At 31.8% G+C, this 118007-nt stretch overlaps 2 protein-coding genes and 4 long non-coding RNA genes across 11 annotated transcripts; 5 read left to right on the top strand and 1 right to left on the bottom strand.

Moving 5' to 3' along the window:
• The first annotated feature begins 17008 nt into the window (after nucleotides 1-17008).
• On the top strand, nucleotides 17009-61514 carry LOC134724690 (high-affinity choline transporter 1-like). Of its 3 annotated transcripts, none has more exons than XM_063587860.1 (11): nucleotides 17009-17159; nucleotides 24641-24739; nucleotides 35788-35980; nucleotides 41935-42133; nucleotides 49194-49301; nucleotides 52152-52307; nucleotides 54299-54447; nucleotides 55512-55664; nucleotides 56869-56998; nucleotides 57499-57728; nucleotides 59245-61514. In XM_063587860.1, the coding sequence occupies exons 4-11, from the start codon at nucleotides 41953-41955 to the stop codon at nucleotides 59875-59877; spliced, it is 1740 nt and encodes a 579-aa protein (XP_063443930.1). In that variant the 5' UTR covers nucleotides 17009-17159; nucleotides 24641-24739; nucleotides 35788-35980; nucleotides 41935-41952; the 3' UTR covers nucleotides 59878-61514. The 3 variants fall into 3 exon arrangements, with proteins under 3 accessions (XP_063443930.1, XP_063443931.1, XP_063443929.1); XM_063587861.1 differs by lacking the exon at nucleotides 17009-17159 and adding an exon at nucleotides 23171-23426; XM_063587859.1 differs by lacking the exon at nucleotides 17009-17159 and having other exon boundaries at nucleotides 24390-24739.
• Nucleotides 61515-65120: 3606 nt separating this feature from the next.
• LOC134724688 (uncharacterized) lies at nucleotides 65121-74759 on the bottom strand. Of its 2 annotated transcripts, none has more exons than XM_063587857.1 (7): nucleotides 74629-74759; nucleotides 71225-71348; nucleotides 70311-70387; nucleotides 69068-69159; nucleotides 67744-67843; nucleotides 67176-67367; nucleotides 65121-66539 (listed from the first exon to the last, which is right to left on the bottom strand). In XM_063587857.1, exons 1-7 carry the CDS (start codon nucleotides 74701-74703, stop codon nucleotides 66432-66434), a joined length of 768 nt encoding a protein of 255 aa, XP_063443927.1. In that variant the 5' UTR covers nucleotides 74704-74759; the 3' UTR covers nucleotides 65121-66431. The 2 variants fall into 2 exon arrangements, with proteins under 2 accessions (XP_063443927.1, XP_063443928.1); XM_063587858.1 differs by lacking the exon at nucleotides 74629-74759 and adding an exon at nucleotides 74468-74521.
• Nucleotides 74760-78053: 3294 nt separating this feature from the next.
• On the top strand, nucleotides 78054-98633 carry LOC134724686 (uncharacterized). Of its 2 annotated transcripts, none has more exons than XR_010108478.1 (4): nucleotides 78054-78210; nucleotides 96899-96966; nucleotides 97818-97882; nucleotides 98507-98633. It is a non-coding gene; the product is annotated as an uncharacterized LOC134724686 (long non-coding RNA). The 2 variants fall into 2 exon arrangements; XR_010108477.1 differs by lacking the exon at nucleotides 78054-78210 and adding an exon at nucleotides 95994-96197.
• On the top strand, nucleotides 80613-85203 carry LOC134724687 (uncharacterized). Its single transcript, XR_010108479.1, has 3 exons — nucleotides 80613-80672; nucleotides 83968-83988; nucleotides 84873-85203. It is a non-coding gene; the product is annotated as an uncharacterized LOC134724687 (long non-coding RNA).
• Nucleotides 93501-94986, top strand: LOC134724685 (uncharacterized). The gene is made up of 3 exons (XR_010108476.1): nucleotides 93501-93573; nucleotides 93878-93939; nucleotides 94839-94986. It is a non-coding gene; the product is annotated as an uncharacterized LOC134724685 (long non-coding RNA).
• A 71-nt stretch (nucleotides 98634-98704) lies between the features above and the next one.
• On the top strand, nucleotides 98705-102750 carry LOC134724684 (uncharacterized). 2 transcript variants are annotated; one of them, XR_010108474.1, is made up of 4 exons: nucleotides 98705-99726; nucleotides 100452-100521; nucleotides 100852-100910; nucleotides 102019-102750. It is a non-coding gene; the product is annotated as an uncharacterized LOC134724684 (long non-coding RNA). The 2 variants fall into 2 exon arrangements; XR_010108475.1 differs by lacking the exon at nucleotides 100852-100910.
• The last annotated feature ends 15257 nt before the right edge of the window (nucleotides 102751-118007 follow it).

Here is a 118007-nt window from a genome sequence, read left to right as displayed (position 1 = left end):
AAAACCAATTGAATAGGAAATACAAGTCATATGTCAAAATAGGAAACAAAAGAAACTAATCAAAATGACATTGATAATAAATTAACAAAGGACTACTATTTATAAGGCTAGCAGTTACTGTCATTCGCCAGCTCCAGACCTCAATCAAACTAATTGAAAGGTTTTAAATGTCTTTATATGCACACTCTCTCCTTGATGCATTTATTGCTAATTTGTTCCGAAACATTCATGAAATTTTTTGTCACTGGCAACAAAAAATCGATAATTCAAAATAGGTAGTTTACATGCAAATTACGAAGAACCGTAGGATTCAACCTCCATTGGTGTACAGCCAAAAAAGGAAAAATCCATTATGCAGCTGACAGCTGTGTGGCTCCTCTTTGCACGCCCCATTCTAACTGGATGTACATGTGTTCTTTTAGCCTTTGCTCAAAGTCGATTGTCGTACGATAACTTAAAAATGCCATATTTACAAAATGCAAATACGGAACAATAATATCCCTTAATACAAACAAATATGTTCCTTTTATTTACTATTTAAAAACAGTGGTTGATTTAGAACCCCTAATGGAGCTATGTGTATGATAACCTACATTTCTACCAAACTTGGACAGAAACTTGTTTATGATCATAATATAGTATCTGGAAGTATTTTTTTCTCAAAATTTTGTACCTGTTTTTTCGTATCTTCTTTTTTAAATTGACTCAGTTGTTCTTCCAGTTAACATTACATACAGCCTGCAGTTAAAGTTTGTAAACTATGGATTTTTACCAAACTTGGACAGAAGCTTCTTACAATCAACAGATAGTATAGAGAGGAATGTTTTTATTATTGTTTTTCCCCTCATTTTTGTTGAGCTTGCGATTAACAGCAAAAGTAGACGGGACACCGGGTTTCGCGAAACCCTTACAATTTTTTTAAAATTTTAGTTTCATTTATATATTCCGGAGTTTAGTACATGACGTCCATTATCACTGAACTAGTATATATTTCTATTTAGTGGCCCCATGGAGCACGACTCAGGGCGCGGGTTTTTTTTTCTGGTCACGGTATTGAAGACCCATTGGCGGCCTTCTGCTGTTTTGTGCTCTTTGGTCGGGTTGTTGCCACATTCACCATTTCCATTCTCAATTTTATCTATATAAAAAAACCACAATGAGACTACTAAGTCTAAAGTTATTTCATGAAGCGCGCTATTGAAGAAAGTAGCATCTAAAGATTGTGAACTAGAAAATTTAGTTACTTATTCCAGTTGTTACCTCAGTGTTGACATATGGAAGTGTCCGTCATCTGCATGCCAACATCACAGTTAATGTATTCCCTGCATGTTTTCTCGTCGTTTCACTTTTCACGGTATCCAAAAGCATGTCTTTAATCGTAACAAATTGGACACTGGACATTCCAAAGTAACAGTTCTCAGTATTCATCGGCTTCTCAAACTATTGAAAGATACATAAGAGATCATAAGAAGTTCTGATTTAAATCACCTAGACTGACATGAAACTGTTCTGCCAACAAATAAGGCACTGACAAATCAAGTTACAGAAAACTCTTCAAATTGATACACATGAAGCTGTAATCACTGAGTCTATATCATATATTTGAAAACTTGTACAACAATCATCGAATACGACTCATCGCTTAGGTACTTACACAAGCACCACAACGGATGGCACATGTGGAACAGGATCTACTTACCTTTCTGGCAAACCTGATTTCAATCCCATGGATTTTTTGCTGACAAACTATATATTTTTTTTTTTTTATGTTTTGTGCTGCTCATTTGCCGTGAGTAAATTTACTATTTGGACACGTTTTATTCGTCATGTTTTTCAAGGCGGGCAACACATTCCGATTGTAATGAATATCTGTTCAGTTATAACAGAGAAATACAATACAAATGAAAAGGCAAGCACTGAAGTTATATAAAAAGTCCCGCGATCGAGAGAGATCTACAGTCTTGCAGCCTCGGGAATTTTATATTTTAATATACAGTTCCTCGAGTCCTGTGTTGGAGATGGTAAAGTCCCGCGGTCAGCAATTCATCATAAATATTCCTATATACCTTTATATAACACGTTATATAAAGGTATTATACAGGCATCCAAGACAAATGAAATTGGAATCAATTTTATAAATAATGTGTGACTTTTGTCTTCTATAGTTGTAACTATTTTCATGATACCAATAAAAAAAATGAATTTTAATTTAAGATTTAAAAAAGGTGACCACCCTCTAATAAATTCCTGGATCCGCCCCTGGTATATAGGGGGGAAATTCTGAGACGAGGGTCTGTGTCTTGAATAGACAACGGTTGCAGGTAAAAACATTAAATATTCGTTTCTTTCCCCTTTTGAATTATTCCTGAAAGCATTGCAATATTCGAAGAGGATCACAATTGTTTGGAAATGATATCCTAAGGTCCTTTGTGACGTTTGTGTGTGTGTCTAACATGTTTGATCCAATATTATTTACAATAAGAATTGATTAAGAAGATAGGGTCTGAATTAAGCAATTGAATAATTTCACACTTTGCCCAAAAATAGTTATAATTCAAATATTTGTGACCTCTTGAAAGATTATTTGAAATTTTGCTGTGACGCCTCCCTGGATGTCAAAAATCCACCTTACATTATTATCATATGACATCATAAAGTCAAAAGATTCCTGGCATCATTTACATTTGCAAATGTTTGGTTTTTTATCATTTGAACAATTGGTTATACTAGAGTTATCCCTCTTTCCACTTTTAAAATTGGAAAATTGTGCACTTCATAACTGTGTTGAAATAAGCTGTACCATGTTATTCAATATTTCATCAAAACAGTAGACATTTAAAAAGAGGACATTACTGTAAGAATTATTAAAAAATTAAGAATTTGGCCAAGTATAAATTTGAAAATAAATGAGTCTTGGGAACTAGATTGACAGTTTTCTGAACAAATTCACAGCAAAAAAAAATATATTCCCCCCCCCCTTGCATTTAACAGAACAGGCTTAATTCAACAGGTGGATTTTGTGGCAAATAAGGCTAAGATTTTTACAGAAAATCCATAAACCTTATTACTGAGACATAATATATAACATTTTAAACATAGATTACTCACTTGCTTGTCCATATTGTGCTAGGGTCTATTGTTTACAAAAGTCCTTAAAAACCTTTTACAATCCAAAAAGTGTGGGCTGAATACTAAAGCCTACCCCAGAAGGTGTAATTAGAAAGGTCCGTACTTCTTCTTTGTCATTTAGTCATTAAAAGTTATCCGATTCAAGCTCAAATATAAAAAATCTACCAAATATGCCAAAAATGTCACTTTTAAGATGGCTTTTGTCAAAAATGAAAGTGGCCGCATCCGTGTTCATCGTCAACCTTTATATATGTTATGTATTATTATAAAATACAACTTGCATTTTAATATGAAAGATGACATAATGGTGTTAGTACCCAATATATGTGCATTGTATTGTCAAAAACAGCCCATTCTTATGTAGCAGAAGCATTCTACTGTCCAATAAAAAACTAAAAGTTAACATTTTAACAATTTTTGTAAAACTGCTATATTTTGGGGCCAAAAAGGGCCAAAAGGGGTCTTACTGGACCTACTCCTTTAAGCTTAACAAATATTCATGACATAAATGAGAGTTAGGATTCACAAATTTTTAGGCAATAACTAAGAGTTAGTTTTTATACGCCTGGGACGGGACATATTATGTTTTTAGCTCACCGGGCCCGAAGGGCCAAGTGAGCTTTTCTCATCACTTGGTGTCCATCTTCCGTCGTCCGTTGTCTGTCGTTAACTTTTACAAAAATCTTCTCCTCTGAAACTACTGGGCCAAATTTAACCAAACTTGGCCACAATCATCATTGATGTATCTTGTTTAAAATTTGTATTTTTTGACCCGACCAACCAACCAAGATGGCCGCCATGGCTAAAAATAGAACATAGGGGTAAAATGCAGTTTTTGGCATATAACTCAAAAACCAAAGCATTTAGAACAAATCTGACTTGGGTAAAATTGTTTATCAGGTCAAGATCTATCTGCTCTAAAAATTTTAGATGAATCAGACAACCCATTGTTGGGTTGCTGCCACTAAATTGGTAATTTTAAGGAAATTTTACTGTTTTTGGTTATTATCTTGAATATTATTATAGATGGAGATTAACTGTAAACAGCAATAATGTTCAGCAAAGTAAGATTTACAAATAAGTCAACATGACCAAAATGGTCAGTTGACCCCTTTAGGAGTTATTGCCCTTTATAGTCAATTTTTAACCATTTTTCGTAAATCTCCATGATCTTTTACAAAAATCTTCTCCTCTGAAACTACCGGGCCAAATTATTCCAAACTTGTCCACAATCATCATTGATGTATCTGTGTTTTTTTTCCCAGCCAATCAACCAAGATGGCCGCCACGGCTAAAAATAGAACATGGAGGTTAAATGCAGTTTTTGGTTATTACTCAAAAACCAAAGCATTTAGAGCAAATCTGACAAGGGGTAAAATTGTTAATCTGGTCAAGATCTATCTGCCCTGATATTTTAAGATGAATGGGACAACTCGTTATTAGGTTGCTGCCCCTAAATTGGTAATTTTAAGGAAATTTTGCTGTGTTGGGTTATTATCTTGAATATTATTATGGGTAGAGATAAACTGTAAACAGCAACAATGTTCAGCAAAGTAAGATTTACAAATAATTCCACAGGACTAAAATGGTCAGTTGACCCCTTTAGGAGTTATTGCCCTTTTTAGTCAATTTTTATCCATTTTTCATAAATCTTAGTTAACTTTTACAAAAATCTTCTCCTCTGAAACTACCAGGCCAAATTTTACCAAACATAGCCAGAATCATTATTAGGCTATCTAGTTTAAAATTGTGTTTTGTGACCGGGCAAACCAACCAAGATGGCCGCTACGGCTAAAAATAGAACATAGGGGGTAAAATGCAGTTTTTGTCTTATAACTCAAAAACCAAAGCATTTAGAGCAAATCTGACAATGGGTAAAATTGTTTATCTGGCCAAAATCTATCTGCCCTGATATTTTTAGATGAATCGGACAATTCGTTATTAGGTTGCTGCCCCTGAATTGGTAATTTTAAGGAAATTTTGCTGTTTTGGGTAATTATCTTGAATATTATTATAGATAGAGATAAACTGTAAACAGCAATAATGTACAGCAATTTAAGACTCAAAAATAAGTCAAAATGACCAAAATGGTCAATTGACCCCCTAAGAAGTTATTGTCCTTTATAATCAATTTTTAACAATTTTCATAAAATTTGTAAATTTTTACTAACATTTTCCACTGAAACTACACGGACAAGTTCATTATAGATAGAGATAATTGTGAGCAGCAAGAATGTTCAGTAAAGGAAGATGTACAAACACATCACAATCACCTAAACACAATTTTGTCATGAACTGTCTGCTTCCTTTGTTAAATTCACATATGCCAAGGTGAGCGACACAGGTTCTTTAGAGCCTCTAGTTTGTTTTGTCATCAACATGGTCGTTATAATGATTTTGTTCCATTTTCAGATATGGATGTGGTGAATTTTGAACGTAACCTCAGCGGATTTATCCTTTCTGTATTGCACGCTGCTTGCAGCAATCTGAAGCAGAGGCATTGAATAAGACAACACAGGAGACAACTAAAGAAATAGAAGAAACAGCAACTGAAGCAGAGAGAGCTGATTTCTTTAGAGACATGAGAAGCAAAGAGCTTGGCAGCCTTATGGCAAACAAAGGAGATATCGAAGACATGAGATCAGAGAAGGTTGGAAAAACAGCAAACGAAGCGGAGCGAGCTGCGTTTTTTAGAGACACAAGTAAGGAGGAAAGATTAGCATTCTTTCAGTCTATATAAACATGCAGCACAAAAGTTCTTTAAGCATTTTACAAGTTAAACACATACTGATACATGCAGTTATGAGATAAAAACACAAAAGCACAAATGAAATGGTTTGCACATAAAAAGCATATTAAAAGCACATAAAGTTTCTAAAATTAGCACAAAGCAGCAGAAGCACTATAGTAAAGATAAAAAAATAAATTTGCCATGCTGAAAATTAAGCCACAAACCTAAAAATAATGAGCAGAGATTAACTGGTTTTGCAGGCAAAGCATTGGCATGAGCTGCCAGACCAAGAATTTATCAAGTTCTTGAATTGATTTAAAGATGATTGCTTACGTAGCTCATCTGGCAGCTCATTCCAAAGCCTAGCACCCGCATACCTTAAAGATTGTAGGCCATATGCAGTTGTTCTGACATGTGGTAGATCTGCTGTATTCTGGTATCTGAAAGAGTAAGTGTTTTCCTTTAAGTGAATCAAATCATGGAGATATACAGGACAATCTTTATTTATAATTTTGAAAACTTCAATCGCTTAAGATCGCATTCTTCTTACTTTTAAAAATGGTAATTTTGATTTGCAGAGTAGATCTTCATAACTTGCTGTATGGTCTTCATAGATAAACCTTATTGCTCCCTTTTGAATTTTCTCTATCTTTTTGGTATTTACCTTAGTGCCAAACTAGTGGGCAGTTATTAAAAGTTGGACATTATGAAAGAATAATAGATTGTTAATTTTCCGAGTTAAGTCAGGTGTTTACCTATTCTTTTTAATACATTTAATTGTTTTGATGCTTTTTTACATATTATAGAGACATGTTCATTGAAATTTAGTTTAAAATCTATTGTTACACCTAGAAGTTTAACGTTATCTTCACACTCTATTTCATTACCTTCTAATTTAAATTTTAGGTTTTTGTTTTTAGTTTTTTTACCTACAGCTATTGCCTGAAATTTTTCTGGATTTGCTTCCATTTTATTTATTGAGAACCAGTTTATCAAATTTTTACTTCTAAAGATTTAATTAATTTATCTAAATCCTTATCTCCATATAAAAGGGTGTTGTTATCTGCATAATTATAGACTCATTATAGAGTTCACTTTTATGAATAAAATAGAAAATGTCATTTAAGAAAATATTAAATAATGTTGGCACTAATATTGGCAGCTGTCCTTTTGGGCCAATTACTGTTTTTCAGGGGTATCATTTGTGCCAAATTTTGTTTTCAAAATGTATCAATTGCGCCTATATTCGGAAGTCATTTGCTGATTTACCTGTACACAAATCTATCATAAGTATTAATGATTAGTATATACATGTATTTATTTAGGTACCAGTAAAGGGGCAGAGGCATTCCACTGGCATTATAATGAACTGTTTTATGCATTTCATCCTTCAATGTTTGTGTTTTTGGACAATAAAGTGAAGTTACAAGCTACTATCTACATTAAAGTACCCATGCAGCAGCATTAAGAAGAAGCTATGTTTCAGAAAAGGTACATTTGCCATGCAAACTGCCAGTTCCAAGTCCTTAAAAAGGAGCAGGGAAGTCATTTTTCTTCTAATTGGCGCAATCGTATGTTTTATTTTTGGCGCAAATGATACCATGTAATTTTAAAACAAGTGGCGCAAATGTAGCATTGGAGAAAAAAAGTTGTGGCGCAAAAGGACGCATATTTGGCGCAAATGGATTTCTCCCCTAATAATGACCCTTGTGGCACCCCTTTAAACATTGTTTGCCAATAGCTTGAATTAGTACCTACTTTAACACACTGTTTTCTATTAGTTAAATAGCTTTCCAAAAGTTTAAGAGATGAGGGGGAAACACCATAGGATTTTAATTTTAGTATGATTTTTTGAAACATTGGAATTTAAATTCAACCCAAATTTATTTTCTGCTAGATAAAATCTTGGCCAGGAGGACTTTTATTTAAGTAGAACATAAGGAGAAAATTGCATGATGGTAACTGACTGATATCATACATAAAAACTGTAAAAGATGCTGTGTATTCATTCAATGTTTTTCATTTGTTTGATGTGTTTGAGCTTTTAATTTTCTGTTTTGAATTCTGTTCCTTGGAGTTTGATGTTTATGTTATTTCATGTTTTCATTTTCCTGGATACCAATTTTCATGTTTTACAAAACAATTTTTACAATGTGTGTGGATATTTGATTACACGATTTTGCAATTTTATTCATGATATAAATCATATAGAAAATTTGTACTTTGCTGAACATTTAAAAAATTGGTTCACCTATAATCATGAATTCAACAATAAAAAGGTTTTCCACAGAAAATAATGAATTTGCAGTAGAGAAAATGGGACCAAATCAGAAATGCTCAGAACACATCTTCTTACTTTAATTTTCCACCAAAATTATCAGATGATATATAGGAGTTTTTGCTCTGACTTATGTAAACCTAAAAAAAATAGTAAGAAATTAGAGATTTACTAAAATTTCAATCAGAACAAAATTCAGGAGTTAATGTTCTTGAATGACAAATTTTTACTTTTAAACTAATTTTGGGTTATGTTTTTTGCTGATTACTTATTAAAACTATTGTGGAAAATTAAAAAAATTGTAAACAGAAAAAAGTATCAGAGCAATGCCAATATAATGCTAAAATAGAATTTCCATTTTTTGAAAAGTGAGCTGAATTAATTCAAGCTCTTAGCAATCTCTTGTATTTTTTTGAAAAAGCAGTTACTCAGGTTTTGAACATTAATAAACTACAGTTAGTTCTTTTTTTATTCAAAACTTAGAAATAAAAGCTGTAGATCAGTTATCAAAATTTTTAATACCAACTGTTTTAAGACTCAATGCTTCAGCCTTAATATCAGACTTTTATAGACATTTTTTTCAAATAACTGTAATTTTAAAAACAGATGCCTTCTTTCACTAGGAAAATATTAATCTATTTGATGTAAATTGTCAATATCTTTTAGTTTTACATACAAGCATAGGACGTTTGATTAAAAATTGTGTCTGGTTTTGAATGGTTGACTAGAGCTATTGATTTCTAGCAATTTTTGTTTGTTCCTTTCTAAAGATTATTGAAATATGATAACCTCCGTCTAACAAGAGAAATCCATATATGTAATATAAAGATAGTTTCCCTCTCTATGAGTGGGCAATATTAATTACTATGGATAGATTTAGTACTCTAATTCTTGTGATACCACTGGTTTATCACAGTCCCAATACACCATTTATCAGACATAAAAATTCATGTTATATTCTTCATGGTTTGTCCCTGATTTAACAGGATCAGTTTAAAATCCATAGAAATTTGTAAGGAATAACATTTGTGGTTTTAGTCTTTTTTTGCAATTATTAGAAAAGATGTGTTGTCCAAAAGTACTGCAAAAATGGAAAAAATTAAAACCTGAATAAAAAGAATTGAATAAATATTGAGTTTAACTTTAAGCATATCATCAGGGGACTTTTTCAAGTGCAATCATAATGCTGGTATTCTCAGCACTTTTTCACATCTGTACATAAAGAAGGATTTTAGCTATAGTGAAAATCTAAGAGTCATTACAAATTCATTTCAGTTATAAAAAATACGTACCAAAATTGGTTTCAATGGTTTATTTTTAAAGTCAAAGTTGACCAAAGTATAGTATCACCTAAGATGAAAAGTGAATGTCAGATCTGTTTTTATAAATCATTAACTTAAATCAATGAACCAGTTTTTCCTAACATATTTAATAATTAGCAAGTGTTTTGAAGGGAGAAATTGATGTATTAGTAGCTGTGAACTCAACTGGAATAATCAATCTGTTTTCTTGAAGAAATATGGTGAAGCAAGTACAAATTAAACAACGGTTGTTTTTTTATTGACTGAAACTTTATTTTGTACCCATTCATCTCTGATATATGTCAGAATACTTCATTAATGGGCCAAATTGATTTTTTGTCAGAAATCATTTTTTTGATTAGAAGATTAGAAATGTTTAGGTCTTACCAAAAAAAAGATATTGTCAGTATTTTTTTTTTATCTGTTAGTGACTTTATCATGCAGAAAATTAGGTTGGAAACTTTTGAATTAACTTTCTACTATACATGTAATATCTTGTCCATGACATAAAGAAAAAGACTTTAGTGATAAAGGAGTAGGTCCGGTAAGGACCGATTTAGGCCTCAAATTTCAGTTTCATCTGACGAAAGATTTTCACCACTTTTTAAACACTTAAGTGTCTATTTCATTTGATTCAATTATTTTTTGTGAAAATTTTAACTCATTTAGTCATAAAAAACGATCCAATTCAAGCTTAAATATGAAAAATCTACCAAATATGCGAAAAAAGGTCACTTTTCAAATGTAATTTGTCAAAAATGAAAGTGGCCGCATCCGTGTTCATCCTCAATCTTTATATATGTTATGTATTATCATCAAATACAACTTCCATTTTAATATTTTGGATGAACACGAATGCGGCCACTTTCGTTTTTCACGGAAACTGTCTAAAATTTAACTAAAATGCTTGAATTTTGATGATTTCGGTAATTTAGCACGACTTAATGGTGCTAGTTCTCAATATATGTGCATTGTATTGCCAAACACAGCCAATATTTATGTAGCAGAACCATTCTACTATCCAATAAATAACTAAAAGTTTACATTTTAACAATTTTGTAAAACTGCTATATTTTGGGGCCAAAAAGGGCTCTTACCAGACCTACTCCTTTGATATCAGATGGGTGAAATGCAACAAGAAATAATTATTTAAGTCACATGTTTGTTGTTGCATTGAAAACATATTAATCAATCTGCTGTTTACATGATGGTAGATCTGACTTTCCTATACTCGTCTTTTATGTCTTTCTCCAACACACATAATTGTAGGTTGTCCAAACAGAGTCTGATATATGGAAAGTCATTTTTTGGCTAGTTTGACGAAAATGGACTTGTTTCCATGGTAACAATTGTGCACTTCATCAGATGCCATATTTAAGAAAAAAGTTACAAGTTTTGATTATAAAGAGTGGTCTGATATATGGCACATTTGACCTTTTTATAGGATTGGATTATCAATAACGAATTTTATCAGAAAATTTCATTGATGCTGAAATGAATTGTCGATTTGCAAGAAATAAAGTCAATGCTTTGTTTTAATTTCAAATTACAAATATCTCGATTATTTCTCAAGGAGGTTGCATTGATTCTTATTTGTTAGATCCATAAAAAAACTAATTCACCACCCACAAAAGTGTCTTCTATATAAACAAGCAGTTATAGAATAATGGCATTTTTGTTTTTGTATTCTATCTTAATCAGCAAGAATATCAAGCAAGTCCTCTGCTTGGGTGAGCTGATAGTCAAGCTGAAAAAAATATGATCAGCTTCCTTTTGATTTTTTCAGCAATTTTTTTTCTTATTTTAAGCACTTTTCTGAAGTATTTTAATACATTGATTACCTAAAAATAAATCTGACCATACATGTATGTAGATACAGTATTATTATGTCATAATTCATTCCATTTTCTAATAAAAATGATATGGACAGCTTGTCTGAGAATTAGATGCCATTGTCTATGAAACTATTGTTGAAAGGATTGTGGGGATATTTGTTTTAAAACATTCTGTTGCTTATAATCATTTATGTTCAAAGTTTGGTCATAGTCTTACTTTCATTATTTGCACCTATTTCTATTTCAGTTATGGCTGCCCTGTTTTGGAGGGAAGAACCACCCTGTAGTCAGTTGTTAACAAGATTTCTGCAGAGTGTTTGTTATTGACAGTTTTTGAGACATGCAAGTAATTTAAGCTCAGAATTAGTAAACTGAAACAATTTATCATTGTCCTTTATTGTATGAAATTCCTTAAAAAGGTGTTCAAAGTACTTTTTTGGCAAATTTTCAGGGTATACAACTAAATACTGCATTACATAGAAAAGGTTAACTTAAAATACATCATAACTTTAGTTCCAAGACTTACTATAAGTAGAAACAATCACAGGAAACATATATTTATTGGGCATTCTTTTCAAAGAGTCAATCTACAGCTTATATTGGTCACAATATTGACTAAGTACCCAGCCACTTCCACTTGTATTTTTGTCCATCTGATGAGTTAAGCCTTGTTCAACTGATTTTTAACCGGATTTTTGTGACAAAAATGTCAGTTATTGATTTGGGGATGCTCGGCGGGAGGGTGGTCGGCAATCAAATGTTGTCCGTGCATTAACTCATGAACCATTCAGCCAAAGCTTTTAAAATTTTAATATGTTGTTACTGACAACTAAATGAAGGTCAAGTTCAATATTGGCGATTTTGACTTTTACCGTTCAGGAGTTATGGTTCTTAAAAGATTGAAAAATGGCGTTTCCAGTCGTGTCCATGCATTTACGCATGAATTGTTCTACCAAAGCTTCCCAAATTTTAATATGTTGTTACTGGTGACAAAATGGAGGTCAAGTTCAATAATGACGATTTTGACTTTTACCGTTCAGGAGTTATGGTTCTTGAAAGATTGAAAAAAAGGTGTTTACAGTAGTGTCCATGCATTTTCTCATGAACCATTCAACCAAAGCTTTTTAAATTCTAATATGTTGTTACTGATGACAAAATAGAGGTCAAGTTTAATAATGATGATTTTGACTTTTACTGTTCAGTAGTTATGGTTCTTGAAAGATCGTAAAATGGCGTTTCCAGTCGTGTCCGTGCATTTACGCATGAACTGTTCTACCAAAGCTTCCCAAATTTTAATATGTTGTTACTGATGACTAAATGGAGGTCAAGTTCAATAATGACTTTTACCCTTCAGGATTTATGGTTCTTGAAACATTGAAAAATGGTGTTTCCAGTTGTGTCCGTGCATTTTCTCATGAACCATTCAACCAAAGCTTTTCAAATTTTAATATGTTGTTACTGATGACAAAAAAGAAGTCAAGTTCAATAATGACGATTTTGACTTTTACCGTTCAGGAGTTATGGTTCTTGAAAGATCGTAAAATGGTGTTTCCATTCACGTTGTTGCATTTACTCATGAACCATTCAATCTAAGCTTTTCAAATTTTAATATGTTGATACTGATGACAAAATAGAGGTCAAATTTGATATTGACAATTTTCCTTTTCACCAATCATCAGTAATGGTTCTCTAATGATATTGCCAGGACACAAATAAATGCTAATTAATCCGGTTTGCTGTCGTTGTGACAGCCTCTTGTTATAGTTCATTCTTTTGTTGTACTGTTATACCACTGTCTCAGGACAGGTTAGGGGGAGGGTTGGGATTCTGCTAACATGTCAACCCCACCACATTATTTATGTATGTGCCTGTCCCAAGTCAGGAGCCAGTAAATTCAGTGGTTGTCGTTTGTTCATGTGTTACATATTTGTTTATTGTTCATTTTTTTACTTAAATAAGGCCGTTAGTTTTCTCGTTTGAATTGTTTTACATTGTCTTATCAGGGCCTTTTATAGCTGACTATGTGGTAAGGGATTTGCTCATTGTTGAAGGCTGTACAGTGACCTATAGTTGTTAATGTCTATGTCATTTTGGTCTTTTTTGGATAGCTGTCTCATTGGCAATCATACCACATCTTCTGTTTTATAATTACACAGTTTTCTCTATCTTTATAGATTTCAGCTTTTATGAATCTTGAACTTTTAAATTACTTAATCAAAACAAAAAAAATGAAGGAATAAGGAAAAATTGTATCTTATACTACAATAATTTTAGTAGGCACTTTTTCTGAAGTTGGCTGATTTAAAGAAAATTTTTAAAGTTAATATCCTATACATGTTTTAAAGGGGCACTAGCTGTTAAATTCATGTTCACTCATTTGACTCAAACTCTTATATATTATTGAAAACAATGTATAACATGTATCCAAATTATCAAAAGTTTTAAATAAACAAGTTACATAGCATGGCATCGATAAATTATAGCTTAGTTTCATGTGTATTTTAGTCTAGACGCCATCTAATTAGCTATCGAGTTGACCTCGTAAAACCTCTGATGACCATCATGACCATATAAAGAATATAAACAAATCTAGATATAAATAGATTGAGCGAAATTGTGCAATTGGAATTTACTTGGTCTATTTGATTTCATATCATAGATTAAAAATATATGTTAATCATCTTTTTTACCTGTACTTGCAAGTAAACAATTAATCTTCAATGTTTCTTAGCCTATTTTGTCAAAATTGAGACAAACTTGCTGCTAAAAGCGAATTAGTAATTCACTATTTCACTTTCATTAATGGTTGAAAGAAAAAAATCCTATTTTAGATTTTTTATATATCTTGTAGCTAGTGCCCCTCTAAACGATTGCGACGACCATATAACTTGGGTGCGGATCTTTTTATGAAGTAGACCACATGAATTTAAGGTAAGCACTATAGTCTTATTTCAGAAAATTTAGGATTTTCATTTTTGAATAGCTTAGGAACCATGTTATTTTAAAAAATATTTAGACAAATGAAGTTAGCACATATATATAAAAGGAAAGATAGCCAATAAATTGGGAAAAAACATTGTTATTTCTAAATGACTAATCATGCTAATGTTTCGAAAAATAAATATACCATTCTTATCCCTTATAAATAACATGGACATCTTAAGAGATAATACAAGTATGTGTGTTTCACCATGAAGAGCAAAACAAATGTTAACAAAATATGTCTCATTGCAAGCAGTAGTTTATTGATTCTTCTTAACTCTGAACTGTCTTGATATCTTAGCAAATGACAGATTTAGAACTTCAAATACAAATAGTTACATTTTTTAAGACCGATGTTCTACCTTTAACAGTTTACAAAAATAAGCTGAATGCTAATGAGGAAATCTTTTTTTCTGGCACCTGGTCCAAGACCACAATTATTTCGTAGTGCATTTCTTTTAGAACATAAATGAAAATAAAAAAAAAAACACCTGCGCTTTCTCAAAGAAACTTTTACTGTGTGTTGTACTACTTTTGGGACAAAAATTATAGAAAACTTCATCGGCTCTAACTCCAAATATGGACAATTTTATGTTTAAGGTATCTTGAGATCCTTTGACAGCTTCCAAAGTGCTAATTTTAAACCTTTTTCAGCTGGACCAAATCACTACTTTCCTTTAAAGTTCTGGACCCAAATTTTTTTTCAGTGTAATATCACCCCCTTCTTGCAATTTGAGGCATTAAACATGGGAAACAAATTCGGAAAGGGTATACAAATTAATGGCAAGTAACCCACTGTCAACACTAGGGACTATATTTGTGAACAACGAAAATCAAGGGACAACAATTGTGGTCGCGGACCACCTGTGATAGGATTGGGTGAAGACTATTTATTGTAACAAGTCAACAGACTTAAAACAGTCACAAATTAAGAAACTATTCCTTCATGTTATGCTCTTTGCTCATTTTAGCATGTGGAGGCATAATTGTTGATAGTTTACCCAGAACACTAGCAAGAGGTAAAATATAGTCAAATATAATGCCTATTTATGTGGGGGAAAAAGCACAAGACATACAGGAATTATTTCTATTCTAATAGGTAAATTAAGAAATAATTCATGGAAGCCATAGATTATTGGAAATTTACACATGGCCTGGGCCGTGATATTCGAATTTTATCCTGAGCGTTAGCGAGGGATAAAATCAACGAATATCACGGCCCAGGCCATGTGTAAATTTCCAATAATCTATGGCTTCCATGAATTATTTCGATTCTAATAGGACAAATACGATCATTAAAAAAACTGAAGCGAGGGTGGGTAAATCTGTGTGTATGGCTGTTCTTTTTTACTCCATGTTAGATAAAGCTTATCATTTTAATAGATCCGTAGATTGCACGGATTATTTCGTGAACAATCGCTGAAAAAAAAAATGTTTCAGTCTCAAAACCAGCAATTGTCATGTTGATTTATATGTTTTTTCCCGTGAGCTACCGTCAAATCCAAAGTTGACATTTCGTAACCAATGAGCCGCCATGTTGACTTGCTGAAATCAGTACATATGCGAATAATGCAATAGAATAGAAAATCAAACATAACCTACCTTGATAATCAATTTTAATACAGTTGTAAACGACATGTCAATAGTTAACGTAACAGAAAACGTTCAACTCTAGAGATTTCATTTGTATGACGTCATGTTTTGAAATGACTTAAATGCGCCAAAAACATTAATAGACTTTCGCAAATTTTATTTAATTTTTATTTTGTTGGTTTCTCCGAGCTCTTATGCATTACTTCTTTTTATTATGCATCCGAATAAGAATAAAAGTGATTTTGTCTTTTCTGAATTGCAATTTTTAAAACAATTAAATGGACAAAGGGTTTGCAAATAGGTTTCAATACATGTGGATTTACGTGGGAAGTATATTGTAACAGCCATTATTATGTACACCAAGGAGTCTGCGCTAAGTATAGATATATCGAGAATTTTATCACAGTGTTGTTTACAAAGCGAAAGAAGCACGTCATATTAGAATACCTAAGAAACATTTGGCTGAATACAATTTTATGTAAGCAGCAAATATATATATTGTTTAGGATACAGATGAAATAAAGAGAATGAAAACAGCTTGTGTGCATGTGTCAAACATGTTTTGTGCTAATTAGAACACAGCTTTGTTTGCAAAGCAAAACAAAGAAAGACGTCATATTAGACCTTCCAAATTCATACTTCATTTGAAATTTGTATTGAATATTCTGTTTTTAAAACAGCAAAGGGTTCTCTTAATGAGCCAGGATATGCTTCATTTCCATTGCATCTCCCCAGTCATGCCAGTTATAAAAGTAAAATTGAAATTGAAATAAAATCAATTTAAAGAACCAGAAAAATATCTCTGACAATAAATTAAACATGAATTTAATGATGTATTTAAGAATCGGTGAAAATGAAAAAGTTCAATAATTATGACACATTTATGTAATAACTTAATTGATTTGTATTAATCAGACAATATTCAGGAAATAATTTAACATTGTTGTTCTGTAGCAAGTTATGTCATTGTCTGATTGATTTCTCATAATTCAATATTGTTCTCCTAACAGATTAAATTTGAGTAGTACCCATTTACTGATGTATTGCTTAGCATACTTTAGATATTGAATATATTTTATAATATTTTAGAATTTCATATTGGTTAAATTTAAATCTTCATTTTCATTTCAGGACTTTTTTGTAAGAGGGTACCTGATGCACAGTAATAGTTTGCCCAATATAATAGTATTGAGACTTTTCCATCAGTTTGTGACTGACAGTAGCTGTCAAATCAATTTTAAAAGAATTTAAAGAAAATATTAAGTCTACATGATAATTATGATGGTAGAAAAGTGTAAGAAATTTGCCAGGTAAGGGTAGTTTAAACCTATTTCAAAATGGTTAATGCTAAGATATTGCCCTACACCTAGCCTTCATTATATATATTGTTAATGCTTAGAAATTGCAATTTGCCTAGCCTTCATATTGTGTTATTAATGCTTAGATATAGCCATGTACCTATTTAGACCTCCATGCTATCATTTTGATTTGCTTTTATAATTGCATTTTGAAATGTTTTTAAGTTGTTTGGTAAAAATTTGTCAAACAAATCTTTTTAAAGTGTATACTAATGATGTCCTGTGTACTTTTACGTTGCAGTATTGCACAATTCTTAGAAACTTAATTAAATTTTGTCATGCTAAGATCTCGTCTGTGCATACTTTTCACTTAATTCATAGATTGTTAATTTTCTAGTACATTGATTGAAAATATACAAGAAAGTTTCTGTTGGAATAATTTCTTGAAAGATTTTTAAAAGTATTTGATTGGTAATAGTTTATCAACATGGAAGAAAGGAAGACAAATGGCCAAAGAACCCTTGCAGAAATAAATCCTGACATTTTTTTTAATCAGGATATCTCAAGATTATCCTGGGATATCCTGAAAATATCCTGTAAAGCATTTAGCCCTTTTTCTAGGGAAAAAAATCATGGGAGAATTTCAGGAAATGTCAGGACTTTCAAATCAAGCAGCTTTAAACTAGGGGAATTCTCAGGATATCTCAAGACTTTAAAAAATAAATATAATATAGACCAGGATATGTCAGGACTTTTCCTTCAACATTCATCCAACTTTCAGATACTTTACAAATTCTTTCCGAATGCAAAAAAAATTTAAAGTCCTGGATGATTCCTGGTATTGAGACTTAAGAAATAATATAATCTATATCACAAATTCAACTAAATAAGAAAGAAAATCTTCGGGATTAAAATTATCGGGTGTTGTTTTAAAAAAAAAGTAAATATTCACATGAAAATAGTGTTTTAGCCAGGATTTGTGTAGGGTTAGAGAAAAGTCATTTAGGGAAGAAACTAAAACTATTTTGTCAAACATTTTTGAAATACACAAGTTATTAATGGCATAGTGCAAAGATTATTGGTGTTAATTAAAGATATTAAACATATTTTGACAGTTAACTTATTTACACAGTTACTGTTCATGGAAGCATAACGAGGACAGTATTCCAAAGTAATAGATTTTAGCAATAAAAACAGCAGGGTGTCCGAGAAACTCCAAAGCTTGTCTATCATAACAGCCAATTTACTTCAGAGTAATCATTGGTCTATTAGCCTAAGCAGGTTAAGATTATAATTTAAATGACACATCAATAATAAATCACATTCCGAACTATTTTGGAAGTGTTGAAAAACACACAATTTAGTCATTGCCGTATATATGCAAAGTGTTTGGTTTTATTTACAATACCGGTGGTACATTTTATTGTTTTAAAACTGGTAACACTGCGTGTGGGACTGTCACTGCCGTTACTGGTTTGCTGCAAGAAGTTTTTTTTACTCTTCCTTTCCCTAAAGATGTAAATTCTGATTTTCTCCAAGTTCACATATGTGCCTTTCTATTAATTGTCGTCCGGCATACAAATAACTTAGAAAAATATCAGATCAATGATAGATAGGCCCAACGACAGACGTTTCTCAACGTATGTACAATGTAAACAAACCTTGACCTCGTGGTTTTAATCGTACTGAACAGTTCGGCCCTAAAAATACCTTCCAAGTGAGTCCACTTGTTTATTCACATGCACCATGTGCTGTTTAAGCTAAAGATTATTTTTTTATTATACTTAATAAAACTGCATATTAATAAATATTTGTTTGCGACACCCTTGATTTATTTTCATACTTCCGTTACGGCACAGATCAACTTCTGGCCGATATTATCTGGGGCGAGATTGTCACAGTCTCAACGTCAGCGTAAGTGCACTCTTGGGTAATACGTCACCAAAATGGAGATTACGCTGATGGAAACACGGAAAAGACATTTCCAGGCAGAAAGATTTCAGATAAGTGCATTACAAATTTAATTTAACATGACATACATGTGTATATTATTATAAAATATAATTTGTTGAGGAACTATGATTTTTTTTATGGTTTCTTTGAGCAAAGCAACATCAGAAAGTCTGAAAGCATATTTGAAAATTTATTTTTAATTATATAAACAAAATGAATAATTGTTTCCACATATGATTATTGGTAGTTACCTAAAATTTATAGTTTTTGAATTGTTTGACTTGTTCTTTTGTGAAAATAATAAGTAGCCAGTTTTTTTAATCTTCAGGGGATAAAAAGGGGGAGGGTTTTGAAATGAATTTGATTCCTTAACAGCTTCCGATGTAGTGTATAAACAGGCAACAATATTTCAATTGAATTTTATTGCTTTAAAACATCAAGAACAATTGATTCTTTGTGGATTTTTTTTTTATACTTTTAGGGGATTGAATGATTAAATATCAAAATGGAGCTGCCAGTTTTGATAGTAAAACAGATTCCGTGGAGATTTCAGTTACATTTATTCAGCGATTCTACTTGGAAGAACAGAGACAACAAAATATTACAGAAAGAAGCAGAAACTTTACATGTATCCTTTTATATTATTATATCTGACGCATAGTTACTTTAGTTTTAATATTGGGTGGGTACAGGTGCAGATCCAGCCATTTTAAAAAAGGGGTGGGGTTCAAACTATGTACTATAAACCCTTTCATATGCATTGATCTTGCTAAAAAAGGGTGGGTTCCAACCCCCCCCAGAATCCTCTCCTTGATCCTCCACTGGGGTACCATTTTTATGCCCCACCTACGATAGTAGAGGGGCATTATGTTTTCTGGTCTGTGGCTCCATTCGTTCGTCCGTCTGTGCGTCCGTTCGTTCAGGTTAAAGTTTTTGATCAAGGTAGTTTTTGATGAAGCTGAAGTCCAATCAACTTGAAACTTAGTACACATGTTACTTATTATATGATCTTTCTAAGACTTTTGACTTCAATTTCACGGTCCACTGAACATAGAAAATGAAAGTGGAAGTTTCAGGTTAAAGTTTTGGGTCAAGGTAGTTTTTGATGAAATTGAATTCCAATCAACTTGAAACTTAGTACATATGTTCCCTATAGTATAATCTTTCTAATTTTAATACCAAATTAGATTATTACCCAATTTCACGGTCCATGGAACATGCAAAAGGATAGCGCAGGTGGGGCATCCATGTACTTTGGACACATTCTTGTTATTGGTAATTTAAGATAACAATATGGGCATTAAGCAATTAAATATGACCAACAAGTTTGCTTATTAGTACTAGAATCTAATTTAATAGTTAAATAATCATTAAATACAAGGCATTTTTTTTTAATCTGAACTTCAACAGCCTTTGAGATAAGCTATTTAACATGGCCAATACAAATACTCATTTGTACTTATTTTTCATACAACTACAATTCTTGCTTTAAATAAATAAATTGATATTTACTACATGTAACGTAATTCAAACAGTCAATTGGGGTTGATATCTTGCATTAAATAGGATAGTGACCGCCATTGACAGTAAAACCTCGTTCGACTCACTAAACAAGCCCCTGTGTACCAAGGCAAACATCTATCTTATCAGTGGCATAATCAGGGGAGGGTTCTAATTTTTTTTTGATAATCAATGCATTTGGATAGGGACATATAGCTGGATTCCCCTTTATCATGGGTTTTGAACCCCCCTTTTTGAAATGGCTGGATCTGTCCTTGATTAGAATAAGTAAATATGGATTTAAAATAATTTAAGAAAATATTTGCAATAGAAAAAAATGTACATTGAAAAATGATACCAGGGCAAACACCTACCTTATCAGTTGTGTATTCAGGGGAGGGTTCTGGGTTTTTTTTGTGGACAATCTATACATTTGAATAGGGACATATAGTTGAACCCCCTTTTATTATCCAGGGTTGGGAACACCCCTTTTTGAAATGGCTGGATCTGCCCTTGTTTAAAATAAGGAATATGGATTCAAACTAATTTAAGAAAATATTTGCAATAGAAGAAAAATGTGCATTAAAAAAGGATTTTACTCAAATTTTGTAATTTCTTATAAATAGAATTCATGCAAGACATTTATTGGTCCTGAAGTAAGGACATTCTAAGGATATTCACAGGATATTCTCAGGATATACCAGGACCAACTAAATGCAAGCAAATCTAATCCTGACAAACTAAGGACATTGTCAGGATATTCACAGGATATACCAGGATTATCTCAGGGCTTACTCAATGCAAGCAAATCTGTAAATCCTGACATCAGGATAATTTCCTGAGACCAGGACCTGAGGAATCCTGAGCACAGGATTATAACAGGATTTTCTACTAGGATATTTATGGTCTGGACTGTCTCTGGATATCCCTGGAATATCCTTGTTCCAATACCGTCCCATGTTTAACCCTATCTCAGGATCAGGATATCTCAAGATTGCCCTGTGATTTTTCTCAAGATTATCCTGAGATATCCTGGGGATATCTTGTGATATCCTGCACCATTTTCACAAGGGAATACAAACAAAATTGAAATATTCAATAAAATAAAACTGAATGACATACATTTCATCCTTTCAGATAAAATAATCTCTCTCAAAACAAAGAGATTCTGTTATATAACAAAGAGTGACAACTTTGACTCTGCCTTCTTTACAGATTTTGATTGAATTTTTCTTTGAAAGCCTTCAAGAACAAAAAATGCAAGGTTTCACTATAGATATAACATGACAATTGACATATGTATTATCTGACCTATTGTTTATTGTATATCTGAAAACAGGTGTGACTACAAAAAAATCTAGCTTGACCAATAAGTCATGAAAATATGGTCAAGGTCAAGTAAACCTGCCAGACTGCCATTGTATATTACAAGATCACTTCATATACCAAATATTTGTCTATGGCTTATAAATGGATGCACCTGAACAAGTTGTAAACTGGCACTGTCAACTGATTCTTCCCACAAAGCACCTTTGTTGTGAGAAAATATTTTTATTTTGAAGATTTTATGATATTAGTTTGCTTGGAGCGAAAATAATAAAACTTATCCACCGTCCCGCTGTTTATATCACTCGGCTCAGCTCTTAATAAAATCACTGCTTTGTGACATGAAATAGGTTGACCAGGCCTTAATAACTTTGAAAAGGACATATAAGTGATGTCAAAATGTTTGAACCGACATTGATAAGTTTGACCTTAACTTATCTAGACATCTTCAAGTTTGCTAGTGAAACAAGAAAACACTTCAAAGATGCAAATACAGCCAAATAAATTGGTACATGTACTACTAATATTGCTCATTTTCCCCTGTATAAATGTGTTACAATTTGTAATAGGACACTTGATTTTTAGAGTGTCTATATCCTTTAAAAGTTCTTGATGACATGACAGTTTATAAAAGAATAAAAGTATCTCAAGAAAAAGGAGTAGTTAGGATAGGAAAGTCTTAATTTGACCTTTAGAATTCAAGTTTGTTGTAACATATATAAAACCCATATTTATAATAACCTTGGATATGCAAATTAGAATAAATAAAACCCTGTTTATGTCTGGTGTTCTTTGTAACCATGCTGACACCTTCAGATGTAGGATTTTTGGGATTTGTAAGGTATATTCAATCCTTCTGAAAAACAAAGACCAAAATATTAAAATTTATTATTCTAAAATGTTTTAGGTCTTATAGAAACACAACATTAACAAAATTGATGGTGGTCAATGCATGTGGACACTATCAAAATTTAGCTTAAACATTAATCAAAATAATGATTGTTCATAAGAGTGCACAATTATGACATCAAAAGTGCCCTCAATCCTCGGGACTTATTGACCTGTATATTTGTCATATATATATTGTTATACAATTTATCTCTACAAATTTTTTCAAAATTATTTATACATGTGATATTATTTACAAATTTTGTTCTATATATTTTACAAGTTTTGTCATCAGTTAACTACTATATCTGAAGCTAACTTTCATGAAACTATTTATAGGTCTAATATTGACCCTTTGTGAAACTAATCCCTTTAAAGGAAATAGGTACATACATTTAATTCAAGTGGGCTCTATTGTTAAGTGCTTTGTGGTTTGAAATTTTTTAAGGTACTTACATTTGATCTCCGTCGGCTTTTCATCAGTGGAGCACTTTACTTGGAAAGTGAGTTTGAATGGTTATATAATTATATAAAGAACCATTTTCTATTGAAGAGTTCATGTAGTGTATGTCTCAAGAGAAAATGAGTAAATAACTGCTGTTTTATTAGAAGGTTAGCAAATTAAACATGTTATGAGTAAACCCAACTAATGAATTTAGGGCTTCACTGATACTTGCATGGTTTGTTTCAGTATGATGACATTACATAGATGCTTCATATTATTCTGTAACTTTGAATGGCAGAGCCATTCCAAAAGTTCTATTATTTCCATACAAGTGTGGGCACAGACATATGTTGTCTGATGGGTGAATTTTTGTTGGCAGAGGTATTCCAAAAATTATGTTTTTATTTCCCTACAAGTGTGGACATGCACTTTCTAGTGTTGTCTGATGTGTGATTTTTATTAAATTGTATGTGTGCAGTGAGTGCTAGCATGCTCATTAATGTGGTACTCTAAATCTTTAATTTTGTTGTGTCATCTGCTGGTCAACTGAAGAGTGTATTGACATTGAAATAGTAATATAGATATGTTAGGAAGTCAGAAAACACTAACAGTAAATTACCTCCAACCTTCGTGTGACACTCAGGAGAAATGCTTGAAAATAACAATTACTAGTGTGGTTTTGAAAATATGTTCCATATTTGATTTTTTTCATGCATTATATACTTAAATAGTAAACTGAAATTTTAAGGATTTAAATAAAATGAAATTTGATAGAATCTTTGAAATTTTTAATGCAAGATAAGAATATGAGAAATGCTAATGATACTGAATTTGCTTTAAGTCATTCACTGTTTATAAAGGTGACTTGAAGGAAAAAAAACATTCTTTTAAGAAAAATCTTTTGAATGAATTTGTTTCCTATGGAAATAATGTAGACTAAATAATTCTGTATGAATAGTGCTTCATGTTTTGTAAAGTTTTTGTCAATGAATTTCCTTCATGCTTCCAAAGGTATTGTTAAAGAAAGCAGATTTCAGCTTGACATCTATTCAAACATATATAGTAATGTTTTAATTAACTAAGATCTTGCAGTTTTTAGTAGATAATCATTATAAGACTTGTCAAGAAATCAGTTCGGAAACATATATACAGTAATTGTCAATTTCATAAGTATAATGATTAATCACAAAGTGATCAATTTCAGAGAAGGAGGAGTCATTTATATTGATTAGTCTAAAAAGGAAACTTCTCAAACCGATACTTTTATTCTGGTGTTAATTGTGAAATATTTTTGGTAGGAGTGAGGATATAGATTTTTGTCGTCCTGTATGGATTATTACTGTGAGAAGTTTATGTAACGATTTCTATGATGTATTTGTAGATGGTGGGTAGTTCTCTTATCATGGATTGTACTGGTTAAGGAGTAGGTAGTTAGGAGTTTGGGTTTGATTGTCCTGGCTAAAAGAGGCTAACACTAAAGGTAAGAATTTAACTATGAAAAACATTTTCTTGATTTTTTATATGATATATTTATTTATTTATTTATTACATGTTTAAGCAGTTGCTATTGTCAGATTATATTAAGATATAATTAAAAAATTCTTTACTTGAATAAGTTATGTAAGATGCAAAAAAAATAAAGTAGGCAAAAAAATCATATTTAAAACTGTTACTGCAGAAATTTATTCCAGACACTGATAACGAAACAAAATGTGGTAAAGAGATAAGACTACATATAGAATTTGAACTACTTTTATATTTGTCTCCTTATTTCAATCATATATAAGTCAAAATAGTCTTGTATAGTTGTAGGCATATTTTAGTTTATATTTTGCCTAAGATAAAGTTGACAAAATTAAACACATCAAAATTATACTTCCTTCAAAAAAATAAATGGAAGGCTTGGTATTATCATAAGTAAACTGTTATAAGCCTTGCAAGTCAAAATGAGAACATTGAATGTATACAATATTTAATAGTTTTATTGAACTGAAATGATGACTGACTAATTTTATTGCTTTACATGATATTAACTTTAAAAGTAGACAATACGTGTTTCTCGTTTTGTTTATATAGATTAGACCGTTGGTTTTCCCGTTTGAATGGTTTTACACTAGTAATTTTGGGGCCCTTTATAGCTTGTTGTTCGGTGTGAGCCAAGGCTCCGTGTTGAAGGCCGTACTTTAACCTATAATGGTTTAATTTTTAAATTGTTATTTGGATGGAGAGTTGTCTCATTGGCACTCACACCACATCTTCCTATATCTAATCAGCAAACAGGACCAACAATATACAATGTCATATGTAATATGACTGCGGATACCATCAGTTGTCTCCCAATAAGATGTGCTATTAACTTATGGCATTCATTTAAATGATACATAGTTTTCATTGCATATTTAATATTTTCATTGCACTTAAATTGGGGTAACAAAAATTGTAAATAGTCCATGTATGCAGTATGTATCATCGATGTCGATAGAATTATAGATTATCGTTGATTATCTCAACGAGATTGATTTTCTCGCTTGAGCTGGTACAGCGAAAGTGAGAAAAGCAATCGAGTTGAGATGACCAATGATAATCTGTTTATCGCTATTTTACCTATGACAACGTTGTCAATTTCAATGTCAATTTCGTTAGCAACGCCACGTGGCCTCCTTAGTTTCTAGTGATAATTTTTCCATCTCAAGCGAGAAGCATGATATGAAAATTATCACAAAAAAAGATCAAAGGAAAAATGCACAAAAAAGCGATAATATTGTATATCAAAAAAAGAAGTCATTATCCTTGAATGTTATCTTTTTTTAAAGATTATAGCATATTTGCCAAAAAACTGTGATAAATAAACTGTAAAGGACTAGCAATAATGAACAGCGATACAAAATCTACAACATAACAAAAAACCAAAAAATACTGAATTCTAAATTCTCACCCTTTATTTTATTGATTTTGTATTTACATTTTGTCATAGATGAATTTTTTTATGTTCAGGGTATGTCACTTATTTTAATATGTCTTTTGATTGAGTTGGGCCATTTCAATTAATATTTTATAGAGTGTCTTTCTATGTTGTGACGTTACACTATTGTCTCAGGTAAGAGTGAAGGTTGGTACCAATTAAAATGTTTAAACCTGCTGCATTTGTTTGCATCTGTCCTCAGTCAGAAACCTGATGTTCAATGTTTGTTGGTTGTATGTGTGGTTTCTCGTAATTTCATTTTTTATATAGATTAGACCTTTGGTTTTCCTGTTTGAGTGGTACCGTTTTTACACTAGTCATTTTTGGTGTCACGGAATAGAAGTTCCTTCATAATAGAAGTTCTGAATGGAAAAACTATTCTGGAATATTATTTCCACAGGAATAAATATTACATTAGATGTTCCTAACGGAATAAATAGTATAGAATATTTGTTCCGACAGGTTTACAGGTATTATGACATTGTTTATAATAAAGTTTCCATTGGAACTTCTGTTAAGTGGAACAAATATAGGTTGACAGCATGAGCAGTGAAGGCAGTACTTTTATGAATTGTGACTTGGATTAAGAGTTGTCTAATTGGAACTTATATGAATTTTTGGATTTATTGTCCTTAAAAACAATAGTCAGGTTATAATCTTGACATCTGTGATTCAAGGGAGAAGATGAGATCAGAACTAGGATTTGTTCAATTAAAAACATATTTGATCCCCCACCCTGTGACCAAAATACATCCTTGATATCGCTTAAGTTTCAAAGTTTATTACCAGGAGCAACAACCCCGCAGCTGGTTTCCAAAAACTATCAGAACTAGACATGAAAGATGTTATTTTCTCAACATTAATGCTTTGATTTTAGATATTGAATCAAGGTGATTTAGGTTTAATTTCTAAAATAATTTATGGTTTGTTCCGGTCTTAGGATATTTGGTCCTTATTGAAAGCTCACTTGTTTTGGACAGGAAGACTAGTGTAATTTTCAAAATACTTTTTATTATTATCCCTCATTCAAATTCAAACATTAGGAAGAATCTGTAGTCAATGTATTACAAATATTCATAATAGACATAATATCTATTGCAGTTCCGCCACTATTCAAATGCAGATTTTCAGCATTTTTCTATCCATTTAGGCATTTAATTTGTAGAAGATAACTGATTAAAGGAAGTCAGTAAAGAGTCTGAAGTGGTTATTAAAACAGAAATTTCCATTGATTTTTGGATTGGAAGTTGTCTTATCCTCAATTATTGTTATATTTAAGGGTTTTTTATTGCAATTAAGACAGTAACAAGAATATAAGCCTGTCAATACTAAGGAAGAGGCTGGAGTTATATTGAGCCTTAAGCTCCTTCTTGACTTTTACTCGAGTGGTGATATGTGAATGGATTGTGATTCCATTCAAAGATTTTGTTTTGTTAACCGGAAATGTTTCTCTTGGAAACAAAATATATACATTGTTCAGTGTTGATTTGATAGGTTTTAGATTTTGAATTGTATTTTATTTTTGTCAAACCAAGAGACAAAAATTCATAAGCCTGAAGACAGTATGTGACTAGCCTATAATTGAGTTTAGGGTGCCTTATGTTTAATCAACAATGCCAATCTTAATTTTATCATGTGACACATGTAGTGCTCCCAGGAATTTAATTATATTATTTAAAGAGATTGATGTTTTTTATCATTTGAAGTCAACTTTAGTTGCAAATTTTTCAAGTTAAGATAAACAAAAAAAGATTTAACACATGCTGACAATAAAATGATGTATAACCATGACCAGCAATTTCAATAAAGCTCACTGACAGATGAAACTTCCACTAATAAAACCTAGCTTATAATGGATAGACTTTTATATATCTACTACTTTCCACATATATTCCCATCTGGTTCATCAGACAGAAAATAATCTACTGACAAGGTTAAAAATGCACAAAAATACCAAGAACTGACTTCCTCTGTACAAACCTATTCTGAACAGATTTAAGTGACCTCCACGTAACACAGTTTGACAAATATATTATCCTGATTGTTAATTGAATGAATTCCAATTCATTGTGGAAACATTGTAGTCTTAAATATACTTTCATTGAAGACAAAATGTAATCTTGAATATACTTTCAAATGTTCAATCAATTTAATAAAAACTGTAGGGGTTTACTCATTTCTATGTTTTTTATGCCCCATCTGTAACGCAGGGGGCATTAAGTTCTACCCTTGTTCATCTTTATGTATGTACGTCCCAAAGGTTTCGTTCTCTAACTTTCATTCTTTTAGTTTGCCTCAACCAAATGTTATCAAACTTATACACAACGCTGATAACCACAAAGCATGGATCAGGTTTGAATTTTGGTGGCTTCACTTTAACCATTGTGGAGTTATGCCCTTGTCAAATGGGAAAATTACTGATTTTTTTCGTCTAGTTCCCTTAATCTGTAGTTTGCCTCAATAAAATGTTATGAAACTTATACACAATGCTTATTTCTACAAAATACAGACCCTGTTTGAATTTTGATGGTGTGACTTAGGGACGACATCAAAAGTTCAATGAAGGATAAATTAAAAAACTTAATTCATATAGTTTTTTTCACTGACCCCCCTATCCCCCTCTTAACTTAATTTGGGAAAAACTGATTGACCAATAAGGATATATGTAAAATCGATGTCAATTTATACAAAACATGCAGCAGTTTGATCCCCACCGCCAACTATTTGAATTTTAAGTTTTTAATCCTTCATTGATTTTTTGATGTCATCCCTTAAGGTTCATCATAACAAATGGACAAATATGGCCGTATTTTTACCTCAAAAACTACTCTGTGTACAGACTTACCTGTGCTGTTTGAAAAGTTTTAATGCCTAGCATCCACTAGATATATAAAAGTTAAATGCATTTTGTGTTTAAGGAAGATAAAATCTTTCTTGGTTTTTGCTGGGCATTTTTTTTCCTTTTTTCAGAAGGTGCAAAAATAAACAAACACCCAAATGCCCATCAAAATCCAAAAGAGATTTTATCTTTCTGAAACACAAAATGGATTTAACTTTTTTATATCTAGTGGATGCTAGGCATAAAAACTTTTCCAACTTTACAGGTAAGTCTGTACTCAGAGTAATTTTTGGCATGTAAATACAGCCATATTTGTCCGTTTGTTATGATGAACCTTAAACAGTTCTAGAGTTATGCCTTTTTACAAATGGAAAAAATGCTGCATTTTCATTTCCTTTCTCTCTGAAAGGTTTTGAAACTTTTACACAATGCTAACTACCTCAAAACACATATTAGGTTTGAATTTTGCAGATGTCAATTTTACTGTTCTAGAGTTATGCCCTTTAAAAATGGAAAAATAGATGAACTTTTCGTTTCTGTTTTCTAACTTTAGTTTGCTTCAACCAAATGTAATAAAACTTATGCTCAATGCCTATTATCCCAATACTCAGATCAAGTTCACATTTGCATAGTGTCACTCTTACTGTTATGTTCCTTAATAACGTTATATGCAATTGGGGGCATAGCATCATCTGTGTCCCATGGAAACATCCCCATTTATTTGGTTGTGGAGGGCTTTAATCTTGGTGAGAAAAAATATCAAACCCTGCTTATCAAGTTCAGCTGCCAAATGACTTTGACAATGAAAGGAAATCCGCCTGAGATTGTTAATTTGAGAAACATGACTTAAATATTATATTATGCTTTGATACTATAATTATGCATTGAATGTTTACTAGATAACATTTTTGTTCGCTTTGGGGATTCAGTATATCGTCAGGTTATCAGAATTCCAATGGGGACTAACTGTGCACCACTTATTGCGGACCTGTTTTTGTATTGCTATGAGTTACAATTTATGACAAAAATCAGCAAAGACCCATAGAAACAACATCTGATAAACAAATTTAATAATACTTTTAGATATTTGGATGATATTTTGGCTCTCAATAATGACGACTTCAGTATGTTTACTAATGAAATTTATCCTGTTGAACTTACTTTAAATAAAGCTAATACTAACAATGACCACTGCCCTTTCCTCGATCTTGATATTTATATCACTAACGAAAGCTGAATACTAAAATTTATGATAAAAGAGATGAGTTTTCATTTCCTATCGTTAATTATCCATTTTTAGATGGTGATGTTCCCTTGTCACCATCTTACGGTGTTTATATATCTCAACTTGTACGATTCGCTCCTGTATGTAACAATATTTTAAGATTTTAACGAGAGAAATTTATGTATTACTGAAAAATTATTACACCAGGGTTTTAGATATTACAAACTAGTCAAAACATTTACTAAATTTTATCATTGGTATAAGGACATCATTCGTAAATATAGCTCAGCATGCAGACTTCTTATACGTTCAGGTATTTCACATCCAATTTTTTATGGAAATATTCTTTATAAAGCACAAAGGTGTCAGAAACTAACAAAACCTATAAATAGACTTATTTAGAAGGGATATAGTTACGATACTGTTGTCAGGTCATTAAAGATTGCATATTTTGGCGTTAATATTGATTGACTTATAGGGTCTTTGCATTGGAACTAAACACATTTATTCAAAAACCAGTTGCTGGCATGACACAGGTTATGTTCTTCTCATATATATATTATAATGGTATGATACTAAACCCCTAACGGGAAGGATTGTGCCTGATGTTCATATGATGAAATCATAATCTTTCAGTCAGTTTAATTGAAGTCTGGAGCTGGCATGTCAGTTAACTGCTAGTAGTCTGTTGTTATTTATGTATTATTGTCATTCTGTTTATTTTCTTTGGTTACATCTTCTGACATCAGACTCTGACTTCTCTTGAACTGAATTTTAATGTGCGTATTGATATGCGTTTACTTTTCTACATTGGCTAGAGGTAAAGGGGGAGGGTTGAGATCTCACAAACATGTTTAACCCCGCCATTTTTGAGCCTGTCCTAAATCAGGAGCCTCTGGCCTTTGTTAGTCTTGTATTATTTTAGTTTTAGTTTCTTGTGTAAAATTTGGAAATTAGTACAATACTTTTTCACTTATTTTATGTGCATTCTATACAAATCTGCCTTGTGGTTTGCTATTGTTTCAATCAAACAGAAGTAAATACACTGTTTGATATTCTGAACAATGTAAAATTTCTTTGCATATCTGATAACATATTGCCTATTAATGGTAATTTGACATTAAATGAGACTTGTGTTTTAAATGTAAATAGGATTATTTTAGATTATCCATGTATGGAAACATTAAAGCATTCATAAAATGCTTGGTTGTGAATACATTTTTTTTGTTCTTGATAAAAAGTTCCTACAAGAATATTCACTTTTGTTTTCTTACAAAATATTTACAGATAAAATCAATGATTTTGCCTTTAAAGGTCTTCATTAATTTCAAAATTTTCTGTTCATTCTTTGATTTTTATCAATGTTTACAGCTAGATGATTTATAATACAAAAAAAACCCACTTTTCTTTGGACATAATACATATAATGCTTCAAGCATGAGATTGATTCTCCCAAGCATTATTAGCATAATAATTTACTTAAAAAATAAATCCATTTTGGATTTTTAATCATGGATAATTTCATAGATTCTAACTAATGAATGGTATCATAAAAACTGTTGTCAGGTTATTAAAATGACAAAACAAAAAGGTATTTTTGTTGGTCAATGCCTTATGGGATCTTGTCTTTTATTATTGTTTTATTTGAATGATTTTTGTCCCCAGTGCAATGCCTTGCGGGGGCCAAGAATTACTTGGTGTCCATACATCCAGTCTTGTTAGCTCTCTCACTTGTGCATTTCTTATCAGATTTTTACGAAACTAAATATATTATATATATCTTACGTTTATATTAGCAATGTCATGGACAGATTAGAAAATAAGTGCTCATGAATTATTTCAAAGACTGATGGTCTTGGAAGCAATAATTTTATGCAAAACTGCATCATTATAAGCACTTATCAGTAGTTTCAGTCAATTATCTTCTTAAAAGTCTTTGAACTTGGACAGAAACTGCTTCATAATAAGAATTTTAAAATACTTTTTTCAATTTAGTTGACTGATACATGGACTTAGATTTTATGCAGTAAATGTTTAAATACAGTTTAGGTGAGTTTAAGTTTGCTTTGACATCATTTTCTTTGTCAAATTATAATTGAATTTTTAAAAAAATCGTCATATTTTAAGGTTGTTTTGGGTATATAAATTTTTGAATCATTGTATACACCTTTTATTCTTTCAGGAAAATTTATGAAAACTCTATCATATCAATTTTAATGTCTTTCTATCTTTAGGTACAATTATAGAATGCTTAACCAAGACTTTTTGTGTTCACTTTCATCAACAAAATCTTGGGTTTTGCAGAAATGCTATTTTCTTTTTTTCTAAAGGAAAATGTATTGCTCAATTTACAGAAATATTTGACTGGTGCTTTTGTTGTTGATTGTAAAGATAATAGGCTTTGTATATTGCTCTTATGAATTATGGTGTTTTCTTTGTATAATAATAGTCTTTTATGTGTAGCACTTCTAAAACAAGTATATCTTTGAAAATTTATTATAGATATTAAGTTGAAAATATCATCTGCTTTAACTTTTGTTGTCAAGCTTTACTTTGCATCTCTGTTACAAGGGACAATCGCAAATGAAGGATCAAAGAAAATATAACATGGAGTTATTTGATGTTTTGTTGCTCAAAAGTTGAATCATTGCTGCAGTTATAAAATTGTTGGAAATAAAAGAGCTGGATCCATCATTTTTAATCTTACTCCAATCTAAGTTTGAATAGTAAGGAACTTCAAACAGTCACATATGTTGTAACAGCGTTGTTTCTCGGATTTTCTTCAAACTTGATTGTTTACTTCTGTATGAATGTAATATTTTAAAATAGAATTTTACTCCATGTTAAAATCTTCAAGCCTTATTTGGAGTTTTACTCAAGAAGTGGAATAAATTGTTTGATGAAGAGGTTAAAATATGGTTAGAAATTGTTGTCCGAAATCTTATGTTTGCCTACAGCTATCAGTTGAAAACCAGATATTTTAAGAATTTTTTTTCGATAAAGAATATAAATGGCAATAAATCCATTTCTGTACTAGTTTTATGGAAAATCTATTGGACATGGAAAAGTAATCTGTAATGATATGAAATTACTTTAAATAAACAGAATAATGAGAGAAATTATCGATGAAAAAACCATAAACATTTTGTTTTTTTTCTAAACGTCTGTTATGAGATATAAAGTTATTAACTATAAAAACGTCGGAAACCTGAAGATTAAAAGTTGATCAAAGAGTCTGACCTTTTTTTAATGATGGTCCTTGCTAGACAAGGTAGCTATCCCTTAATGAGGTATACTAATCAATAAACGACACTTTTATCATTACCCGAAAATGAAGGGGAATCAATACATGGCAAACATCTCTTCATTGACATGGAAAGGAAACTTTATAAGAAATTACACGGTTAGGGATTAGATGGTTTAAAATTGCTTGCATGTTTCGATTCAAAAGAAGATATATGTTAAGTTTCAAGAGTGAAAGTCTTTGGGTAATTGGTCAGATTTATGTGTTATAAGGTATGTGATTTAATATGTATTGTTATTATTTTTGAATTTTTTTTTAACTGTAATAACTTTACACTTAGCTTCACATGAATGAGTTTTCAGTGTAGTGTATGCAACTGAAAACAAATTACAAAATTGATTTTGAAGACATGAATTAAGAATAAAAAATATTCTTATTTTCATTTTTCAGAACAAATGTATTATTATATTTGACTATCTAAAACATGAATTCACTTTGTTTAATATTATGATGATTTTTTTTAAAGTATTCTTGGATTTATTTAAAATACTTTTAATGCATGCATTTTGGAAGGTTATAATTCTGAAATTTATTTGTTAGGTTATAATAAAGATATTATAAAACGTTCATCAATATATTATATTGAGTCTTTTTAGGAGAGGCTTACAATAGTAATACATCATAATGTAAAGGATAAGTTTATATTTATATTTCAAATTATTTTATCTAAAAAGGGGGGGGGGTGTAACACCAGTGAAAGTACCTTATCTTATTGAAGATCAACATAGATTGCACTCTTTGCCACTGAACTAGTTTTAATTGTCAAAAAATGTGTGAACAAGCTTAAGTGTTCCAATTGCAAAAATTCATTTAACACTTTCAAGACTTTGTTACTCCAACGTTTTGAAAGATTGTAGTAAATAGATCTGTAAGCTTATACTGGGCCTACAATGGTATTTTCATATGCACTGTACTTTATTCTTATGGTCAATATAGTTTCAGATTGTTGATATTTTGATAGTTTCAGACTGATATGATTTTTCAGTAATTCCCCACATAGATTGATGTGCTTTTTGTCATAAATCTGTCAGTAATACTAGATCTGTAAATGTCTTCACTTAGTTAGCAGCAAATCTCTCTTGAGATACAGCAGAATATCAGATTTAATTTCACTGCCTATTGAAGCCTAATGAACAAATCATTTTTCAGCAAAAATAAGAACCTGATAATTCTTCATCATGATAGAAATTACGCAATTGGTTTGCTTCAGATTATTTTTGCTGACAAACCAATTCTAGAAAAATCTTCAGATTAATAAGGTGTAATACGTAAAGCTGGAAAAGTTTGATTGTAGATGAGTAAAACCCCAAATATCCTTGATGTAGTTTTTTAGTTCCTCACATTTGAAACTTTTTCATTAATATTTAGTCAAAATAATTTTATCACATTTTACGTGCTAATTGTTATGCCCAAAATGTGGGCATTACGTTTTCTGGTCTGTGTTTCCCCGCTCGTTTCTTCCCTCTGTCCCGCTTCAGGTTTAAGTTTTTGGTCAAGGTAGTTTTTGAAGCCCAATCAACTTGAAACTTAGTACACATGTTCCCTATGATATGATCTTTCTAATTTTAATGCCAATTTAGAGTTTTTACCCCATTTTCAAGGTTCACTGAACAAAAAAATGATCGTGCAGATGGGGCATCTGTGTACTGGACACACATTCTTTGGTTTTTTTCCCATGTTTTTTTAATTTAAATTGAAAATTGAGATAATTTTACTTGCGAAATAGCCAAGTGTCTTATAAATCCTACATCTAATTGTTTTATTTTTTCCTTTAATGTTTTGAAAATGCATCATCAATTTATGATCTCAAATGTATTATGTTCAATTGACTTAAATGTGAGAAGGAGGGGAAAGAGATACCAAGATACCATTTAGAATGCAAATGAGATGTTGAACATAAAAAAATTGGAATATGAATTAACTTGATACTTGATTCTGTTGTTCAAATTATTGTCTTCTAGCCTTTGGTGGATATTTGTCTCATTGGCAATCATACCACATCTCCTTCTTGTCATAAATAACAAAAAAAATGTTCGTTTTCTACCATTTGATTGTCTGTCTAATTAGTCTGACAAAATACTTCTTCACCGTGTACAAGGTGTGATAAAAGTATGTAATCCTATGATATTGGTAGTGTATTTTAAATTTGTAGATGAATGTGAATTTGAGTTATTAAACAAGTTTTATATTTTTTTCAGCAAATCTGGAAACCTAAGATTGCCGTCTTATAGAAGAAATTGAATGGGATAAAATATTTAGAATCAAATATCAAAAGGATCATTGTACAAACTGCACATTTGTTGGTCAAAGAATTAAGAACTCACAGTGAAGGAGTAGATACTAGTTCTTGAAGAAGATATCAGTATTTGTGTGACTTAAAAAGAAGTGCAGGTGGGTGTAAGGAATTATGACCAAAATAAATCAGTATCTTTAGAATCTAATAAGTTTATGTCCTGTAAAAGATAGTTTGGTTTTGTAATTAGATATAGGAAGATGTGGCATGAGTGCCAATGAGACAACTGTCCATCCAAGTAACAATTTATGAAAGAAACTATTATAGGTCAAGGTACAACCTTCAACACAGAGCCTTGGCTCACACTGAAAACATTTATAAAGGGCTATAAATGCATGAAATATTTGCCACTGATTATAAAGCAAGCAATTTCCAATTCTATTAACTATCAATGAACCACAATTTGCCACCACTACCATAGCTTTGTAATGTATTACTCCCTAGCTTTGAACTTTATAATACTGATGTAAACTGTGGGATTCGTTTCCAAATATGCCTGACTGTCACTTCTTGTTTGACAATACTTTAAATCATGCTACATATTTCTCAGCTTCTCAATTTATTATTTTCAATTCTGCTTTTTTATGTGGTGACTTGAACTGTTCCCAGTTTGAAATACTAAGTTCTTTTTTTTTAAATGACAGTAAAAGAAATATAAGTTTAAATGATGTTGGAGACGTTTTTAAAAATCTATAATATATCTTTTTTGTGACCTTTGGTTTAAGTCCAAATTGAATTGCTATCATAGTAAGAAGATGGAATAATAGTTCCTTCTTGTGCATGTATTGTTCATTTGAAAGTGGTTCAAATATAAAATATTTTCTGACATTGATCGTGTATATATCCATGCAGGAACTATATATAAGCCTTTCTATCTTAAAATCCCGGAAATTGACACTGAGTTCTTTCTTAGAATTAGAAAATAATGGAAAGAAAACATTTCTCTTTCTGTAAGTGAACCAATATAACATGAGATATTTGTTGTTTAGAGAAATAACATTCTTTAAATTAGAAATGGTGACGAGTCATTGGTTGTTCCATTGTATAAGATTGAAGCAGTAAATGACATTAAGTCGCACCGATTGACGTTTATTGAAGAAACAAGTAGCTTGATTAAAGATAACTATATTGTAAACGTGAGACTTCTTGTTCTATAATTGATTAGTTTTCTCTAGACATTAGGTAGCAATGATTCTCTGTCCAACATCATTAAAAAACATTGGCTGAGTTTAATGGTATATATGATAAGGAATGTTTGAAGATGTGTCTCTGGAAAGGTTGATATTTCAAAGTTTTCATGAATGGAAATCATGTCAGTTCAAATTTGAGCACTTTTTAGCTCACCTGGCCCAAAGGGCCAAGTGAGCTTTTCCCATCACTTGGCGTCCGTCGTCGTTGTCCGTTGTTCGTCGTCGTTAACTTTTACAAAAATCTTCTCCTCTGAAACTATTTGGCCAAATTAAACCAAACTTGGCCACAATCATCATTTGGGTATCTTGTTTGAAAAATGTGTCCGGTGACTTGGTTAACCAACCAAGATGGCTTCCATGGCTAAAAATAGAACATAGGGGTAAAATGCAGTTTTTGGCTTATAACTCCAAAACCAAAGCTTTTAGAGCAAATCTGACATGGGGTAAATTTGTTTATCAGGTAAAGATCTATTTGATGTAACATTTTCAGATGAATCGGACAACCCGTTGTTGGGTTGCTGCCCCTGAATTGGTAATTTTAAGGAAATTTTGCTGTTTTGGGTTATTATCTTGAATATTATTATAGATAGAGATAAACTGTAAACAGCAATGATGTTCAGCAAAGTAAGATTTACAAATAAGGCAACATGACCGAAATGGTCAGTTCACCCCTTTAGGAGTGATTGCCCTTTATAGTCAATTTTTAACAATTTTTAGTAAATCTTAGTAATCTTTTACAAAAATCTTCTCCTCTGAAACTACTAAGTCAAATTTAACCAAACTTGGCCAAAATCATCATTTGGGTATCTAGTTTAAAAAAATGTGTCTGATGACCTTACCAACCAACCAAGATGGCTGCCACGGCTAAAAATAGAACATATGATTACAATGCAGTTTTTGGCTTATAACTCAAAAACTGAAGCATTCAGAGCAAATCTGACGGAAATAAATTGTTTATCAGGTGTAGATCTATCTGCCCTGAAATTTGCAAAAGAATCGGACAACCCGTTGTTGGGTTGCTGCCACTGAATTGGTAATTTTAAGGAAATTTTGCTGTTTTTGGTTATTATCTTGAATATTATTATAGATAGAGATAAACTGTAAACTGCAATAATGTTCAGCAAAGTAAGATTTACAAATTAGTTAACATGACCAAAATGGTCAGTTGACCCCTTTAGGAGTTATTGCCCTTTATAGACAATTTTTAACCATTTTCATAAACTAAATTTTTACTAACATTTTCCACTGAAACTACTGGGCCAAGATCATTATAGATAGAGATAATTGTAGGCAGCAACTATGTTTAATACAAACACATCACCATTACCAAAACACAATGTTGTCATGTTACCATCTTCACATAGACCAATAGTCATAAATTTTTGTAAATTTTTAGAAAATATTTTCCACTGTAATTACTGCACCAAGTTCATCATAGATACAGATTATTCAATTGTAGCAACAAGAATGTTCAATAAAGTAAGATCTACAAACACATCACCATCACCAAAACACAATTTTGTCATGAATTTTTCTGACTTCATTGTTTGATATGAACATAGACCCAAGGTGAACGACACAGGCTCTTGAGAGCCTCTAGTTAACATACATTTTGTATTTGTAAGTAATGTAGTGGTTGTTAGTCATCAATTATAAGCAGTGTTGCTTGGTTGGTTTTGGTTATTATAAAGTCATATGAGTTATAGGATTACTGGTTGGTTTTTGGTTGTTCAGGTTATTTAGTTAACTTTGTTTTTATACAACCGTAAAACTTTTTTAGGGTTTGTACAATGCTATGATGTCGTCTTGGTCGTTGTTGCCTGAAAAAACATTTGGTTTCTGGGCAATGACTTTAAATGTCTCTCTATAAAATTTTACAAGAAGGTTCAATACCACAAAAGGTATTTTGGGATTGATTTTAGGGGTTATGGTTATAACAGTGTAGGAATAAAGAACCAAAAAGGGGCCAAAAACTAGCATTTTTGTTGTTTCTGGACAATAACTTGTGTGTAAGTGTATGGAACCCCCTAAAATTGTCCTACAAGATGCAATGCTTTAATAGGAAGGCTGGGATTGATTTTGGGGGTAATTAATCTCATGGGGGGATCTAAAAGATTGGGAGGATTTTTATACCCCATCTACTATAGTAGAGGAGCATTATGTTTTCTGGTCTGTTCATCCTTTCTTCTTTTCATCCATCCATTCTTTTGTCAGTTTGTTCGCTGTCCGTCTGTCCCACTTCAGGTTAAAATTTTTCGTCAAGGTAGTTTTTGATGAAATTGAAGCCCAATCAACTTGAAACTTAGTACACATGTTCCCTAATTGAAATGCCAAATTAGAGTTTTTACCACAATTTTACGAACCACTGAACATAGAAAATGATAGAGGGAGTGGGGCATTCGTGTCCTGGGGACACATTCTTGAAAAAAGTTTGAAGAAGAAATCTTCAATTGAACAGTTTTGCCCATTCAGCACATTTAAATGTGCATTAGCTTGTTGTTTGGTATGAGACTAGGCTCCATGTTGAAGGCCGTACATTGACCTATAATGGTTTACTTTTATAAATTGTTATTTGGATGGAGAGTTGTCTCATTGGCACTCACACCACATCTTTCTATATCTATAAGTTTTTTACAATCTTTGATTACATATATTTTGTGTCAGAAACCTATATTATGTCAAAAATTTGATGGCAATCTAAACTCAGACAGTACATCAACCTTGAATAGTGTGTCCAAACTTTCCCCAACTGTTCAGGGTTCAACCTCTGTGGTCTTATCAGGCTACCCTGCACTCAGCAAAGCATTTTTATTTATTTCTTGTTATACTGTATTGAAGGGTTTGTTTGATGTTTATTTAAAATATAAATAGCTTTTGAAATACAATTATGTTAGAAACATGAGACTTCTTGTCCTGTAATTGATTAGTTTTCTCTAGACATTAGGTAGCAGTGATTTCTCTGCCCATCATCATTAAAAAAAAAAATGCCTCAGTTTAATGATATACTACTAATCAATGTAGAATCTTTGGAGACCAGTTGTTTCATTGAAAAAATTTATAAAATATAAAAAAAAAATGGTTGCCTCAATAAAAGTTGATGATCGTTGTGTTTTATGGTCAGACGCCAAACGGTCATTTTTGGCTACTGTTACCTATAAATTGGTTTTAGAGTTACTGTCTGAGGTTCTGCAATGACTTCTTGTTTGTTCTCACATGTAACTTTGTAGATTTTATTCCTTTTGCATGTGGATAGTCCTTTTAGCTTTTGCTCGTTTTTTTTTTAAAGCTATATAATCAACTATCTCAAATTAATCTTTAGTGTGGGTCTGTCTTTATGGGATTTTCTTAGACATTTTTTTGTTATTAATGAATATTTACTAAGTTTTTGTCTGGTGCTTCTTTTAATTATAGATTTTAAAGTCAATAGTCTCAAGTACAAGAACAGAATCTATATCCGTTATTACTTTGCTTCATTTAAATATGCTTTCAAAAATCAATTTCAGTCCCAAGAAAATCTTTAACAGTGGAAGAATTGGGTTTTAAGAATCTTAAGAATTGTATCAGACTCTGTATTAAACCAGTTAATCACAGCAAGATAAATCCTTTAATAGAAAATTACTTCAGAAAATAGCTGGCTTTACATCATGTTAAATGGATAAATTGATCGCACTATTATAAGCTAGATAACGAGTTGGTTTAGCCACTGTAAACCGGTGTATTGATCTGAACAAACATGTAAGGGATAAGCACCCTGTGTCCACAAATAAAAATGATTTCCGATCTCCATAGAAAGTGATTGTTGTTTGTTCACGATGTCCTTCTAGGCAATTATCTGAAGAGTAAAACTATTTGTCTCAGTGTGAGGGAAGCGTTCCTTAAACATCATTCATCGTTCAATTGTCGATATATTTACTTTTTGGGGATCGACAAATTTATGTTTTAATGAAACCATGTAAATAGTCTAAGATTATCGACTTCTTCTGCTTGGGATGGTTGTTACTTTAAGTAATTACACAGGAGAAGATTTACTCAGATTACAGACTTGCTCAAGATCTAGGCATCAAAATTGCTTTCTTTTATATTGTCTAATTTAGCAAATACAAACCAAATATATTGTTTTCAGTTATTGAATATTTTTGGGAAATGCAAAGGAATATAAAAAAGTTTGTTATTTATGTAGTAGTCAAAATAATTTAATTGCCTTTGGTGGGAATGCTGATATGTATGAGCATGCAGTCTGAGTGAGTACCAGAAAACCATGTGATTAGAAATTTGGTTGATAGTTGTCTTGTTAGAAATCTGATACTGCATCTCTTTATCTTATATCCACTAAAATATATATATATATACTAAAAAATGTTTAAATTACTGAGTTACAAAATGAAACAAGCAATATATATTTTATTTTTGTTCAATACTACACACTAGGGGGAGTTTTAAATGTAAAGTTATATCTTGAAAGCACAAGATATTGAATACAATTGGCTTTGTCTTCATACATGTCTTCATACATGAAAAATTGACATTACAATGAGTATACCTGCATTAATTGAATTTAATTTACCAATTTGAAGGATTCCCACAGTTAAATATCTTGTTATATATTTCATAATTTATTCTGAAGAAAAAACAGGAAAATACCAAGGTGATGATCAAAAATCAAATACCAAGAGAAAACTCTGCAAACTGACAAGTGCTTTAAATGTGTATGCAGCTCCTGTTTAAATAGTGAAATTCATTCTTTAAATAAACCACTTGTTTCAAGAAAAATTTCAACATATGATTAAGGAACATTTCATCTTATGATTAAAAACCCTTTCATCTTGTAATTTACTTGTATTTTTATAATTACTTTTTTTCAGATTACTGAATCATTAAGAATGGCTGTTAATATTCCTGGATTGATCTCTGTCATTCTTTTCTATGTCCTTATTCTACTTGTGGGATTGTGGGCAGCGAGGAAAAAGAAGAAAACTTCAGGGGAGAACACTCTGGAGAGTGAAGATGTCATGTTGGCTGGCAGAAATATTGGTTTACTTGTGGGATCTTTTACAATGACAGGTGAGTGGGTGTGGCTTTGTGACTTACCCGTTGAATCTTTTACAATGACGGGTGAGTGGGCGTGACTTGGTGACCTTCTTGTGGGAACTTTTACAATTACGGGTGAGTGGGCATGACTGGGTGACTTTCTTGTGGGAACTTTTACAATGACGGGTGAGTGTGCGTGACTGGGTGACTTTCTTGTGGGAACTTTTACAATGACGGGTGAGTGTGTGTGACTGGATGACTTTCTTATTGGAACTTTTACAATGACGGGTGAGTGTGCGTGACTGGTGACTTCAATGACGGGTGAGTGAGTGTGGCTGTGTGACTTACCTGTTGAATCTTTTACAATGATGGGTGACTGGGTGATTTACTTGTGGGAACTTTTACAATGACGGGTGAGTGGGCGTGACTGTGTGACTTACCTGTTGAATCTTTTACAATGATGGGTGACTGGGTGATTTACTTGTGGGAACTTTTACAATGACGGGTGAGTGGGCGTGACTGTGTGACTTTCTTGTGGGAACTTTTACAAAGACGGGTGAGTGGGCATGACTGTGTGACTTTCTTGTGGGAACTTTTACAATGACGGGTGAGTGGGCTTGACTGTGTGATTTTCTTGTGGTATGTTATAAAATGTCTTAATAACAGGTGAGTGGGTGTGACTGTGTCTTTTCAAATTGATATCTGAGTTTTTTCTAACATGGGGTTCATGTAGTGTATTTAAGGCAATGATTAAAATCAGTTGAACATGCTTCTTTTCCAGATATGTCAAATTTTAATTATGCAAAAAATAACATTTTATTTTAGCAGCCTCATTACCTCTACTGATAACTATATCATATGTACAAAGATCTCTTCTACATAGCTGTAGTATAAATGGAAATTGATTTTTGAATACTTTTGAGTTAAGTTCATTGTATGTATTCCCTCATAATTATTTCTAAATTCTCCATTTTATGTTAAGAGTTTGTGACACAAAATAATTGACAGTGGTATTGGATTTTATATTCTTATTATGATCTGTACAGAGCCTTGACTTTCTCATTTTAAAGAGAATTGCAAATTTGAATTTAAATGTCAGGTTGAATTGTGAAGGCATTTGTTCTTGAATCATCAATACTGTAAAAAAAAGTATTTAAGTCCTAAATTTGGACATTTAGTCCTTTTGGCTTTCAATAGCCATTTTGAAGGTCTTAACTTTAATATTAAAATTAATGGACCAAGATGAAATTGATGAAACCAGAATCATCTACACAAAATGGATCCAAATTGGACGAAGTAATCATGATCTTCACGTTTTTTAAATAGTTTTGCTGATTTTTACCTTAAATACCCCAAAAAGTATCACACTTTCTCCTATCTTTGAGGTAAGATAAGCCGAATTTGAAATCATATATATACATAATTTGAGCAAGTTGAGGCTATTTCTGAATGTAATGTTATTCTAATTTAAGCATCAAAAGTGTATCATAAATTATAGTTTACTTCTGTTTAGGCTACAGAATTGTTCAAGGAAAATAACCCAAAAAAATATTTCATTGATTTCAGCCAAACATTTGAAAGTCATTGTTAAGACTGTTGTAGTTAATTTGTGGCTGAAACATTTCTTATGTTTAAGGAGAAGAAGTATTTATCTGGACTCCAGTTTAGTTGTAAACATTATGTAGAATACATTTTCCCACTACAATAGTTGAGCCTTTGACAATTTTCCAATTGTCCTGGGTAATATAGTAATTGAAAAATTGTACAGACTGACTTTAACCCTGAGACAGCAATAAATTGGTGTCAGAAGTATAAACTGTTAGCAGGATTGCAGATGTTTATACCATGTTCAGAATTGGCTAATCAAGTAACTTGTGAAGTCAGCTGGGAATCTTATTAGATTAGGTCTGTAATAAAATGAGATTTTATTTGATACCATTCTGTGTACAGTAGAGATTGTTATTGACAAGTTAGATATGTAAATCTTATCAATTTACTGTATAGTCTATAGCTATATGTTAGAGCATTATATTCATTGTTGGCTTTTACTGTATACACTGGTATTATTGAGTTACATGGATTTTCTTTACTGATCTTATAATAGATTTTTTCATTGACATAGTTTAAATGAAAGTTATTTCCCTTTGCCACAATGCTGGGAGTCTGCAATATACATAAATCATTTTTTTAAATCTTTTCATAACTCAAGTAATTCATCTTTTGATTGTCCCTATGAACCTATCACACATTCACATCCTCATATGCCTTTCCCCCAAAGGAACCTTCACACATTCACATCCTCATATGCCTTTCCCCCCAAAGGAACCTATCACACATTCACATCCTCATATGCCTTTCCCCCTAAGGAACCTATCACACATTCACATCCTCATATGCCTTTCCCCCAAAGGAACCCATCACACATTCACATCCTCATATGCCTTTCCCCCAAAGGAACCTATCACACATTCACATCCTCATATGCCTTTCCCCCAAAGGAACCTATCACACATTCACATCCTCATATGCTTTTCCCCCTAAGGAACCTATCACACATTCACATCCTCATATGCCTTTCCCCCAAAGGAACCTATCACACATTCACATGCTCATATGCCTTTCCCCAAAAGGAACCTATCACACATTCACATACTCATATGTGCCTTTCCCCCTAAGGAACCTATCACACATTCACATCCTCATATGCCTTTCTCCCAAAGGAACCTATCACATATTCACATGCTCATATGCCTTCCTAAAGGAACCTAGCACACATTCACATCCTCATATGCCTTTCCCCCCAAAGGAACCTATCACACATTCACATCCTCATATGCATTTCCCCCAAAGGAACCTATCACACATTCACATCCTCATATGCCTTTCCCCCAAAGGAACCTATCCAACATTCACATGCTCAAAAGCCTTTCCCCCAAAGGAACCTAGCACACATTCACATCCTCATATGCCTTTCCCCCAAAGGAACCTATCATACATTCACATCCTCATATGCATTTCCCCCAAAGGAACCTATCACACATTCACATCCTCATATGCCTTTCACCCAAAGGAACCTATCACACATTCACATCCTCATATGCCTTTCCCCCAAATGAACCTATCACAAATTTACATGCTCATATGCCTTTCCCCCTAAGGAACCTATCACACATTCACAACCTCATATGCCTTTCCCCCAAAGGAACCCATCACACATTCACATCCTCATATGCCTTTCTCCAAAAGGAACCTATCACACATTCACATGCTCATATGCCTTTCCCCCAAAGGAACCTATCACACATTCACATCCTCATATGCCTTTCTCCCAAAGGAACCTTCACACATTCACATCCTCATATGCCTTTCCCCCCAAAGGAACCTATCACACATTCACATCCTCATATGCCTTTCCCCCAAAGGAACCTATCACACATTCACATCCTCATATGCCTTTCCCCCCAAAGGAACCTATCACACATTCACATCCTCATATGCCTTTCCCCTAAGGGAACCTATCACACATTCACATGCTCATATGCCTTTCCCCCAAAGGAACCTATCACACATTCACATCCTCATATGCCTTTCCCCCAAAGGAACCCATCACACATTCACATCCTCATATGCCTTTCCCCCAAAGGAACCTATCACACATTCACATCCTCATATGCCTTTCCCCCAAAGGAACCTATCATACATTCACATCCTCATATGCCTTTCCCCCAAAGGAACCTATCACACATTCACATCCTCATATGCCTTTCACCCAAAGGAACCTATCACACATTCACATCCTCATATGCCTTTCCCCCAAAGGAACCTATCACAAATTTACATGCTCATATGCCTTTCCCCCTAAGGAACCTATCACACATTCACAACCTCATATGCCTTTCCCCCAAAGGAACCCATCACACATTCACATCCTCGTATGCCTTTCTCAAAAAGGAACCTATCACACATTCACATGCTCATATGCCTTTCCCCCAAAGGAACCTATCACACATTCACATCCTCATATGCCTTTCTCCCAAAGGAACCTTCACACATTCACATCCTCATATGCCTTTCCCCCCAAAGGAACCTATCACACATTCACATCCTCATATGCCTTTCCCCCAAAGGAACCTATCACACATTCACATCCTCATATGCCTTTCCCCCCAAAGGAACCTATCACACATTCACATCCTCATATGCCTTTCCCCCCAAAAGAACCTATCACACATTCACATCCTCATATGCCTTTCCCCCAAAGGAACCTATCATACATTCACATCCTCATATGCCTTTCCCCCAAAGGAACCTATCACACATTCACATCCTCATATGCCTTTCCCCCAAAGGAACCTATCACACATTCACATCCTCATATGCCTTTCACCCAAAGAAACCCATCACACATTCACATCCTCATATGCCTTTCCCCAAAAGGAACCTATCACACATTCACATCCTCATATGCCTTTCCCCCTAAGGAACCTATCACACATTCACATCCTCGTATGCCTTTCCCCAAAGGAACCCATCACACATTCACATCCTCATATGCCTTTCCCCCAAAGAAACCTATCACACATTCACATGCTCATATGCCTTTACCCCAAAGGAACCTAGCAAACATTCACATCCTCATATGCCTTTCTCCCAAAGGAACCTATCACACATTCACATCCTCATATGCCTTTCCCCCCAAAGGAACCTATCACACATTCACATGCTCATATGCCTTTCCCCCAAAGGAACCTATCACACATTCACAACCTCATATGCCTTTTCCCCAAAGGAACCTATCAAACATTCACATCCTCATATGCCTTTCCCCCAAATGAACCTATCACACATTCACATCCTCATACTTGTATGCCTTTCCCCTAAAGGAACCCATCACACATTCACATGCTCATATGCCTTTCCCCAAAAGGAACCTATCACACATTCACATCCTCATATGCCTTTCCCCACAAAGGAACCTATCACACATTCACATCCTCATATGCCTTTCCCCCAAAGGAACCTATCACACATTCACATCCTCATATGCCTTTCTCCCTAAGGAACCTATCACACATTCACATCCTCATATGCCTTCCCCCCAAAGGAACCTATCACACATTCACATCCTCATATGCCTTTCCCCCAAAGGAACCTATCACACATTCACATCCTCATATGCCTTTCCCCCCAAGGAACCTATCACACATTCACATCCTCATATGCCTTTCCCCCAAAGGAACCTATCACACATTCACATCCTCATATGCCTTTCCCCCAAAGGAACCTATCACACATTCACATCCTCATATGCCTTTCCCCCAAAGGAACCTATCACACATTCACATGCCTGTTCCAAAGGAATTTATTGCACATTCATAAGCTGTCCCCAGGAACCTTGTCAGAAGTTGTTAAAATATTCATACTGAGTATTGCAGTATAGAAGATTGTGATATCATCATATTCTTCTGTTGCCTTTTCAATTAATTCAGCACATATGAGGGGGGATAGGAGGGGTCCTGATCCCGAAATCCCGGACTTAACAAATCAAAATTCTGAGGTCCTGAATTTAAATTAAGTAAATCCTGACGTCCCGAAATCCGAAAAAAAGGATTGCCGGATTCTGAAAGGGTCAATCATGAAATCCCGAGCTTAAAATCACCTGATCATGGAGTCTCGATAAATGTCCTATCCCCCCTCACATATGACTGTTTTAGTTTTTCAAAGAGTTATAAACTTTGAACAGTTGAGAACTAACAGGAAAATGAAGTAAGTCAACATAACATTTTAATGCATAGGGGTGTTAAATATCTTGCCTGAGTCTTTAAATTTTTCATACTAAGCACAATTTTGACCTTAAACGCCTAAGTGGGTTAGTTATTGCTCAAACTATCATGTTGGTACTTTGGTTAATGTACTCTGTAGTATTTAATGGTCCAGAAGTGTATTGACAGGCCCATTAAGATATCACTAAATCTGTCTGTCACATGTTAAGTGTTATACAACAGTAAATGATACCTTTTAACATTGATTGTGAAAAAATGGCAAAGAATAAATAGAGTATCTTATAGTCTTTCATGCAATCTAAAAGAAAACTTTGCTGGATTATTTTCCCTTTGACGTGGCACAATGTTAGAAATATCTGTAATACATGTAGAGATATTTAAGATTAAAATTCATGTCATTTAAGGGATATCACTTTTCCCGAAGTGCAGAAAAGTTGTTAGCTTGTGGATTCTAACAATGCATGGTTCTTGAAATCTGATATAGATTGTTCAAATCAATTGAAAATCTGTATTTTGTTTACATCAATAATTTAAAAGAACTGACATTTTATTCTGGCAACAATGTCAATACTTATAAAAGTGGCATATCATGCGTCTTGGTGCAGCTGCTTATTTGAATTTCAATCAGTTATGAGAAATAAAAATCTTCCCAAGATGTTTTTTTCTGGTTGATTACCTTAGCCGTATTTGGCACAATTTTTTGGAATTTTGGATCCTCAATGCTCTTCATTTTTTTACTTGTTTGGCTTTAAAAATATTTTGATATGAGCGTCATTGATGAGTCTTATATAGACGAAACGCGCGTCTGGCGTACTAAATTATAATCCTGGTACCTTTGATAACTATTGTGCCTCATTTTGTTAGTCCTTCCTGTTAAAGGTCAAACTTTTCAGTTTAGGTATTGAACCATGAAATTGAGGCCACATAATCAATGAAAACTTGATACACAATAGTACAAAATAGATGCTAAATTAGGAATTTGACCTAGATTATTTAGTTCACTAAACATTGAAATGTGATAGTGCAAGTGAGTCTGGTGTCCTACTAAAACATATAAATTTTGAGTTGAAATGAAAATAGTTGGTTAATTGAAACCAGTAACATCAATCCAGACAACCAATGAGCTATTATCACTTCATATAGGAATAAGAAGAAAAGAATGAAACATCATCAAGGAAAGAAAAAAGAAAATTGTCATGTCTATATCATAAATTTTGGTATCAATATTGGCACTTTTTTGTGTATTTTCTTTAACAAGTGTTTGAGATGAAAATCAATGATCATTTAAATATTATTTTATTTATTTTTAGCAACATGGGTGGGAGGAGGATTTATAAATGGCACAGCCGAAGTAATTTATCAGAGTGGATTTGTCTGGTGTCAAGCACCATTTGGATATGCTCTCAGTCTTGTATTTGGTAAGTTTATAAGGGTTATGTTGTAACAAGTTTTTTAGGCTGTTAAGGTGCCTTATGCGAACACCCTGGATTTGTGTGCTACCCAATAAATGCTGAAATACGTGCCATTGTTATTATCTAGCTGTCTACTATATTATTTATAACTTATTGGACAGTTTTTTCATACTTTTCATTCTGGATTACAAAAAATATGACCAGAAAAACCTTAAATGATCGTCGATTTTCCCAAAAGTTTTGAAGTTGCACATAGGAAGTAGAGCACATTAGGAATCCTTATGTAGTTTATTATCCCCTGAGCTTTTGGCTAAGATGTCAAAGAACAAATGTATGAACTATTTTAATCGACGAAAATTTCTAAAGACAAGTAGTTTAGATTTCCCCAAATTGCAAAACTCGTAGGAATATTGTTTGTTGTCAATACGTAGTCAACTACGTATATAAGTTCAACTGATGACGCTGTTGGCGGCAATTTTGAATTAGAAGACGAAATTTTCGTATCTTTTTAATTTGGACGCAGGGGTTCAAATTAGCGGTGGTCCGGGGTCTGTGACCTTCCACTTTTGCAGTCTGACTTTCTTCTTAATTACTTGCTACGCCCGACGGACCTTGAAAGAAAATAAAAACATAACTTTGCAAACATTTTTACCAAAGTTTCCTAAAAAACAATCTCAAACTTATTTTCATCATTACTATTCATGACAGCGATGTTCAATTTGTTCAACCGCTAGCTTTATAAAGAAAATGGCTGATGAATAATGTGTAAATCCGAGTAAATTCGTATCTCACATTCTGTCATAAACAACATTGTAAACAAAATGGCTGCCGCGAGACTACAATATCGGATCCGATTCCGGAAGCGGATAAGGGTAATCCCGGGTTTTTGAACTAAAAAAATCCAGATAGGTGACAAAATACAGCTATGCATGGTAAATAAATATAAACACTAGAATTGAAAACCAAAATTGTTTAAAAGAAATAAAAAGCAGAAAATATTTTGTACACCAATTTTAATGTCAAAATCCAATACAAGCATTGACATGTGACAGCTGGGAACAGTTTATCTAACAATATATATGTTCCTGGTAACAGTATAATTTTTTTTTATCAGTGATAAATGTTGGTAATGCATGTTAAATGCTATTCAAGGTAAACATATTGCTGCATAAATTATTTTTTTCTTCTCAATTTTGATAGGTCAGTTAAAATAGCTGGAAGTTTCTTCAGGAACATATATATTGACTTTATAGATATACACTGTTCCCAGGTTTCTTATATATAAAAAAAAAAGATGATTGGCAATGAGACAACTATCTACAAGAAACCAAAATGACCAAAACTTGGTAATGGTCAAGATCCCCACCCCAAAACAATATATATATTCATGTATGGGACAATATAACCGTGAATCATATGAAATATAGGTGAAGTTCGTGGGGCCACTCTACCCCTTTCTGTTTTCGAATTTATAACGGTCCAGATCCACAATCTTAAACAATATATATTTATGTATGGGACAATATTACAAATCAAATAAATTATAAGGGGGTCCCTATGGTCACTGTACACCTTCATGAGTGAGAACTTGGAAAAATTCGAGATCATCACCCCTTAACCATATATACTACATGTATAAGACTATATAACATATCAAATGAAATATAGGGGAAGTCCCTGTGGTCACCCTACCCCTCATGTTTAAGAACTTTGAAACAGTTGGGATTCCCAATTCTAAATTAAATGAAATATAGGGGGAGTCCCTGCAGTCATCTGATTTATATAAAATCGGAAACAGTCGAAATCCCCACCTTTAAATTAAACCATATATATGCATGTATGAGAACTAATCAAATGAAATATAGGGAGAGTCCTTAGGGTCAACCTACCAACTCCTGTTTGATACTTAGAAACAGATGAGATCCCCACCCCTCAACCATATATATTCATGTATTGGACAATATAACAAATCAAATGAAATATAGGAAAAGTCACTAGGGTCCCCCACCCCTCCTGTTTGAAAACTTGATAACAGTCGAGATCCCGAACTCATAAACCATATATATTCATGTATGGGACAATATAAAAAATCAAAATGTAAATAGGGGTAGTCCCTAGGGTCACCCCACACCCTCTTGCGTGTGTTTTGAAAACTTGAAAAAAGATTTACATACCAACGCCTAAACCATATTCATTTCTATTTTTCATTTCAAAAAGATTAAATGACATACATGGTTAACTGCCTTCAGTGCTTACAGCGCTTTGATTTATTATCATTTTGACTACTGTGGATTCATTATTATTTGTTGGGTATACAGTTTGGGGATTTCGTGGGCACAAGTAAACCACAAATTCAAAAGTTCAACAAAATACAAATTTTCTATATTTGAATATATAAGCAGACTTTGGCAAAACCTTGAAATCTGATTAGCAAATATCAAAGAAATTGCAAGTTTACCTCAAACCACGAAAATTTGTACACACGAATATAAAAGAATCCACAGTATCTGTGTCACAGAAGACCATGAATATGTTCCTATGTCATAACCACAAACGAATCCTCTTTTCATTGATTGATTATGATATCACTGTTTGAGAGTTATCACTTAATTTGTATATCAACCTTTTTTAGTTGCCTTTGAGTTTAATTCTTGGTAGTCTGACAGGTATTGTTAATTATTACTCACAAATAGTGTACATTAAAACCAATATTTGTAATAAGATCTACCAGTTAAAAAATATTGAAACAACTTTTCTTTTGTCTTTCATTATAGGTTTGTAAATTCTTGTTGAACTACCTTCTAAAACTATTCTATATTAATGATCCAATTGTTCTTTTCAACAACTTTCTAACAGGTGGTTTATTCTTTGCCAAAAAAATGAGAAATGAAGGATATGTAACCATGTTAGATCCATTCCAACAAAAGTATGGTGAGAGGATGGGAGGATTATTGTACCTGCCAGCATTGTTAGGAGAGGTCTTCTGGTCTGCTGCTATATTAGGAGCATTAGGTTGGTATAGTCATTTTGTTATACACTTTGCCAGCTGCTGTACTTAGCCTTTAGGCCATAAAAAAAGAATAGGTTTGTTTGTTTGTTTGCCCAAACGCTACCTACCCAGAAAAAAGCTGCCTACTCAAATTCTTTTATTGTCCTGATTTGAAGAAGTTTTTTTTTAATCAGATGGGCATGAAGACTAATAAACATCCGATACTGCAATTTCTCTTCTTGAAAAAATATAAATAAAATACCTAGCTACCTACTCACTGTCTCAACCTTTGGGTAGGGTTTGGGCAAACCAAAATATTTTTAATTGTGGCCTCAACAGATTAAGTTTTTATGATTGTTTATCAAATAGATGTCAATGAAATTTTCTGTACTTAATGGGGGAAATTTCTTTTGAAGGTTTTCTTTTCAAAAGGCAGTTATTATATAAACCATGTGTTGTATCAGTCATGCAAAAACTTAATGCATAATCTTTCAAAAAGTTTTTTCCTAAGGGCTATTCCAGAAAAAAATGCCATCACCCCCCCCCCCCCCCCCCCCCCCCCCCATACATTTTTTTCTGGAATAGCCCTAAGTTTTAAAAGTAGTAAAGACAAGGGTAGTTTTCAATTTGTAAGTTTAAATTTTTGTAAGGTTCTTCTCAAGATTTAATGTTTAGACTTTAGAAGAAAAATTATATTCTGAATATTCCCAAATATAGGCTGTCAAAATTGAAAAGAAAAGCTTTGGTAAATTACACAAAATGAGATTTATCAACTCTTAAGGTGAAACTCTTTAAAATGATATGTCCTTTTCCATTCTAGAGACTTCTTTTTCACTATTTCAAGTATAACTTTCAATTAGCATTTTTTATAGGCTGTCAAAATTGAAAAGAAAAGCTTTGGTAAATTACACAAAATGAGATTTATCAACTCTTAAGGGCATACGATACAGTTTTGATCCTGTATTTACAAGTTCATGAAAATTTGCATGTAGGCTATTTTTTACCTGATTAAGTCAAATATGTAATAAAAAATGTACCTTCATGTGCTACTTTTTGAGTAAAATGAGGTCGAAATTTTGTATATTTGCTCAAAATTCAGATTTGTGGCCATAATTTCTTTTTCTAAAGAAAGACATAACTTTTTTGTTATAGAAGATAAACACAAATTGTTTTTTGTTAAATAATCGATAATTTCTGTATTTTATAAATATTCTAAAAACTGCAATTTTTGATTCAGTAATAACTCATATTTATCAAATGTTCATGAATTGAGGAAAAAACTGTCATTTTTTACTCCATGTTTATCAAAATTAAAAAAAATCCTCTATTTACAGTTTCATAAAATTTGGGTCACATAATCTCCCTGCAAAATGAAACAAAATGCCGTTTTGAAAAATAGGGGTCCATGAACTCGTTTTCAAATTAAATCAGTTTGAATGATAAAAATCAGTCGAAAAATGCATCTTTTCCCGATATGTCACAGTTTGACGTCGCGAAAATAACAAATTACGTTAGCAACGTCATTACCTTCCCTGTAACTGTATCGTATGCCCTTAAGGTGAAACTCTTTGAAATGATATGTCCTTTTCCATTCTAGAGACTTCTTTTTCACTATTTCAAGTATAACTTTCAATTAGCATTTTTTATAGGCTGTCAAAATTGAAAAGAAAAGCTTTGGTAAATTACACAAAATGAGATTTATCAACTCATAAGGTGAAACTCTTTAAAATGATATGTCCTTTTCCATTCTAGAGACTTCTTTTTCACTATTTCAAGTATAACTTTCAATTAGCATTTTCAGTTTATAAGAAAGAACATTATAAAAAATAATAAATGTATAAGAAGAAGATGTGGTATGATTGCCAATGAGACAACTCTCCAAGCTAGACAAAAATGACACAGAAATTAACAGCTATTGGTCACTGTACGGCCTCCAACAATAGCAAAGCCCATACTGTACAGTCTACTATAAAAGGCCCTGAAATGTATACTTTAATTTGTTTTGTTTTTTTAGGAGCCACATTATCTGTGATCATAGATCTGGACACCAAATCCTCCATTGTGATCTCATCATGTATAGCTATATTTTATACCTTGTTTGGAGGCCTTTACTCTGTGGCCTATACAGATGTCGTCCAACTTTTCTGTATATTTATTGGACTTGTAAGTATATTATATTTAAAGGACTGTACAATGAGCCAATGCATAACACCTCGGATAAGTTACAAGTTAGCAAACTCGGATTATAACACTGAATTCACTAATATGCCTTGGATTATAATTTTTGTGGGTGAAGAACCACACATTTCAATATTCAACAAATTACAAATGTTCTAAAGGTATGTTTGCAGACATTGCCAAAACCATGAAATTTAATATCCACAAATATGTATGTTTTCCTCAATCCATGAAAATTGGTTACTAAGAAAATAAATGAATCCAATATGAAAGCTGTCCAGACATCACCAATTAAGTTTCTAGACGAAATCTACAATATTGTCACCATTAATTACATCTTTTAATAACACCTCATGGGATGAAAAACAACACTATTGAGTTTGATTGATGCCACTAAGTCAAATGTAAGAGTCATAGCCATTGATAAAATGAATTTTGAAGGAACATTTTGGTTTTCAGTTGATATCTTTTGAGTATATGTCTATATAAAACCACATTTGATAACAGCTAACGGAAAATAATCTCAGTAGGTCAATGGGCAAGGTCAAAGTATCTATAAATAATTTTTGCTTTTGAAATTTTGGAAAGGCTTTATGTCTGGACAATATCTTTCGAACTTATGTTTATATCCTTTGGGGTGAAAGTCATCTATTGATACTTAGTCAAAGGTCAAGGTCTCATTATGCTCAAATTTGCTCCAAGCCTTATTTGAAATTATGATGCTTTGTGGCTGTTTATTGATGAGTTTTAGATCTGTAAGTATTTTGGTGTTTCTGTCTAATTAAGCCACATATTTTTATTTTTTTTTTAAAGGTCAAGCTGTAAGTGATAATTTATGATAAATCAATACATAGAAAGAAAGAAAATGTCCTCTCTATATGCAAACATATCACCTTATAGCTTTATCACCAATACGTCTTTTCGGCACACCGGTACGGTTGTTGCCAACCATTTCCGGGTCCAATCCGAGGCGCTCACTAAATGTACCAAAGAAAAAACTTTTCTGTTTATAATGAACATGGTGAAAGTTTTTTTTTGTTTTTTTTCAGTGGTTAACAATTCCATTTGCTATGGCAAACGAAGCTACCACTAACATTGGTTTTAATGCAACAACAAAGTGGGTGAAAGACTTGGATCCAAAGTACACTGGCAGCTATATAGACAGTTATTTGTTGTTGATATTTGGTGGTATACCTTGGCAGGTATAGTAACTTGTAATGTAGATTGATGTATTAACCCTTTCTTCCATGGACATTTTTTTTTGCACACTTGATTCGCATAGGATTTTTTCATTAAAAAAAATCATCAGGTTTAAAGTATCAATGCATTGGAAAAATGATTATTTCATCAAATATTGGATACAAGTTTTGTAAGTCTGATGTAGACATTTTGAGGTCAAAGCGTTTCAACTGAGGTACTACATAGGCGTCATTATGGAGTAGTGTCAAAAGGTGTCATTATGGAGGAAAGAGTTAAACGTATAATTTACCAGATTGGTCGAAATATTTGTTAGAGCAATATCTTCTATATTGAGTGACCTTACAGTTACAGAAAATATTATAGAAAAGCATGTTGAGCCCTATATTAAAAAAAATGGTTTGAATAAAATATTTGAAGTCTGTATGTTTTTGCAAAACTCGTTGCTTTGAGGTGAGACTCATCTCACATTTGAATAATCAAAAGAAACTTTAGATGATTTAATCAGATATAATAAGCATTTTTATTTGTATGGAAATAGTTTTCTGATAGTTTTTATCTGAACTTTACCTTATAGTCTTTCAGTTCATTGGTCAATGTTGTTTTTTACATGATTAATCTATTTTCTGAGTTATTACATTTGATCTGAAGAATGATTGTAATGTTACATGTACATTTCCTTCTGACACACTTCATCTAACCATGACCTCATTTTTATTTTATATTCCTTTTCAACTCATGAAACAGACAGTTTAAGTAATAAGTACATTATATTTAGCCTATTTTATATAGAGAAAAAGAAATGATGTGGGGTATCCATCTATGACACAAAACCAGGACATGCAGAGCATAAAACCTAAGGGACAGCACCTTCATTTCTGTTCTTCATCATTCAGGGTTTGCATATCTGTCCGTCAGAATTGGCCGTTTCAGAATCTAAAGCATCATGGGTAATTTCATTGTTCGTACCCCAAAGTGAAAATAACGTTACATCATTGGTTGAATTTCCATTGTTTGTAACGTTGTAAACCAATCAAAACGCTTTGGTGTACGCTTTTGAAAATATTACCCAGGATGCATTAGATTCTGAAACGGCGAATTCATCTGACCGTAACCTTATTTTTTATGGTCTATTGATAAATGTAAAGATTTATGATAATTTCCTTTATTTAACTTTTGCATATAACATGATCATCTGTGTTTTAACAGGTATATTTCCAGAGAGTTTTATCAGCAAAGACTGCTGCCAATGCCCAGATTCTATCCTTTGTTGCTGCTGTAGGATGTATCGTCATGGCGTTACCAGCAGTTTTGATTGGTGCTATAGCAACAAATACAGGTGATTTATCATGTTTATTGGAAATTGCTGAGCTTGTTAAAAGCCTGAAAAACTGTTCAAAAACAGGAAAATAAAAATTTAGTATGTTTGTTTGTTTGTGATTAAAAGACTTTCAGTTACTTGGGAAGTAATGGAGAAATAATATATCTTAGCACCATGAATGTCTACAGTAAAAACAAGTAATATTCAATTATTGTTGTTGCTGCAATTAGAGTTGCAGTGTGGAATCACCGAAAAATTGTGAAATGTTGGTTTTTGCATGAGTTTTTATTACCGTACTATGGTTTTAACTTGGTGCTAATTAACAAAAACATTACTATAAAGACTATAATGCAGATAATAATTGATCATTGCATCTTTTGAGCAAGGGGCTTCCTTTTCAAAGAGCATCTATTGGTTTTGTCAAATTTTGCTTGTTAATAAAATTGTGCCTGTTGAAGAAAAAAAATCCCTTGACATTGTTAAAGTTTTAATTGACCTCTGTTATGTTTACATTGTAGACTGGAATATGACAGATTATGTACAGGTTGAAGGACACAGTCCAGTGTTTAAGGACGATGAGGTTAAATTAATTCTACCATTAGTATTACAATACCTGTGTCCAGTGTGGGTATCATTCTTTGGTTTGGGAGCTGTGTCTGCTGCAGTTATGTCCTCTGCTGATTCTTCCATTCTGTCTGCTAGTGCCATGTTTGCCAGGAACATTTACAAGTGTGTGTTCAGACAAAAGGTAAGATATTAAATTCACTATTTTACGAAACTTTCCTTTGATCTTACTAATTGATAATTTCCTTTCTCAGCACAGTAGTGTGATATGAAAAGTCATCGCTAGAAACTAATTATAAGGGAGCATGTGGCTGTTGTCAATGAAATAAAAACATCTTCAACCGTCATAGGTAAAATAGCGATACAGATTATCATTTGTCATCTCAACTACAATACTTTTCTCACTTTAACCATACCCGCTCAGAGGGGGAAAATCAATCTCTTTGAGATGATCACAATTATCTTTAAGTTCACCTTTGTCCTAATAGATGGTAAAAGTCATTTGAGAAGAGAAAAAATGATAATTAACCAGTAAATCAAACATTTCCAATTGTTGTTTTTTTAAATTTCTGTACTGGCATTTGAAAATGAATGATGAATTTTTTGGTCAAATGAATTTTGATGTGTCTCTCTAAAAAAATGTATTTCACAAGGTTTTTAGAATCCCTTGTGTGGCATGATGCAGACAACATAGACAAATTGGTTGTTTATCCATCTAGTCTTTTTAGAAATATTAATGGTTTATGTCAGCAATGACTCTGACATGTTAAACAATTAGTGTGAATCAATTATTTTTAGAAGAGTTATGCCCTTGAAAATTTCAGTTATATGGAACATTGCATTGTACTGACCGTGCGAGGGTAGTATAGGCAGTCAAGGCTGTTAAAATCTTTCATCATCATAAAGACTCTTAAGTGTACAATTTTTGCCAGATTTTGCCATTTTCAAAATCAGTGCAGATAAAATTTAAGAGTTATGCCCCTTGGAAATATGAATTGTATCAGAAGTCTCATTACCTATGCTCTAAAAGCATTCATGTCTCTAAGATATTTATAATAAAAAATAATTAAAGAGCAAAAAAATTGTTATTCTCCTTGGACAGATAATTATGTGTAATGCAGGTGACATTTAACTCTGTTCTTTTAATATTTACTGATATAAGCAATATTTTAAATATAGATTCCTACACTGCAACAAGTGTATTACTATATTTTTCACTCAAGACAGTTAAGTTTTATTATTCGAGCTCTTTGAATAACTAAAATCTAACTGTCGAGAGTGGAGAAATATCGTAATACACAAGTTATAGTGTGGAAATCTGTTTCTCTAAAGATTTTTATCCTTCTTTTTCAAAGATTTTCAGAAACTTGTGTTCTTTATATGCGATGTCATCAGGCATTGCCGCCTTTTTTCATGGCGTCACAATAGGAAATTTCAAAAGAAAACAAAACATTTATACATCAAAATTAAGTTTCGACTAATCATTTGCAGAGAACTATTTTTCTCACACCAGTCAGGAAATGTGAAAATAGTAAAAAATTAGAGAAGAGTAGTTTTCAACTCAAATGAACTAGCTATAGAAAAAGAAAATTTAACATTTGTTGTGTGTTTACAATGGCTTGACATAAATGAGATATACCTGGCTTTAATATGTAGCTCTTTATCAATTTCTTATTTCACTGAATCTTCTTCTTTTTTAGGCATCAGAGAGAGAGATAATATGGGTAATGAGATTTGGAATATTTGGTGTTGGTGCTTTGGCCACCGCTATGGCAATCGAGGTAGATTCTATCTACGACCTATGGTTCCTGTGTTCAGACTTAGTCTATGTTATATTGTTTCCACAGCTAGTATCAGTGGTATATCTGAAGGGAACTAACACCTATGGATCACTTGCTGGATTTATCTTAGGATTATTTTTCCGGATTGCTGGAGGTGAAGAAAGTATGAATATTTCTCCAATAATAAAATACCCTTGGTACGATGAAGCGGAAAAAATGCAGTTATTTCCCTTCAAAACTTTAAGTATGATCATGTCTTTTGTGTCTATTATAGCAGTATCATATCCTCTTAAATATTTATTTGAGAGTGGAATGATACATCGTCGCTTTGATGTATTTATGTGTATTGTAAATACTCCAGAAGAAACATTATCATTAGCCAATAAAGGACCTTCAGAATTAACAGCCATTACACCAACGATAGAAAGTCGTGGACAAATAAATCCAGCACTTAAGATCTCGAGAGAGGATTTACATAGAGTAAATGGAACATTATCTGCTGATGAAAGATCTCTATTACATCCTAAAACTGAACAAGCAGATGAGGATTAAAGGGAGACAAATAGGATGATTAAAGGGAGACAAATAGATATTCCAATTTATATTATTCAACCCATCTTTTAAAGATACTAAAACTCAGTACTTAAAAACGAAGATATTTCAACTTTAGAGTAATTTACTACCAGACTAATACATCTCATTGCAGTGGTTCAGATTACGTTTTATGCCCTGATCTGGGCTCCACTTAAAATATGTGAACGCTCTCTATAGCTAGTTGTCAATTTGTCTGTCTGTCCATCACTATTTTATGTCAGCATAATCATACTTTTTGTAATACTCTTTTGTATAATGCTAAAAGAATATGTTCACTACTCTTTCTTCTTCAAAGATTAATTTTGTAGTCGAGTTAAAAACCCAATCATGTGGTATGCATTCCAGTGTATATGTATTATTTTTGTTTTACTCTGTAGAATATTATTTTACACAACATTTTATTCAATTTTGTTGATATGTGATAATATCAGATCATAATCTTTTTAAAAATATAGTCTTTCATGTTGGACAGTTTATTTGCATATCATGTTATTAAAATCATGGTTTCAGTATAATTCCTTTAGATTGTCTGTCATATGTTGTTTTGTTTCATTGCAATATATGCTTTTCAAAAATCTCCTCATTATCTATCAATCTAATATTACTTTTAACTTACCCCAAATGATTATGAACCAACCACAATAGCTATCATTACATGTTTATAGTACATATTGATTATTATTAAGTTAAACATTATAAAATAATCCATTATCTTGGTGTGAAGCTTAATGTAACCGTTAAGGAATTATGGGCCCAAAACAAGCATTTTTCTTGTTTCAGGATAATAACATGTGTACAAGTATTTCAATTGCTCTGAAATTATACCGCTATGTTTAAAACCACAAGTAGAAGGTTTGGATTTATTTTCTGGGATATGGGGCCAAAGTTTAGGAATTAAGGGCCAAAAAGGGGCCAAAACAAGCATTTTTCTAGTTTCCAGACAATAACTTGTGTGTTATTGTATGGATCTCTCTGAAATTGTACCACAATGTACCATATAACAAAGGGAAGGCTGTGATTAAGTTTTGGGTTAATTGACCAAAATATGTAGGAATTAGGGGCCTAAAAAGGGCCAAAAAGTTTCTAGTTTCCAAGCAATCATGACAATAACTTATGTTTAAGTGTATGGATCTCTCTGAATTGTACTACAAGGTTCAATACTACAAAAGAAAGCATGGGATTGAGTTCAAGGTCTATTGCTCCAAGGGGGGTTTCAAAAAGTTGGGGGAGGGTGATTTTTGTTTACCATTTTTTTAAGGGATTCCCTTTTTTTCAAAATTTCAAATTTTGAAAAGTTTCAAGAAGAAATCTCCAATTGCACAGATTTGTGCAATAGATTTTTTAGATCTTTGATCACATTGAATTTGTGACAAAAACCCATGTAAAAAAAATTGATCACAATTCAAATTCAGACAGTATCAAGCTTGAATAATGTGACCAAACTTGCCCCAACTGTTCAGGGTTCGACCACTGGGGTCGTATAAAGCTGCACCCTGCAGAGCACCTGGTTCAGACTTATTCTGATGTCATTTGGGTTTTTTTTGGAGGGAAATAAAGATATATGTTAAAGACCAGTCGAGCATTTAAGATAGATTTATAAAAATATTTCTAAATTTTGGAGCAACAGTGAGTGAGTGAGTGAGTGAGTGTTTATATTTCCTCAGATCTTAAAATGTGCAATAGATATGGAATTTTCTACAGTATTACATAGTTTTATAATTTCTTATTGTAAGAGGGGCATTAGCAACAATTTTATTGCTTCAAAAATCTTTAAAAGGGAAATACAAAAATGATATTTGCTGTTTCAGAAATCAGTCTGGTTCAATTTTGTGAAAATATGCTAATTTATTATTTGCTTGCAAGTCAATAGACCACTTTCGAGTTCATCCGTCACCGGCAAAAACTCATCAATTATGCACGCCTTTGTGACGTCATTTACCAGATTGAGGGGCTCGCCTGTATCCCTGCACTATTTACGTTCATCAAGCGTCTTAGTGATCGTCTTTGTGCAGGATAAACTAGAAATAATGGTTGCTCTGTAGGTACTAACTGACAATTCCCTAATGACATCAGTGTTGATTGTCAATTTTGAGAATTCAATTTGCCGAATAATTCGTACAATATAGAATTATAATTTTCCAACCACTCGCTCAACATTGGAAGGAAGTGACGACGCCCCTAAACGCACAAATGACGGTGATTAAGGCGCATATAATTGACGAGTTTTTTCCGGTGACGGATGAACTCGAAAGTGGTCTATTATTCACCCATATCAGGAATAGCCATTTCATTCACTGATCCAGCCTCAAAAGTCATTGTGATTTTGTTAAAACACTAATACACATGCATTTTTAATCTATAAATTGAAATCAAACAGACCAAGAAAAATCATCTTTATCCAATAGCATGTGCTTCCTGTTTATTTATATCTTATTATACTACCCTGGGCAATCTTTAAAGATCATCTCCATGAATAATTAGATGGATTCAAGTTTAAATAGCACAAAATGCTGATACATTATAATGAGTCTATGTATCATTTATTGTTTCTTTTGGACATAGGTTTATTTGAATATACGTTTTAGTATGTTATAAATCAAACATGAGAAATTTTAGTCAAAATGGGTGAACATGAATTTTGCAGCTAATGCCCCTTTAAAAATGTACTGATTTCTGTTAGCATAGCCGTCACTTATATCTGAGGAGGGATGGCCCAAATCAAATAATGTTTCTTAAGAAATTTAGTTCTTACTATTATGTTCTGTGTTCTGACTTTATTTATTACATTCATAAAAAGTTGTTAGAATTTTGACTTTTGTTACAATAAAGTGAATAGATTTTTTTATTGAATTATTGAAAAATAAAGTGTTACATTGTGAAATAATGCTCAGTAAAAGGTTAGAATCAAAGCCCTGTGAAAAGTCAAGGTAAAAAAATGCCTATTGTTGAAGGTCATACAGTAACCTATAAATGTTAGCCTTTTACATCATTTGGTCTCTGATGGAGAGTTGTCTCATGAGCAATCATACCACATCTTTTTATTTTTATCTTTAGATCAGTTTTATTGATCCATTGGCTCCTCATCCTAGAGTTAAGAGATGTGTGCTCATTGTTGAAGGCCATAGTTACCTATAGTTGCTAACATCCATATCATTTAAATTTTGGTGGATATTTGTGTCATTGGCAATCATACCACATCTCTTTATTTTTTATAATTGAATAGGAATGCACTCTTCTTTGTTCTTTGACATTATGTTAAGCTGGATTTTCAATGTGCTACCTCACAACACAAGAGAATGTAGAAGTGGTCTAAAAAACCCGACTTCCACCCTATATCTGCCTCTGATAACCCCGACACATAAGCCTGGTCTTTCTTCTTTAAACTATTGACCAAGACGGCAAATAAAATTGAGAATGGAAATGGTGAATGTGTCAAAGAGAAAACAACCTGACCATAGAAAAAACAACAGAAGAAGGTCACCAACAGGTCTTCAATGTAGGGAGAAATTCCGCACCCAGAGGCATCCTTCAGCTGGCCCCTAAACAAATATTTACTAGTTCAGTGATAATGAATGCCTTACTAATTTCCAAATTGTACACAAGAAACTAAAATTAAAATAACACAAGACTAATAAAGGCCAGAGGCTCCTGACTTGGGACAGGCGCAAAAATGCGGCGGTGTTAAACATGTTTATGAGATCTCAACCCTTCCCTATACATGTACCTCTAGCTAATGTAGAAAAGAAAAGGCATAACAACATAACCTTGTTTATGAGGCTAGCATTCTTACAGCCAGACTCATACAAACAAAAGTTTAACAAAAAGGGAAATGGGAGAGAAAAGAATACAACAATAAATGGAGAATGGGACACAGATGATGCTCCTGCTTACATTCAATGTTATAAAATGACAACTCAAGAAAAGTACAAGTGACACTATCCAAAGGAGTAGGTTCAGTAAGACCCCTTTTTGGCCCCAAAATATATCAGTTTTAGAAAATTGTTATAATGTAAACTTTAAGCTATTTATTGGAAAGGAGAATACTTCTGCTACATAAATATGGGCTGTTTTTGACAAAACAATGCACATATATTGGGTACTAACATCATTAAGTCATGCTAAATTATTGAAATCTTCACAATTTTAGCATTTGGGTTAAATTTAGACGATTTTCTTCTTCAATGGAAGAGGACGCATTCATGTTCATTCTTTATATAAAGATGTAAGTTTTATTTGATGATAATACATATTATATATAAAGGTTGAGGGTGAACAAGGATGCAGACACTTTCATTTTTGACAAAAGCTATCTGAAAAGTGACATATTATGGCATATTTGATAGATTTGCCATATTTAAGCTTGAATATGTGCGTCTGAAATGACTTTATCAGTTCAAATCTTTCACACAAATTATTTAAATCGACTGAAGTAAGACACGTGCACTTAAGTGTTAAAAAGTGTCCAAACTCTTTGTCAGATGGATCTGAAATTTGAGGCCAAAATGGGCCCTTACTGTACCTAGTCCTTTGTACTTGATCTGAGTTTTGTGGTAATAGGCATTGTGTATATTTGAGTGAGTGAATTATCCAAGTCCAAGGACCATAACTTTGAACAAAATCTTAAGAATCATATCCTTGGGTACTGGAATGTGTTATGCTTTTAACAGATGTTTGGCAATGCTGATGAACCAGTGAGTGTTAGTTGATAAGACTGCATAATTTAATTAGAAACAATGTGGGTAAAAATAACATGGTCATAAGCTACAAATTTGAACTTTATCTATAACTTGTCATGATACAACAATACACCAAATATCAAATTAATATCTTCAAGTAGGAAGAAAAAAAAGATTGGAAAACTGATTTGCAGGACTAAGGATGCACCAACCAACGAACAGAGTGCAAACCTAAATTCCCTTTCAACTTCATCAGTACGGGACAAAAAACGAAAAAAAAAAAATATATATACAGCAAAAACGACAACCACTGAATTATTGGCTCCTGTCTTGGGACAGGCACACATAATGTGGCAGGTGAAATTAGTTTGGAAGAGGTTCATTCGTTTACCTTAATTCCTTTTTGGCTATATAGCTCCTAATGTTGCAGCTGATTCATCTATGCCTGGATTTCATGTTTTGGTTTGAGGATTCCTGACGAAGGTAAGTACACAAATACAACTGTTTGTGAAATAAACAATAAAAAACAATTTAAAAAATATATTTTAATATAAATATCGATCCCAACAAATTGAATAAAAAATGTATACCACAAAAAACAACTTATTATATAAAAGTGCAATAAATTAATTAATTCATTAAGAATTCAATAACCCCTAGTTATTCCAATTTGCAATCTATAGAAAATAATATTGCGTTTCTGAGTTCAGACCAATTCCAGTACCATACCATATGATCAAAAGGTTATACCTTAAGTAAGTTTAAGTGTGGTGTCTTCTGAAATTCAAAATGAAATCATTTCAATTGAAGGTTTTTTAAAACAGAGAATGAAAAAATTCAACTGGAATGCATGTTTCGTAAACATTAAACCAAGGAAAATAAAGATATGTCTGCACTCTTTTTGTGATACCAGCATCCAAAACACAAGACTTTTAGCTCTTTATGACTCAATTTCATTAATACTGACTTCAAAAATTTCATGTGTTAGTTGAATAGTAATATTAATTTTTAATAATAATTCTAGTATATAGCATAATAATAGCAAGTATATACCATGATGAAAGATTGTCTAAAATATCTGTTCTTTTACTGTATTTTTTACTGCAAATTTTGGTCTTGTGCCATTTATCCAGATTTCATTAGATACCAGATCAATTTTCTAAGGGAGACAACTGTTTTCAAGTTAAGGGTATATGCTAGTAAAATAAAACATGGTTCAGTACAACTGTTGGAATGCATGGAATTGAAGCTGTGACAGTAACTGCATGTAAAGAGACAGATAAAGCAAATTTAAGTAAAAGTTCAAAACATGATTTCTTGAATACATTTGGTGTTCAAAACATTTAAAGTATAAATCATATGACAGAAAAAAATGTGTACTTGGTACATAGAATATCTAACCAAAAAGTTTGTCGTTTTAATTCTAAAAATTATTATTTTTTATTTTGTAAACAAGCATTTTGACTATGAACTATTTTCTTTTATTTCAACTAAGAAAACAACCAAGACAACAGTTGATACTGCCACTAACTGTGGATTTATAATTATTCATGGGAAATCAATTTTCATGCATTTTCATGAATATTTTTTATTTCATTGAAGTATAAAGTTTCTCTGGGCTTGTATGAAAAGCTTTGGTCAAACTACAAAATCGATGATCCCCGAAAATACAGTTTTTCTTCAATCCATGAACATAAATGAATTCGCAGAAGAAGCAGTGGATTTCACAACTATATAATAAGGTATAATACTGAACACATCTTAAAAATGAAATGCATTCTGTAAAGTGTAAGCCATAGATTGTCCCAATATCAAGTTTGTATAGAAAAAAATATTCTAATCTTTAAAAAATAATTCTTTCAACTGTTTCATTGTATCTTCAGGTGATGTGACCTTATGACCTATTGTTCTTTCATCTGCATATATTTCATGGTCATTTCCACCCTGAAAAATAAGATAAAATATCAATAAATAATCCATTATCATATATATTTAAGAAGTCTTATGAAAAACTCATCAAAGATTTTTTTATTGTCTGTCAATCTAAAAACAAAATGAGAATGTTTATACTAAAATAACTAGGTTTAACAATTGGGTAAAATTGGATATTGTTTATTCATATCTCTTTATAGAATTCAAATAATAATATACACTGGCACAAGGCTGATGTATGATTATGAATATATTGAAGTTAAATAACTCCAGTTGATACCAAGCAATAAAATATTCTCACTGGTTGTGAAACCTTTAAAATACTTGTGACAGTGCATAAAATTCATCCTGATCCAGAGATCAAAGTTACTTCCCCTTCCAGATCACTTGAGACCACCTAGTGTTGGGAATCTGTTGCATTCATCAATTTTCTATTTTGTTTTTTGTATACTGCTGTTTGTCTTTTTAGACTTTTTTTCTTTTTTGTGATGACATTGTCAGTTTATTTTTTACTTATGAGTTTAAATCCCTTTGGTATTGTTGCCTCTCTTTTATTAAATACCAAAAGCAATACACAATTTATCAAACTGTTAAAATAAGAAATAAACTGGCATGCATAATCAAAATGGCTTGTTTGTATTTACTTACAGGATCAGTTTTATCACCAAAGAAATGTATAGTTTTATATCCTCCTTTTTCTATAAACTGTAAACAGAATGTTTTATCCCAGCCTACAGGGAATACATCAATACTGATCTGTCCTCCTATAGCAAACTTCAGGCCAGCATCAGGGAAATTAGCATATAAACTTTCTACAAACTTTTTTCTTATATTATGCTCCTGGAATATAATAAAACATTCATTTTAAACTCGTTTTGTGGAAAAAGAGTTGGTTGAAATACATAAATGAAATGACAAAATACAGTTTAAAATACACAATTATTTTTAACTGGCTAATACCATCAGTAGTATTCGAAATGGTATACATGTATCTTACATTTTCATAAGCATTTTTCTGCATATTATTGACATATTGCCATTTTCTTTATGTATACAGTGCATTCTTTAAAATTCATACATTTATCAAAATCTTGAGAACTCTACTGTGTGTGTGTTATTCTTTTAACAGATTTTTAATACTGCTGATAAAGCAGTGACTGTAATCTGGTTGACGAGACTGTAAAAATAATTAGGAACAAAGCAGGGTAAAACAAACCTGGTCATAAGCTACAAATTCTTCTCTTTCTTTCTGTGAACAACTTCTACCAACAGGACATATATTTAACATGCTTGATCGAAATTCAACAAATGTTCCCCTAAAAGATATCAAAACAAGAATTTACATATAAGTTTATTTTCTTGACCAAATATCAAATTTCAATTAAATGCTGTATAGAAACTGTATGGATCTCAACAGACTTTTAGACAGATACAATCTGGGTGCATTTTATATCCATATCTTGTCTGCAATTTGAATTACTATATATTTCTAAGCACTCCAACATATCTAAAGTTAAACTCAGTATCTATAGACTACTACAGCAGGTTTCCAACTTCTTAAGGCAAAGTTTACCATAGATGAATATGACTTTTAGTTTTATTTTGGTCATAAAGCTTCTACATACATTGTATTTATACATTTCTCTTCTTCAATTGGATTTTTCCTGATAAAGGTTAATCCAGAAAAGAGCTTCATATACTATATAATTCCTTGTGAAATATTGCCAACCTAGGTGATTGTTTTATTAACTCAACCTGCCTGTATTGTATTTACCAAGTTCATTTAGCTAGAGTTTCTTATATAGTTTCTAATTTGTGTTATCAATATTGAACAAATCAAAGAATATTTGTTTGTAGGATTTCTCCATGTAGGTTCATTGTATCTTATACATGTATAAGCATTTATAGATCATGCAATTGATCATGTTTTATCTTAAGGAGGCTCGCGGGTATAAAATTTTTAGAAAAAAATTAAACATTTATTTTTCATTACAAATTTTATTAATTACCTTTAGTAGTTGTTACTTGATCATATAGTACAAAAATCATTCCAAAAAATCAATTAGTGTTGACCCCTGGTGACTTTTAAAATGTAGATATCGTTGAAAAAGCTCCAAATTATCTCCCTTTGGTACAAAAATGCCATATTTTTGCATTAAAATTGAAATATCTTTTTTAAATCATCGGTGACCAATATTTTTTATTGTTGTTTTCGAATAAGCTGTACATTAACTAAATAATTGTAAAATTTAAGCGATTTCTGTAATTTAGTTCTTTTTTTATATCGATATTACCGCTATTTCTCCTATTAGATCAACAGAAAAAAGGGACATTAACAAAAACGTATACTTCTTTTGAAGGCAGATTGTGAGCGTAAATGAACGGTGACCCCATTTTTTTATTTCATTTTTCCATTAGGTATAAGATAAAGTTCATTTATAGAAAAATATAGCGAAATCCTATATTAAATAAAAAAAATCATTTATACCCGCAAGCCCCCTTAAATTAACTAAACCTTTAACAAACTTTGTAGAACAAACCTTTTGGCTGGTAATGTTAATTCTGACATATATTTCAGAGCAAAATTGATCACTTTCTGTAAACATTCTTCTCCTTTACATTTAAGTATATTCTGAAAATACAAAATTATAACGAATTCTAACATGACCTACTTCAAACACTATCAGTACACACCTGTGTTAAAATTTGAATATATTGCTTGGGCTGTTCTGGTCGTACTCCCACTTCATATGCTTTTTATGAATGAGCTACCCAGTGTCATAGAACGATGACATCAGATTATCAACATTTTACAGGAAAATACAAGCTTGTGAAACCGAAAATCATCACTTACAAGGAAACGTAAACAAACATTGCTAAATTGTGTTATATAAGCCAATTTTTTTATACTTATAAGACATATAAGTAAAATTGTCATTTAGATTCATCCAAACCTATCAAAATATTTTTTTTAAAACAGGTTAAGCATGTCACTTATTCAGTTTGTTCCCTTTCTTTAACATCAATTTATAGGGCGTTTATTTACATGAGCGACAAATAATGCCTCCATCTAGAGCGCTTTGATATATATTTCATTATATTTGTCATAAAGGGACAACCCATGGTAAAATCACGAAATATTCAAGCCCTCATGAATTATTTCTTAATTACAATCTTATTTTGTTGAGTAGTTCAACATGAATTTGTTAAATTATATCAATTTCCCTCTCAAATTTTATAGAATGCAATGTTAAGATGTTTCCAATCAATCTTAGAATTGACATGATTCATCAATATAATGATAATGGCTAACAACAATTTAATTAAATAATGTTTTATTATCATATGAATATAAAGAATGACATTCAATAAAAATGTTGAAAGGAAAAATTAAGCAAAATGTTATGCTAGTAAGTTTTATTTTTTTTTCAAATTTTGTTTTCATTTATTGCTTAAACTTAAAAAATTAAGGGGGAAAACAAAAAGCCTTGGTTCCCTTATAATCTTCATATATATATATCTTGAAAGTAAAATGTACAAATTTCGTCGAATTGTAAATTTGAGGTGAAAATACATCTTCTGGCAATTTTCATGTGCATTTATACACTTATAGATCTGTTTCATTGTTTTTTAATCACTATATGTATAGAAATATAAAAGCTACACATATATAGTGTTTTACATACAGACGAGCTTTAAAAAGGTGCCAAATTTAATAAAAATATGAAACACATAATCATACTCTGCCTTAAAATAAGTTATCCAAACGATGAATATTATTACCTCTTGTCCTACTTGTTTACCATTATGATAGGCTACCAGACCATTTTCAGCAAATAAATAGTCAAAGTTCTGTGAAACTGGAAAAAAATAATCAAAATTTAATATTTATAATATACATATTAATATTGTAGATGAAGACATTCAAGGACATCAACACAAATTTGATTATTAGATCCACACTGTACAAGCCCTTTAAAATAATGTGTCTCCATTTTTTTAAACTTGTTTGGAAAAGAGAATTGTCACCTTTTTTTTCTTGAAAAATCTATACATTAATAGGTAATACAAAATGTCAAACATCTTTGATCTGTTACTTTAAAACATGAAATGTAGAATGAAAATGAGGAATGTATCAAAGAGACAACAACCAGACTAAAGAACAGAAAACAGCCAAAGACCATGCTTCAGCTGGCCCTGTAACAAAAATGTGTACTAGTTCAGTGATGTCATACCAAAAATGATTTATATGCCACACCTCGTTTTTCTAAAATTTATAATGAAAATATATATATATTTTTTTTGTATAGTTCAATAACTTTGGGGTGGAGTTTTTTGCAGAATGTTTTATAGTAAATTACATGCTTGTAATAACATAAGCCTTGTTATTACAGCTTAGTTTGCCCTTAAAAGCCTTGTCTCATTGATTTACCATGGTTAATCGTAATTGTATTAATGGAATTAGAAAATTAGTTATCAGGGTAAATTATTAAGCTACTGCGCAAAAGTTTTTAAGAATTCCCAAGTGCCCATTAAAGATAAAACATTTTTGATATATTTCACTGAAAACCAACATATGTTATTATAGATTCAGGTAAAAAGAGAAGACAACTCATGAAAGAATCTGTAATAACAACATGCATGTTAATTTCCCCTGATAACTTATTTAAGTTAGACCCTTGACTGTTTGACTTTACCATGTTTATCAGGAGTAGCACCCATCTGTTCTGCTATTTTCACAAGATCTGAACCTCCTACTAAGGCAACTGGTACTTTCTGTTTTAACTTTAACAAAAATTCCTGCATTTCTGGACATATTTCCTGAAAGTAAAACATCATAAAATGAGAACATCTATTGGCACAGATACATAAATACACAATGTAATTAAAAACATTTGTACAAAACAAATGATGATTATTCAATTAAATGTCAAACACAGCCAGATCCAAATATGACAACAAATCACATTACATGAATTCTTCTGTGCATTGTACATGTACAATAGTTTCAAGAGTAAAAGTAAAAAATAAATCAACAAGAAAAATCATTTGAAAAATGAATTTAGAATTCATTCCAAAAGCTTTCAATATTCAGAAAACTATAAGGCTTCACTAAATATGAAAACAGATTGAACCTTTTTTTCAATAAAATTTCTAACCAAAAACACATTTTTTTTGGTGACTTTAGGTTGTACCATGTTAATTAATAACTAGTCCAGATTGATACATGTATTTGTGTCATATCAGATTCGCTCAATGTATTTCATTTGAGGACTTTTAAATATATTATAAAAGATTTCAATGATCAAACCTAAACATTTTTTCAACTCAGCTGACCAGTATAAAATTGCACACATTTTGGTATTTGCTTGAAACAGCACTTTTTTTGGCATTTGCCAATGAAACATCACACTATTTGATATTTGCTTGAAACAGCACACCTTTTGACATTTGTTTGAAATAGCACACTTTTTGACATTTTTTTGAAACAGCACACTTTTTGGCATTTGCTTGAAACAGCACACTTTTTGACATTTTTTTGAAACAGCACACTTTTTGGCATTTGCTTGAAACAGCACACTTTTTGGCATTTGTTTGAAACAGCACACTTTTTGGCATTTGCTTGAAACAGTACACTTTTAGACATTTGCTTCAAACAGCACACTTTTTGACATTTGCTTGAAACAGCACACTTTTTGACATTTTTTTGAAACAGCACACTTTTGGCATTTGCTTGAAACAGCACACTTTTTGAAATTTGTTTGAAACAGCACACTTTTTGACATTTGCTTGAAACAGCACACTTTTTGACATTTGATTGAAACAGCACACTTTTTGACATTTGCTTGAAACAACACACTTTTTGACATTTGCTAAAAACAGCACACTTTTTGACATTTGCTTGAAACAGCACACTTTTTGACATTTGCTTGAAACAGCAAGCTTTTTGACATTTGCTTGAAACAGCACACTTTTTGACATTTGCTTGAAACAGCACGCTTTTTGACATTTGCTTGAAACAGCACACTTTTTGACAGAAAAATTAACTACATGTTAAGCTTTTAAAAATTCATGTTAACTGCAGACTGTCAAGGATTTCTATACAAATCCTTGAGACTGTATGTCAATGTTAACTGGAATAATATCTAAGTCTATTTAAAAGTATAATACGGAAAAAATGGATTTAATTTTTTTCTAAATTATTATTTCTGGATACTATCTTATCATCATAAACAAGCTTCTGTCCAAGTTTGGTACACACCCAGGATAGTTTAAGAAAGTTATTAAGCTTTAAAAACTTTAACCACAGTGTGAATGTAATGTTTCCCCACAGAAAAACTAAATCCATTTAAAAGTAAAATACAGAAAAATGGATTTATTTTTTTACAAAATTTACTTCTGGCTACTCTCTTATGATCATTAACAAGCTTCTGTTTAAGTTTGGTACAAACCCAGGATAGTTTAAGAAAGTTATTAAAAATTTTAAAACTTTAACAACAGAGTGAATGTAATGTTTACCCACAGAAAAACTTATTCCATTTATAAGTAAAATATGGGTGAAAAAATATTTTAAAAAAATTTACTTTTGGATACTATCTTTTGATCATAAACAAGCTTCTTTTCAAGCTTGGTAGAAATCCAGTATAGTTTAAGAAAGTGATTAAAATTTTAAAAACTTTAACCACAGAGTGAATATTTGTGGCTGCCGACAACGCTGACAAAGACGGAATGTAGGATCGCTTAGTCTCGCTTTTTCGACTTAAGTCAAAGGCTCGACAAAAATGAACTAAAACAAAAATGTTAAACAGCAAAAAATGGCACCCATGGAATTAAAGGTTCCTGACTTCTTAAGTCTGACCACCTTTTGGAAAGCTGCTGTGGGCCATTAGACATCAAAGCCTACATTTATACCACATACAATGATAGAAAAAATGGAAAAGCTCTTCCCAGACTTTAAGCTGTAAGTTTTTGTCTCAAAACACAAAAGATTTATTGTCCAGCAGATTTATTATATACCCTTTATAATTCCTTATCCATCTATCTTAACATATACTGTGAGTTGAGGCCCAAAAGCCCCAGCATGTTCCAAAAGGCCATCAGAATCTAGAACAATCTTGGACCAATTGGACCCCTGATTCAGGAGAAATAAGGCCTCTGAGACATCTAAGAAATAAATGCCCCTGTTTGACAAACTTTATAATCTTTATTTCTATAGACAGATTTATACATGTAGTTACTTTATAATGTTATAGCGAGATGATATCCTCGTGTACTGTAAAGTTTCATCAAAATCAATCCTACAACATCTAGTTGTGCTATCACAGCAAGCAACATGGACAAACTTAGCTGCGGAACCGTAGCTCATAGGTCCTTATGTTATTTTTTGACTATTTGCGGACCATAGACAGCAAAATAAAAAAATAATAAAAAAGGACCATAAGAGTTACGGTTCCGCAGCTGGGACAAACTGGGAGATATAGACCAAAATAGTGAGATACATGTACATGTACATTCTATAATATTTACTCTTTTAAAAAATAGAGGACAGACAGAATTTAAACCAAAGTAAATTTTCAAAATGTACTCTACCCTGATGCGAGCCTGTGTCCACGAAAAATTATACACCTTATTGTTATTTGTCCGACATTACTAGATTATCTAGTAGATATCACACAGGTTCCCTTAAAATTTTGACGTCATAAAACAAATATCTGATGCCACAATTTAAAAGTGATTGTTGTATGCGTCAAAAGTTCAAGCAGTTGGTTCAGCCGGGATTAGCGATAAGGTGTATTCTAGTCAAATCGGCACCTGGTGCCCGAGCCCACTAATAGCACTACCACTGCATATCTAAAGTTATGAAAACATAAATTATTTGGTTTCACTATTAATGTTTAGTTATATGTATGTTATGGATGAATTTGGTCAATACATATCACCATAATTATTCAAGCAGTCCAAACATCCGTGATCCGGCTTGCCGGCTGACGCAACAACATAAAAGAGATAAGTTTTACACTGTCGGATTACTTAATGATTGTGATAATAAAAGAGGAACCGACTTGAAAGAAATGAATGATAATATTTCTTATAAATTAACCTGTCTGGCTGCAGTCAGAGTCCCATCAACATCAAAAACACAAATAGTTGACGTGTCTCGTTGGTTTCCAGCCATGTTTACCTAGAGTTATCTCCACTTTAAAATTATTAAAACTGTCCAAATACGGATCACATTTCCGTAAACAATCTGTAAAAACCGAATTTTAAAGTTTCCGTTGAAATAAGACTGAATATAAAACTTAATACTTTATGTTCACGTGGATGAATAATTAGAACATTTAAATGATTTTTGTTATAAAAAGGTATATAGGAAAAAAAATTCTCAGTGCCTGTTTGAGTAATTCGTAAAAGTTTTCCTTGAAACAATGTATTTTGATTATTATACACGTCTTGCAAAATTTGCGAATATATTCAAATATGCACTAAATCATGTACACAGTTTTTAGCAACAGATGAAGCTTTCACTGAAAAATGTACGAAAACGCCATCTTTTAAAAATGCCGGCCTCGAACAAAAAAATATGTTAGAAGCATCCATAAAAAAAAAGAATAGTGAGCATGTACTAATGTTAAACTGTTCTAAATATTTGAAAGATAAAAACAAAACATCTGTTAATTGATTTTTAATGCTGTGAATTTAACCATGGATGCAATTGGGTACTCCTCATTACGGAATCATGGATAGTTTGCCGGCTGAGACTACTATAACACAGTAGTTAGTGTTATAGTAGTCTCAAGTTTTGGTGATCGATTCCAACCCATTTTTCTGTAGACTCGGAGACTACTATAACACATAGTAGTCTCAGATAGACTCAATAGGGATTAATAATCAAATTTGTGTACCCAGTATATAATAAAGAACGATGTGGCTTCAAAATAAACACAGAATAGAATTTCAGTTTGTCTAGATTAAAAAAACATTGTTGAAAAAACTGTCAAAATAGATGCCACAATTTGGGTACCTTCACGTTAGCCTAAAACATGTTGAGAAACATATATACATACTGGTTCCAAATTATTTCAACCATATTCCATGCAAATGAAAATGAGATCAAGGTCAAATAAACCTTGTTCGACATACAATATACATGTACATGTAAACATTACAATCAATTGATGATGATATGTTGATGAATTTGGAAGTAACTAATATCTCATCTAGAACTGAATATCTATCACTGTTCAAACCATGGCATGCCTGACACCACTGGTAATGTGATCACTGTCTGAAGGACACACATATCTTGCAATGAATACCATTTTTATTGAATATCAGTGTTTATTCAACCTTAAAAATAAAGTCAAAACAATAGTCATATGCAGATATGCAAGATGAAAAAAACTTCAAAGCAGAATGCACCTGCATACCAGATATTATTCATCCAGCTTTTCTACTGCCTGAATAATTCAGTTTCATTCAAAGACGCCTCTGACGTCCTATGATTTTCATCATGAGAGAAAGGACAATACATTAGATCATTCTTAATCTACTTAAAGCAGTGGCTGCTGAGCTGGTAATGAGAATGTCCAATGAACAATGCTCAGTGTAAGTCACTGAGGATTCATTTATTTTCATGGATACCAATGTCCATGAGTTGAAGTTGATTTTGTGGATGTTTGATATTGTGGCACTGCCAAAGTCTGCATACAAGCCAAGACAAAATTTGTATTTCGTTGAACATTCAAATTTGTGGTGTACTAATTATACCCAGGAAATCCTTGAAAATTAATTTCTAACAAATAATAATAAATCTACAGTGAATTGTCAGATATGCCTTAAGCATCACTTAACCAAAGAAGCCAAAGAGTTTGATGTTTATTTCTATAACAGTAATTTGGAAAACAATGAGGATTAACATCAAGTGATGAGTATGCATCGTCTTTGTCATAAATGACAACAGAAACCTCTTCCTCCATTTATTTGTCATCTAGGCTAAAACAAAATACAAAATGTGTAAGATAGGTTTTCTCAAATAAATTTTAATTACTATTCAATTTTATTACTATCATAAATCTTGATACAAAATACGCAAATGAAATCAAACACAATCTGCTTCCGTAGGGGTATGGCACGCCTGAACCACTTTTATTAATTAATCCGGCTTAGATTATCTCAGATAAATTAGGTTTATCTGAGATAATCCCGGTTTATCTCAGATAAACTTAGATTATTTATCTCAGCTTAATTCAAATTCGAAAAAATCCTAGTTTATCTCAGATAATACAGAAAATTCATTATCTGGAGAAAATCCCGGTTTATTTGAAAAATATTAAGAAAAGATAGGTTTATCTGAACGATTTTCAGATAATCCTAATTTATCTGCAGATAATTGATTATCTGAATTTCAGATAATTCATTATCTCATTTTCCAGATAATTCAGTTTTAAAAATACCAAAGAATAATGTAACGAGTGTTCTGATTGGACGACACTCGTTTGCCAGATTATTTTTTAAAAATACCGTCAGATAATTCATTATCTCATTTTCCAGATAATTAAGGTTTATTACGGATTCTAAATATACCAAAGAACAATGTAACGAGTATTATAATTGGACTACAATCGTTTGCAAGATTTTATATGAAAAATAGTTTTTATACCGTCCTTTTTTAGAAGAGGGGCGACGTTCTGCACACGGCACGCAATTAACAAACTACTTATCGATATTGACACCTGGACAAGCGAAATTTGTTGAATAAATTAAAAAAAAAACTGTGAAATACAGAAGGGCTGATTAGATACAATATACATCATATACTTTAAACATACTTAATAAACACATTTCATAATAGACTTGACGAAGATGATGTGTATCACTCTAAATGGTTACCATGTATCAACGAAATTTTACTTGAATGTGGTTATAATCATTGTAGGAATAACCAAACTATGGAAAGAAATGTTATTCTGTCAAGACAAGTTTCTTCGTGAAAAATTTATTGAAAATTGGAAAGCACAAATATTTAACTCACCTAAGTGTATTAATTATAGAATTGTAAGACTGAATTTGGTTTTGAGAAATATCTCTCTGTTTCCCCACCTGAAATGATGTATACTATTAATAAATTTAGATGTGGAATTCACAAGTTGCCAATTGAAGCTGGTAGTGTTTGTTCTATTGATGGATCTGGAAAAAAAAATGTGATCTAAGTGATAAAGAACAACTAGATTATGATACATATTTAATTGTAACTTTTTTAATGGAGTTCGTGTTGTTTCTTATTTATTATTTGTAACTGTTTATCATTTGTATGTATAAAATGCCAGGGTATCTTAATTTCATGAGTCTTTAGGATAAAAAAGATCTTTACAAGTCATTTTTATATCAAATGTATTATCACACCTTTTTATGCTCGATTTGAGATCTAAATTTTCATGATTGTTAAAAAAGGCTAGCTGTTGTCAAATAAATTTTGTGAGCAGTTTTAATACCGAGGGTGTGTCTTATTTTGTGAGTTTTCATTGGTTTGGAGTTTTTAGACCCTTCATTGTTGACCAGTGGAAAACTTCCCGCCGAAGTGTTTCAAATAGCACTTTGTCTTCAAACGAACAAGATGGACACATGCAGTTTACAGAAGCAAAAGATTTGATTTGAACTGTTCGTGAAACCACACATACTCAAGGTAGATATTAACCCCTTGGTATTTTCCCAGATTATTTTCATTATTAAAAATATGGATCAAAATACGACTTTTGAAATCTTTTTCGAAAAATTAAGATATGATATAGAAGACTATCTGATGAAATTTAATAAGTTGGCTCGTGTTCATTGATCGTCCTGAATATGCATGAAATATTTGCCACTGGACACCAAGTAACCAACAATCAATCGTGTTCATTGACATCGGAATAAATAAAAAAAAACAAAACTAGAGCATGCACTGGTTACTACAAAACAAGTGCCTGAGTCGATGCTGTAGCAAGTATCGTGATGTTTGAAAAGGTTTCACCAACTGAAAATGCAGATGACATATTTTTGCTCAACTATCGATAGCAAAGATTTGAAAATATTTATTTTACTTTTTCGTATTTTACTGATACATGGAATTATATTTCAAGTTTACAGTTTTCAAGTTTATAGTAGATGCAGTCTATTTGTATTTTATAAAGATGATAAAGCCATAATTCAAAAAGTAGAAGACTTGATTCTCCATTATATTGTCCTTGATCCTCGATTTACTTACAGCCGTTTTGGTGGTAATAAATATTATGTACATGGTTTAATCTCAATTGTTTTAACACTTTTTTTCACGTTTTTGTTATTGATCTGAGTAAAGTTCAGTTACATAATTTATTTGCAGTATGTCCTTTGTCAGTAGATATTTTTCTGCACAGCCAGTTACTAAAGTGTGAAATGAGTAGATTGTTGTGTAACACCTATATGGTCATGTGATCAAAAGGTTAGAATTTGAACCGATATATGGTCGTGTGATCAATAGGTTAGAATTAGAAGCCAAATCAGTTTAAATTGATTTTTACTTGGACAAAGACCTAGGAATTTTATGCCCCACCTACGATGGTCCACTGAACATAGAAAATGAAAGTGCAAAGTTCAGGTTAAAGTTTTTGGTCAAGGTAGTTTTTGATGAAGTTAAACTGAGTCACATCTACTTGAAACTTAGTACACATGTTCCCTATGATATGATCTTTCTAATTTTAATGCCAAATATAGTTTTGATGCCAATTTCATGGTCCACTGAACATAGAAAATGAAAGTGCAAAGTTCAGGTTAAAGTTTTTGGTCAAGGTAGTTTTTGATGAAGTTAAATTCACATCTACTTGAAACTTAGTACACATGTTCCCTATGATATGATCTTATTAATTTTAATTTCAAATTAAAGTTTTGACCCCAATTACACGGTCCACTGAACATGGAAAATTATAGTGTGAGTGGGGCATCCGTGTACTATGGACACATTCTTGTTTCATTAGAATATTAGGGGACATGAAATATGTTTGAAAGAATTTTAAGGCAATTAATTGATTCAATGTGATCTGTGTTGGATTTTAGATTTTAAAAGTTCCAGAAAATTACTTTTGGAGAATTGAATGATTTCACTAATTTTTCATGTTGCATGTGAAATTACAATATGATGACTTTACCCCATTTCTTTAAGTTTATTGATTTATTAGAGTTGTTATGTTTTCAAGCTTTTACTCTTGTATAAACATCATCGAACTGTAACTATAAGTTCTGTAACCATGGTAAAATTCATGATTGATTGTGGGTGCATAACCCCCTGTGGCAAATATATCATGCATTTCAAGTTGAAAGATCCATGTAACTTGACCAGGTATTGCTTCCAAATAGTATCTACCTACAACAACAGGAATATGGGACACATTCATGTATATGTCTAGGAGACTGACAGTGTACCAACTGAATTTGTTGGCAATACCTTCTGAATACATTTTTTATATAAAAGTTAATTACATTTGGTTTTTCAGAGAATTTACAAGACTATTATCCACAAAATGCAACAGTCTAATTTTGATGAATTGTTGAACCAGAGAAATGTGAAGACTTACAGACACCTAGACTGTATAGTCAACATAACAATGATTAGAGAATCAGACTACAGTGAACATTACAATGATTAGAAAATCAGACTAGAGTCAACATTACAATGATTAGAGAATCAGACTATAGTCAACATTACAATGATTAGAAAATCAGCCAGCTGCATTTCATCAATCAGTTTATGATGAAGCTTTACAGCATTGGAAATGATTACTCAGGTATGTATTGGTTAAAATTTTGAGGTTTGTTTTATAGGATAATAGTGGTGTTTAATTTTATCTTTCTTGAAATAAATATATTAGAAATGAGGTGAAATATGGCATTGATTAAAGGAGATGTACCAAGGAAAACATGTGACTGAATAAACATTTTATTAAAAAAGGATGAACAATACAGTTTTGAGTTTCAATCCTTTCATATATTAAAATAAAATGATATTTTGTAGGGACCAAACAACTGAGCAGAAAGAAGAACCGTATGACCTTGAAGAGTATAAAGCAATGTATTAAGTATATTTGGGGTTACCAAAGAGTATGGTAAGAACCTCATCTTAAATTATACTTGGTGAGTATTCTTATTGTTGGTTAAATATTAAGCATCATTATGGAAAATGGGGGATCAAGGGTATACACCAACAAGACAGTGACCAAAGGAAAATAAATAACCAAAACCATCTAGAGGTTTCAACTATAGTCTGATGTTTATACAATACGTGAACTTGTAAATCATCCAAAGTCTAAAATATTTGTGAATAAAATGAACAGACTGACAAATAACTTACATACACACAAATATCTGACCTAAGCACATGAGCATGTTGCAGGGTGAAATTTTTTTATTAAATAAAGCTTGAGCCTGTTTTGTGCAATGCCTAACCATTTAACGACAAAATTTCATACAGAAAACTTTTCAAATTGAGGGGTTTCAAATTTTAAATAAGCCAATTTATGGTTGAAAAAAATAATGGAAATCTTGACTCCCCAACAAGAGAAAAATGTCACTCTTATCATTGAGGAAAATGGCCACTACCTGAATGGTCTTTAGAATTAATTCAGTTGCTCTGGTCATTTTTCAAAATTTAACAATGTAAGTAAATATGGAGTTGTTTGATCAATGGGAGATAACTCTGACCACATGGAATAATTCTGAAAACTTAAAGAGGGGTCCTGATCCCGAAATCCCGGGCTTAAAAACACAAAATCCTGAGCTCTCGAAATTTAAATAAATTTAGATCCTGACATCAAGAAATTAAAAAAAAAAAACTTTATCCTGAAGGGGTCAATCCCTAAATCCTGTGCTTTAAAATACCAGATTCCTGAGTCCCAATATAGGTCCTATCCCCCTCACATATATAATTGATAACTAAGATAAAAGAAATACAGAAATTGTTTTGCCTTTTGCCATGCTTACAATCAACAAAAGATTTTTTTCTTCATTTTTCAAAATAAATTCCAAGACTAAGATGTAGGATGCCATTCTTCTAACAAAATACCACAGCATGGAGACCCTAATCAGCACACTAAAATGTCCAAACGTGTGTCCTACATCTTGAAATAAATATAATTTTATAAATGTTCAAGTATCTTCAAAAACATTTTTTACTCATTTCTACTCTGTTGAGACAATTTCACTAGCACTGCACTTTGACTTTGACTAAGACAAACACAATGTTGATTGAAGTTGGATGGTACTAGTGACAACTTTGTTGGAGACATGGAAAGCATTTCGTCATTGTTAGTAGTTTTATGGGCTTTCACCTCTTGAGTCACAAAGAACCTTATGTACGTTAGTTCCATTGAAATGTTATATGCATTGTCAATGCTAAACATTTGATTGACTTTGACTGATTTTTTTTTTAGTTTCGTCAGAGTGTAAATGAGTTTGAACAAAAGGCAATATAACCTTTTTTTAGTGATAAGAAGATTTGACTTTCATTTTTGATCAAGTTTTCACCAAATTTATTGTTGATAGCAAGGCTTATGGTTTGCACAATAGAATATGCCTTTTACACAATGAGCTCAGTGGTGAATCCAGGGGTTGGGGGGGGGGTCTGGAATTTGAAACCCCCCTTTTTTTTGGCCCATCAATGCATTTGAATGGGAGCATATAGTTGGACCCCCCCTTTTAATCTGGGTTGGGAACCCCCCTTTTTGGGGCCTATCAATGCATTTGAATGGGAGCATATAGTTTGACTCCCCCACCCCTCCCCCCTTTACTCTGGGTTGGGAACCCCCCTTTTTAAAATGGCTGGATCCTCCCCTGGAGCTTGTCACTTTCACTCAAAAAACATTAAAGAAACCATCAAATTCCTAAGCTTAGGTAGGAGCTTCAAATTGTTATAAAAATTACTTAATTATCATTATCTTGTGTATTTTAGCCACCTTCTGCTTAAAAAAAAATACATTTAGATAATTTATCACTTAAAGAGGCATTTGCAATGATTTAGATAAACAATAACAGCACTTTGTTTTTTTTATAAATATTAATAAAAGTGGAATAATGAAGAAATGACTTGTAATTATTAACAGTCATTTTTATAGTTAAATTGGTAAAAATGATCTGAAAAGCATTGCTGATTTCATATTTTTTTCCAAAACCACAATTCAACCTCATTTTGGTCTGTATGCATACAACATTTAATAAGAACCATTGTAGTAGATGGTTGCTCAGCTTGGTCAGATAATAAAAAGAACAGAATGTCAAAATAAAACGGTTTTGCCAACAAAAAATATTATTTCAGTGGTAAAACTCAAATGTTTTTGCTTCAATTTTTTACTCACTTGAGTGCAATTATTTGCAAAGTACAAATCTTATACAAAAGAATTATGTCTGAGACAACAACCCAACCAAAGAGCAAAAGACAGCTGAATCAACTAATGACTCTTCAACTCAGCAAGAAAATCCAGCATCTGGAGGCAGGCTTCAGCTGACCCCTACACAAAAATGTTCACTAGGTCAGTGAAAGTGGATGTCATACTAAACTCAAACATATATTAAAATGAACTGAAATTAAAAAACCTACGAGACTAACAAGGTCCAGAGGCTTCTAACAAGGGACAGGTGCAAAAATGCAGTGGGTTAAACATGTTTTGAGAGATCTCAACCCACACTTATACCTCTATGAGCCAATGTAGAAAAAACAAACACAGCAATTTGCACCGTAAAACTCATTAAAAAGAAGTCTGTGTCCAACTTCAGAAAAGGTAACAAAAGAAACAGACTAATAATTTGTGTATTTTTACAACATTTACAAAGCTAAATTTTGTGGGAAAATAAAGAAAAAGTTAAATTAAAAAAGAAATATTTAATTTTGAAATTTACTTCAAAGGAAAGAAAATAAAGTTTAATTGATTTTTTTCTATGTGTAATGTTGTATATGTATTTATATTTCATTTCAGAGTTCAACAACAGATTATTAATTCTATTATTTTGTTTTTCGCAGATTGCAGCAGTGGGATGTTACAGTCATAGACGTTGGATAGACTCCGTTGTACTAGGCCAGGGAGGGTAGCGCAGAGTTTCCGCAGCACTATACAATAGTAGCAAGATCACTCTACCATGAGCTTGTTAAAGGGCCCGTTTGATGAAAGTGACACCAACGTTCTCCACAACACTACAGATTTGTTTTTGCAGATGCAGCTGAGAGGATGTTTCAGTCATGGACTCATTTGATGGAAGTGGCACCAACATTCTCAAACACTAATAATTTACAAATTTGTTTTTGTTGTAGATGCAACCTCAGTCATACACCCTAGAGTTTGGCTATGTTGTGACAAAAGAAGAGTGGCATATAGACTTCTGTATGTCCATTTTTATGGAAGTGACAAATTACTAATCTTTCTACTTATATCCATTTCAGAGTTCTTACAAAGATGCATAGGTATAAAATATTTATTATTTTTTGTCTTTTGGTGTATTTTTGTCAATGAGTTAAAACCCAAAGAACAGTACATCGATCAGAAGAAATAAGTTTGACTAGTGTAATTTGAGAGAGAACACTCTGGAACACAAAAAATATCCTACCTCATAAAAATTTAACACGACATCTTATTTTCACCTTTTTTCATTGAAGCAGCACACAGTGTAGTCAAGAATGTATGCATGTCCTTGAACTTCTAGAAATACAATACCTCTAATAGTTAAAACAGTCTGGTATAATGGTCAACAAGAGCTACATAAAAAAAAGGAAGATACCAAAGTTAAATTAAAAAAATATGTATTTAATTTTTGAAATTTACCTCAAAGAAAATAAAATAAAGTTTAATTGATTTTTTTCTTATATGTGTAATGTTGTATATGTATTTTTATTTCATTTCAGAGTTCAACAACAGATTATTAATTCTATCATTTTGTTTTTCGCAGATTGCAGCAGTGGGATGTTACAGTCATAGACGTTGGATAGACTCCGTTGTACTAGGCCAGGGAGGGTAGCGCAGAGTTTCCGCAGCACTATACAATAGTAACAAGATCACTCTACCATGAGCTTGTTAAAGGGCCCGTTTGATGAAAGTGACAACAACGTTCTCCACGACACTACAGATTTTTGCAGATGCAGCCGAGAGGATGTTTCAGTCATGGACTCATTTGATGGAAGTGACACCAACATTCTCAAACACTAATAATTTACAAATTTGTTTTTGTTGTAGATGCAACCTCAGTCATACACCCTAGAGTTTGGCTATGTTGTGACAGAAGAAGAGTGGCATGTAGATTTCTTTTATGGAAGTGCAAATAACTAATCTTTCTTCTTCATATCTATTTCAGAGTTCTTACGAAGATGTATAGGTATGCAGTATTTATTATTTTTGTCTCTGTGTATTTTTGTCAATGAGATAAAACCATAGAACAAATCAATCAGAAGTATTAACTGGTGTAATTTGAGAACACCCTGGAACACGAGAAATATCCTACCTCACAAAATTTAACATGAGACATCTTGTTTTCACCTTTTTTCAAGGAAGCAGCACACACAGTGTAATCATGAAGGTATCCATGTCCTGGAACATCTGGGAATAGCATATCTCTAATAGTATTTTTACTACTATCCTCAAAATTCAAACAAAACAGTCAGATATTTTGATCAACAAGAGGTACAATCTCAAACCATGTGGTGAAAAAAGACAACACATAACCAAAAAAAGTGACGGAAAATTGTCTACACTGACAACAAAATATTATACAGCAACAACCCATTCAAAGACCCGAGAGATTCTCAAGCACCAATTCAACCAAAGACCAGGGATGATCTCCAGCACTGAGCACCAACCAAAACAAAGAACAGACATGAACTAGGGCAAAAAGCACCAACCCAACCAAAGACCTAAGAGGTTTTCAGGCACCATGCAACCAACTAAACTAAATAGCCAGGGATGATCTCAGACACCATGCACCAACCTTTCCAAAGATCAGGGATGCTTTCAGGCACAACAACCTTACCAAAGACCAGGAATGATCTGACACCAAGCACCAACCAAAACAAAAAAAAGGGTGATCTCAGACACCACAGAATGTTAGCAAGTATTTGATATGTTAACTTATCTACTACTTGTGTAAGTAAAATGGTTTTTTTTCATTCTGTGCTGCATTTATTCTATCAAAAATTGTCAAAATGCAACATGAAATTTTTATGTGTTTTTCATCTCTTTCTTCAAAATGTTTTACATATTGAAATTTTTTGAAAATTCCATTCGACTATCAAAAATAATTAGTAAATAATTTCTTGAATAATTTTTTTTTTATTGGAAATGTTAATTTACTTTAATCAACGAATATGAAAATAAATGTTCAAACCTTTTTCATGCATAACCAATTAATAAATGTGTTAAATAAAAGATTACAAATAAAAAATTTCTATATTTTTTTTTTAGAAAATTAAGATATGCTTCTTAGAGTTTTTACAATTGAACTGTTCCAGAATATAATAATGTATTGTTTTTTTACAGAAAATATAAGGTAAAATGACAAATTATGATTCGGGTTTACATGAAAACACTGATATCTTGAATGACAGTAGCATAGGTGGATCCAGGGAGCCTTGCCCCCCCTTTTGTGGGTAAAGGAGTAAGTTCGGTAAGAGCCATATTTGGCCCCAATTATAAAGTTCATAGTAACAAGACAATAACTGTTTCAAGTTGCCTTAAAGACATGTTAGAAAGTTACACAGAACTGTTTTTGTCAAAGTTTACTTCTAACACGTTTATTTTTACATCCCAAAAAGGTCAAAATAAGGGATTTTGGTGAAATTTGTCAAAATAAGCCAGATTGCAACCAAATGAAGGACCAGGAAACATAGAGCGCAGGCGTCGACAAGCTTAAGATTCCAATAAGACGTGTGAAATGTCTTCACAAACATTATTTTAAAAGATCTTTGTTGTCGACGTATGCGCTCTATATTTCCTGTCCAATAATCTATGGAAATTTACCCATTTTCATTGATTTTTTCGTGAAAATCAATATGAGTTCAACTTGTGACGTCATAATGAACAGAAACGTAAAATTTCCAACAAAATGGTGTATATCCTAGCTAGTCAATGGATTAGCTGTAATTTATCGTGATATTGGTCGATTAATCTGAATTTGAAATTTACGCTAAAAAGGGGGCCATTTTAGGACCTTATCGAACATACTCCTTTTGGTTGATTATATAAGGAATCACTGTAGTATGACTAGAGGGGGCCCCCTCATGAAAAGTTCTGGATTCTGCCACTGAGTAGCGAAATAAAAATTCACTAAATTAGAAGAGGAGGCAAGTTGTATAAAATAAGGGTATCAATACGATATGGTATTTCAACAAATGATGCAATTTTGCTCTAAATTTGTGAAGTTAAATTCAGGTACACTATGCCAAGATCAAATTCATGTATATTTTACCCTTGGGAAGTGGTAAAAAACTGCTTGAAAATTAAGATATGTCTGCAAAGTATTTAGTAATTGGGGAAAATATGGTTTGGTTCAGATTAATTGAATAAGATTTTGAATTTCTGAAATTAGTTGATATTGTAATAAAAAAAAATATTTATGATTATCCCAAACATTCACCATCAACGATTCTGGAAGATTATGTCGAGCAATTTTTTTTTGTTGTAAAAGTTTTCATCCAATAATTTATAACTGTAGCCAAATAATAATTTGATTAATTAAAGCCATGGACACCTTCTCATAATTTAAAAATATTGAGATAAATATGCCGATATAAATACAAGTGGTACTTATTTGATTCTTGTCGGTGGATTCTGGAATAATTTTCATTTCATATTTAAAAATTACCAAAAAGTTTTTTTTTTGAGAACATATTCAGCTTGAATACATAAATGACAGAGATTTTTATTAAGCATTTCATGTGAACAACCAAGTTAGAAATTTGACCGAAAAAAACTCAAAAAAAGATTCAGGCATACAAATTATAATATACATTAAAAACTGGATATTAAATGATAAAACCGTGAAAGAAGATTGATTTAATTTGATTACAACACTATTTAACCATTGAACAAGATTTTCTTCTGAAATGCAGCAAAATGGTTTGCCCATCAATTTAAATAGTTAAATTGATATATATAGGAAGATGTGGTATGAGTGCCAATGTGACAAATCTCCATACTTATATATGCAACAACATTTGAAGCTAAAAAAGAGGTTGGAGATTAACCCAGAGTGGAACGCCCATTTATTTAATTTCTTTATCAAATTGATCAATGCAGAAAGGGTGATAGTTGAAATAACTTAGGATGAGGTTTATTAGGTTGTAAAACAGTTTAAGGTCCTTGGATCAAATGATCAACAGATATTTATAAAACATTTTTAAACATTGTCTTGTTTGCATTGTTAGTGCTTTCGGGTGGTTGAAATTTTCAAAACAATTCATGCAGTTTTTGGTGATACACTCGTTTAAATGATAAAACTGAAATTTCAGTTTTGTAATTTAACAACTTCCCTAAATATTTTACTGTTTTTCAATACATCTTGATTGTCAAATTGGAGAATAACAGTACATTTGTACTTGAAACTAAATTAAAGTTTGTCATCTGCATTTAAAGTTTCATAGCTGAACATTAATGTTCATCTTGATTTTTTTTTGGAAGACTAAGCAAATATCAAATGACCATTTCAGAAATACATTGAGCTCAGAGCGCTGCGTTTCTTATCTATTACTAACATAGTTTCTCTTTGGAGTAGCTTGCAGTTGCTAGGGTCTGGTTGTTTCTTTTGTTTTTTCATTGGTTCTTTGAATGGTGTCATGGTTTTCAAGTGTTCAGGATATGGTGTTCTGCTTTTGAGGGAATCTTTATATGTAATTCTGAAATGAAAATATTTGATATTTGTTTGGTAATTTAAGTATTAAAAAAATTATAATTTTGAGCTTAAATCTGTAAAAAAGTTTTATAATTTTCGAAACAATGTCAAAAACAAAGGTCTTTAAACAAATTCTAAATTATATTTGACATATTATGATGTATTGGAAACCAAAATATTAAAAATATATTTGTATCTTAGATTGAATTCAAATACCTTATTGTGAAAAATTAATCAAAATGTTATATACTTAAGCGTCATCAAAATTATTTCAGGGTATCTGTTTCTTAAAAGCACTGATTGCTAACAAGATAATGGTGAAGTAAAAGTAACATTTCAAAATTATAATCTACCTTTTAAATTAAATTCACTTAATGCTTTGACCAAGTGGGAAGAACAAGTATTTAAATCATTTCAAATACCCCCCTTAAACCTTCATTCTTATTTATCTGAAACTATCATCATTTCCCAGAGTTATTTAGATAAAAATCCCTAGTATTAAACAGAAGTATCTAATTATTTTGCTTCAAATATATCATTCTTGGGTTCATTTTTAACTCTAACCCCCAATAATATGCTTTCATTCAGACATTTTACAAATTCTCCATACAAATCCCCCAAAAAATAATTTTGTGAAAACCTAAAATTTGTCATTCACATGAATAATAATAATAAAAAAAACTGTCAATAATAAGGAATCCACAGTATTCACATTTTGCTTGAAAAATATTTGTAATCAAGTTTCATCAATTAGCCTCGAATGTTGTATTTAAGCGAAATAGTTGTTTGTTTCTTTGCTTTGTCTTTACACAGCTGAAAACTTTTACTTTTAAGCAAGGGAGATAACTTGTTTCAAATTTAATTTAATTAAGAAATTTCTAAAAATGACATTTGGCATCATATTTTTCTAAAATCAGTGTAATTCTTAAAAATGTTTGGTATAACTATTTGGTTTATAATTATCAGTACATAATTAACAACTATTTTTAATTTTAACTTTTTCGTCACATTTAACAATTACTCATCATGACAAGATTTTGACATTTCTTTTCGAAATTCCCCTTATATTTCTTTTAAAAATTGCATACAATATTCACTTTAAACATATTATAATTGTTAATGTTTGTGTCATTTTGGTCTTTAGTGGATAGTGGATAGTTGTCTCATTGGCAATCATACCTCATCTTCTTTTTTATAACTAAGCAGGTTCAAATTAGATCATGTACCATACTTTAGGGGCAGTGGTAGATTCAGAGGGTGGAAGTTCTGGAGAGGTTGGATCCTCCTTTTGTCGAGCCTTTGACTTAAGTTGAAAAAGTGACACATAGCGATCCTACATTCCGTCATTGGCATCGTCCACAAATATTCACTCTGTGGTTAACGTTTTTAAAATTTTAATAGCTTTCTTAAACTATCCTGGATTTATACCAAACTTGGACAGAAGTTTGTAAATGATCATAAGATAGTATTCAGAAGTAAATATTGTAAAAATAAAATTCCATTTCTTCGTATTTTACTTGTAACTGGACTTAGTTTTTCTCCTGGGAAATATTACATTCACTCTGTGGTTTGTTTTAAAAACTTTGATAACTTTCTTAAACTCTCCTGCATTTGTACCAAGCTTGGACCAAAGCTTGTTTATGATGATAAGATAGTACATGTACCCAGAAGTAAATTTTGTAAAAATAAAATTCCATTTTTCTGTATTTTTCACTTATAACTGACTTAGTTTTTCTTCAAGTTAACATAACATTCAGTCTGCTGTTAAAGTTTTTAAAATATTTATTAAATTCATAAACTATTCTGGATTTTTACCAAACTTTGACAGAACTAGGACATGCTTCTTTTAATCAAAAGATAATAAAAAAAAATTAAGGGATTGCTAAAGTGAATTTGATAAGATAGCCATATTTTGGATCCTATGGCACCTTCATCAGGATTGAAACTATAGGGAACTGCAGAATCCTGTAATGATAATTTGCATTTCACAATGTCACCATCAGGATAAATTATAAATAGGAGAGTGAAGGTAGATGCGAAAATAAACTAGATCAAGAATGTTAAATAAAATATGTTTTTGTATATTTGGACGACATTTGACTTGCAATTATGTACCATTTACTAGGCTGGATATAGTACAGACTTGCATATCGTACCATTTCGACACTGGAAGCAGTACGTTTGTCTGAGCGAAGCCAATTGGAAGCATGTACCTCTTAGTGAAGCTAATTGGGAGCACATACCCTCTGTCTTGTTGCGAAGCTGATTTGAAGCAGTACATATATACCTCTGTCTGCTAAAGCTAATTAGAAGCAGTACCCCTGGCAGCGCGGTCCCAATTAGAGGCATGTAACTCTGAGGGAAGCCAATTGGAAGCATGTACCTCTGCAAAATTTGATTAAACACTATTCAACAAATTTTATTTAACATTCTTTTTAAACCATTAATACTTTTTGTCGAGCCTTCAACTTTTATTGAAAAAAACATGAGACTTAGCCATCCTACATTCTGTCAGCAGCGTCATCATTGGCGATCACAAAAATTCACTCTTTAGTTTAAGTTTTTTGAAATTTTTATAACTTTCTAAAACTATTCTGGATTTCTAAAACTTCCACCGAAGCTTGTATATGATCATAAGATAGTACCCAGAAGTAAATTTTGTAAATGAAACAAATTAATTTTTCCATATTCTACTTATAAATGCCAGGATACAATACATTCACTAAAGTTTTACAAATTTTAATAACTTTCTTCAAATATTCTGGATTTGTAACAAACTTAGACAGAAGCTTGTTTATGATCAAAAGCTAGTATCTAGACAAAAAATAGTTAAAACTTATTTCCTGTTTTTCCGTATTTTGCTTTTTAATGGACTTAGTTAACCTTATATTCTGAAGTTAAAAGTTTTTAAAACAATTATTAGATTCATAAACTATTCTGGATTTTTACCAAACTTGGACAGAAGCTTCTTATAATCAAATGATAGTCTGAGAGGAATATTTTTATTGATATTCCCCCCCCCCCCCCCCTCATTTTTTTTTGAGCCTGGGATTAACAGCAAAAGTAAGCGAGACACTGGGATCTGCAGAACCTGTACAAATTTTTTGGTTGCAATTAATGAGAACAGAACCTAGTTTGAACCCTGCCTTTTATCCTGGGTGGGAGCCCCATCTCTTTAAAAATGGCTGGAACCACCCCTGGGGAAGAATAATTGCTTTTTTATCATTTGAAGATGGAAAAAACTATTTACGTTATTACATGGGATTTGTTTCCAAATGGCAGAAAAGAGGTGTTTCCTGTCTTGTGTATTGACAGGAGCTAGTTCTGACTGTTATCCTCCATTTAAGGAACCAGTCATTCCCAAAGTTTACCTTGTGTCAGTCCATCTCTATTAATGTCAAGATATCAGTGATTTCTCTTCTCTTAAGTTTTTTGGAAGCATTCTTATGAAAAACAAATTTTGACATAACCGATTAATATGGTTCATGTATCAAACTTAATTTGGGAACAAAAATGTTACTTTTGAATTGTAAATTTTGAAACTATTTCCTTCAACTATTCTAGTTTAATGATTTTATTACATGGAATTTGAATTTGGACAATTATTTTTTAATTTAAAGAAACAGGATTTTTTGAGTTTACAATATTTCATCCTAAATTTTATCCTAAATGTAAAGATTTCTTACAACATACCACTATTTTGTATTATATTTGTATTTTATATTATCAGCGTTTCTTTTACCATTGAAACTTCAAAGGAAGATTGCACTCACGTTGAAGTTGTGTTATTCCTAGTATGAAACTGGTTGAGAAATTTCCCCCCATTTTCCCGAAATTTGTGAAATTTTATTAAAATTTACAGACAGTACTCGTTTGTGTAATCAACTCCTGCAGTTATAATTTTTTCTATTCTTGAATTAGGAGATTTTTATTTAAACCTTTGTAAGAATGTAACAATTTTTGTTTAGAACTCACATGATGAGCATGCAAATTGATTAAGGTTAATCGTCATCACAAATGTTTGACCTTTTATATTTCCATATATTTAAATTTCAGTAAAGACCATTCTCCTTTGTTGATGGAAAATATGAACTTGCACAACTGAGCTACTTCAGGCTATGATCAATTTTTGTAGAATTATTTTCATACTTATGATGTGTGTGAAGAGAAACTTAAAACAAGGGAAATTTTATTAAACTATGCTCCAAAATATTAAAAAAATGTTTGTGATTTATAGGTGTTAGCCAATAAATATTCTGAGCTTTTTTTATAACCTCTTTATAGGTATTTACATATCAGATGTCTGCTAACTAATATAAGAGCAATAATTTGAGCTATGTAAATAAAAAAAATGTAAACATAGTTCTAAATAAAAATGGAAAGAGAAATTGTGGGTATTTAAAAAAAAACATTTGGTCAATTTTCAAAATTCAAGTTACATGTATAAAAGCACATCTGATATTTTTACTGTTTTATGTATGAGTTCAAACAATTATTTTTTATATTGAGAATTACTTCCATGCTGCCATGAATGTAAAAAGAAAATATTGTTAGATGCTTTGGAACATTCTTTGGACAATTGTATATTGGATTATATACAACGGAAAGGACATTGGAATATTAAAATGGATTCAGTGAACTGGTTATCACAAAGAATTATGTTGAAAAGCATGAAAAGTAGCCATGGCAGCAGCTCCAAGGAAGATGGTTACATAAATCTTCAACCAAGTCTGAGGCTTCACCAAGAAAATAAGAAGGCAAGTTTAATTAAGCCAAACATTTTCTATACAATCAGTAATTTGATAAAAATTGTATATTAAGGGCATATGATAGAGTTGATGTTGCTAATGTAAAATGTTATTTTTGCCATTCAATGGGAGATAACTCATAATTGACCTTTATAAACAATGGAATATATTTAAATTATTATTTTTGTGGAGTTGAAAATTCAATCAATAAACTTAAGACTTACTGTTTTTGATTTTAATCTTTTATATTGATTTTACAGTTATTTATGTTATAGTAAGAAATTGGAATAATGTTTGGTAAATGTCAGGGAAATTGAAATATAAAGTATATAAATTGTAAATTTTCATATATTTCAGGTTTTTTTTGTGAGATTTTTTCATGGTGTGGGAATAAGACTTGGAGGTCTAATACAGCTAGTATATAGGTAGGTGCCAGTATACAGTTTCAAATAAAATAAATGTTCTTAAATATTCTTTTTAAATTTTATGTGGTTCAGGCTTGAAAGTTTCTAAGAGTTTGGTTTCTAGTTTACGCATTTTTTTTTTATCAGTACAAACATAACGTAATTTTGAATATCGAACCTAATTATTTAGTTTGTTGGATTGCTATCTAGTTAATATATGTTCTCAGCCTCTATTACACATATATAACCTATTTCTTTATAATTTCATATGGTAACAGTGATCTTTTGAAACCATTCTGGTAAGACTTAACACTTTATATTTCAGATTAGCATCAGCTTGTCTGTAAGGATTGAGGCTGAGAATGGCCATTGGAGCTGACTAATATGGTAAGAACCAATACATAAATTAATGAGTCATTTAGCCAAGAACATGTAAATACCCTAGAATGTTATGCAAAGAAGTATTATATTTTAATTATGCAGATCTTGAGACGTAGTAAACTTTAATTTTTCTTGAACTATAACTGTGATATAATCTAAAGGGAGGTATCAAGATAAATAAAGGAAATAAAAAAATTATTCAGTTACTTAGAAAATCTTACTATCTGTAAGTTTTCTAAAATTGTTCCCGTATATACATTGTATAATGAATGGGATGTGGACCATCATGTGGTATGATTGCCACTGAAACAACTATCTCCCAGAGACCAAATGATATGTAAGCAACAAATGGTCACTATGGCCTTCAACAATGAGCCAAACATATACCTTACAGTTAACTTTAAAAGTTAGAAACATGGCAAAATGTGAAACAATTCAAACAAGAAAACCAACAGCTTGATTTATAATGAAACCATGAAATAATAACAATTATCGCTATTTTGTGCATTTTTCCTTTGATCTTTTTTGTGATAATTTTCATATCATGCTTCTCGCTTGAGATGGAAAAATTATCGCTAGAAACTAAGGAGACCACGTGGCGTTGCTAACAAAATTGACATTGAAATTGACAAGGTCGTCATAGGTAAAATAGCGATAAACAGATTATCATTGGTCATCTCAACGATAATCTATAAATACGTCGAACAACAACCAACTACTTGTCATCCCTTGTTTGCTACTGAAGACTGGTTGTTTGTAAATTCAGTCTACAGAATCACTTCAAAGCAAAGTAAAAGCAATGTTCTATTGTTCTATGCATCATAAGTGCATTTATTAACTAGTTACTTATTCCTTTGCATTGAATATTGTTCTGAAAGATATTAGAATGTATATTTCTTTTTCAGGTGACTTCAACTGTGGCTGCAGGAAATTATTGTGCAATACAACTGAAACCAAAAAGAATGTAATTCAGACTATTTTTGTGTATGTTTTAAAAAATGTTCATATTTTTTTACCAAAAAAAAAATTTAAAAATTGTAAAGATTCTCCATTTTCAACAAAAGCTGGAAGTTGTTGGCTAAATTGATACTTCATAATTTTCCGATTTTACTTTTAGATCTACTCTTGATATCTTAATTATGGTCAATGTGTCATCAAACATTTCCAGAAGGTTAAAAATGGAGAATCTAAAAAAAAAAAAAAAAAATAATGTTATTTTGTTAAAATGTACATTTTGATTTTCTGATTTGTTGGATGTATCTCTTTTTTTCTTCATTAGTTTTTTATTTTTTGCAGTGTTTTTTGCTATAAAAAAGATTATTTCACAAGAAGCATAGAAAAAAACACATCTTGGTGAGAAAAGATTAATTCAGATTTTTAGTGTTAAATGCCACAATAAGCAAGATTTGTTATATATCTTGGTGTCCATTTTTTCAATTGGTTGAGAAAATCGGAGTAATGGAAGTGAACCACCTAGGTGAACAATGATGTACTAAATATTTTTGTTAATTATTTAAATAATTTATATCAAATTATTTATTATTTATTATTTATTATAGCTATACCATCTTGTATTTTTGTTAGATATAGCAATGATGTGGAGTCTAAACAGGTGAAATTTTTGGCAAAGGGAGGTAATAAATTATTCCCCTGTTTAACTCCTCATTCTTTTAAATTTATTATTTTACTTAAATATTCATATGTATAAGTTTTTTGTTTAATATCAGATGTAAACTAGCTAACAATGACTATTATTCAGAGTTCTGTAAATAAAAAAAAATGTAAACAGAGCTCCAGATAATAGATTTAAGGGTGGGAGAAATTATGGGACACTATCGGTAGAATTGATTTGGTGAAATTTTCAAGATACATGATTAATTGAGAGTGCATCTGATATTTTTTTTATTTATTTCTATAAATAATGGACCAAAAACGAAAAGATTGCAATTAAGATAATGATGACAGCCACTCTGGCAGCCAGGAGAGCAGCTCTAAGGAAGATGGTCAATAAAATTTTCAACCAAGTCTGAGGCTTTACCATGAAATTGAGAAGGCAAGTTTATTGAAGTCAAACAATTTCTATACATTTTCTAGAAATATTTGTTAAATGTACATATTCATCCTTATTTTCTGCATGAAAAACATCTTTCAATAATTTATTTACCAGTTTAATATTTTGGGATACCATTGTCAAGGGGTACAATCAAAATCACGTGATGGATATACACACACCGGAAGTAACAGTCGAGCAGACCGCTTGAAAGGTAAGTAGTCGTATTTACTTGTTTATATTAATGAAATTTAATAAATAAGGTAGTGCACGGAATGTCGAATACTATCTAGTTTTGAAATACACAATTATCATTGCTGGAAATCGTGCAGTTAATGCTAACACTTCGACACAAAAATTCGTTGAAAATTTGGAACTGTGTCGGGGTGTTTTCAATAACTGCACGCTTTCTAGCAAAAACAATTGTGTATTTTAAAACTACATACTATCCGACATTCGGTGTGCCAACTTATTAATCAAAATTTAATTGATATAAACAAGAAAATGCAACTACTAACCTTTCAAGCGGCGAGTTCGACTGTAACTTCCGGTGTGTGTATATCCATCACGTAATTTTGATTGTACCCCTTGATTGTACATTAACAAGAATTTCTATTACAATTGCAGGAGTAAATTCTAAGATAGGAATTAACTTTCAAGGGGAGACTAGCACAATTAACAGCAAGATTTGTTCATTCAATGGGAGACAACTCATTTTCATTATTCAAATTAGTTGAGTGCAGAATTCAAATCATAAACCTTGACTACTTTTGTTTGTTTTTCAATCTTTACAAAATATGTGGATTTTATACTATTGGTACTTGAAGTAAGAAATCAGAAAAATGTGTAAATCAATCTTTAGGTTGACATAGAAATTGGTTTGTAAAATTAATAAATGTGTTAATTTCTTTTTAGGTACTTTCTGTGGCATGTTTTCATGGTGTGGGAATAAGACTTGGTGGTCAAATACAGCTAATATGTAGGTAGGTACCAGTATTGTTAATCCTGTTTAAAAAAAAATAATCTATAAATAAGATTATTTTAAAATGAATACTGACTTTTTTAGGGTTAAAGGTTTATAAGAGTTTGGTCAACAGTATATACTCTTTATTTTATCAGTATCATATGACAATGGTATCTTGGCAAAGTATGGCCTTATAATAGATTTTAAATTTCAACTTTTATCATAGAATATCAAAGGGGCCCCAATTGGGATCTTAAATGGATATATTTCAAGAAACTTAATGTGACTTAAAATAAATCTCTTCTTTATAATACATTGTAGTCTCCATAATTAGCTTTATTGGGAGATATTATCAAAATGCTATAATTTTGTGAATTTTCTTACCTAAAAGCTTAAAGAATACCTTTGATCCAAAATGTTTCGTAACTTATAGGAACCAAGGGTAATACATGTATTTAAATAAAAAGACGTAAACTATTACTGGATATGCTAAAAACTGTTCTGAATTGTGAAAAATTGGACCTTAATTGGCGCTTTTGCGAATACACCAGAATTGCATAATCAAGATGTCATAACTTAATAGTTTATAGTGTCAGGTGCCAAAATGAAGTGTTTATTTTGTATCAATAATGATACCAGAACAATATATATGTTAAATTTGTAGTATTTGGGCTTGATTTAAAAAAAATAAAAAATCTTAGGGCCAACTTAACCCTTTTAAGCCTACTCCTTTTAGGATTGAATTGTGTTGTTGGATTGATGTCTAACCAATGTTCTCAAAACCTATCGCATATATAACCCATTTTATATATCATAGATACAGTATTTCAGAAGTTATCCTTTAAAACAATTTTGTATTTTATATTTCAGGTTAGCACCACAGCTTGTCTGCAAGGATTGAAGCTGGGAAACGGCCATTGGAGCTGAATTTTATGGTAAGAAACTAAAATATTGATTAATGAACTTTTAAATTCACCATGTATTTTTTTATGAACACATGTATTTTGAAATATTTTCCAAATTAATAGTTTTAATTATACTTGTAATCTGGATTGGGTATTTAAGAATAAAGAGATGTTATAAGATTGCCAACTACTCAACTATCAATAAGAGAAGCAAATTACAATCACTGTAGGACCTTCAGCAATGAGCAAAACCTATATGAATGTAAATAATGCAACTGGTTGAATATCACAATAGGAACTTGTATTTATAAATCTAATCTCTAATGCAAAACTTTGAGGCCAGATTTTTCTGAAATCTTGGGATTATTTATCTTGCATATTTGTCCATTTGTTGAAAAATCACAAGAATAGCATGCAATAATTTCTGGTTTTACAGTACCAGTTTTAAAGGCCCTGCCTGAACATAACAAAATGTGAAACAGTTTCAAACTAGAAAACCAATGCATTAATTCATACAACTAATAAAGGAAAATAAACATGATGCACATCAACCATTGATTTTATCATCCTTTTTTGCTAATAATTGTATAAATCGGTATATTGGTTTGATCTTGTTTTGACAAATATGTTTAAGAATGTTTATTTCTATTTCAGGAAGCTGTGGCTGCAGCAATGATTATGTGATAAAACTGAAGAATGTTATTCAAATTTTTTTTGTATATATTTCAAAAAATGTAATTTTTTATAAAAAAAAAAAAAAAAAAAAAAAAGGTGTAAAGATTCTCCATTTTCAATTAGATTGGAAGCTTGTATTTACAATTGTTAGCTCTTCTTCGTTATTCCCACACCCCCTGTATCTCTATTTCATTTTTACTTTGAAAATGAAATGGAACAGACAAATTTTACTTGTCAACTTAATAATGGTCTGTCTAGTCAAAAGGCCTCCAGTTGGTTTAGAATGGAGAATCTAAAAAAAAATATGTAAAGTGTTTTTTTTTAGTTTCCTGAATTTTTATATACATTTTGTTATTGCTCCCTTTCAATTTTTATAAATTCCAGATTTTAAGTTTTGGATTTATGGGGCTTTATTCATAAAAAAAGGGGGATTTTTCACACCTGGACAATAACTCAAAAAGGCTTTCACCAATGTCCATGAAACTTTGGTGAATTGTTTATATCTGTTGACATAAGCTCCCTTTCCCTTTTTATTAATTTTAGATTTTACGTTTTCTTAAGTAATGAATTTTTATACTTAAAAAAGGGGGATTTTATGCAGTTTTGGTGAAACTTAAAAGAGCAACGGCCGTATCATGTGCTAAAGCGCATCCCTTTATTGAAATGTGTTGTAGTTTTTACATATTATTATTTCTTTATTTTAATTATACAAATTTTGTATTGTTAAATATTTAAAGGGTGTGGAGTCGCAACAGTGTGAAATTTTCAGGACAAAAGGGAGGTAATTCCTTTGTTATACTCATTATACTTGAAATTTCCTGAGTGTTTATATGGAATATAACTTTTTTAATTAAAATATTCACTTTTGTACACATTTTCTTTAAATATCAGATGTATACTTGCTAAAATTACTTTTATTTAGAGTTCTGTAAATAAAAAAAAATGTAAGCAGAGCTCTAGCTATAGATAATAGATTTGGAGGGTGGGAGAAATTGTGGGTAATTACAATTGATTAGGTGAAATTTCAAAAGACTTAAAAAGTGCATCTGATATTTATTTTTACATAATGTTATTTCTGAAAGCAAATGGACAATAAGATGAGGACATAAACCACCTTCCAGGTTAGGATAGCAGCTCTTAAGGAAGATGGTCAATTAAATCTTCAACCCAGTCTGAGGCCTTACCATGAAAAATATGTGGTGAGTTGAAATATTCCACAAAACTAATGATCATATTATTATAGGCATTTTAAATTATTTGTTTATAATGGGTTTGATTTTGAGGACATCTACATCAATGCTGAACAATTTTATAACACATTAAAAAGAAGATGTGGTATGATTGCCATTGAGACAACTATCCACAAAAGACCAAAATGACAGACATTAACAAATATAGGTCACTGTACAGCCTTCAACAATGAGCAAAGCCCATACTGCATAGTCAACTATAAAAGGTTCTGATAAGACAATGTAAAACAATTCAAACAAGAAAACTAACGGCCTTATTTATGTAAAAAAAAATGAACGAAAAACAAATATGTAACACATAAACAAACGACAACCACTGAATTACAGGCTCCTGACTTGGGACAATCATGTACATAAATAATGTGGCGGGGTTAAACATGTTAGCAGGATCCCAACCCTCCCCCTAACCTGGGACAGTGGTATAACAGTACAACATAAGAACGAACTATAAAAATCAGTTGAAAAAGGCTCAACTCATCAGATGCACAAAAATACAAATGGATGTGAACAACAACTTGTATTCAATTGAATTGTTTTGTACCTTATGTATCAAGTTAACATACAGAAAATGATAGTATAAGACAAATTCATAAGAAATGTGACAAGGCATAATTTTGTTACACTTTTTAAAACAATCTTATGTACAATTTAATCTTGAAAACATTTTTTTCCAGGTTGTTGAAATTACAATGTTTTCATGGTGTGGGGAGTAAGACTTGAATATCTGATATTGTTAACATGATGGTAGGTATACAAGCTTTTAGTTTTTTTCATAATTTAATAGTAATTGATATCAATTGTTTTTTTAAAGGTTTGAAATACTATACTATATGATAAAGTACAAGTTTATTTTTGTATTGCAAACTTAATAGAATTGAAAATAGCAATCGAGAATGAGTTGGAGAGATAAAAAAAACATACAAAGAGCAGAAAACATAACCATTAGTTTGATTTTGAATACCAATTATTTTCTCACAGAATTTTGTATGTTATTCGAGAACTTTTAATCAATTATTATGATCTATATATATTTTTTAAAGTTGCGAATAACTGACCTTGAACTTTGTTTTACAGGTTAGCATCACAACTTTCCTTTGGGTAACTTGCTTGAGGAGTAAAGAGAGCTGTTTAAGGTGAGAATTTATTAATCAACAAACAATTTAAATTTTAATTATACATGTATCTATGCCCCTAGATATCTATGTATCCATTTTTACTGATTTTTTGTCCCTTTCCTGAACAAGAAATATGAAGGGGATATAACCTGATATCAAGTAAAAAAATAGCTTTTATAAAAAGATGCATAATAACTGCCTTTCATTCAGTGGTTCATATATTCGTTTCAACTTTCAAAAGAATTTTATTCCTACATTTTTAACATAAATTTTGTGTGGAGTAAGTGTCAACTAAACAACAAATAACATACCGTATTCAATTATTTTAACTTTTTGTTTAGTGAATTTATCAGCAGCTTTTGCATTCATCATGATGAATATTTCAAATAATTACTCATGGAAAATTGATGTTAAGGTGGTACCCAACACTTTCACTAAAATTAATTTGGCTCGTTTATATTTTCATAAAATTTTGACAAAGTATTACTTTTGACCCTTTGACAAAAATATAAAAATTTCAAAAACGTTGAACGAACTATTTTATCAGATAAATTACACTGATTATATAGCAGTTTTACAAACACTACTTTTGATCATTAAAAAGCTTAATCCTCCCTAAATAACACAACGTAATTAAAACGTTTAGCTGATTTTACAGAGTTATCTCCCTGTAGTGTAAGGTACCACCTTAAGTCTCAGAAAAGTTTGGAAAGTTTATTTTTGTCTTCAGGAGCCTGTTTCTGGGGTTGTATGTTGATGTGTTACATATTTGTTTTTTGTTCATTTTTTGTACATAAATGAGGCCATTAGTTATCTTGATTGAATTGTTTTACAGATGTCATTTTGGGAATCTTTTATACTGGACTTGATAATGGTTTATGGGCATTGCTCATTGTCGATGGTCATACAGTCTATAGTTGTTTTAAATTTCTGTATCATTTGGTCTCTTGTGGAGAGTTGTCTCATTGGCAATCATACCACATCTTCTATTTTTTATATTTCACATTCAGTGATATCAGGTTCTTTTTTTTATTTGAAAAATTGCACATTAAATGTTATTATATTCCAGAATAATAATTAATTCGAAATCAAACAATAATTAAAACTTGACTTTATTTCTTTTCAGTTGAAAGTGTCACCTTTGCTGCCTTGTGTGGTACAATCTTCAGACAATATCCTGCAAAACGTGGCTGAACTGTTACTATCTTTTTTTAGTAGAATCCTTAGACAGTAATCTTGTGGCAGAATGAGTTGTAAACAAATTGTTTTTATTCCTGTATTGAGTTTCAAATTGGATATTTTTTTATTTATATTATTTGTATTCCATTTGCATTCAATTATTGTTTTTTAATTGATGAATCATTAAAACTTAAATTTTGCGGGGTCCTAAAGAACTTTCTTAGAGGGGGCCAGCGCAATTGATTAAACAAAATTTTTCCAGCAACAGGGAGAGGAGACATCCCCATAAATATGCCTTTGAAATGGGGTGTTAAAGAAGATTTGTATTGTTTGTTTGTTTGTCCATCATCAGCTCTCATCCACAGCTTGGTAGATTTTCATTGAAACTTTCAGCTGATTTTCTGTACTAAAGGCAGTATGTGTTTTAATTTATTATAATGAAATTTTGGGTTTTCCCAACCTTTTTGAAGTGAAAACAATGGAACACAGTGTTGGCAGATACTGAAGATTATTTGAAAGTTTAGAGAAAGTCCCATTTAATCTTGATAATTGTGGGTTAAAGTTGTAGATGGATAAACAAACATATCATACACTTACTCACTTTACCTATTTGCGAATCCAGAACTTAACATAAAGGGGCCCAACACCAGTCATTTCCTGTACAATTAACCAAATTTTTCCTCCGAAAGGGGTTTGGGGGGGGGGGGGGGGGATATTTAATAAAGATTAATATGCTTAGAAATTTGGTGTGAGTAAATAAACTTTACTTTTTATTTTAAAACAGCATGTGATTAAAAATATGAAATGAATTGTTAAACATATCCTTGGTGATCTAATAATTTTTTGCACAGATCAAGATATTTAGTCAGTGGTGGATCCAGAAATTTTCCAGGAATATGGGGGGCACTGACTGCTTCAGCGGGGCCCTGCTCCAGTCATGTTTTAGTGATTCCCTAAATATTAAACCAAATTTTTCCCACTGAAGGGGGCCCTCTGAAAAATCCTCTTAATCCACATCTCTGCTATTTTGTTTTTTTATAACCCAGTAAATAAGTTGAGTTTGTTCTCAAAAAATAATTTGATTCATGTATTTTTTATTGTAGCATAAACATAGCTTTAATTTCCTTTGTTTAAGAATTGTAATGTTTTTTTAATGTCATTTTTAAAAGTTGGCACTAATTGAGGATTCTGTTGTTTATGGAATTCTTTTATAAGTTTGGTTAGCAATAAAAAGGTTTTTTTTATTAAACAAAGAATAATTACTCTGTTTACAGAATTTAATACATGTATCAAAAATTAGACATGATTTAATTTAATTCATAATGCTTATTTAATTGGAAATTACATTAGGATTATCTCCCCCTAATTAGTATTCAAAACAATATTATAAAAACAACCCGGAAAATAAATAGAATCCTCAGTAATGTCAACATTTATTTTGTATAAATGTAATATTATGCTAATGATACAAAACCCATGATGCAGATCCTTTTCCTCCTTTTTATTGTAGAGATAATTTACAGACGTGTCCAAAATCATATCCCTAGAATCAATTTGTTTTTTGATATTCGTACACACCTAACAAAAGCAGATTGTGTTTGGTTTCATTTGGATATTTTGTATCATTGTGATATATCATAATAATTATAATTGATAAATAAAATGTATTTGAAAAACCAGCCTCATTTCATTTGAATTTGGATAAGTAAAGGGGGAAGAGATTTCTGTGGTCCACGGTATGACACACAGGCAGATGATTTATATTTCCATTAGGTGTCGATCATCATCATTCAACTTTTTTAAGAATTTTTTGTGTAATTTCTTTGCTGGTTTGAATAAGACCCAAAATAAACGATGCTTTAAGCACTACCTTACAGAATTGATCATTGTGTTTGCTGATTACCATCATATAGCTACCAATGCTGTTAATAGGTGACTATAATGCTAAAAGGATTTATGTAAAATCATAATTATGCAAACTGTAGAAGAGGCTCGATAGCTCCATATCTGTATGCAGATGCCTCATGGTATTTCATTATACATTTTACCCTATATTTCAGGTTCAATAACCAGGGTGTTTTTATGCCCCATCTATGATAGTAGAGGTGCATTATGTTTTCTGGTCTGTTCGTCCGTTTGTCGTTCCGTTCATCCGTCTGTCCCGCTTCAGGTTAAAGTTTTTGGTCAAGGTAGGTTTTTTTTAAGCTGAAGTGCAATCAACATGAAATTTAGTATGTATGTTCCTTATGATATGATCTTTCTAATTTTACAGCCAAATTAGACTTTTGACCCCAATTTCACGGTCCAATTAAAATAGAAAAGGAAAGTGCAAGTTTCAGGTTAAAGTTTTTAGTCGAGGTAGTTTTTGATGAAGTTGAAGTCCAATCAACTTGAAACTTAGTACACACATTCCCTATGGTATGATCTTTCTAATTTTAATGCCAAAGAAGACTTTTTACCCAATTTCATGTTCCATTGAACATGTAAAATGATAATGCGAGTGGGGGCATCCATGTTGGGTACTTTGAACACATTCTTGTTATGACATGAATTTGACATTTTTTAGGCAGCAACCATTTGATTTTCGGGGGGGGGGGGGGGGGGCTGGGGCTATGGTTTTTTTTGGAAAAAAAAGTTTGTTTCCAGGTTTTGGGGAAAAAATAATTTGTTTTGGACCATGAGAAAAAAAAATTTTTGGTTTCACCCTCAGCTGCCACTATGTAATGCTAAAATTGAAAGAAAAAAAATGTTTTTGGTTTGTCGCTAAAAAAATATATTGTTCTTCGCCAAAGGCGAAAAAAAAAGTTTGCACAGAAAAAAAAACCATAGCCCCCCCCCAGAAAATCAAATGGTTGCAACCTTATGTGTAATATGGCTGACTATATATTTGGTATATTATAAAATTATAAAAAAGGTATACATGTCCTTCATACAAAGATTACATCAGTGGTCTTGTGTTATTGCGTTGGTCTCAAGTTGGACCCCCTGGCATGTTAAAACCAATGATTTAAAAAATGGCATTTGATGCTGCTCTATTTGTGGATTGCACAAAGTAGGCTTAATATTCACGAACCTGTCCTGAATATGCATTTAATTGCCACAGGACTTTAAACAGCAATTCATTATTACCATCCTGAGGGAATGCCTAGCCTAAACAAGTCATGGTTCAGTGATTAATGTTCAGTTTTGTGATTATGTATTTGTTTCTCTGAAACAAGGTAATTCTTCATGTTTATTTATGTTTTAATGGATGGAATGATTGTATGGTGCACATGTCTGTCTAACAAGGTTCTTCTGACCTTGACCTTATTTTCATGGATATTTGTTCATATTTAAATTTTGTGATAAGGATTATTTCTTGGATACTATAAGTAAAAGTTATAAGAGATATTCAAAAAAGGGTCAACTATATTTGGTATACAGAATGATTATATAAAGGTAAACATGTTTGTCTGATGAGGTACATCTGACCATGAACTTATTTTCATGTTTTTATAGCGCCTGCAACTTTAGTGGCAAAAGCAAGACCATCTAAGCCATCCTACATTTCTTTTGTAGTCTTCTACAAATATTCACTCAGTTTTTGAAATTTTAATAACTCTGTACTAAACATGAACAGAAGTTTGTTTACAATCAAGCTAATATTCAGATGGAAATTTTGTAAAAATTTATTTCCTGTTTTTTTGTATATTACTTACAAGTGGTCTTAATTTTGCTAGCCTTCAACATTTTTCGAAATGTGAAACATTAGCAATCCTACATTCCGTCGTCGTCCCCACAAATATTCACTCTGTGGTTAAAGTTTTTGAAATTTTAATAACTTTCTTAAACTATCCTGGATTTGTACCAAACTTTGACAGAAGCTTAAAGCTTTTACAAAAATCTTCTCCTCTGAAACTACTGGGCTAAATTAAACTAAACTTGGCCACAATCATCATTGACAGTGGCGTAGCCAGGGTTGAAATGATGTGGATGTTTCGTCGAGTGGAGCGAGGCTAAAAAAAAAATGACCTTTTTATGCAGAAAATTATTTTTTATTTAAGCACATGTACTCCTCCCAGAATCCGACACTAGTTACATTTTTGTGTAAATTCAAAATACCTACCTTTTCATATATTTATATTTTCAACTGAATTTTATTGTTTCCTCGAAAGTACCTTCATTTAATTCATGAATATTGCATTTAAAAGTTTCCCACCCAATTTTATATTTGACATATCAAAAACGGACCCCATTACAGCGGCACTTTTGTTTAATTAAGGAACTTCGGAATATAGGAACTGAAGTGACTCTTCTTTCCTGGAATTTGCGTCTACAACCTTAGGTTTTTGATTTTTGATTAGGCAGTGGCTATTTGACCGGCACCGGCTAAATAGCAAATTTGCTATTTGACCGGCAACGGGAAAATAGCAAATTTGCTATTTGACCGGCACTGATTAAAGCTGTTCATTGATGTGATTAGTAGAGAATAAAAAAGCTTAATATTAATTTAAAAGCATTTTATCACAATATCAAGCATTAAAAATCAAAAATCAAATATTGAAGATGTTCATAAATAAATAATTTATAATATTAGGACATCACATAGAGTATTTGATTTTACTGGTATATCAAAAACCCAGTCATCGGTGTGTTCTATCATATGTACACCAAAAAAGAGTGAGGAAAATTTCTCAAAGCACAAAATACAGGGAGACAAAAATTCTGTTACAGCAAATGGCTAGTCTTGCATCCGAAGTTACTGGTGGCGAATATCAAGAGATTGGATGTTATTCAGAGCATTACAAATTTTTGGAGTCATGGGAAGAAGTGTATGGTTCTTGAAGTTCTAGAATCTAATTCTGTGGAAAGTACAAATTCAATTGGCAATGGACATGGACAAACAGACGTGCATGTTTATGAGGATATTGAAGACATCAATGATGATATAAATGTAACAGACAATAAAGAACATGATACGGATAATGTTCATACATTCAAAAATTCACGAAAACAATTTGCAAGTTTCGCAGGAAGAAGAACGAGATACCGCTCAACAAGAAGGACACCTAATGGATTCCAGTTGTTGTGGATCGTGTGTTTCGCATATATTACTTCCACCAAATATGAAGAAACGTGGAAGGCCAAAAGGTTTGACCCAAACTGTCATCAGTTTTGCCTAAAAAAGCGTACCCGAAAAGGCAATTGTGTACCATTTCATAAGTAAACAGCTCAAAAGAAATCGGATTACTTTTCCATGTGATATCAGACTGTTTTGTTGAAATCAATTTGCCAAAAAATGCTGTTAATAACAACATTTTAATTACCCAGGAAAAAGTCGAAGCAAGACCTGAACTTTTAACTGCCTCTTGTTTGGACCCAATGCAACATATCCACACATGATGCAGATTCAAAGGAAGCCAGTGTAATGTATAGTTCCTGTTTTATCTTGTGCTAGATTAAAACAACTTCCAAAGGCAAATAATTGGTCTTGTAACAATTCCAAATGTAAAATCATGTGTCCTTTTGAAATTCGTAGCAACCAACTTTTAATAATGTCTTTTTTATGATGTACATGTGTAGGAAGTTTTACATAACACTATTTTTATAGCATGGCAGGATATTCATCTTCGCTAGCCAACGGTTACGATCCACTTCCGCTCTGTTCAGTGAAGTGAGCGGGAGTGGATTGTTACCCGTGGCTAGCGAAGATGCAGGATATTTAAATCATAGACTTCCATAGATTTTACACAGATTTGGATATCTTTTTAATAAATATTTTTGAAAAGAATCATATTTAGTAATGTATATGCAAATGAGTTTTCATGATTTTAAGTTAATATTATTAAGTCAAGTATAAATTATTTAATTATGAACATTTTCAATCTTTTATTTTTGATTGAACTGTACTTTTAATGCTTCATATTGTAATTTAATTATCTAAAATTAATATTAAGCTTTTTATTTTCTACTTATCACATGATCATCAATGAACAGTATTATTCAGTGCCGGCTAAATAGCAAATTTGCTATTTTGCCGGTGCCGGTCAAATAGCAAATTTGCTATTTAGCCGGTGCCGGTCAAATAGCCACTGCCTTTTGATTACTAGTATTTAGCTAAACGCGTTGCAGGAGACATAAAAATACCGGGCCTCCGACCAACCGGTCGTGTTAGCACTCTCATGTGTACAATTTTTGTCAGATTAAGTGAAACTCATATCATCAGCAATGTCTTTGACACTTTCAAAAATAAGTAATATTCAAATATTTTTAACCAGTTATGACCCTTTGAAATATAAATGGTAATGGAAATCCAATTTCATTTGCTGTAAGCTTTAATTTCTCTGAAGATATTGAAAAGAGAAAAGAAAAAGAAAACAAGTGCTTTTTTAGTTATTCCCTTGTTCCTTGCCCTTTGATAGATAAAACATGACATGAACATTTGTGATGTGCATGGCGGGGAACATTTGACCTTTTCTTTAATTGAAAATAAAACTAGTATTTGAACCTAGATAGAAACGGGAATTCATAAGCCTAGGAATTTTCACGGTATATTACAAATTGATTTTTTTTATCACGTCGTTTACCATGTCACAAAAACGATATCAGGAGTCAGGATATGGTGTTTTAGTTGTTAGTTGCTATAGTCAGATGAGAAGACATCACTTCACTGGGTTCAATTTCAGAGGAAACATGTCCAAGGGTCTGCATTTCATCATCCTCTCCGCTTACCTTAATTAGCCGATAACGTAGATTTTTTTGACGAACAAAAGTTAACTTGAAACACTATTCTGCGATTGGACTATCTGGTTTACATATTCTAATTTATCCTGAATGAAAGACCATGCAGGCATACTGCTTCGAAAATGACTGGATATTAACCTCAGCCTTGATACATTTGGATACTTCTGAGTTGAAGTCTGCTATTTTATTTTTTTGGTCAAAATGATGTGGATGCTTGAGCATCTGAGCATACATGCAAGCTACGCCACTGATTGAGGTATTTAGTTTAAAAAATGTGTGGTGTGACCTGGCCAACCAACCCAGACCAGTAAGGTCTAGATCACTTACCTGCTGATAGAGCACCTGCTGATATAGCACCATCAGCTGGCGATACGGCACCTTTTTGGGAAAATTTGATTTGCCTCCCTTTGCACAGTGTCTTAAGTTTTCAGAGAAAAAACTATTATTGATATAATTTAACTAATTGCCAAAAAAAACCACATTGTGTTCTTCCACAACCGTTTTTAAACTTAATAAAATATATCCACAAATGTGTATTTTCACAAACAGATCTAATTTATAACTATTTTCTTCTCATTATAAGTTAATTTAAATTGTTTTGTCGGAATTAATTTGAATAAATACTTTGAAATTGTAAGTATTTTTTAATTGGCTTTGTAGTATCTCCTTTAGATTTAAATAATATGTAAACTATAAGCTAAAAGAATAAGATTTAATTTTCGTTCTTAATATTTTTCATATAACTCACCAATAACAATGCCTGACCTGTCATATATATGCATGAAGTTCTGGAAGGGATGTTTATATATATATATTAGAGAATAATAGAAAAAGACAACAGAATGGACACAAAAAGGAAATTAAAAACAATAGGATAACAATAGAGAATAATATATGTAAACATCAACTTAAAGACAAAAATGTAAACCTCGTTCTAATTAGACAAACAATGGTGCCTGTCATACACATGCATGAAGGTCTGGATGGGTTGTTGATATAACAGAAAATAACGGAAAAAGAATACAGAATGGACAAAAATGAATAGATAATAATATTGGGGGAAAAGAAGAGAATAATGGCATAAAATACAATGAACTTATAGATAGAGCAGGAGCATTTTTTTCTATTTGAATTTAAAGCACAATGAAATAACTGCCTCTAAAGCTAGATTGTTCAACACATACACACTTGGATATCCACAAATGTTCTAGTAAGAAGACAATCGAAAATAAATCAAGACCACTTAGAAAAAACACTTGTTTTTTTTTCACGGTATCTTATACAATTTTACTAACAGGGTGATAAGTTCTATTCAGGCAAAAACTACAGTTACCATCATCCGCTTGTCAACAGTTAAACTGTAGACGCATTTTTCGCGAATTTATAGTTTGTAAGGGTTATTGCAAACTTTGCAAACGTATGTTAGAAACAAAGGATATAAACGTGTGCTCGCTGAACCGTTTTTATCGTTTTTGTTAGAAAGAAATGCACTAGGTAGATACGGAACAACTTCAGTTTTTTTGTAGGGTTCGTGTTGATCAGTCTTAAGTTTATAGTTGTGTGTTTTGTGTACTTTTGTTTGTTGGTAATTTTTTCTTTTCTCCATGGTGTTGTCAGTTTATTTTCGACTTGTTAGTTTGAATATCCCTATGATATCTTTTGCATCTTATTTGTTTTCAATTAAAGTAAAACAGCTTGCTGAATGAGTGACAGTATTTTCAATTCTTTCTTAAGATTGAATTTTCAGAGAAGAATTAAGCGCGTTACATTCTAAGCTCTGTGGACAATTTAATTTTGAGAAACCGTAGGACTTGACTACAGCTAACTTGAAAAGAGCATTGTTCGAATCGTATTATCAGATTATTACATGGCATTTTTCATATCGCATGTATTATCGGGCACAGGACGTTTGCGCTTTTTTACCTGTAAAACGATAGGACATTTGCGCTTCAAATACTATGGACATTTGCGCTTTTAATTTTGATTCACCTGTATTAAATTGAGCCCTAGGTTCAATAAATATACAAAAAAACAATGTAACGAGTGTTCTGATTGGACGACAATCGTTTGCCAGATTATATTTACTGAAGAATACCGTCAGATAATTCATTATCTCATTTTCCAGATAATTAAGGTTTATTACGGATTCTAAATATACCAAAGAACAATGTAAAGAGTGTTATAATTGGACGACAATCGTTTGCAAGATTTTATATGAAAAATAGTTTTTATAACGTCCTTTTTTTAGAGGAGGGGTGACATTCTGAACACGGCACGCAATTAACAAACTACTCATGGTGTGCATGGACATATTGTCTTGTCTAAGATACAATATACATCATATACTTTAAACATACTTAATAAACACATTTGTTAGCTGTGTTGACGCTAACTGACTGTGTAGTCCAGTCGAAATGGGAAACAATTGCTCAGAAGGTGGTAAAAGCATCAAACTTTGCAGAGTGTTAGTTGGGGTCATAACTAACATTTATAGCTATGGACCCAATTCAGAAAATCAAAATGGCGGCTCTGGGCGGCCATTTTTAAATCATGTCCAAAAAGTCAATAAAAATTATTTAAAAAATATGAAAAATCTGTTACTTAACTAATTTTGATAAACTTTCGTGTTTCTTATGACAAAGAATATAAACTGAGGACTATTGAAGTATTTAGTGGCCATCTTGAATGGTGGCCATTTTGGAAACGTAAATTTGCAATATATTATTAATCGCTGTCCTAACTTGTTTTTTGAATTTAATTTAATACTAAGTTTTATATGCATTTACAACTAGTTTTGCTAATCATTTATTAATGACTGTTGCTTTTCATATAAGATATATTCACCAAGTGCTCAAATAAGGTATGCTTATGTTGACAAATAACTGTATTTAAATAAATACGTAAATTCTTTTAATTGCAGTTTAGTATGTAGGGCTTAGGTAATTTTTTACCATTAAAAAAATCCGTATATAAAATATGAGCACTGTATGTTGAACAGGAAAAAATACGTAGGTATCAAAATCACTAGAGTTGAACAAATCTAATAAATGAATAAAGAATTCCGCATCGGGAAGAGAGGACACGTGATGATTTACAATGCCAAGCAAATACAAAAAGAGCAGACATAGACATTTGAGCTTGTAATCAGTCATTTTTTGTAAGCATACAACTGTTCAACGATGATGAAGGCCATACAATGGGAGAATCACAAGGCAAAAGGTACTAATCCTGTCAAAGCAAATCTTAATATATATAGTCAGAAAAAACAAAATGAGTCAAGGATTAAAAAACCCAGTAGAATAACCAGCCACATTTGTGATGAATCAACAAGCACAATGATTGCAGATATTTCTTTATTTCTTTGTGATGAGGTATCTGACTATCATCATGAAGCATCAACAATTGTGATTGACAATAGAGTATGGTACTGTCACTTGAACTACTAACCATTGTTCTTTGAGCCAGATACAGTGCTGAAGATTAATATTTCAGGAGCCGATCTCATGCTAAATGTGTGTTAAAACTGCACAACAAGTCAATAAGACAGAATTCGAGACACAGAAAGAAAGACAAAAATCTATTATCCATTGCAATAGGGCTTGCCAAAATAATAGAAAACAGTGATGGCTCACAGTCTGGAACAGATATTGTTTTAATATTTGAAATTGATGATATGGAAAAATGGTACAGTAAACGTTCTTAGTAAATACTAGTTGTCATGGATGGAATGATTAATACAACATTTATGAAAAATTGAATACTAGCTACCATAGATGATATGCAAGCACACATGAAAGGTTGCGTCTTTCTCTGGATTCTCAATAAATATGTCGGGGAAAATCTGAAACAGGCCATGTCTTTTACAAAATGTTTAAGTCGTGATGGGGAATGCCTCTTCATAGTCAAAGTAACTAGAATAGTTTGAAGGGTTAGGCTTGCTACTATAGAAAGGTTTACAGGGACATTCATTGTAGGCTTTCAAAATGATTCCGTTCCTCAATCTTTGAGACATCTTACTCTTTATCGGAGGACTGATCAGTTGCAGTTGCATCCCTTCGATGACGGGTTGCAAAATTGAACTATTATAGCTGAGAAATGGTGAGTGTTGTCTTCCACTCATCGATATTACTGGATTGTGTCTCGATGGTTGGCCATCCTTTGTTAGTTACATTCCTATTTTGTTAGATGCGTTGCATCAGTCCTTCCTTCCATGATAACTACAAGTTGTTCCAGGCGTTTATTGTACAATTTAGCGTGATCTGCAAGCTTGGAGATTGGTACAATACCTCTGCCAGACCGTGTGTCGTCAATCTATTTTATATTTTTGAAAAGCACAACTCCAAGGATAAAAGATTCTTGGCTTTCTTTCTATGTATTTTATTCTGCCCATTTGCTATGTCAAGTTTTATCAATCATTAAGCAGGATACTGGTAATTTGAAATCTCCAGCTCTTACTTTGGCTAAGGAAATATGTCTTGTAGTACAGTTGTACAGTCATGTCCCATTTTTGTCAATTTTTAAATTTCGAAGTATCATGGAAATCTTCAGATACATCACCACAGAAAAAATACATTGCAGTCGTTGTTTGTGTTGATTCAGTATCACTTAACAGTGTCTAGTTTTCTTTCAACTGGCAATTTATCTCCAACATCAGAAGTATGTTTTCCCTTTTACTGATGAAATATTTTGAGGTCTGAACATTTGTTTGACAGGATTTGTGCCGTCTTGAGTGCTTCTGCAGTGCTTCTGCAGTTCCAGAACCCTCATTCACATGTTTCAAATTGAGCGGAAGAAAAACAAATTCAAGACCCAACATTGTTGTATGCCTGCATCAAAAAGAGTGATTGCCAGCTCAAATGTCTATGTCTGTTCTGTTTGGATCTGCTTGCCATTGCATGCAAACCCTCACATATCCTCTCTTGCCGTTTCACACATTCCTTCTACTCTAAACGCTCATTATTTTCTTCTGATATCTAGCTCCAGTGTTTTGGAAATCTATAATTTTGATATTTTCCAACAACAACGTTCAGTCATAAATTATATTATATTCGTAATTTCTGTTTTACAAAGTTACTTAGGCAAACGTGTAGGTAACAGTTAGAAATTCTTATACTGATATCTTTATTGTGTAAACATGTACATGCCTTATCTGACCATTTTATAAATATCTAATGCATATTAGTAGAAAAAAGTGTGAATGCAATCAGTGAATAAATAAGATTAGCGAATAATGTTATATTGGAAATTCATGTTTTCAAAATGGCCATCATTCAAAATGGCTACCAAAAAATCAATACATATGAAGTTCTCAGATGACAGTCCTTGTCATCTGGGATGAATATACCATATGACTTTATAATAACTTCTTGCAGCAAGCGCTTAACTGATAAGTCAAAGTGAACACGGTTACTAAGGAAATGCAAAAGTGTAAAGGCAGTATTACGTATGTAAATGTGGAGGACAATGTGATAGAACATGATAGACATAGTGATGAGGTTTGACAAATCATGTACATTTAATTTTTTGTTAAATATAATTGAGAACATTTGAGCAGTTGGTCTTCCTATAACATTAATTACTTGTATGATATGAAATACATTATGTCTGCAATCAAGGTTTTTGAAAGTTGTTTCAAATGAACAATATCAACAAAACGAATTTTCATGTAATCAGCCAACTATTGTAAATGACAGGTATACAAATAATTTTTTTGCTTTATTTATACTTGTAAAATAAAATTCTCCTGTTATTCTATGTTGAACAAGCGGTGGCAGGAATATTGCTTTTAGAGTTATACATGTTATAGTTCATTTTATGATCTTCTTTGTGGTCGCGTTTTAACTATGTCGATTACTTTTGAACATTAGAGACATGTACATTGTCGGAAAATATAAAGTAATTTGTACCCTCTACGAAACAAAAGAAAAACTCGGGGAGGGGGTTTATAGGCTCGCTTTTCGTCCTGTTTATATAGCTCAAACAAATACATTTGTATATCTTCGACATTGGTTTTTTTTTAAATTTTCATCGAATAATGACTACTTTTTTTGGCTTAAAATCAAAGATTTTTCAAGATGGCTGCCATTCAATATGGGTAATATTTTCAAAAACTTTGTCCAACAAGACAATTGGAATCAGCACTGTTATTATATTACCCAGGTTTCATGTCAATATCTTCTCTAATATTTTTTTTAGAATTTTGTTTATTAATCTATAGAGATCAAACGGCCGCCATTTTTAAATGGCCGCCTCTTCCGCAAATTTTGACTTTCAGAGTGGGTCCATAGCTTAAAATGTTGTCCATGACATATACTTCCTCTATTCCAAATTTCATGCTTTTACCACATTCTGAGCAATTTTGTCAAAAATCTGCACAAATCGACAGGACTAGTGTATTAGGTTTTACTGACGGTTAATTTCGACATCGCCGATAATAATAAAACCCTCACATTCATTTAATCAGTCGATTTTAATCTTTTGATAATGACAAAGGTTTTGTAAAATATTTAAATTTAACTATTTCGTCATGTGTCAGTAAACAAAATAGAGATGAAAATCAAGTAATCCAATACACAAATAATGCACGATTCAATTATGGAAAAACAATTATTTCATCATGATTATTGATAAGACATACTTTTCATTTTACTTTCAAAATAATTAAATACATAATAATTAAATACATAAGTCAGAGTTTAAATACCTGAAACCTTAAAGAGCCAGATTTATATTGTAGGATATAAACAATACATGTACATTGTCGGAAATACTAAATGTTTGCTTACTTGCTAAGAAACAGGAGAAACCCTCTTCATTCGGTTTTTAAATCTGGATCCAAAAAGTGAAATTTTTACATGTAAATGTAATTACGGGTGACATGCATGATTGTCAAACCTCTGCCTGTTATATTGGTAATAAATATACAACTTCCCCCAATAAATGTTGACATAACAGGAAAAAAGTAATAAAAGTTTCTTGTAAGACTGCTCAAAACAAAACAAAAAATAACTCATGCACGAAAAAGATATTTTGAAAGATTAACATTCCTAAGGTTTCTGTTTTATATTTTTCTCTTATCTTTTATTCTAAATTAAATTATCACTTCTGACTCGAAAACTAGCATATTTTAACACACAAGACACAAAATCACAATCCAGTGGTATGAATGTTTAATTTTTTCTTGAATTAGATCCTTCTCACAGAAAATATCCTTCTATAAAAATTAATTCAGAGCTCTTCAAAATTGACGAAGAACATATTAAAAAGAAAGAAAAGAAATCTAAAGTGGGTTTCTTTTATAAACTGAGACTTGGATGAAGAATTGTCTCATTGGCACTCAAACCACATTTTCTTATATCCATAGGGAACTTAACGTCCTTCAACAAGGAATCATTGAGCAATTAAAGGTCACGACATGTAACATATAAAATTATTATTATACAACTAAAAAATAACTTCAAAACAAAACAATCTGAACAACAAATATTCAAGACATAAATTAACGACATAGGGAACTTAACGTCCTTCAACAAGGAATCATTGAGCAATTAAAGGTCACGACATGTAACATATAAAATTATTATTATACAACTAAAAAATAACTTCAAAACAAAACAATCTGAACAACAAATATTCAAGACATAAATTAACGACAACCACTATACTACAGGCACATAAAATATTTGACTGGGTTTAACATGTTTGTGAGCGCTTAATCTTCCTATAATCTGAGACAGTGGTGTAACAGCACAACATAAAAACATAATGCCAATTTATTTTGTACATTTTTCACTCCAGGTGTAAAACAATAAATTGTTGACAAACTTCTTACAGAGCTAGTCCAAATTATAATACTCTAACAGTTGGCATTTATACTTCTTTATTTCGTCTACTGTTGAAGACTGAGTGTTGCCCTATATATATATTTCGTTTAGTTTTCTTTGTCGTTGTGTTCTGATTTAAGTATACTCGCATGCCATTTATCAATATGCATTTACATGTATAAGTGTAAGTGCAGCAATTTGTTATTCTATTATTCATTGATATTGGACATCGATAAGAGAAGACTACTATAGATACTATAAAGGTAATCGGACGTCGTTTTGGCAATACATGACGGAACATTGTCATTGGGCGTGGATTTGAGTATCAAACAATTGGACGTCGAATTAAGAATTTAATCACAGCTCTGTATATCTACAATCACTCTGTATACTGTATCTATCACCACGCTATACCCCGTAACACCCCTAATTATTTTTCTATAGAGGCTATGAAAACAATCCCCCTTTTTCAATTTTTTTTTTAAACATAGTGCCACTCGATACCTTGCGCAAAAGATGCACCTGTTTCTCCTCTACAAGACCTATATAGTCATACCCGGTGACTCCCCTCATTATTTTTTCTTAGAAGCCATCAAATAGGCCAATCCCACTTTTTTCCTTTTTTTTCTTCAAATTTTTAGCCTTATAGTTTCAGGTTTTTTAACATAGCGCCACTCGATTTCTTGCGCAAAAGGTGTTGTTCAATAGTCTAATATGAAGTTGGGCTTCTATTGGAAGTATTCCGTTTATAGGATGATGATTGTTACATCTGCTACATAAGTTGTTGATGAAAGTATAAGCCTAGAGGTAGTTTTTTTCTAGAATTTTTCGATTAATTCTAGCATGGAAGTCAATATAATACTTCCATGATTCTAGTGAATTTGTTTTTGGTAGTGTTAGCTCTTATCCATAGATAAGTACTAGAGATACGTAACACGAATGATTGAATAACACATGAAATGACCCAATGACACATGCAATTTTAATCTTAGTTTAAACAGTATTTATTAATGATTTTTTTTACAAGATTAAGTATAACAATGTTATATGAAGTTTTAATCTTAATTAGCATATATTGGTGACTTTTAAACACTGATTTATAAATAGTATTACATTAAAAGTGTATTAAAAATGATTTATTAAAGCAGGAAAGTTCATAAAATGTTATTATAATTTTGTGGATACATCTGTTCCTTATTGCATATATACGATTGCCCAATGTGTTCAATCTGGACTACCAAAGTTGGGGTCTCATTTGTATAAAAAATTAAAACTCACTGACACTCCATGAATTTACATGTATTTTATTTAACAGTCAGACAAATATTTAAAGTAATAATTTTCCAGAAAGTCTTAAAACCGTCCTGGACCTCCTGATTGCACTCAGTGC

Source organism: Mytilus trossulus, chromosome 7 (genome assembly GCF_036588685.1).
Source record: "Mytilus trossulus isolate FHL-02 chromosome 7, PNRI_Mtr1.1.1.hap1, whole genome shotgun sequence".
Lineage (NCBI taxonomy): Eukaryota > Metazoa > Mollusca > Bivalvia > Mytilida > Mytilidae > Mytilus > Mytilus trossulus.
The sequence above is the reverse complement of the archived record's forward strand: the minus strand, read 5'-3'. Positions and strand labels throughout refer to the sequence as shown.

Excerpts from the sequence above, each read along its gene's own strand:
- LOC134724690 (XM_063587860.1), top strand. The coding sequence starts at position 41,953 with ATGGCTGTTAATATTCCTGGATTGATCTCTGTCATTCTTTTCTATGTC. Across the intron at positions 49,302-52,151 it reads TGCTCTCAGTCTTGTATTTG|GTGGTTTATTCTTTGCCAAA; the intron begins GTAAGTTTATAA and ends ACTTTCTAACAG. Across the intron at positions 57,729-59,244 it reads AGTGTGTGTTCAGACAAAAG|GCATCAGAGAGAGAGATAAT; the intron begins GTAAGATATTAA and ends CTTCTTTTTTAG.
- LOC134724688 (XM_063587857.1), bottom strand. The coding sequence starts at position 74,703 with ATGGCTGGAAACCAACGAGACACGTCAACTATTTGTGTTTTTGATGTT. Across the intron at positions 71,349-74,628 it reads CTCTGACTGCAGCCAGACAG|GAAATATGTCCAGAAATGCA; the intron begins GTTAATTTATAA and ends TTTTACTTTCAG. Across the intron at positions 70,388-71,224 it reads TGCTACTCCTGATAAACATG|TTTCACAGAACTTTGACTAT; the intron begins GTAAAGTCAAAC and ends ATTTTTTTCCAG.